We start from the raw sequence: 138,045 nt of genomic DNA, 5'->3' as shown, positions 1-138,045 counted from the left end.
GGTTGCGTCTTTTATTAGAAGTTGTAAACAGATATGAAACTCGACGTAAACGATACGTATCGACGCGACCAGTTTGTCAAGAAGTCCCAAACCGATCGCCATTCCACAGTTACCAGAAAATCAATTTCTGACGTCGGGATATCGATAGTATCTCTAAACACCTCCGAGTGCCATCCTATGGTTACCTTCACCAATATTTATATTTACGAAGATCCTCCTCCTCCTCTTGCCATTTCTGAATCCGTGTACGTGTTTGTAGCTGTGTGACGAGAGAGAGAGAGGGGGGGTGGAGGAGGAGGAGAGGAGAGACCAATAATGTGTGGAGGAGGAGAGGCGAAAAGGACGGTAGAACAAGAGGGGAGGGATCAATGCTGGTTGCCCTGGCAACCACGGGCACCTGATCTTCATCCATCCTGGACCATACTTCTCAGTCCTGCCTCGTGCACTGGAACGAACTGGGACGAAGGGTCCTCCAGGATACCCGCAGCAATTTCTGAAAGAGGCCGCGTATCGGATTGAAATTAACCACCGCAGGACGTAGTCAACCCACAATGGAGTCTTCCACTCTTCCGACTTCTCTGCACTGGCATTTTCTGACTCGAGTTGATATTCGCCAATTGATGTTCGTCATGATAGCGTTTGGACGCTGGGAAAAATTTGTTGGGCTGCGAGGACGCGGTCCGAATCCGTACGTTTGGTATGCCGAAGTATCAAATAACACGTTATAGGTGGCTGGTCCCACGCTGCCCAGAACATGTTTCTTCTAAACTGACGAGGCTTCGTTGCACGACGGTAATCGAATAGTTTGATTTATCGGTACTTGTTAATGTGCGAATGTATTTCTGTATCGATTGTTTCGTTTACTTCGTACAAGCAATTATTGGTTTACTCTATTAACAGCAAACAGTTCTTAACCACCAACATTTAATGCAGGGGCAGCTACCATCTCCATAGAAAAACATCATTGGACGATGGTCATTGAATAGTTTGGCTTATCATTTCTTAATAACGAGTGAATGTATCTCTGTAATGTATGTAATGTATCTCAATTTCATGGATTTCATACAGTTAAATATTTTCTTGCTCTGTTAACAGCTGAACAGTTCCTAACCTCCGATGAAGAACAGGCTACCACCTCGATATAAAGCCTCGATATAAGTTTCTCCCCACGAGCGCATGCTTTTGCGCATCAAGCAAGCAGACTGTTTTCTGTTTTCCAGTCGCTTCCGCGGAGAGCAACGCAACGGATCCACCGCGATCTACATCCTTCGTCGAGAAATCGATCGGTCTGGCATAATAAACGTCGGACGAGGGTTTCAGGAGATTGGTTAAAACGCTCCGCGACCGAGACGAGACACGACGCGCGCGCGTTTCTGCGCATCGGCGCGTGTTTTGGCGGGTCGATGCGCCATTGTTGCCCCGGCGGCTGCGTTCGCTTTGTTTTCGTCTCTCTCCCTCGCCTCTATCCCCCCAACGGCAGCCTATTTCCTCCCTCTCTCGACCGCTCTCTCGTTTTACCATTTTTCACGCGACGCTCTCGCCCGTCCGTCGGTTCTCTGGCTGTTCGTTAATGAAAAATAATAAATTCAAAAGTGCCGAGGGAGAGGGAAAACGGCAGAACGACGTCGCGAAATCGACAAACTCCGGTTTAGCCTGTTTATTCTCTAGCAACGAGCTCCTCTTCTCGAAAGGAACTCCGGGATTTCGTTGTTTTCTACTCGTCCGTTTCGAACTTCTTTCTAAACTTTCGTAATTAGTAACTTTTACTGCAATTTTACAGTAATCTGCAAAGTTGTACCGCATCTTTCAGGTTTAATTGCGATGAAGAGTACTTTCGTTTCAAATAGAATCGATTATAGTCCCTCTATGTTCGATCGAAAAACAAATAATCGCAACTAGATGTTCACCGGTCGAATGCTCGGGGGATGATCGAATTAAAAACATTGGAAACGGTATTAGAAAGTTTTCCAGCGAGCGACCGTATTCGCAGGTGCGCCCGCCAAAGAATGAACACGATATCTCTGTATGATAACAACACATCTGGCTGCCATTACTGCGTATCCTCTTTTTAGCCTCTCCTCGGGTTTCTTATCCGATTTCGTAACGGGATTCACGCGAATTCCGTGCCCACTCTAATCGCGCGTGAAACGTGCATTCCGATATCTGCCTGACGAGGAACTATAGCAAGCAGCATGTGTGCGCTGATCTTTTCGACATTAAAAAGGATAGGTTGTGCGAAACACGAAGTTCGTTTGTTGTCTAGCTCTTGAGAAACAGTTCTTCCACGAGGATGTCTTGAAATTTTCTACTAGGCATAGCGACGCATGAATGTAAAATTAACACTCGAAAGCGTTGCATCGCTTGTTGTATGTGCTTTGAAAAAACTATTAACAGCGCGATTAGTCTCTCTAACGAATCGAAATCAGATTCTTACAACTATCAATTGACGAATACTAAAGTTACTCGAGCACGTGATTTACCCAATGACGAATCACGCCAAGGAGAAACGCAACAAATTTTTTCGAAGAAAATTATCGCTTTTGTAACGTATATATTTTTCGGCGCCATGATATCGATAACGAAGCGTCTCGTCGCCCGAGAGACATTAATTCCGGTTTCTGCGGTTGATAAGACAACAATGTTACGACCCAGAACGCAACCTTTACTCGTCGAGTCGCAATATTTTTTTAAATTCCGTCTTCGAAACTCAGATTCGCGCCTGCACTATCGCCCTTTGCGCGAGAACAAAGGCTCGATAAGGGAATCGAAAGCTGACCTTTGACCTGGCCACGATTTTAGAACAATTTTTCGGTCCGTGCAGTATATCATACATGTTCTGCGACGGAAATTAAAATTAATCTTGCAACCGATACTTGTGGAATTTCTCGAAGCTCGACATTGCGCATTCGTCAAAATTAATGCGCGAGTATGCTCGTCACGTGTTCGCTTAAGGCACGCTGTAATTATTCCGATATACACGTGCGTCTAACCAATTGCACTTAAGGTGTTTTTTATCGTAAATTACACGTGATTCCTAACCGATTGTCCGAAGTACACGTATACCCGAGATAAGCTCGCAACAAACGCGTCATCAGCGATTTCTCTCAAGACTTTGGCGCGTTGTTTTACAAAGTGTCGTAAAATGGAAACTCTAAATTTGTAATTCTTTTCTTGTATGAGATGTATGACGGTCTTACGAAGCACGATACTCTTGTCGATAGTCGAAAGAGGACGAATGGAAGACGAACGATTAATAATTAACAATAAAATAAAATTCTATTTCGAGTTGAACGAGTAAAGGTTGCTACGATAACTGTACAATAGAAGATACATCGAAACTAAATTGCTTCATTCGTTATCTATCGATCCAATAAAGTTCTGTCCACTTCTGTTCACGGTACGAAACGAACGCCTAAAAAGTTTGTTATTTACCTTACCAGACAGCGGTATACCGTTTCCTGTGCAGTTACTACCGAGAACGAGTGTTGTACGATTCACAGTCGATTCACCAGCGAAGATCACGAGATAGTAAATGAAACGTTTCTAAGTATTTCGATCTAAATTGACGTCAAATACAGGCTGGTCAATGGTTTGCTGCACCAGCGACTGCAATATTCGTACTGGTCGCTCGTCGTAACAGATATCTGTCTGTTTTGCTCGAATCGCGAGATTTCGCTCGACTGCTACGGTTACCAACCATACATATTTCGATATGATACAATTTTCATTTGTCGAAGTGTCGTAGCTTTTTTTTTTAAAATAACAAAATAAACAACTACACGATCCGATGTAGCCGATACCGAGATAACTTTATGTTTAGCATTTGTATTATATGTTGGAACTCTAATTAAATAGCTCTCAGCTGAATGTACATTGCAGAAGTGTTAACAATGTGATTCGACATTATATTATGCAAAATTACATCCCCAGCCCCCCTTCTGGTCATTCTACGTCGTCAAGTTGAAAAGAGTGCCTTGTATATTCTTTTCTCGTGATCGAGGGATATAGTAACACCTCAGAGATGAGAATAAATTCTCAATTTAGATAAGATTAGAAAATAAACTCGTGCATCCCTGAAATCAAAATTATGATTCGAATTATACAACGAAATATTTCACAATGGCCAAGTAAATATATTCCTATGTAACGAAGTCAATTTCCGAAGGTCTTATTCGTTATCTTTAGTTCGAATAAAACTTTCCATGATCCCGAATAACGTTTACGTTCATTCGAACGAATCTACCGCGTATCGTCCTTCCGACACGCATTTCCCGCATCGATATTTTTGGCAGTGAGCAAGAGCGGAGCGTCCTTCACGATGGAAAGCTTGAACGGGTAACGCACGTTTCCGTAGAATCCATTGATCGATAAATTAAAAAGCAAGAGGAACGGAACGGCAAAAGTTACAAAGCTCGATATAACCGGGAGTGCAGGTATCTTGCGTGCCAGGTATGTAGAAAGGACTACCAATAGCGAACCGTCCGTGTGTCTTACGGCCAATCGAGAGGTAAGGTTAGTTCTCCCACTCACGACACGGAAAATATTACTCCGATACGTACGGACGTACAACTTCTACTCCAAACTGCAACGAAGAAACGCCAGCCATCGAAGCTGTGCTTAATTTCGACGTTGTTGCAAACCGATTTAATTGTTTCTTTCTCGGTAAGGTTAACCGTCCCGTTTCGTATTATTTTCCTCGCGGACGAACAAACAAGGTTAAACAATGAACGTATTCGAAGATACATGGTCGCGACTGTGCAACGAAGACAAAGAGACTATGCGAGCTGTTGACGACTATGACATCATAACCTATCAACGAGAATCGTCCTAAAACATTCCGTGGCTCGCGGTAGTCGTTTTATCGTCCCGATCGACGGATTCTTACAAGCCGAGGAAAAAGAAAGTTCGTTACGTTCGGAGGTCTACTCGTTTGTCACGGCCTACTCCTTTACTCCGCGTTTTCTCACCTAACCGCAACCGATCTTTCCTTCGCGAACGAACGCGTCAGCAACGAAAATACGATCCGGCGGTCGTCGCAAAGTAGAGTAGAAAATCGTGCAACTTTGCGGACTTACCGGTTTCCAGTCGATCGTCACATCTCCAACTTGCCCCCAGTTACCAGCCGGTCAAGGCACGTCGTCGTCCTGGCACTGACGAACTCTTTCACGAAACGTTTAGCGAGAGGCACACAAGCACCGAGGAATCAAACGATCACACCATGGCGCGCAACAGCAGCAGCCTGCAGGCCATCTTGAAGCCACCGACGAGGCACGCACACAGTAAACCCCGTCGAAGCAGGCACACACGGCGTTGAGGTCCTCCCAGCAGGACGGAAGACGAGCGAGTGAATGCTCCGTCGAGCGGCGGCCATGATGGCGCCACTGGTCGAACCGTTCTTACTCGAACGAAATTCGTTACTTGAAACTCGAGACTGATCGAGTTAACGCGAACCTCGGACTAGCTACAACTCGCACATTCTTCGTTTACATTTCTGCAGATTTGTGCAAATGCTTCCGCATTTCACGACGTTAAAGTAACACGTCTTCTAATGGTGTCTTCGAGTACAATCGAATTGGTACTGCGTCGCGCGGTCGTCGAGATGGCGCCACCAATCGGTCGCGTGGCCTGTAAGTCGGATAACAATTATCTTTTTTTTTTTTCTTTTGTAATATATAATTACACTTGAAAGCTCAGGGACAAACAGTTCCGTCGTTTTACGAATTGAATTATAATACGTTCCCTTTGCACGAAGTATTAATGTCGGCGACGATACCGATCGACCGTTTCTTTTCGCCTGTTCGGCCAATCATGGCGGTAATACGAAATCGAATTTGCTCGACATTTCAAAGCTGGTCGATGAATTCTCGTCAAATAAGTCACGCGCTACCGATATCTTCGCGGCTGATTAAACCCAAAGTCGTCGGTTGAACATCGAGCTTGTGCCTTTCTTCGAACTAGACGATGAGCAAATTCATCGCGTAGATATCGGAATTTTTGCGTGATACGTCTATCGATAAAGGCCGGATGCTTGCAGTCTTCAAAACGTGCATATAATTTATTAGATTAGCTTGTTGGATGGAAAGTTATTATTTATTACTAAATAATAAGCCATCAAGAAGTTAAGATGATTACATTTAATTTCAAACAGTTTTTTTACCAAATATGAATGGTATTATTCTTGAGTAAATTCACGATGAGAAACAGATCAAGTTAATTTAACAATTGAATACTATACTCCTAAAGATTATTATTTCTTCCTATTATGGATTTACGGAGGAATAATACTATTCAAACTCTCCAAATCCAATTGCATTGTTCGCAGATTCTGAGAAAATTGATTGTATACCTGTTTTCAAGCCTACAAGGTTTACTTCCGATACCAAATGCAAGTAATCGTTCTATTCAAAAAGAAAATTCGATCAGCCGACGCGTTTCAATGTGTCATCACGAATTAAAATTGTATAGTACGATTGCCCTGAAAGACTACCGATCGTTGTACAAAGGAAAACTGATAATTCCACGAGTTATAAATAAGTACGATACATTCGTTTTAGATTTTCTCTCAGAGCACCCGTTCGATCCGTAACTTTCTTAAATAGATTTTATTCGAGCACTAAACAGTGATATCTACACTCTACAACAAACATTTTCGTCTGTTCTCGTCGTTAATAGTTATCCGCACGCTTTATTGTTATTTAACGACCGCAGCAATTAGAAATTCCATACAAATATTAATAGTCGTTATTGCTTGCCAACTGAACGGCGCCATTGTATAATTCCTACCACGTTATATCAATACCTGGCGAAAGACGATGACTTCAAGACCAAAGTTCGATAAATTGAATCGATCATTGATACATGAAACCTCTCGTCCTTCCTTAGGCCCTATTCTCACGAAAAAGACGGATAAATCCTCGGCACATCGTAGTAAAACTCTTAATAAACGTGTTATGTATATAAATAAGTTATACAATCGATGGCTCAATTCGAATTATTAAATATATATATATATAATCTATATATATATTATGTATATGAATATTTAAGATCTGTATGACTAGAATATATTATATATAATATCTCGACATGTATCACATGCTATATTGACTATCTCGTTACCGGACGGGATTTGGAAATTGTATTCCTCATCCTTTTACATTATTTCTCTCTCTGGCGGTTAGTGCTTATTTCATCTTTAAACAAAAAAAGAAAGAGATTATTTTAGATTTCTTCACAGCGATTGCTTTTTCTCGTCATTCGGCATCCTTCCACCAGAGACAGAAATATGCTGTCGCTTATTGCTGTGTTAGTAATTGTAGATCTTGAGTTTTTATTACTTCTTTCGTCGTTAATTTCTAATACTTTCATAAAACTTTCATCTTAGGAGCGTCAACCGTAATATTGACTTAATGTTTATCGAACTCGTTAGAGGACGCCCGCCATTGGAATAATACTTCGCTAATACTTTCGTGGTTCGTCAACGAGCAGCATTCGAAACTTACAAGCTAAACATTGTCGCACTAGTCTAGCGATTTACGTTAAGTCGATCGTTAGATCTTGGAAGATTAAACGTGTTACATTATAGCCAAGTACTCTCTGTGAAAAAGAAATCGTCGATGTTCGAAGTAATATTTTCTATCGTTCTCCCTTCACCACGCTGTACAGGATGTTCCATTCGGGACAGGTTGCCTCGATTTGGTCGTCGGTTAAATAAAATACGAGGCGATGCAAAGTTTCTGGAAAATACCTTGTCCATGCTATCGCAAAGAGTTAATCAGTTTGCTCATCCGATCGTAGGTATTCTCTCAATTGGATGCTAAAACGTATCCAAACGGTTAACGCTACTTTGAAAGTTGAATATTTTCGAAACTGGACAGTTCGTTAAAAAGAGCTAGTAGAACCATTTCCATCGTGACCATTTTAAAAATCGTCTACTTTCACAAACAATCCTTCTGACCCCTTAAAATAGCGACGATCCTAGGCTGGCCTGTTCCTAACGAGACACCCTGATCAGTAAAGAATCCTTTGATACTCTCGATGTCTCTACTATACTCCACTCAAGGCCGCCACCCCTGTCATACAAGTTATTCCATACTTCATCCCTTCTCCGTACATTTCAAACAGAAGAAGAAGCCAACAGGGCTAAAATTCAATAAAAACCGTACTCAACGTACAGAGGCAGTGGCTCCGAATCGAACACTTTCGTTCTACTAAAATTCCAACCCTATTCCTCTCAATTGATTGCTCCTTTCGATTCTACATCTTAGCGAAATCTTTAATTCGACTCCCCACTTGTCACAGCGCCGTCAGTCGGGGGTCCTCCAGCGGTGACACCCTGAGGATCGGTGGCAGGAAGCCCAGGCATGTCCTGGACGCCTTGGAACAACTTGCCTGGAAATCCGTGTAGGAGATCGTAGGAAACAGGCGTGGGTGGCAGAGCGGTGGTGTGAGCGTGGGGCGACTGAAGCACCGCTATCACTCGTCTCAGTTCCTCCAGAGCGTTTCCTGCGCGAGGCGTATAATTTGTCAACGTGTAATTGGGTAAGAACGGGTGAAATCTAGCAAGGTCGAAAGGTCTCACGGGAAGCGTGCTTTTCAGCACGTTTTGCGCGTTACCTTGCATGAGAATATAGTTCTTCGCCAGCAGAAGAGTGGCTATCTTGGACAGCTTTCTCACGGACGGACTGTGGGCGTAGGGAATGACAGATCGAAGCTCGTCGAGGGCATCGTTCAGGTCGTGCATCCTTCTGCGCTCTCTCGCGTTTATGTTCAGTCGCATGCTTTTACCTTGGCGCGTGCTCTTCGACTTTGGCGGGCAGTTCAGTCTGGACGCACTAGGTCTGCGATTTAAAACATTTCATTGCGATTTCGCGTGGTTTCGAGGTGTACATCCGATGGAGAACCGGATGATCCGCAATGGGAGCTCGGTTAATTGAGAAAATTTCAACCCTGTAGCTGGGTGCACTTCGAACAGGTGCAGCACGTTCGTCTATGCGACAGTAATGCAAACTAAGAATTGATCGAGTCTTGACAAGGTATACATATATATTGCTTTAGATTGAATTGTCGGATCTTTTCAAGAAATTTTAAACAGTGTTGTTGATGTTTACAATCTTTCAATTGGCAAGTTCTTTGAATTTTTGCAAATAAAATTGTGCCCGACTTCTCATAAAACAAAGAAAAATTCTATACAATGGACACATGTTACTGGCAAAGAGTAGAAAAAAATGTTTGGAAAATTGCTTCCTCGAACATTACACGAAGACGCACATGATATAAAAACATTGTACGAAGCCTGTCAAGGTTATAGTATCAAATATATTTTTACAAACGAGCTACTAATACCAACGGACAAGCGAGGTTTTTCCTCTCAAGACAAGACCAACCTTGATCTACTTGAATTTATTTTTACCTGGAAAAATTCCCCGATTCATTGGCAATATCCTCCTGGAAAAACAATATAGAAATTTGCAACGAGCATTACTATCTGCCACGCCGATGCATTTGCTGCACCGGTTCGAAGTTCGGTGACCGAGCGGAACGTCGCTTCCCGAGGTGAATTCGCGACCAACTTTCGTTTCCTGCGTATCCTTTCTCATTTAATCGAGCATCAGGTTCCGGAGGAGGATTAAAGCGGACTCATTGGGGAGACTTCCTGGTACCTTTCGTGGCCCGGTCTGTTCTCATCGGACAAAGCACTCGAAGAGGCGTGCGGTTGCGGTTGCTGCTGAAAATAGAATCCACCGAGACCGACGGCACCCAGAGGAGTCCTCCTACCAGGTGCACTCTGAGGGAGCTCCGATGAGTAGCCAGCTGGAGGAGCGGAAACGCTAGGGTGAGACGCTCCTGGCACCGAGTACATGGACTCCAACGACGCCGCAGATTGCGGTGGCAGAGGATGCTGTGGACGACAATTACGTTCGTTGCGTATATGAACGGAGCAAAATAATTATAACAATTAGGTAGAGTCGTTTCATTTCTTTGGTACGGTGTTTTATTGGTAGATGTAGAAATCAATTCTGTGCCTTTTTAAGAATGCGTATAGTTGTAAAACCAAATGTCGATGCAATTGGTGTCATAGTTAATTGAATGTGAAAGCAAAGAATGAATTTCTACATCTGACAGTGGTCAAACACACTTGCAGTCTGATAAACGAACAACGATAAGCATTCGTTGGCTACTGAACTTCGAGCATATAGCTAAATTGAAATGGCCACCAGGTCGAGACTTGGGTTTCTACATTCATTATGATCGGGTTAAGCTCGTGGAAGGTTGGTAATTTAATTCTGGTTGACCTATTCCCACGAGTACAAATTAATTTTTCTTCGCGTCTTTTCATTGATCTCGTCAACAAAGTATCAACTTCTCGTCATACAAAAAACAACCATGTACCCTTATGAAAATTCTTCATACTCCCGCTTCATCCCCTCTAAGCCGTTACGTGTCCCGTCATCACGTGGCGTGCGTCACGAAACATTTCAGTTCGAGCAACTAAAGTTCTCGAGGCCGAAACGACCGGTTTACTCGACATACCGATAATAACAATTGGATTCTCTGTTAACGACAAAAATGTAACTTTAATCATGTTAGTGTCTTTAATTACAGATACACACAGTGGCGCGATGCTCCCAGGCCCATGTGGGATGCGATGCCGAGCGCTGCCAGGATCCTTGCTGAAGATGCGCCTCGGGGAGTCCCTCTCTTCTGTCGTCGTCCTCCGTCGAGCTGCTCTCGCCGTCGTAGGATCTCATTTCCTCGAGGATTCCCGTGCGTAGATTTCAAATATATTCCTCCGCGCTCCCGCAGTCACTGCGAATCGGCCCCTTTCGACATAAGCGACCCCGTATGAGCATAGAAGCGTCCCGTGGCCGGTTCGTCATCGTTCACGCGTGACCAACGCCGCGGAAGAGCGAATGGCACCATCGACGACCATAATATAATCAATAGTAACCGCAACACTTACCGACAAATTTCTTTCCGTCGCCGGTCATGCACGGCGCAGGATCCCCCCCCGAGCGCACCGAGGATCAGCAATATTTTTTGCGCACCACCGCGTGACGTGTCATCCCTCCTGATAAGCCAGCTCCACGCAATCGGCACAGTTATCAGTGATTATCCAGCGTGACTCTTTCCCGAATCGATGGGTCTCGCCACCGATTTCGTCCGATGTATAGAAATCACTGTTTACGAGCGTGGACGACGCCGATTACAGCCATGTTACGTTTTCCTCGACCGATACGTCCCCCCGGGGGCTCCCCAGCCGTTCGTCGCGGGTTTCGTCGTTCCAGCGTCAGTTTCCTCGGGTGTTTTTTATTTGAGACTGTTCCATCGGCTCGCGGTCGTTGGTCAACGTTTATTTTTCCTCGTCACTGGAGTCGGTGCATTTGTACTTTAATGAAATTATCGCGCACAGACGGGACACCCTCGCGCGGAGCACGCACGCGTCTATTGTTTGCAGACGCCCTGCGCAGAGGGTGCATCGCCTGCGACCTCGTGCGTAGTTCCGGCGGTCTCCGACAGGACGAGTGAGCGTCGTCGAAGGGATGCTGGGCTGGACCAACGGCTGGCGAACCCTGGCGAACGTCCGGCCAAGTTCCAGGGGATGATGCATCTGCTTCTTACCATCTGGATAGGTCGATGCCCGGACGGAAGGGCTCCATGCGAGACGGGGTGCTTTTGCCCTTTCGACAGTCGGATGCTCCCCCAATTCTTTCTTCTTTTTTTTTTTTTTTTTGTCAGGGGTGGCTTTAATTTCGTGACATTGCGGCTGCACAATATTCCTCGGCTTTTGGTTGATACCGTGCAGCATTGTCTTCGCGAAACTGCGGGCCCAAAGGGACACGGATACGTTTTTTACATCCAGACACTCCGATCGAGGCTTTTATTTTATCCGAATATTTGTTTCAATTTTTCATTCGTCACGACGAACAATGACGCAAGTTCAAGTATGTACGTGTAACCATGACATATATAGTAGGGAGAGCGAGGCGAAAGGGCGAGGTTCGCTGAGTTTCCGTTTTGTAACCTGATGGTAACTACATTTTTACTTTCGCAACATTGCATGTAAAGGGTTGTCCGAAAGGGGTTTTAGTAATTTAATAAAATACTATTGAAATGGAATACGTGACCCGAGTACCTCAAACTTATTTCTAGAGCAACTCAATGATTGACAATTTTACCTCTAATTTTACCTTTAATGTTTAATTAATTTTATTGATAAATCAGTTTCTCTTTATACCTCTTCTTACTCAATCCTTCAGAGTAGACGCATCATCTCGCTGACTGTAAGCAGTTTCATAATGATCGCGAATTATTACAACGTAGTTAGTACGAATAACGCCAAAAAAGTTAATGCTCGACGTAATTAAGGGTTCGTGTTTCCGGGGAATTTGAGATGAAAGACGAGCTTTGCCACTGAATACAGTAACTTTTATCCCAAACATCTAACTTTCACGCCACGTAGGAGTATTCGAAAATTGATTACCTCGCTAAACCATAAAGTTATTGAATAAACGGTCCTCTAATTATTTCGAGCAATTGAATCCATTTAGCGGCTGTCTGACTGAAATAAAGATGCTTCGTGATTTGACACGGAACAATTGTTTAGCTCTAAATGAAAGTACGCACGATTAGAAATTAAACGTAGGACTTCGAGCGTCCACCGCGACCCTTAACACGTTGACTGCCGAACTAATAATCGCGAACATTTCTGCGAGCCTAAAATTTTCTTTCCATACAATCAGAAACGATATAATCGACCAATCGTTGTAGTATTTATTTCTACGACATTTTCGGCAGACAACGTGTTAACAAAGGGGACACAACAAGCGCGTGCGTGAATTCCGGGAAAGCGCGTCTCGAATTCCAGCAGCGAAATTCGGTAACGTCGGTTGGAGTAAGAACGTCGAAAGATGGAAAATAGGCGCGGAGATACGAAAGATTTCATAAATGGTCGAGGGGCGGAAAAGCTGGCCGTGAGAGGGATCGGCGGAGGCCCCCCCTCGCGTTCGCGAGTAATGTTTGCGGATCAATTTTGCGAACGGCGAACGATGCCTCGCGATGGAGAACGAAATAACGACGGATCGACGGCTGACACGTTTCAGGCGTGCGTTATACCTGACCGTGGGCATAATAACGCCGAAATCAAAACCGACTATGCCGCGCGCACGTCGGGGGCCATATTGTTCGCTACATCTGTCGTGTGCACGACGCAGGGGGTTGTCATTCGCAACGAACGCCGTTCGACGAAAACTCAGTATCGCTCGTGCGTTCGAGCCGCCTTTAACGCCGAGGATGGGAAGGGCGGGTGCACCGGGGAAGGGGTTTGGGGAACAATGGGGAATTTTTCGGCACGGCGAAAAAATATTTTTTCGCATTTTCGGTTTTAATTAATGCCCCGGGAAACGAGGTAAGCCCGTAGAATCGGCGCAACATTTTCGTCGTATTTTCGCGTGTTACGCCGGGTTCAACATTCACGTTAGATATAGCATCGGAAATCGATGAATCTTTCGGTCCTTTTTTTTTTTCACGTGTTCGGTCTCCTTGTTCGGGGAAATGTTTGGATAAGTTTTTCCCTTTTGGCTTGAAAAATCGGTTGAAATGAATGTTTGAAAGTAGTAGATGTGTATAGATTTATAATTATTAATGTGTATTTAAAATGCATACATATTTACTAATATATTTAATTTAGAACAGTTTCACAAATGTATCATTTTACGTAGATACGTGTACATACACATGTACGCCCGCATACACGCCCGTGTATTCCTATTTGCGGCTAAATAAATACAGAATCTTTCTAGGTCGAGTACCCTCCGTCGTAAACGATTCGTTCGACGCTGGGAGTCTCTCGAATTTCGGCCAGTCGGCAAGTGGTAGACGTCATTTATCATGCCGTGAGATTTCTAATAAGATTGCACTTTTCTCTGGTGAAACGTTTCTCCTCTTTCCGCTTTTTTTTTTTTTATTATATGTAAGATAAGCGTTACATATAATATCCAATGAAGTACTATGCTTACCACGCGATATTGTATATCATAAACAAATTTTAATGCGTTAAGTTTAGTTAACCGATCGCAAAATCATTCGACAAATTGATTCGAGATTTTAGCCGAGTGGTAATTAAAGTTCGACCCGATTGCCGTGGATTACGTTACGATCGGTGTACTCAGATCTAATAGCCATTGTTCCAGGCTGCAGCTAAAGCGTGATCTACACTTTAAATTAGAATCCTAAATTTACTGCTAACCGTAAGTTCGAACATGTTCTATCGGGGATTTCGATTTTACGTTAGCAATTTAATTGAAACTACCTAGAAAATTACGTTACCTGTACTAATAATATAAACCTACATATCGCGATAACTTCTCTCGATTCATAATCAGATATACTCTCCCCCTTTCTCGTCTTTCATATAATCCGTGTATCTATTCCAAGTATAATAAATGAACAGCGTTACACGAAAGATGCCTGTCTAAACCATCCGAGATAATCCTTCGTACGTTTCGCTGTACGTACAAGGGATTAAATCGCAGACTTTTCCTCGTCGATACGAAACAAATTAAATCGAGTCTGGCTTCCCAAAAAAAAAAAAATAAAAAAAAATAAAAAAAAAGGTACACAAACCCAACGTCCCCGGTCGTCGTCTATTATTCGCAGCACAATTTCGCCGCGTCTCGAGCGATACACGCGCGAGATTATATCCCCTGTTGAGGTGCCAAAGGAAAACCCGTCGCGTCGGGAAGAACCGAGGAAGGATTCCATCCGCCCACCCGGGCTGCGGGGTTGGTAAAACGAGCTTTCGCATCGCGACTTCGCGTAGAAACGTCGGAGGCTGCGAACCTACCAGCGTCCTCGTCGAAATCCAACGTGCAGCGAGAGGACACACCGGGAGAAACCGGGTGGTTCGTTTAACACCTATAGATCGACCTGGTGAGGACAGAGGAGTTGGACGGGGCGAGGAACGCGCGGGTTGCGAGGGAGTCGGCATCGGGGGGTGGTTTTCGGTGCGAGGGGCTGGTCCGACCGATGGAAAGTCCTGAGGGATGAGGGAGGAGGTTGCCAAGGCAACGCTCTGCCAGCCTCGGCTTACTTTAGCTCCGCTCGTGCACTCGGATCAATACAGCATCACCGTGAGTTCCTGGACCAAACACACCCCCTCGACACCCGGCCACCCCCACCAGCCACCCCCTTTACCTCCCTTCGTCCCTGTTTCTGTTCTCGTCCTCCTCTGGCGAACGTTTCTCGCGACCCCTCCGACGGTCCGTCTCCCTTCCTCCTGGCACGTTTCTCGATTACCCTCCGGCTCTTCTCCTCTTTGTTTCGCCGTCTAGCTGGTCCTCGTCCCGCTCGTCTCTGCTCCTTTCACTCTTTCTTTTCTCCTTTATCCCGTGAATATACACGCGCTCTCTCCCTTTCTAGGGCCGAGGGGGTTGCGACTCGTCCCGTCTCGCTCGCACCCTCGTACCACCCCGCGGCTCTGTCCGGCCGTGGGGTGGCTCTCTCGGTACAGCGATCGCAAAAATTATCGCGCCCGTTTTCGCTGGGTCATCCTCGAAAACAATCGTCCACCGCGCCGTTTGGTTAATTTACGGATTTAATGACCGGGAGAAGAAGCTTCCAGTTTTTAATTGGCACCAACGAATCGGACGCTGTTCTTTTTCTGGTGGACGCCGTTTTACCTTTCGAACACTTCGATCTCGACATTTTTGGGGTGTGTCGACGAGGGACCTTTCGCGTAATTTCTGGTTCTATTTCGAATATTACGCGACGCTTGTCTCGATTATATCGAGGAAGAGTTTCAAGCGACAAAGACATGCTCGTTCGGACTACGTGGGATTATCTTTCATACGTCTCCAGGTGTATTTCTATTCTCTTTGTGCAACGGTTAGTAGATGGGGACGTAATCGTCCCTCGCTGTGGTACGAAAATATCGGCGAAGTTAAATATTGATACAGTCAACGTCTATCTATTATAAATGGTATGCGTTGTTACTAATAACCGTGTAATTTTAAGAATGCATGCGATCGAATTAAGTGGCTCGGTAAATGTAAACTGTTCCATCGTCGATTTTACATTTTACCAACAGCAAGGTTATTTTATTCCGAACGTTCTCGAGATGCTCGCAAATTTTGAAATTGTACTCTCGTGTGTAGGGATGCGAAAGGAATTCAGGAATTCTCGAACCCTAAAAATAAAAAAATCCGGGGATAAAACGATCGCTGTTTTAATTGCCTGGTGAACGCGTGCCGAATCCATGTATTAGCAATTCATATTTGATAACGGAGCAAATACAGAATGTTTAATACGGTTTCAGTGCTCGGTACATTTTAATCTAGATTAAAAAATACGTAGCGCAGGGACTTTCCAACGAACGATTAAACACGTAATACTTTCGCTCCAAATTTTAAATGAACATTATAACTTTGTAAGAATACAATCTGTTCATAAATTTACAAAATCTACACATCTAGTACAATTTTCATTGCACATCTGACGTAAAATCGATACAGTTTGTAGGTACGATGTATAAGTGCACAACTTGTGCGATATCGTTGTGTATTATTCATAAGAAATTCACGAGTGCATTCTATATCAATTTCGTGTGCATTCATAAATCACCAATTTTGTCATTCATTCAATCTAACGAGCTTTTAATTTCGTTCAATTCCTTTACGAAATCAGATTACCATTAATAAACTTGCAATTATCGCAGTTATTTTCTCAAATCGGATAAAAGTAAAAACGTTAAACAAAAAGTGCTCTTGGGATTATCTGCAATAAAAGTTGCGAATCTATTATTATTAATTATATTATTATATTATTATCTTTCGATATGTTTATGTTGTATTAGCGAACATATTTTATTAATAGCTTTCTCTAATATAACATTAGTAATGACAAAAACTATAGAAATAACTAGATAATGTTAAAATTTCTTTTACCAAACTTGGATACTATTAATTTCTTCATTCTATCCGAATTAATCATCTCATTTATTTTCTAATATTTCACTATAAATGTGTTTGATATATTGAACATTCTTCTGGATGTCATCTGGAAAACATTTAATATTATTAAATGTTGTTAAATACACATCCAATATAGAATTTAGAAATAAAAGTTGTATAGCGATAATTCACTGTGTACATTAATTGTTCATTGAAAATAGTAAGTGCCCACATATTTATGAGCGACGGTGTATACGGACCAATGAACGCGTTGAAATATCCTTCGTTAATATTAAACGCAAAATTGATTTCCTTTTCCGGATTGAGTCCAGCTACCAGAAATACATTAATCAATCCTCGCAGCATCTCTTTCGACAGTTGTGGAATATTAGCGCAGCTATTCGAACGGTAGGGAGAGTATTCTTTTCGAGCAGCTGGCACGGGGACGGGTCGATGCCGTTTCACGAGGAACTCGAGGCCGAATTTGGGCATATACCATCGACACCCAACGATCATCCATCCCACGGCGGCCGTCGACAGTCTTCCCAATCGTCTCGGGGAATATCTTTCCCCTTAACGTTCCTCGACGCGGTAAACGTCGACGCGCATAAATCGTTGCCATCGCGGTCGCCAGAAACCCGTGGCGATGATTCTCGAATTTTGGAACCGTCTCGCACACCTTCGTTACGAATTAACCTCGTCACCGTGGCGATAAATTGAACATCTCCCTAACCACATTCATCAAACGCAAAGACGTGACCCTGTGCAGTTTCGCACGCCAGTTCCAGCGTTCGCTGATTTTTATTTGATCCCTTCGTTAGATCGTAAAGGGTGTGAATTATTAAAGGGTATCTTTTAATGGTTTTAGTAAGGAGACGCAAAACGAACGTTCTGGTAATTACGATCATCGAACGCAAGACTCGTGTTTCGTACACAATAAAATTCAGAATATATTAACATGTACGTGTAAAATATAAACGTATTTATAAATGTGACGAAATGAGATATTCGCACACAACGAAATATATGTATAAAACATGAATCTTTGCGTTCGATAAACGCGGTGTGCATATAAAATTGTTAAATAAAGAATCAAGCGTTCCGCGTACCAAGTCCACATACTTTCCACGTTAGCATACGTCACGAACGCATAGTGCTTTCATGGTCTAATTATAATAAATTCTTGCGCAGACCGCCAAACACTCAGCAAAGCCTGCCTCGGGTGCGAACTCGGTTTCTCTCGTGATCTAGAGGGTTGCCTCGGATTTAGCCGCCATTTTCCGCACTTAATGTCACGATATAATGTCCACTTTTCATCTCCTACCACGAATCTGGTACAAAGTGGTTCGTGCCTTGGACAGGACAGTAAAGAAGAGCACGTGCTATCTCTTCCGTGGAGATTTCCTCTCTGGAAAATTCATACGCTGCGCGTCCATCCCTATTCGCACACCTTGCCGAATTTTCTTTCCTAACCATGGGAAGGTGGAACGGTTCGATCGAGTTTCCGAGCCAGTATCCGAGAACGTAACGGTTGGAATTTGGCCAATCGCGGCCCTCGCTACGTCTTCATCCAATTTTTTCGTCTGCGCGTCACTTTTAGTACCGACCCGATATAATTGCTGGAAATACTCGACCGACTTTTGCTGGATAATAATTAAACACGATCAAGGAAAAGGAAAGGGAACAACCGGTGTTAACGATCTATTAATGTGTTGCCACATATTGTTTGAAATTTATTTAACGATATCATTGCGTCGTAACGGGGTATATATTATCGATCATTCTACATTTGTATTTTACACTTATTATTTTTTATATGCATACTACATGTCTGCAATTATTAAACGTTCTTCGTACAAGGTCGACCTATGCATAATAGATCTTCTTATACGTAATAGTCTAAAAATCTAAGATTTAGTTACATCTGAATATTCATTAAAAATTCAAAGTAACTCCTGGCGGCTCCCAACACCGGCAAAACTTCTCTTTAAAGACCTTAAAACGTTCCCAAATGAAAACAGCGGCTAGCAAGCAATTTTCCAATTGTACACGGTTGTTCGAAATTCTGTAAATCCCTGTCAGCTACCGTTTCGTCAGTGCGAGGGATCGGGAGAGGCGTTCCATCTTGCTCGCGGACGAATTAAAAGGCGAACAATGGCGAACCGGGAAGGAAAACCGCGGCGATTCGCGAAACTCCCGCCGCAATTTTATTTCTCACTCGAGCCGCGAACGGACAGGCTCCACGGCGGGCGGGGGGGTGGGGGGTGGGGGGTGGTTGAGTTTCGAACTTAATTAAAGTGACGTCACCGGTGAATGGAAACAAGAGGGGCAGGGGTGTGCGGGTGCGGTAACGAGACAGCCGGAAGAGGGTCGATTTTCACTTTCTTCCGTCCGACGATTTCGCGGGCGTTCTTACCTCGTTTCCTGAAATTAATTACGGAAGAATCTCGAGGTATTTCGCGCCGAACACGCGGGAGATCGACGATTTCCACGACGCGACCGCGACAGGCGATGGCGCAAATACGCGAGAGTAATTAAAACGACGATGAATGGGGAAGGAGAGAAGGAAAAAAGAATGAAGAAGAAGAAGTGGAACGATAGGAGACGAGGACGCGGAGAGCTGGCCATCGTGCAGCGAGAAAAGATCATCGCGAACGTGGAGCGGCTTAATTGATGACTCCATGCCGAAGCTGTCCCCTCCAACCCCCACGCTCTTCGTCGCGCAAGCCCCACTTTCCCACGGAAACTTAGACGAGATCATAACTGCGCGAAGTCGGTGTACTAAGCTGCACCCTTAGCAGGAAAACGGAGAATACGCAGGTTTCGATTAAATCGTCTCTTCGACTAAGTTTATTTTTGTTCGGAAAAGTGTATAGATCGATACGTCAATTTCGTTCAACCATGTTACGAATTTTGTTTAATTTGCTTATCTAAAGTACGGCCGTGGGATTGTTTCTAAACACGAATTCATCGTACGAGAGTTAGCAACTTACGAAAACCAGCTCGACTGTACTCGAGTACTAATGAATGCGAGAGGTAATGAGCAGTCGTGTACAAGGTGCCTCGCGAGTCTTCATCTTGAGAAGTAATTGCATTTTTCGAAGCAATAGAAATATTATTCCATCCCTCTACATCTCTTATCAAGAGGATCGTTCCTCGTCTCTAAGCTTCAAAAACCCCTAATATTAATACACTCCAATAATTTCCGATGTATCGTATTTTAACCCAGGCACGAATTTTTTTTCTTTATATTGGTCATTTTTAATAAAAAAAAATCTTGTTCGCTATGGAAATCACCCAATTCGTAAGTGAACTCGCATACATAAGATAACAAAGTTTCTTCATATTTCTTTGATATTTCAGGTATTTTGTTGCCGAAGTATCGCAAATAGACAAATGTTTTTACCCACAGAAAAAAAAATCGAGCGAACGAGCAGACCGTGCAACAAGGACCTGCAGGACCTATCCATCCGTTAGGGAATCCTTCGCTCAACTGTCTGGCTACTCGGCTGAAAGGAAACGGTGCACCGCTAGACATAAATCACATGCGACGTAAAACGTCTAATGGAACTTTTTCCAATAATTCATGCAATTACTCATGGAATCGAAGTAAAACTGTCCAGGGAATTCTGCATCGAGCAAAACAAGAAATTACCGAACAACGTTAACGGTTTACCATCCTGGAGCCCTCTCAGAATTTTCGTCAACCCCAGTTGTAATCTATCAGCGACGTATATAATCGCTTTTTAGTCATTTCGATCAGTTTTTGTTCCCGCAACTTTTCCCGATTAATCTCGTGTCTTTCCTCGAAGCGATCGGATAACACGAACATCAATGGCCGATTAAATCGCATACTCGAGGAGGTGCTTGATCGCGAGCAACGATCACCCCCTCTGCCCCCTGGGTACACAGAACAGATCGTGGAGGGTTGGGAAAAGGATAAACTTCCGCGGTGGTAACCGACAGACCTTCTCCGCGAGTTTGCCATGGAAAACACAAGGAGACACCCTCTCCATCATTTCGCTCGTAAATTCAACGGGATAAGGGGGTGAAAGAGGACTCGCTCGCTCCGGGTGCCAAAAAAGAACTTCTCGCTCGGCTCGAAGATTAACGAAGAGGAGGAAGATTAACTGACGCCCCCACCGCTCCGTCTCTTCGTCCTTTTCTTGCCCGCGTCTCGAGGATCGTGTCATCGGGAGAAATAATGGCGCCGGGCACTAGGGATCAAAGGCTAATCGGAATTCCTTGTATTGTTCCGATTCCGTCCGGGGTGTTTCGGACGAGGAAGAAGAGGAATGGATGGGAAAACTGATGGGAAACAACGGAGGAACGAAAATTGGAAGAATAGGTAACTACAGCTCGTTTCATAATTCCAGCTTCCATTCTATGGTCGAACACAGCGAAGGCTTCAGGTGCTCATGGCCCAGTTAGGCGATTTTGCCCCAAGTTACGTCCTTGTACATGCATTTAACAAGCAACCATAAATCGAGCTAGCTTCTTTTCTTGAATTAATTTTTTGTTAAGGGGTAATTAAGGAGCTGTTTAAATTTAATGTTATATTTTATATACTTTCTGTCCCGACAGAGTTTATTTAATTTGTACTTATAATTGCATGCTTATATGCATGCATTATGTTTTAATTAAAACAATATAGTGCGACAGCCATCTATGCACGCATCTCGGTGCAATTGGGAATTGATACGCCAATGGGTTGATCACGTCGCTAATGATAGGACTAATACGATTAGATATCGATGATACTCGAGCAACTAGATACCGAATTACTCTGCAGGCAGCATCGAAGGATATCGAAATTTCGAGTATTCGAATACCTCCTTGATTAATACCAATGTCGTACAAGACTATATAGTTTTCAAGACTGTTCATAACTGTAACAACGAATGTTGTCCAATGAATGTTGGATACAAATATTTTTGCATAAACGTCAAGCGACGTGCCGTTGTTATCTAGTTCTTGCGGTGTCTAATTTTGCTCGATGCCGCGCAAATAATTTAACGACCGCTATCTATAACACGATTTCGGTACCATTTCTATCGTCGGCTGGAAATTATAAAATCACGCACACGCGACAACAGTCGACAACCGCTGGTATCGATGTCATCGATTCGGTATTATTCTCGTCACAACCTGAAATAGTACAATCACACATTCGTGATAGCGTCCCATAACGGCTGACTGGCGAAATCACATATACGCGACATCAGCCACCAAAGCGTTACTTTCACTGGGTTTGTTCGAATCCTGAAATACGCTTACAGTATAACTATAGCCTTGGAGTTAGGCTATAGTAGGTTGTCGGGGATCGTCCTTTGTGGGACAGAGAAAATTTTATTTTAACGATGAAAGAATTTCGTGATTTTTTGTGTAAATCGCTCGCGAGATGTAAAACAAATCGGAGGGCGATACATTCCTGCTACATAGAATTCCATAACCTCCTCTCATAAGAATAACAGAATCCCACAAAAGATTATTAAATCTTGACCGATACCATCATCATCCCTCCACCCTCGCTTAACGACATCCTAAAAGGTAAAAATTCCCGCCGATCCTCGATGAAACCTCGCCAAACCGCGTTCCCGTTTACCCCCGGCGAAGCCACCCCCTCGCGGAAAAGAGGAACCCCCGGATTCCTTTTCCCCCCGAACCAATTCTTCGTTCCCGTCGATGGCCGGCCGGTGTGTCATTTTTTCTGGCCCTTTTTACAAGGCCCGCGTCGTTTTTCCTTCCGCCGCGTAAAAGCGGCGAGAAGTGTCGAAAATAAAAACGAAAGAAGTCCGAGAGGGGGACAAGGAAGCGAGAGGGGGGGAGGTTGGGCAACACGGTGGCCGTTCGCGGACGGAACGAGGACAAAAGCGACGGACGGAAAGGGACAAGACACGTAGGGTGGGAAACGTGGTGGATGGCGGAGAAGGAGGAGGAACGGGTACAAATGAAATTTAATAAAATTTCAAGCCCGCTGGTCGGACCGTACACAGAGAGTTGCCGGGTCCGTTGGCGGTCACCATGGAGACGCAGCTTCCCGCTCCCAGTGACGTCACTGCTCCATCGATCTGCAACCCCTCTATGGTTATCGCCACCAGTGTAGTCGGCACCCACCACCACCACCACCGCCACCACCGCCAACCATCCCCGATACCATCACCAACACCGAGCAACGCCAATCTCCTCCACGGGCACGTCCCATCCGTGAGCCGGGCTCTTTGCACTCTTCTCCTGCGACGTCCACATTGCCGTGGCTCTCGTGATCGCACGTGGATGAGGGTGTACGCACAGACCCGCGACGTGCACATAGTCGCGAATATCAGTGGCGTAACTCGCCCTTTCTGGGCCCCATTTTAATATAAAACTGCAACCCAGAGTGCTCTTCACTTCGTCATACTTTTACTACCCCCTACAAACATTCTGTGGTAAATATCAAACACAGAGAAGTCCCGCGATGGTTGTACCAAGATTGTTTCGATTTTACCGAATAAGATTTCTAATTAATAAATGAAGTTTCGGACACGAGCTTTCCTCTTGCCCCGAACACCTTGAAACTCGAGTATCTCGAAAAGCGGGCCTCTTACAGGGACCTGCTTCTTACAAATTCTCCTTTGTAATTTGCACGATATCGAACGTAGAGATGATCTACAATGATCCTATCAAAAATATCTCGTCCAAAAACCCTCTTTAACTCAGCGTACGCGTCTTTGCGAGGCCTGTCGCGTTCTCTTCGGAACGGTTTCACAGCATCCGAAATCATGGTCCTGGCGAAAACGAAGCTCTGGGTACGTCACTGGGCGAGAGGGTACACCAGCGCGAGCGTGTACGGGCGATACTCACGCAGCCAGCCGCGATAGTACGCACGGGGAAAGTGAGTAACCTTGCCAGGCTGGCTGGCTGGTACACCTTTCCATCTACTTTCGTTCCCAGCGCGGCCAGGTGAGGGTGGAGCCGCGAAGATGAACGCGCGGCGCAGAGGAAGCGACCGGGGAAGCAGCCCTTATTTCTGCGATTCGTCCGGTGCACCCTTCGCCGGATCGCATTATCGATCGATGGATGGGCGCGAAAGGGGCAAAGGGCTTCGACGCAACCGCCCCCCAACCCTCCACCGGTCGCGGAAACCCCGCGCCATTTCGTCTTCCTCTTTTTCCCGGCTTAATATATCATCGATGACTCCTTTACTTCCGTCGCTTCCTAGACTTCGTTTCTTCCAGGCCCCGTCGGGGTCTTCTCCGCGAAATTGTTCCCTTCGCTTTTTCCTATTACCTGGACAGTTTAATTAAATCCCGCTCCGCAGGAAAGAGGCTGGATCAGCAATGGCGGCGGCGCCACTTACAAAGGGATCACGCGACGTGTAACGCGTCGAGTTTATCGGGACTACGGTGGATGGAGACGACGGGAATGTTTAATCCTTTTTTAGGCAATGAACCGGCGAGGTATCGGAACGGTCTCGTCACTTTGGAGCGAGCTATAAATGTTTCGAAAGACGTCAGACTTCAACGTCGAACGGAAACAGATTTCTCGAACACGAAATCTGTTTCCGTTCGACGTTAAAAATCGTTGGCATGTTCATCCGTCGTTACGCGCCGCATATAGCCCGCTAATCGAATCCTCGGTAAAGAGCGCAATTTATATGGAGCACGGCGCAACTCCTTTTCCTACGTTCCATTTTTTCTCTTCCTCTTATGTCGCGATCCCGAGGGACCTCATGGCGAAACAACCAATAAATATCCCTGCCACCGAACCCCTCCGCGTCCTACAGTTTTTCTACTTTTCGAGCAGATACTATTTACATAGTCCCCCAAACCCCTTCACCTGTGATTATCTTCGCAAAGCCGAAACCAAATGTCAATAAATGTATATTTATTGAATTATATACATATGTACGATTTTGTTCCACCAACCTTTCCACCTGTTAAGGAATGTACACATGTTATTTGTTTTCAGCCATTCCGATATATTCAGACCTGTACCGCCTACTAAAAATCGCCATGGACTTTCCAGACAGCCCAATAGAATATAAAATCGAAGCGGAGGATCAACAATGTATTGAAATTTCGAGCCCGAGTTTTTAAGTAGGATTCGAATAAAGGAATCGTTCCCCCCTCTGTTTGTATTTACGTGGTACAAGCGACCCATCGACTCTAGTGATCGGTGGCCGCAGGCAAGAGCCGTCTTTATTGGTCTCGGCTCGAGATAAAAATCGCTACCTACCCCACGTTCGAGTAAATTGGCGGTCCCGATTCTGTCACTTGACAGAAGCACATGTTAGTTATTGGCGTCACAATTACATCGGATTGACCCGAAATTCATAAGTGACCGATATAGTCTCGATTCTGTTTTAATCTCGTCCGTTCTTCGAATTACATCTCGCTTCTTTCTCGAGCCATGGTTCTGTCCATTAACCCTCCTCTTCTATGGTGGTTTCCGATCACACGTTTACTGCGGTTGGGTCGGATCCGACCTTGTCACATTTTTGGGTTATTTTCCACCTAAAAATGAATTTATCACGTACAAATAGGCATGTTATTCACTAAAAAGAAAACTTCCTTTTTAGAACCAAATTAATGTTTATTTATAACTTTTGGGTGGTTTCGATAGAACCAATATGTCGGTCGTTTTTGACTCGACCGCAGGAGAACAGGGTTACAAAAAATGTGTAGCTTAGAAAATTACAAAATTATACCCTGAAATTTCATTTCCACTAACATGTGGATTTCGATACATTTTTGAAAACTACACAGTAACGTGTATCCTCTTCGTCAACTAACAGAGTGCGCCAGGGTTACAATGTCCCTTAGGAGGGGGCATCCGAGCACAAGGGGTTGAAGTTGTCCTTTCCACAGGACCCACAGAGGCGCACCTGTTCTCGCAAAGGATCGCAACGGAAGGAGTTTACCGACGCCGTGGATAGGGACGTCGGGGACGTTGTCCACGCGACGCTTGCGTTCGTTCAGGCGGAAAAGGAAACACCGCGAAACGTCATTTCCTCGAGTGTTTTTCTTTGCCACACAGGGCCGGGAACGATACGGCAGAGGTCGTTTCTGTCGATCCCGTCGAGGGGCTTGCATGCCTCCGACGGACCTACAGCTGATCCCAAATTTTATCACCCCCCGTGACCAATCAGGAGGTCGGCGTCCCGCACACGATCGAGCTAGACAGTGTGACGCCGGCAGTCTCGACGGATTCTCACCCTCGGAACGAACACGACTCGCGCAACCCCTCTTCCACCACTGCCGGCAGCGTTCTTCTTTCGCGAGCTCTCCTCTTCGTCCCTCCAGCATCGCCACGCTCCTGGGATCACTGGTCGCGGGGCTACGTGACGTGACCGAGAAGCGTCCGCGGCAACGAACGATCCGAAGCTGGAACTTCTAGCCTAGAAGTAGAGGTAAGGACAGGGGAGGTAGAGATAGAGGCGGAGGTAAATGTAGAAATGGAAATAGTGGAGTTAGAGGTACATGGTAGAGGTAGTAACGGAAGAGGTTGCAGAGATAGTAGCACTAGAGATAAAGGTAACGTAGGTAGACTTAATAGAGGTCCAAGTAAAAGTGAATTAAAATTTACATAGTAGGGGTAGTTTACGTAAAGTTAGAGGTCATAGGGGAAGTACAGAGGGAGAGGTAAAATTAAAGATAGAAATAATAAAGTTAGAGGTACATAGTAGAGGTAGTAACGTAAGGGGTTGTAGAGATAGTAGAGGCAGATATAAAGGTAACGAAGGTAAATATAATAGAGACCCAGGTAAAAGTGGAGGAGAATTTACAACAGTGACTCCCGTTTAACCCTTTGGCCTGATCGATATTTTCACCAAAGTGAACAATAACCCTCAACAGTTAAAAATGTTCGAATCGCAATTTCTTGCCCTGAAGAGCAACTGTACAATGAAGCGAATCTCCGAATGTCACGACTCGGTGGAGGTGAAGCCGTCGCGTACGATCACAAAGCACGGTTACCTAGCGACACATGTTTCGGCGGCGTTTATGACATAAATTGTAGACGCGCAGAAGACGGTCCAATTGCGGTGGTAAACCGTATTAGGGGTAGAGACGGAACAAGGTATGGATTGTTGCGGAGGGAAATCATTCCCAGTAATTTCTGTGACGAGCTAAGTACACAGCGACTATGAACGGTTTAAATTCGTTCCCTCTAGATAGCGATCCGAATAGTTTCCCTTGTTTGACAAAGAGACATCACGGCCTCTAGTTTATGCTTCTCTCTTCAGCGTTCGCGATGTTGTCAGATAATACTAATCGTTGCCTGGTTTAAACGTATGAAGTCTCATGGCTTCCTCAACGATACAGAAATAATTTACTACCGTTGGAATATTTACTACAACTCGACCTTTTATTTTACTACCAAAATAAATGTAGCGAGAATACATGTGCAATTATATCTGTCGCTGCAGAATAACGAGAAAGTTTAAAACGTTCCTATAGTTTCCTAGAACCTACACATGTACGTAAAAATTGCAATGTATACAGCTAGAAATTCTCTCTACCTGTGCATTTACGTATAAACGAGGGAACAATCCAGCGGTTACTCGGATCGTCAGGTTCATTACCACGCGAGGTGCCCGGCGTTCCCGCCCGCGGGTCCGAGAATCGCGGATCGAGGACCCCAGATTTTTCACTCCAGAATTTTATCGATTCCCCCAAAACAACGGGCTCCGAATGCAGCCTTGACAGTCGGTATCGGTTGTCCACGCCAACGGGAATAGGCGACGGGGTGGACGGGGGTACAGAGTGGGGAAATAGGTGCATGGGAACCACCAAAATTGGAAAGGCAATAAGGGTGTACCGAGGGTGCACCTCGAGCTGCTCATGGGGGTTGCCTAGCGACCCCAGCATCCCGTTCTCTTTCCTCCGTTCTAGTCAACCCCCTGACTCTCTCTTTCCCTACCAATCCCCCTATTTACTGGGTGGTGCTCCCCTCCCCCTTCGCCGCCACCCACGTTTTCATCCCCCAGTCGTTTGTCCTCGTCGCTCTCGCTGGAAATCCCCAGGCTCGATCCTTTCGTTCGTCTTTCCTCCTCTTTCAGCCCCCTGCACCTTCGCGTTCGCGTGTCCGTCTCTCGAAATACCGATGCCCTCTCTCCCTCCCTCCCGCCCAGCCCCCGCCGTCTTCCGTCCTCCGTTACGCTGTTTTCCACCACCAACACCGCCGTTACCGCGTACACCCCTTTTTTCTCTCTCCCGTTGTTTCTTTTTCTCCCTGATCTCTTTTCCATTCGACGGTAGTACTCTTCCGCGCCCTCCTCCGTCCCCAACCTCCTACCCTTCCTGCCCTCCCCCCCCCTTCCATTTTACGCGGGACGATCGTCCGCTTGCGTTTCTCGCTCTCCGCAACCCCGGAGACCGTTTCCCTTTCTTTTCCTTTTTTCCGCGTCCTCTCTTCCCCGCCGCCCCCTCACCGCCCCTTCCTTCCGACGAACGCCACCTTCCTCGTCGGTTTTTCCGTGTCTTTTCGCTCCGCGGGAAAACCGGGAACGGATAGCTTCCACCTCTCCCGCTCCTCTCGCGTCTCCTCGCGTGTTCCGCTTCCCTCTTTCTACCTTCGCATTACGCGGATGTGTATTTTTTCTATCCATCGGGCGGTCTCGTCTATCCGTCGATTCAACTGTTCGCGTATCCGTTAGATTATGCGCGTGTATCCGTAGCAATATTTGTCGTTGTCCGTTTTCGTGCAGCAAGAAATTGGAGATAGATATTGGAGGAAACGTGGATAGATACAGATAGAGATTGATAGGGGTAGTTAAAGACTGGGACAGAGATCCGTGTTTCTCTATCTTTGTAACTATCTATCTCTTTTTACGTAATAATAAATAAAAATAATACTAAAGCTAGAGATAGTTGAGGATGGATACGGAGATCTATGTTTTTCTATCTTCTATCTACCTCCTCCTACGCGATATCTATCTCGCTCAACGTACCCCCTCTGCCTCTCTCCCTCTCCCTCTCTCTCTCTCTCTCTATCCATCGATCTGTCTCTCTTTCTCCCCATCTGCTTCTATCTCCTTCTCCTCGTCTCGGTTCACCCCCGTTCTTCGTTCCACGAGGGAACCCCTTTGCTCCGTCGCTGGAAACTAGCCCTGGTGCTCTCGCAAAGAGGCCGTGGCCCGAATTCTATCGACCCGGCTGGTGTGTGTATCCACTATCAACAGCCTTCAACTTCATTCACCCGCCGAAAAGATCCGGTTAAGAGATTGCGTACGCACACAGAAGACCGGCACGTGTTTTTGTTTCTCCGTGGCCGCTGGCAGACTTCCGCGACGGAGTCCCGGTTACCCCGTCGATTTTTGCGATCGAAAGCAGCTGTTTCGACGTGGAAATACCGGCACACCACAGTCAGGTGCCTCAGGTGGACGTTAACAAGTTGATATTTACGTGATATCGAGTTTATAGTTGAGATATATTTAATACAGCAATTGATACATGTGTTTAATAGAGCTTGCGTTTGGTTAATAAAGGGTACTCCGAAAGGGGGTTGATGAGTTTATTTTCTAATAACACAAAAATGACGCGGAATAGATTCTATTTGTCTGTTTTAAATAAAAGCACGATCGATTACAACTAATCAAAAACTTTCGAAGAACCCTTTACATCGCAGTAACAGCTCAGAAACTTTTATTTTGCGTAAGACGTAAAGCGTTTCGGTATTTATTTTTGCTTTAGCACGACAACGAGGGACTATTGGAACTGCATACACAATCGGGGAAATCTCTAAAGCAGCAAAAGCAGGCCCGCCGAACGCAACTCGCGTAGCGAGCTTAATATTTTCTAGAAAAATAGAGAAGTCGACAAAAGCCAATCCACAATGCACCCTCTACAAGCACGTTCGCTTTAAACGCGCCCAGTACTTTCCAATTCCGCTAGAATTACGGAAACCGCGGTCCGGTTAAAACAGATTCGATTCATATTTCATCGCTCTGCCGAAATTTTATTCAACCGTGCACGCGTGAAACATCGGGCGGGCCCTTTAAATAATGAATCGCCGCATCGAATATTAGCCCCCCGCGGAATTTCGTCAAACGAGCCAATTTGCGCGTCTCGAGCACTCGCGAAAATATGTTTAACGAAACGGAGGAAACGAAATAATAAAACAAAAAAAAAAGAAGAACACAAAGAAAACGCGGGTGATTACTAAACAAAACACGGGAGCCAACAGGAGCCATCGAAGTTCGAAATTGGCCCGAAACGTCGGCCAATTCCCTTTTAGAATGGCGATCATCACCTCTGCCAACGTCGATAACGCTCGTCGCTTCGGGCAATTTAATTCAAACATAAAAAATAATCCCTTTGATGATAGCCGGAGGTCGGCTGGAACGTAGCCAGCGGTCACGGTGAGCCCAGGTCGGTGACCAATCTCCGTTTTGCGCAAAAATTTGTTTCCCCGATTGCGTTCCGACGTTTCGCGGCGACCACCGTTGGAAAACACGAATTCCAAAGGGAACGAGGCACCGTTTCCTGCTGAAACGCGATACAAAACCGAACCTTACTCGATACTTTCCGATTGAAACGGTACTTCACCTGAACGAACCTCGGGGGTCTTGAAAGCTTGGTACATTCGTAGATTCGCTTATTACGAAAAAGTTTCTTTTATTTTCGATTAAGTGATTTTAGACGAGAAAATTAATCTTTCGACACGAGCATTGCAAATAGACAACTAACATCGCGGTTAATGAATTCCAGAAAGTAAACAGTAGAAATAAATAGCCTTCCGATAGGTAAAGCGTTAAAATCCACGTCCAACGCACAGCAGGAGCGAAGAGGATAACAACTTGCCTCTGTTTCGCAACAGTCGATCGGCTGAGTGTTCCGCCGAAGCCAGGTTGACGTTCGAACGTTTGTTGACACAGCATCAACGCGTAGGTCGTCCTCGATTGTCTACAACACGAAACCCGTTGGCTCTCCACGGGAGTCGCGAGGATCGTAACAGTAGGTGGCCATTAGACGTCCCACCCACGACACTTGTCCACGGTGACCTCCGACTCGCAATTTTATGGTTCCCTAGGTCCCTCTTGCCGCGATTCGATTTTCTCCAATCGACGCCGGCTAGGTCGAGATAATCCCAGTGATCGTGATTCAGTAGCTAGTCCCGGGCAGCTAAGGTCAGTGGTTTATCGCGCCCAGCGAATGCTTGTCGGTTTAAAGGTTTATTCATGCGTGATCGTAAATACACGTTGAAATTTACATGACGCGTAGGTGGCACCTGACGTCACTCCTACGTTCTATCGGACACAATTTGGATCCTGTTAGAAGTCCTCCTGATGTCGTGAAGAATTTATATTTGACCTCAACTTGTAAATGACTCGAGTGGTTGGTGTAAAATTATTAATCAGTAATATAACTTCAAGCACTTTATTCACCTGTATTATAAACGTTTCAATCGTGAGATTACCTGGTCGCTAAGCAACAAGTAAAGTCGGGAGTTATGGTGGGGTTGTGCTACGCAGGGCCACCACTCAATGGATTGGTTACCTTGATTATTGCACGAACCTTGATTGTTGCAGGCATTCACAGCCTCAATTTCCTGTAATAATTGAGGACCTACTATGGAACCTGACATTTTCGTATCAACGAAGAGGACCATAGAACTTTGAAGTTGACACGTCTATATCAATTTTAGATACTTGTTTATCACTCGTCAGCTCATTGATTTTTATCCATCTGGTATTCAAAATTTACACGCTAGATGACAAAAGAGAATTAAATTCCCAGCAAAGTCCCAGTTTCTCCATCTTCGGTTAATCTCTTTTTTCCAGGCACCTCTCCTCCTATCGCCATCAGCTTTCCGTCGATTACCGAGTTTTTCTCGATTCCACAAAGCGAAGCATTTCTCTTAATTTAAATCTGCTCACGCACGAAACGTTCATTTCGCGAGTCAGAGGAATCCACGAGCGACACACGACGCAGGATTAATTTCATTACAGCGTTCAGAGTCGAACGACCGAGTCTCGCGAGCAATCGCCCCGTTCCACTAATTGCCGATCAATATTCCAATTTCCGCGGCGTCGTCGCGCGACCAGAAGATGGAAAAAGAAACGCCCGGTCCAGCCTTCGAGCGGACGTATTACGTCGGAGCAAAAGTTTACGTCGGTTCGCATGCTTACGTTGGAGGAACGATCGAGCTAAAAAAGTAAAAAAAAAAAAAGACGAAGGAACCCCAGGCACCCAGAGGAGGGAAGCCTCCAGAGGCCACTCTTTCCCTCCTCGACAACTTCATCTCCAACAGGAAAAGAACTTTCGAACTCGAAAGATGGCGGAGGCACGGCGAGGGGAGAGTGGCTGGCTGGAGATGATTATTAGAGGAACGGAGGGGTAATCGACGATATGGAGGAAACGAGACGGAGCGACGGATAAAACTTAGATTTTCTCCACGCTCTGCTGATATCCGCGGAACGCGCGGTGCTTGCGAGCGTGTGGCCCCTTAATTGATATTAGCAAGTTGAGGAAAGACGAGGGAAACGGGCGATGGCGTTAAAAATGTAATGAACGTGTAAACTTCGGACGGTTTCTCGTTTGCTCTCGATGAGAATCGCCCTGGGTTATTAATTGCCCCGAGTTTCGTGTAACGACGACCCGGTTAGAAGAAAGGGGGTCGTGTTCGTTCGGTTTCGTGCACCTGAACTCAGAATTCTGCTCTCTTTGGGTAAATGAATTATTCTTATAGTTCCTCGAGCTTTTTGGGATTTGATCGTTGCTCTTACACCATATTAATTTTAATTATACCAGCTACTAAAATTATATCACCTACGCATATGTAATTAAAATTCCAAATTCAAGATGAATCTTCGACAGGTGATATATCAGTCGAGAATATGAATATGAATATTTTAATTCCTATTCTATTGTATCCGTAGATCAAATCGCAATACTGTTGCGTAAATTGCTTACACAGGTTGCATAGTTTTGTTTAATTCTGAAAACGACTAACCTGACGAAACGAAACGTTAAAAACGTTGTGCGCGAGACTATTATTATTCTCACACTTACGTGCATTCGAGACGAGTTTCTCGACTAACGTTCAAATAATTCCTAAAATCAAGTCGACCGAATGGCTCCCACTCGGAGTTTTATTTTCCCGTTCGCAGAACAAATTTCTAACCTATCGCGCGCTAGTTAAGCGTAACAGGTAAAGAAACGGATTTTAATTTTCCCTCGTTTCCGTTTGTTCCCCGCGTTCCCGCGCTCGAGTTTCACCGAGAACAAAAAGAGGCTCGCCGAGGCCGCTAATAATACGCTCGCGCGCGCGGACGCCCGAGAGGAAGAAACGGAAACGGCAACGACGTAAACGAGTCGTTTCGCGTTTCCGCAGGTAAAAGCTGGGACAGCGAGAGGAGGTGGAGGGGTGGAAAGATCAAAGTCAATTTTTTTTTCGCCTCGAGCCCGATGGAGAAATAATCCGGTAAAAGGCCTCCACTACTCCGTTACTTTTGCGAGGAAAACCCCAAGACGCGGAGTCTGGTCGCGTGAACCAAAATCTTGGACAAAGGAACCCGCCTTGCCGAGTGTAAAAGCTATTCTTTGGAATCGTAGCAGAAGGAACATCAATCGATGAACCTCTTTGTCGCCCTAAACACAATACAGCTTAATAACGAGCAGAACGTTTCGATATCGTTAAGGGATGTCTCTCCAAACTAGGCAAATTGCTACAGGACGGGGAATCCTCTTTAAAAATTAATTCCAAGGGAACAAATGCGAGATAACTAAGACAAATTTTATTCGAATATGTTTATAAGGAACCATTTTTTAGAGATTCTTGATATCTTGAAGAGTGAGATAATTTTTTTTTTTTAATTATTCATATATAGGGTGTTAAGAATGGTGATTTATTAAAGGATCGTCTTCAAGAAGAGAGCAACTGTCTTACAAAGTTTCAGAGTATTTTTTTTCTTTTAGAGAGACAGTCTGCTCGAGTTGCACATCGGTGAATGCGTTCGAGCAGGGCGCAAGGGGACGAGATGCACAGCGTAGTTCCATTGACTGTTAGACAATACTATTATTCTTATTGTTGCTCGGTATCTAACTACTATTGTGTACGTTTCTCTATCGTATCCGAGAATGTCACGCAACGTATGCATGGTTAAGACCATATCGAACGATAACGCAAGATTGCGTCTGGCTAAAGATTATTGACATCTGATGTTTCACATCATCGATGTAAATATCTTCTTTTCGTATACCATTTACTCGTTACCCTATTTTCAATTCATTCCAAGCACTCGCTGTTGTCGATTTTCTAAAAAGTTTGTAAATTCTCGTTGCAACCCCTTAGGTAAAGGTTTCGGTTAAGGCTCGAGCCATTCACGGGAGACCACTGGTCCTTCCCCAAGAATCGAGTCCTCCCGAGACGCGCAAAGAGCTCGCTCGTGGGACCTTGCACCCGAAATTCAACCCCCTTACGCGGTCAGAATTCGAAGTCCGCGAGAGGGATCCCCGGTACGAAAACACCGCGGGGGTTGAGAGAGAATCTCGTTTCTGGGTGACTCGTGGCTGGAAGAAGAACGTACGAGGCTGAATTCGCGGGACAAAGGGAGAGAGCGAGGCGCGGAAACGCAGGGTACAGAAACACATTACGGGGGCGGAGGAACGTTGGGCGGAGGGTGGGAGGGGGGCGAGTAGCCAAAGAGAGATAAAGAATTCTAGGAAGGAAGGAAGGCAGGCAGGCAGGAAGGAAGGAACACGCGAACTAACGACGTGCTACCGATGGAGAGAAATAGAGATAAAGAGAAGCGAGACGGAGTCCTCGATCCCCCTGACTCGCCCCTGAAGGTTGCTCTCGTTGGGAAGGAGGTTGCACGCCCTTGAACGAAGACGGGCAACAGGACCCCGCGACGTGCATCCGTTTGAACAGAGACGAACGCAACGGGAAACGAGTAGTGGGTGGCCTGGCGTAGCCTGGCCTAGCAGCGACTGGGCTCGGCGGACCTAGGAGCGAGAGAGACAGAGATCGGGAGCTAGAAGAAACGCGGGTAGGTACGAGGGCTCGATTTTCTGGGTGACGCGTGCGCGACGGGCGCCGCGGCGCGCTCGCGCCATCAGTACCGACCACCACCACCGGCGTCGTCGTCACCACCACCCAACGTCGACGACCACCACCAGCAGAGCAGGCGCGACGGTGCTGGCCAGCGGCAAGCGGGTAACGAGACCGCGCCGGCAGAGAAACGGCACCTACCATCAGTACGATCACGAGCATCGCCAACCCCGTCTCGTCGCGGAAAATGCGCGGCAGGGGTGGAAAAGGGCCGACGTTGAATCGTACCCTGCCTGGTTTTCGGCGGACGACGACACAGCAGCCTGTTCACGGCGAGGGAATGCTCTCCTGGTGGGGGTCCGACTCGCGTGTGGGTGAGAGGGTTAGGGGTGGGTGGTTCGGTGGTGGTGGCTCCGGAGCCGACATCCTCGTTCTAGGGTGGAAACCACCGGCACAACCGAGGGCTAGTGGGGGATCCAGAGACGGCTACAACGAGAGGCGGCTTGGTTGGAGGGCGAACAGTCGATCCCTGGGGCACTTCCAGGGGGATTGGGGGTTGATATCGAGGGGCAGGGCTACGTGGGCGAAGACGGAGAGGGCGCAGTGGTCCCGCGACCATCAAACCAACAACACCGTCCCGACACAAAACGGCGCATTCTGCTGCGCCCCTTTCTTCTTCTTCTCTGCCGCTGCTTTCGTCTTCTTCGTTGACACGTCCTGCCTCCGCCGTAGTCGGCCGCGACGGCATCGGCCTCGTCCACGTCCTTTACTTGTCGGCTCGAAAGGTACCGGCACGCTTCCCGCCTAAGGATTCCCCATGGTTTTTCGGCCTCGCAAGTTCCTAACTACCCCGGATCTGCGACGGATCGGGTCGCGATACGGTTCTCCGCGACCGGTGACCGTGGCTGGAGGATCAAGAGGACCGCAAGATCGACGATCCCGCCGCGAACCGGCCACCCTCCAGGACACGGAGTTCACAGGTAATTCGTTTCAGGATTCTTCCTCGAGGTCAGTCTCTACGAGACGGATTCCAATTTTTGTTTTACGCGCGGCGAGTGACGTAGCTTTGGATGTCAGGGGTCTGGTTGATGCTCCGGTTGTGGAGTGGTCTCTTAGTCGCGATAGGCTGCCGAGGTCCTCCGCGGGACGTAGTTTTCTCGAGTCTGTGTCTGGTAGCTCAAGGTTATGGAGTAGTGACGTTCATGGAGCTTCAGGGTCAGCGACGATAGGTTCTCGCGGCTTTTCGAGACTCTCTAGTGAAAGTTAGTGAACGTTTGTAATCTAGTCGTTCTGTTATCCTTCTCCAAAAATTTCGGTAAAATTTGTTTTATGTTATTTAATGATTACCCTCGACGTTTTAACTGTCATTTAGAATCTTCTTCGTAAAGGATCTCGAAACCCTAGAAGAGTTTCTTTATTTGTAACCATGGTGGTATATTTCAAACCTGTATTTTCAGAGATAAACAAATTCCGACGTGTTCTGACGTTCGATAAAGTTTACTGAATTATGCAAGTCGCGCTTGAACGAATAGGAAATCACTCAAATACCGAATGAATTTTGAAGATATTTTTGTATCGTCGCTAATCCGTCGTAAAAGAATCCTCGTCAAGTATTTGGATTGGTTCTACTAGAAAATTCAGGATCCGGAGTCCCGCCTCCCTCGAAACGATCGTCCCCAGCTCATCTTCGCTTACGCAAAGTTGCACCATCCGAGACGACGAACGCCATAACATATGGCCGACTATAAATTTCGACAAAGAAGTACAGCATCCACATTACGGGGATCGCCATATGTTACCATATGCTTAATGCTTTCTTAACGCGTGTAATTGCTTCCGAAAAAGGCACACCCTGCTAAATAGAAAAATTCACTGTGACACCCTAAGCAATATGCGCGTCGTTGCATGCTCATCGTGTCCTCGACGGTAGTCTGCGATTTTCAACCAGTCTCTAGGATTACCTCCGGAACAAAAATAATTAAAGTATCGTAGATGATCGCTAAAACTAATTAATAATTATTTTCTTTAAAGCGTAGTACTTCATTTTGAGTCCGTTCGATTGTCTTATTTACTTCCTTCTCAATTTTTGCATCGATTATTATTTAAATGGATTTAGCAGAAAAATGCAATACGTATACGCTTTCGCGTATGTTAAAAATCTTCATCTATACCTTGGGAAGTATAATTTTAAACAGAATCGGATGACAGATACTAACGAAGTACTTCCCCGCGGGCCCGATTAACATTCTTCCACCATACGCACGCGAAATGTCCTGATTTCCGTGACACCCGGTAGACAAGGTGTTCCCCTATTCCGCGTAAGTACATTATGGTGTGTACTGTTGTTTTATCAGTAGTGCAGGATCGCCATGGCTACGAAGTATGAATAAGCCGTTGCCGGCACGTCGCCGCTGGCTGCCTAATTACCATTTTCGTAATTTTCTGTCACGAAACTGACTTTCAGCCGCCATCCGAACTGACCGCCACCTTGGACCTAACCATAGACCGCCGCCTCTTCGTACTGTGGTTGCGCGTCCCTCTGTTCGACACTTTGGCTCAAAAAATTCGAAAATCCTAGTGCTATCTATAACATCAAAACCTAATAGAACTAAAACGGGGGAGGATTATACAGAAATTGAAGGAGTCGTCAAAAACTCTTCTCTAAATGTACGCGGAATAGATACTCGTCTGTTGCTGGAAAGGAACAAAATCCTTGTAACCGTAGGAAATTATTAAGTTTATGGTAGGAACGCTCCAGGATTTTTAATCAGTGACAGTTTTAATCTGAAATCGTCATCGATTCTAGGAATAGTCGAAATTGAGAAGAGTACGAAGACGCGATGTTCGAGTCGATAGTCTAATTGCGGTTAGGGCAGTTTCGAGAATTGAACGACGCTGACGAAGCAACTTATCGAACTGTCAATATGTGATCAGCTGACGAACTCGCCGGAGGGTTTCGCAGCGACCTCCTATTTATAACCACGAGCACGACCATGCCCCGGCTCGATTACGCTAGAAAAATTCAATTGTCGAGCGAGGTCTTAAACTCGGCCTTCGTCGCAATAAACTCTGTCAGCGTCTCGAATCAGGAATTCAACCACTCCTTGGAACGCACTATCCGTTATAAGCTGCGCCGCTTTCGAGTCACAATATCGACTCGAGGGACAGGTCCTGAAGGAAAGGAAGGGAATTCATCCTCCCCATTGTTAGGATCTATATAGAGACTATTTAGATATCTATGTATACACAAGCTTTCAAGTTACCACTTTCAAATTACTATCTCGACTCGAAGGACAGGAAAGATCAGTTCTTCCTGTAACATGGTTGAGAAGATGAAGGCAACTGGTCTCCTGTCTCGTCTCTAGAATACTTCCACAGTTACGTTTGGCGATCGCGCATCTATAGATCGCATCGACGCGCAGAAGTGAATATTCGAAAAGACCTAGCTCGAAACACTATGGCCGTCACCCCTTCGACTCCTGAGTTGGTCGACGAGGCGTCAGGGAACGGAGAACTTATAGTAACAATGAAAAGCTGTTGCTGACCTACGACCACATACAGCTGCCTAGGGCCAACGGACGCGTCCCTCCTGTCGCAGGCCTCATCTTTCTCCCTTCTCCTCAAGGTCCTACCTCCGTTTCGCTCACGATAACTGTTAATTTGTTCTAGATACCAGGTACAACTATGCGGTTCGTCGGCTCGGTACCAGGGCTCTCATGAATGAAGAAGGGTTCACCAGGATCGATGAAGAGGGCGTGCCTTCGGGGGAGGATTGGTGATCCGTGACGTTTTCAACCCCACCTGAGAAGGGCGCAAACGGAGTGCACGTGCTCGATTACGTCACGAGGACACACGGACCGGGAGAGCGAAGCCATTCAGTGATCCTGTCCGACGATCCTCGGAGTCTTCCTGTCGCCACGAGGAACAGAGAATGCCCGTGGTAAGGATTTTGGTAGCTCTGTTTTTGTATCTCTTACTATTCTTAGAATGCCTATATGCTTTAAACATGGCAAGCGTTGAAACAGTTTCTGAGAGTCTCTACTGGGTCCATGTTAATCTTTGCTTTGGAATCGTTAGTTTCTTTGAAAACAAAGATCAAAAGTTTACAAGAGTACACGTAGCATTTTTTTTTTTTTTAAACAGAGTTCTTAGTTATTCAACTATCGAACATCTGGATCAGAGATAATAAGTGTCGTAGAATCCAAAGACACAAGAGTATACTTCCAATATCTGTGTACGAATTTCAAGTAACGAGTAAAAATGGACAACTGTTAATTTCCTGTTCGTCAAAAATTACAGTCTAGACTAGAACTATATTCCACAACCAACTAAAATTGAACCATTCAACTCACTATGTGTTGTAAAATGTTATATACGTTGACTTCGTTACGGGAATAAACAGTTTATTTCTGATCTAGATTGATCTCCCACCGCAAGTGCCAAAATGCGATAACTTTCGCCCGCTATAGTATTTTTGCGCTCGACACCGAAACTCTGTAAATGTCATTCGCGTCCTTGAGATTTTATCGGTCGTATAATTAGTCTCGTATCGCCACGCCCGATTACACGCCCTTGTTCTTCGCGCTTCGGTGACCTTCTCCCCGAAACAGCACTTTCGTCCATTCTCAAAGTGCCACCGAAATAACGAAAATCCACCCCTCCCTCCGAAACGTCCACAATCCTTGCTCGAACACGTTACACAATGTCCCCCAGGATCGGATCAATCCGCCCGGCCCCTTTCGTCGCAACGTTTCACGGAATCTCCGAAATAGAAACGATCCGATGCAGATCGGGGGTAGAAACTCGCGTCAACATTTGTTTTTTCTACCTCGAGCAAAACAAAGTTACATAAAGTCTGTACGTAGCGACATCTCAGCTTAAAGTCATTAAACGTGGTCGCCCATATATGGATGACGGTGTTTTTCACTGGAAAAAGTATCGCAGAAAATGAATTTAAACAAGATATTTGAACTTTGACGAAGTTACGAAACTAAATACCGCAATAAACGTTTCATTGCGCGACTTCCAATAATCTGTAAACAAAATTTAATCGAAGTAGAAATTTTCGAGAATATTACCCCGGGAGTGAACGTGTTAATTGTTATCTCGATAGAATCGATGATAACGTACCCTAATTATAATATTCATCTACAAAGGGTGTTTCGTATAATACATATTTAATATTCTCGTGGAATTCTTTCTTTGAAATGCATTTTCCAGCCTGCACTGTAAGGGCTATTTCCACCCCATTCGCCTATCGCCGAAAAAAAAAGAAAATACGAACATTGTTTCGCGATCCTTCGACAACACAAGTTCGATCGAAATCAGCGTTATCTACTTCGATATCCTTTCTAGTCATTTTCCAATTATTACGATACTTGTCCAAGCGTTCCTAAGAAGAATATTAACTTCGACGTTCCATCGCGGACGTCGACGAGGCCAGCATTTAAATAACTCCGTATTAAATTCCTGGTCTCCAAGGGTGTCTCTCGCGAGGGTTAATAGGCTGAGATCGGGCAGAGGAAGCGGAGGAGAAGGGTGTAGCACGAGGAAGGTTTAAATCGATGGATGAGAACCCCCTTTCCTCCCTCCCTCCCTCCCTCCACCCCCTACCCCCGTGGTAACCCTGACCCACAGTTCTGGCAGACGAGGTCCCAGCCCTTCGAGGGAATGCCCCATTGTGTCGCGGGGAACCCTCTCCCCCCCCCGTCACACCCCCTCCTCTATCGGGTTCTTCCTCGCTCGACGGATGTGAATTGGCCTTTAGGGCGATTGTAGCTTTCGAGCACGCGCTGGACCCCCTCGCCGCGTCGAGGCACGCGCCCTTTAAAACGAGCAACACCCTTCCTTTTTTCGCCGAGGTTTTCGGCCGCGTCTCAGTCTACCAGGACCCCTTCGCCCTTTTCTGGGACACTCGGCCAGCGATACGGTCGCCCAGTCACCTTTTGCGACGATGAAAATCGTAGCATCGCTGCCGTTCGTTCCCCAGATGGATGCAACTGCCCTTAATCGTAGAGCGACGAGGAAAATTTGGAATTTAGGATTATATATTTTCATCTCTACTCTCAAAGCATACCGCATTCGGTTGTTAATTATGGAACGAAATATTTCCGAATGTTGACTTCGTATATTCTATGCAATTTTAAAACGTACGAAAAGGTCCCAGTCATAGGGGGTCGATAAAGTTTTATATTTGCTTGCACAGACTAACGTATTAGAAATTTAAGATTCAACTGTTCCATCGCACGAATAGATCGCTATTTGTGTGTTGGGTTTCTCGGGTACCCGTTACTCGAGTCAAATTTAACCCATTTCTGCATCGCGTCTGGCATTTTCATCTGTCGGTGTGTGTAATAGCTCTTTGTGTGTATCACGCATCGCGTGTTATGGGGGCCACGGACGTAACGATTTTTCGTATGGAAGAAACGACGTATCGGACAGAGATGGGGTAAGATTTCGATCGAGTAATAGACACGGAATGAAACCAACGTGTAGCTCGATTTATTTTATCAAACTGTTGAATTTTTATGTACGCGTTGTGAACCATTCTATTCCGTTATTCGAATCCTAAATTTTATTCGACGTGGAACGAACGAAGGATTGCTTACCTTTCGTTTGTTATTGTATCCCGTGACGAAGGTTCCAATAATCTTCTTTATCGTGCTGTAACGGGGATTCACTGAATTCATGTTTTTTTATTACACGAGCAACGTACTTGAACTTCTAATGGGTAAGTGCAAATTATACACTATAATTAAAACAAAAGATGACTTTGATTGATCGATACGCGATCCTCTTCGGGTTAACGATATTTTAAATAAATATTAGGTTGTCCCAAAAGTTTCTTCCATTTCATTAATAAGTAATGCATTCGCAATATTTTATGTCTAATATTACGGCATTGAATTGCTTACGATTCATTTTGTTCCACTGCTGTTACAACATTAACATCTAAGAAATCAGGTTGTCTATTTATGTAAACATTAGCACACGAAATAACCGAGTGCAAGTCACGAAAGAAACTTTTGGGACAACCTACTATAAAATATTTGAAAAATGGTAAATTGTTAAAGACGAATGAGACAAGAGCTTACCTGTCTAAAATACTATTAATCCGAAAAGATCCAAACACCGATCTATCGAAACTTGTCGCTTTTAATAAACGTGTGCAACTTGAACTTGGCCTATTATCACAGCGTCATCGTTGAAAGGGTAAACGGGAAAAATAATGTTTCGAAAACCACCCCCTTACGTTTTCTTCTTTCAAAATTCGCCACGGTCCCAACGAAACGGTTAATTCGGAACCCGAATCAGCCGGCGATCGAATCCCTAATCGATGTCGGTCCATAAACCGTAAAACCTCTGTCGAATCGAACGTCGGTCCGTGTCGAAGCGGAGCTTAACGCGAGCCACGGTCCGTGGCGGCGCTGGCTCGGCATCCATCAAGATCGGCGTCGATATTGGTCGGGGGCATCCCATATGTCCCTTTCCACGCCACGAAAAAGCACGGGAATGGGGTGGCTTTCTTGATTATGCGAATATCTACAGACAATGGAACCCCAGCGTCAGCTGCTCCCCCGGCCCTGGATATCACGGGGTCGTGCACCCCTGCGCGAAATAAACAATAAGTTATGGTGGAACTGACGAAACCCCCCCTTTACGGCTCGGACGCCCCGCGCCACCCAGTTCAGCCACCCCCCTGATCGTGGGTCCATAGGTTCTGGCGGTATCGTTCCATAGTACAGTTTCGACGCTCATCAAGCTCAGTTCGCATTGCGACGTGCATCGCGCCGTGTCCTCGCGCTCTTTTTCACCACGCCTCCAGCCCCGTTCGGTGCTCCAGCGATTATCGAACGTTCAACCGAGCGGGAGAATCGAAAACCCCGGTGTCGAGAGACGGGGACGTGCATCGAATGCAATCGAATCGCGCGACGCGCCGCCGGATACAACGGTGGGGGTCACGCTGGGAAACGTTTTTCGAGACTTTGCCTCGGTTATTGTTTCACTCGTTGCGACGCGCCGGTGATACGAGACGTGCACATCGAAACAGTTCGACTGGGATTGTTTAAACTGAACCCCTTGCGTGGACGTTAATTGGTTTTTTCTTTTCTTTTTTTTTTTTTTTTTTTAACGCTTTGGTTGTCGCGCGAGGTCACGCCTTCTTCGCAACGCTGCACGAATGGTTCCCCGATGGATGGTATTTTAATTCAAGGCCTTTTTTGGATTTTTAACGAAACGATGATACGCGAAGGATCGCGTTCAACCCTCCTCTTTTACGATCGGGTCGAAAGCGACCGACGTATTAGTTCCATCGTTACGCTTTTGTATCGTTCGCGCAACTGTGAAGACTGAATTCGGTAAGACTGACATCACCTGAAGATTATAAGTAAAAATTAATTTGGTGTTAAAAAATGAAGTTTTTTTTTTTTTTTTAGTGAGTAATGCCTCTATTTGTACGCGATAAATGCGTTTTTAGGTGGAATATAACCGCAGTATACGTGTGATCAGAAGCCACCGTAGGAAGGGTTAAGTGTATAATTGGAATTAAATGTGAAAGATAATGTTCCAGTGTCCATCGCTGAGCCGACAAGTGTATTTTGAAACTTACGTCGATATTCCGAGTGCGAGTTATTAAAATAGAGATATGTAATTACGTTCTTCTGAGATTGTAGGAATGTGCATTTCTAATTAATTGATTCACGCACAGTGTATTTGGTACGTTCGGTCGAATCGATGATGGTACGTGTAATGGCGATTCACTGAACTCTCTCCGCAAGGGGTGGTTTACATCAACATCGCTGGTCCAGTTCAATCGATAATTATATCTTCAGTGTCATACGTTCCATGGTACAACGATTACCCTTTACTAAAACACGTGTCCAATGAAAAGTTATATAAACGAAACCGAATACGTTAACACTGCCAGCAGCGTTCGAGTTTACTCTTCATCGAAATGCTCCAGCGTTCGACGCGTTGATCCCCTAGGGCGGACGCGCATCGAGCGTAGGATGACGCGCCATGTCTAACAGCTCTGTTTTCTCGATCTCCGTAATTTTCTTATTTTCCCAATTCCGAACTTCGAGAGACTCTAATCGAAGGAGAGGACTATTCTTACCTGTCGAATTAGTATACATCCCCAAGTGTGTAATGGCATATTGTGAAATTGAAAAATTTTATTGTCCAACGTGCAATTTCTACATCGTGTGTCTATAGCTGAAACTAAAACAATACATTTATCTTTACCAGATTTTCGATGCTTGGGCACACCTGGCTCGTTCGCCACGCCCTTCCACAGAGAATTAAAACAAACTTTTAATCTCTTCACGCCCTTATGTGGACCGTATGACATAATTACTGTCGATAATAAAGAGAACAAAAATTTGATAATAACCTATTCGCTACGGAATCCCTCGACAAGAGGAGCACGAATTTTCTGGTTTGGCTGCGCTGGTAATGTTATTTTCTATGTACAGTTAAATATAACGAAAGCGTGAAGAAAAATCATCCCTAGAGGTTAATCGCTCGACACTTCGTTAAATTGACGATGAACGTTAAAGGAAACTCGTGGAAAATATTTCGACGAGTTTCCGATGCACGGAACGGAGGTATTGAGAACCGCAGTGTGTCTTTCAGGGATGCAAGAGTGGGATTACGGAGACTTCGGAGAAGCGAGAATCGATACGGGTACCACCATCGAAGAAGGAAGATGCGTGAGTCTGTGCTCCTTGCGTTCACTGCGGGCTTCCATGTGCCAACTTTTCAAAATTCATAAGGCACGCGGTGAATGCCAAGAGCGGACCAAATTCAACGTTCCACGTTAAAATCCCAGCTCGAGTCCTGGACGCTTCAGGATAGTTTAACTGCTCGTTATCTTAGACACGACAGGTCAGTAGAAAAAGCAAATCTCATTTCTTACGGAACTCAACGACTCCCTCCCCTCCAACGATCTCCTTCTGTAGATACTCATTTGTGGAAGTACCGCAACAAGTAGTATGAATCGTACCTCGTGAATGGGGCGGCGTAAATCGGTATTTGTAGATCGAAGTATTTATTTAACCCTTTTGCGCGTAGCAGTCTGATCTGTCGCAAATCTAATAAAAGAATGCGTTTGTAAATTTCATTTAAATTGTTTTATTATCGTATGGAATGTGGACATTGTAACAAGTGGTATGCAAAGCTCGAAAAAGAATCTTTGAAAAATGAAACACGTAGCTGATGCTGTATTGCTTTTTTAGTTACTTTTATGTTAAAGATTATTGTCTCTGGATTATTGAAGAAGGCCTTAATCTATATAGTCTTACTACTTTTTTCTTACCGCATTAGAATCTCAATTATCATGTTATGCAGAAAATTATCTAAGAATATTGATGATTTTTACAATTTTGTTGTTGATTCTGGTTCCCATTGATAAGTAGTACGATTTCTATAAAATAGTCTGGAAGAATCCTCTTTTCAACCCACCTCATACCATGCCACCCTAATCGTAGTATTTACTAACAACGTAGATCTATACGCTAACTTCAAACCCTGTACATACATTTTTTGTAATAAAAAAAATCGTCCCCCGTACGATGTGTCTGCATTTCTCAATCATCCCTCCATCGCGATACTCTTCTCTCCTCCAGTCTACCAGTGGCAGGTAAGGAACCTTGAACTATTTTTCTCCGAATACCTAATTTCATTCGTAATCACCCATTGAGCCCCGAGAAGAAAGAAATCGATACGTAAACTCGACGAATCAAAGTTCAACCACCCCGTCGACAAAGGCACGATGTTCAACGTTTCCGAAAACGCATCGTCGCCGTCGTTGCACTCGTTCGTCAATCGTCGCACGAATAAAATTTCATCCCCGAACGCCGGTATCGCGTATTCCCTGGAAGATAACCTCGTAGCTCGAGTCCAAGTGGCGATTCGCAGCGGCATCGGCGAGCAGCGGACGGGGTAGCAGAGGTTGGCAATCGTTTTAAGTGTCCCAGCGTGGCACGAGGTTGGCCGGGGCCGAGGGTGTGGGGAGACAGGTCGAGCTTAAAGTCGGAACCGCCACCCCCGTAATGGAAATTGGAGAATCCACGGGCGTACGACGAAAACGGCTGGTTGTATCGACCGAGTCCTCATCCGCGGAATGGGCAAACACAGGGACGACGAAGGGGCGAGGGCGGCTGCCGCGGGGGAGAGGGATGGACGGAGGTTTAAGGGTGGACGTACGTTGCCTGGCAACCCATCCCTTCTCGCAGCATCCCAACCCCCTCTGGAACCGTCGACTACTCGCATCCACCGACGACGCGAGCTACCAATACCACCGCCACCCCCACACCCCAGATGACGTCGCTTCCGCTTCTACCCAGCAACCACCGGGGCTCTGCTCCCCGTTCTGCCCCCTTCTCGGAAGCGAATCTCTCTCCTGATGTCTCTATCTCTCTCCTCCGACGGTACATACATCCCTCTTCCTCTCTCTCTCTCTCTTCATCCCTATTTCCCCTCTTTCTCTCTCCCTCAGCGGAGCGTCCGACACTCCACGCAGCCTCTCCTCCATTATTCAGTGCCGATGCTCAACCACTGTCCCTTTTCGCCAGCTTCCGTCTCCCAGGCTGCCGGATACGCGTTTTTTCTTCTTCTTCATTCCAGCTTTCACCGCTCGGCTGCGGAGAACTCTCCGGAATAATGGAAGTCTGAGAACGCGAATTAGACGCTCGCCAGCGACCGTGGATTATTGACGATCGGGGGTAGGGAGAATTAGCGACTCGGTGGTAAGGGAAGGTTTGTTTCCTACTTCGTGTTCTCTGAAGGTGGGGGATGTTGATCGTTAACAACAGGGGGATAGTTTTTTTTCTCGAATAGAATTAAACGTATCGTGCTTTCTTTCGGATAGAATTAACCCTCGGGACTCCGGATGTCCAGTATTCGGAGATGTCGCAAGTCTAGCAAACTTTTCGCGTATCTTTTTGCCACGCCTACGAATAAAAATGCTTGCGTAAGTAAGCTGTGTAGAATTTTTCAATCGATCGTGTCCTCGTCTAAACTGTATTGATCAAGGTTTACGTTGAATATCATGGTACCGTGTATTTTCATTGAAGTATGTTAAAATCGGTTATTCCGACTCTGAAATCGATCAAATACGTGACACGGTGACGTAATATTACGTGCATCTTCGCTAACGTGAAGGTATTACGTCAAATTAGAAAATAAAATATAATGCAGACAGGTTTCTCGTTGCAATTAAAAGTAGCGTTTCAACCTTAAATATTGTAGAATAATACGAAGGGGTTATAAAAAAAAATATATGAATTCACTCTATCAGACATTTTATGTTAACCAACTGTCTGTTAACTTGATCGAATAAACAATAGTCCATACCAAAGACCGCAGAGTTGATGTCATAACACCCAAATAATCTAAAACTAGTACCGAAGAAACGCTACACAAAGAACACGAAAAAGTAACAACCAAAATAATGAACCATAAATCAACGGATAATCACTCAGCTGTAACATTCGAAATAAATTCAGTTCGCTAATAAAATACACCCCGGTCGCAGATTCCACGCTAACGAGTGTTCGCGAAAATTCAGCTACCCTACCAGCGTCCCTCGTCGATCGAATCTCTTTCAATCCCCCGGTGCTCGCAGGTCATTATCTCGTGAAATCGTGGTCATTATCTCGTGCGGAGAGCAACGGCATCATCGGCGTGCCTAGTCAAGCGCGAGCACACCCCCATGGTAACGCGTGCAGGACGAGAACAAACGACGCGGCGGCAAAGGCCGCCCCGGAAGGTAAAAGTGGAAGGTATTCCTTTTTGAAACGCCACACCCGTTCGCTCCAACCCCCGAAAATTCTCTCGTTTCGCGACAAAGAGATTCAGATGAAGGTCACTTTACCGGTAGGAACAGCCTAGAGGGAAACCGTGGACGAAAAGAGGTGAAGGGGATCACCCAGCGAAACAAGAGACGCTGCAGGGGGTGAGCGGGTGTGGGTGGTTTGTCAATCCCTCGCAGCGTCCCTAGAATCAAGGAATAAATTTCATTCAGGCGATGCGCGACTCGCGGATGATGCGCTCGGGTACACCTTGATCGTAAATTAGCTGATTTTATGGAACAGTGAGGCGCGATCGGAGGTTGTTTCCTGTTCAAAAAGGAGGGATGAAATATACGCGTTTCGCTGTGCAATTTATTCGCTCAGCGTTTAGCCTCGGTCGTGTTACGTTTTCTGAGCATCGTTTCGCGAGGGAGACAATCTCATAATAATTCTCGTTATTCGGCAAAATTATGTTTCAACCTCTGTTTTGTCGATAAATAAATAATTAAACTGGCTTATTAAGTGACGAAAGTAACGAAACGTAATAAGTAATAAAGTTATTTACTTAGATGAGAAGTATTTGAAGAGTAAGTTAAGAGCTACACTGCATAGTTAAGCAATAAACTGTACCCCAGGTCACCGTACCAATGAATTGTAGTATCAAAACAACGACCCTGGCAACTTGGAAGAGATAACTATCGAACAAAACTTTTTGTTACCCCGCGTGTGTCCCTTGAAACCATCCAACTTTTATTAATTCAGTTTTTCTCCAGTTCACCCCAACGGAAGGTGTCAAGGTGAACCACTCCTGCACGCTTTCTAATCTTTCGATACTCGTTTTTGTTACTTTATTTGCAAAAGAGTTTTCCGAAAGTAGCTTCAGAATTTTATTGTTGATAAAACTCTGCTTCAAGTAAAAGTAGACACTACAATTAAATGTACATTGTTATTGAAACACAAAATCCTAACACCTCTTTCGGAGAATTCTTTGTTTTATTTATATTTTCGAGATAATGTAAAGTGAATGAAAAATTAAAAAAAAAAAAATCTGTAAAGTTACCCTATTCATCGCAAATCACTTCGTACAGTCGAGAGATTTTTTCCCCGTGATGTAGGATGTAAGTTCCGAGATTCAGCTGGAAGCACTAACGCCGTGCAGGGTTGCAGAGTGTAAAGTCGTTCGATCGAAGCAACGTGGCGGAAGAGATACGGATGCAACTATCGCATTTGCTCCTCCTAAGTAACGTTACTCTGGGAACTTCACGGGGAATGAACGATGCATTACGCCGAAGCAAACAGAATCTCTCGAGTTTCTTCTCGGAACTGTGTACACGGGAAGCTTCGCAAAAGAACTGACATTTTAGACTCGTAGAAAAAGACCATTAATGGCCTGGTGTCCGTTAAACACGTTCTAATTAAATAATAATCGGCTATTATTATTACGAATTATTGCATAAGTGGATTCAGTCATTTGATGCAGTAGCTTTTAAATATTTCAGGAGACACTTTGCTAAAAAATAAGAAAACGTTTTCAAGTGAGAAATTTATAGATCAGGAATCTTTTCTGATAAATCCGAACTCTGCCTCTTTTGTACGAGTAGACGTTGGAAATTGTTGCTTAATCCCCCGAATGATAGGATATATTGGTTCCATGACGCCGTGCGTCAATTTCGCGACTATTCTCGTCTTCCCTCGATTAAAAGCGACTAAAATAGTCGACTGTGGAGATGAGACGGGACGGGGAAACGCGGTTACGTTGATAATTTGCGTAATTCGCGGCACCATGGAAGGACGCGATCAAGAAAGTTGAAGGACCCCCGGAAGGAGTTGGTAAACATTGATGGCAGTGCGTCACCGACTAATGGCAGACAGGGAAGAAGGATTAGATTTCGAATGTGTTTAGGGGAAGAGGATGATAAATATTCATTTATCTCGACGGCAGGGCGATGTAACGGCTCGAAAGGATGTAATTAAAGCCTGCACGAGAATCGCGGAGCTCCGACGTTGCCCTTTGGATGTTGGAGCCACAGTAATTGCTCTTCAAAACTTACGTTTCGCATACACCTATGGACTACTTTGACTAAATTCTAGCGGTCCAAAGACTGCTTTCATCACTTTGATCACCTTGATTGTTTTTAAATGGCTAAAGCAACGTTTGGCAAGGGAATTGGTTGGAATCTTAGAAAGAAAAATGTTTGAATGTTTGTCTAAAAGTTGAAGCAACGTTTTGTTTACCAAAACGAAAATAGTAATAGGTATAGCAGTAATGTCAATACCGAACGTAGAGAGGTACGTTTCGAACAGGTTTGCACAATTTCAGGTCAATCCTTCGATTACTCCTCGAGATTGTATCGATGCCAGGTCAACCCTTAACACGTTGATCGCCACGTCACTCATAAATGGGTGACGGTGCTTTTCACTGAAGAACTAAAGAAATTAATTCTGGGAGTTGAATGTCAAAGAAAATGAATTTGAACGAAATACTTGAATGTCGATGAAGATACAAACACAAAGACCATAATAAATGCTTGTTTATATAGTTTCTAATAATCGATAAACAAAAGTTTAATCACGTTAGAAATTTCCAAGAGTATCGGTCAACGCGTTAAAAGTCCTCGATCTCGACAATAAAATTCCACCGTCGTTATCTCGACATCTTAAGCTCTTCCACAAATTCCACGCGATTGCTCGATCCAAGGGAAGCCAGAATATCTAAAATAAAACACGCATTCGTGCCCCGAACGCGAAAGTTTCGCGCATCGAGCGAGCCGCGGGGGCGGTAAACTCCCGAAGACCTCTAACATCGATGCTCAGCCCGGCACGCCGGGATTTCCATCAAGAAATCCTTCGATCCTAATCCCGTCGCCTTACCCCGCCCTCGCGACACCATTTTTCTCTCTCTCTCTCTCTCTGGCACGGGCCGAGGGCACTCGAAACGCGCAAACAGAAGGAAAACCTAATAGAAGAAGCGAAGAAGAAAACCGTGGAACGAGAAGGAGGGATCTCTCTCGCGAGCCAGGCGAGAAGGGAAGAAAGAAAGGGAGAAAGAGCGATAGGAGAGGAGAGAAGTGGAAGAGAGGAAGCGAACGAAGACGGTAACCAGAGATGAAGAGGGATGGGGCTCCTGGATGAGGGAACCCACGGCCGAGGGGGAGTTAGAACGGCGAGGGTGAAAGGGGGTGAATATCACGTGGGAAAGGGGAAAAGCCGAGATACGGGGAGAGATCAATACGAGGTCGCTAGGCAACGAGCCTCCGGCGATCTCGGTCCGGGTAGACAGGGTGCCGCCACCAACCCCTAAAGCCACCCACTAGCCACCCCCGTCACTCTCCACCTCCCAAATCGACCTGCCTCTGAATATACACCGTGGCTCACCTCTCCCACCCGTTCCTCTTGCTCCTCTCTCATCCTACTGTTTTTCATCCCGCTGTTTCATCCTCCCCCTTCCCTCGTCCTCCTCCAACGTTCCACCCCGTCGGCTGGGTCCTAGGCCGACGGAATCGCGCTATCTCCGGCGGACGCACGCCGCCTTCGAAATTTCTCTCGTACACCTGGCTGCGAGGCTCTTGATACCACGAGTTGCAATATTTACGATAACCGTTTGCATAGGAATCTCGATTTCGCGTACGGATACAGCCTCGATCCCGTCTCCTCCCGCCCCCAATCTCCGTGTCGCCGCGGGGACGACGACGTTCGCGTCGAAGGGCGACCAGTGGTTAGCCGCGTACCCGCGGGCCGATTTCCACGTTTTCCTTCGGCTCGTCGGGTCGCGCAAACGTCGACCCATCGTCCACGATCGATGACTTTTACACGGTGCGGTCCCATCGAACAGTTTTCACGGCGAAACGTTCGACGCTCGATTGATTTTGGACACGTGGGGGGGCCAAGCCTCTGACCCGGATGTACCGCCACCTGTTGTGGGGTGGGGGAGGGGGGGGGGGGGCACCGAGTCTACGGGCGGGATTCCATGGCGATTTCAGGCGACGGGGCTTCCCAGGAATATTCCAGGGCAGGGATTTCCACCTCCGGAGTGGCTTTGCGGAAAGTCGACGGCGAAGATGTTTCGAGGGCGGAGTTCTGGGTGATCGTGGATGAGATCTCCTCTTTGCGGCCGCAGGGAATTTTAGCGGGTTTGAGTGCAGTCTGCACAGAGGGGATTCGGGGCGAGGGAGATCGATGGAAAACGAAAGTGATGGAACACATGAAAATGTGGTAACCTTGCGAGCCGGTGTGCATGTGCGGGGGTTGCCGAACCAAGTGGTCACTGATGCTTACCGGGGTGCTCGAATGAACATTATCTTAATTGGTCACCCGTGCCTGGGCTACCGTGTTGCAAAGAGTTAAGGGTGGTTTACGGTTCAACGTGGACGGAAAATCGATTTTTACTTTTCGACCTGCCACGAGGAGGAGCATTCCAAAAATCAGTATGGCAAAACACAGAGAAATTAGTTCGTTCTTCTTGATTGTTCATCGTAGAGTATTTATCAAAATATGTACCCTGTTCTAATTGGTTTTCTATCTTTTGTAGTTGAACTTTGAATAAAAACTCCTGCAGCACGATGGATAAACTGATGGATGAATAAACACTTATTAGTAGTTTTAGAAAGTCAAAATACAAGGATGAACACTTTCGGTGATCATAGATAATATAAATAATATACTTAGATAAAAAGGGCAATAATTTAGAAAACTCACACTGGACTCGGTTTAAACTATATGGATCAGACTGAACTTTCCAAATTTATACGTTTTCACGAGAATACTATTCATTTCACAATGTATTCTCCTTTATCCACTCGATATTTCGATAATACCTAATTCGCGGAAGGTCAAGATTGAGACAGAGGTAGAATGAATCTTTTCGAACTATCCTGACCAGAACGATCCACGTAGAGTAATCGCAGCTCGCGATGTACGTAATAATTGGTTTAATCGGACAATTGACAGAGCATAGCTACGCCTCGCAGAATCCAGTGCTCCGGCGGATGCTCCGTCGGGAGCCATATGGCGATTACGAAGTTCGTCGAGTGGCCAGTCGTCGACAGAACGCCCTTCCTCTCCGCGGTTTTGTACACGGGACAAGTGTACGTGTGCTTCTCCGGTACTTCGTCCCTTTTCGCCGGTATCAGCCAGATCTGAAGAAATAAATTAGAAGCAATTAGAGCAAAAAATTAGAAATATAAGAATGTAAAATTTAGAAACATTGTAGATCCAGATTAATGGTTCGAGAATATTATTATTAGCTATATAACTATGTTAAATCTGACCAACTATGAAAATATAACATCTCGAGCCTCTGAAGTACAAGAACGTATGTGACCACTCGCTTTGAAGATAAAAGGGGTTGAAATTAAAAAATATTATGAATAGATTGATTGTATATCTTCGTGAAAGGAACAGGAAGCTCTGATATCTCTCTTTTTTAACGAATATTTGTAACTGATAACGCAATCCTTCTCTTAGGGGTTGCGCATCTACTATGTACGCCATCTTGGTACTCGTATGCGTTCAGTATCGTTTGGTTTCAGCTACAAATATTAATTATATATCGGCACTTTCCCCGAGCCAACGTCATCGTTTTTGTCAATATTTTGACGCGTAATTCCGTTTATCTCAAACATATGTGGTCATATACGGCTGGAAAGTGGACGCTCCTTAACAAGTTTCGTAACCCATGTCAAGACCTACAATTTGGTACATGTCTCATTAAAAGTGAGCTTTTCCACTTCTGGGTCTCTTCTTGTCAGTGTACATACACGCGAACAAGAAGAAAATGGCTAGCACGCTACATTTTTCGCGAGCTCAAACACCCTTTCGTTGAACCTCGTCATTTAATATAGAGAATAGGAAAATAAATTTTCAACGCGAGTAACTTCGTAAGAGTTGAAACTCGAATAATAATATAAATATCGTTGTATTTACGCGAATCCTCGCGCACTTTTGCGTACTTACGAAGCAGGATGCAAGAAAAAGACTCACGTAAGGAACGTCATCGTACAGAATCTTTGGCAGGGACTCGTCGAGCTTCATCGTTTTCATGTTGAAACGGGCACCGTCTAGGAAGAGACCGTAAATGTAAACACCGTCGGCTGGCGGCTCGGGGAATACAGTTTGTTTCAGAGGCATGAAATCGTAGATGAGGAGATCTATGGGGATCGAGTATTTCCTCGCATAATTCTGACGCGCCCCGGTGAGAAACGCCTGGGTGAAGTAGAAACCAGAGATCCAGAAGGACGTTGGTGGTCCCTCGTCGTACCACAACTGCGAGAAGGTTAAACGAATTCGAACAACAATGAAAATAGGAGGGGTGATAAAAATGAATCTGTTTGATAACATCTGCCCGAGTAAGAAGAAACTTTTCTTTGTTCTGTTTGATATCGTTGACGCAATTATTGGACTTTCTAGCGCGAATAAACGCTATGCGCTGTCGCGAGTACATTCTTATTAGCCCTTTAACCTACCATTTACTGCAGGATCGTGAATGCCATAATCGAGTATAATATTCCATTTTTGTTCGTGTTTGACTCAAATTCTGTGCCGCGAGTCTCGCACGTTGTTACAAGTTAAAGGGTTAAAATTGTACGATTAAATACCGAAGACTCTCCACAAGTCGAGCTATAATTAGCTTCATCGTCGTGTCAATACTAACAAGCAATATTTTTGCCGCGGTACCGACATAGATAGAGCAACTTTCTCGTTAATTGAGGATACCTGAAGGAACGCCAGCCTCTTCAAGAAATCCTGAACGTAGCTACCCAACGGCTTCATGGAGGGATAGGAGTTCCTCATCCACATCTTCGGTATCCTCCCGGTAATTACCGATACGTAGACTTCCTCGAGGTCCGAGTTCATGATCACCAGACCTTAGATCGGCGTTCATCAGCGCGTGAAAAATCGATCGAGCAGCCCGGGTGAGGGTGGTTATCGCTTAGTCGTTTACCTTTGATCGCTCTTTGAACATTTATGAGGCTATTCCTGATCGTTTGCAGAAGCTTGTTGAATCTTCCCATTTCCTGGACCAGCACCGTGTTCATGCTTTGATTATATAACGTCGGATACTTCTCGAGTGCCGCGACGAGATCGAAGTCCTTCGGCAACTTTGACAGAATATCAGACGCCACCCCGTAGACGGTCTCGTCGGGCGATTTCCCTGTGTCTGTTTCCGTTCCACCGGTGTCCTAATTGGAGGACGGAGCAACACGGTGCCTCGTTAGTAATCCGCACAATTCGTCACGCAGAATACATTTAAGGAACGCTATTATATTTGCGAAACACGAAACCGTCCTGTGGGCGGCCCAGAGCGCGCCTTAATTGTCTCGAAATTAATGAACGAAGATAATGATAACGCCCGACATCGTCGATCCCGCTGGGAAATTTTTGTTCGACGGGAATTGATAATATTTTCGTACGCCGGCCGAACGACGTGCACCCCTGGACCGCGATTCCTCCTTGTCGCGTTTTGGAACGCGGCCAGCGAACGGAATTGCCTTTTATCCGCGGAATAATTGTCGCCCCGATGGTTGTGAAAAAGAAATGTACGACGGAAAATACTGTTGAAAAATTAATGGGGCGGGGCGAAGAAGCGTACCTCCGCGGAAAAGAGAGGATAAGATGTACCGGACATGAAAAGTAACTCTTATCAAAAAGTATTCTAATTGGACCGTATCGTCTTACGCATATCCTGTCAATTTATAATAATACGTATTTTAACACTAAACATACCACGATCGGTCGAATGACCGTTTTCAAATATTTGTATACGGTTCTTATATGTTATATGTATGTATATGAATTCACGATAGAAATAGTTACGAATTAACGTCGTGTAGGTTTAGCGTCAATATTATCACTTCCAGGGTGCTCTTTCCTTCTTGAACGTATCACGTCTATTATTTATTCGCAGAATTAACATAGAAAACATTCTCTCACCTTTCTCCTCGACTTCCTCAGCTACGATACGCATAAAATAGTAAAAAGTATCGGAAAATCTCTTACCGTATCTTCGAAATAATTGTTAAAATTACTTACTTTGATACCCTGAACAGACTATTGAATAAAGAAACGTGATTATTCGTGTGAAAGTAAAGTCGAACGTTACTTTCGAGCAATCCTCACCTGGGTGAGCAATATCGACGACAACATCAGCGTGGTCTCCTGCTGATCCTTGATGATGTCAGCGTTCTCGTTCATACCGAAGACACTGGGCGCAGTGGCCATCGGAAAAGACTTAACGTAATCCAGAAACTCGCTGTGATCCTTGACTGGGGGCACATAGTACACGCCGCTCGGATCGAACAAGTATCTCTCCTGCGCGATGAGCTCCGGACAGTAGAATCTCGCCAGGATGGTGATCAAAGTTCTCCTGTCCCATTCGTCTGTCACGCGTCCGCCGTAATTGCATTCGCCTGGGACAAATTAATCACGAATCGAGCCATCGAGTGCCCTAAACTTGTCCCCGAATCATCGGAGACGCCATATCACGTTGACGCGTTACCGTGATTCGAACAGATACCAAGCGACACTGATTCGAATTCGACGCTGTGCTAGAGATTTATAAAAAGGGCTCGAGGCCGAGCAGGTGAAAAGGAAAAGTACGGACGTTGTAATTATAATGCATTCATTTTGGAGGTCGAAGTTATCGAAAGTTCTACGTTTGCTTTACATTATCGAACACTTTATGTTGATAGGAGGTAGATGTAGAACTCGAGGTAAACAAATGAAAAAGAAATGATGAATATGGTATTCACATTCAGTTTGGAAGTAAATTTTAGGAATCTGTTTTTTGAAAATTCTTTGAATAATTGCAGTGATTTTCAGGACCTGTACTCGCGCATTCATACCTGTCAAGTACTTCAAGGCAGTGAACTGCACATCGTCGTACTGATCCAAGAAGATCTTCAGCTGCAACGCACTGATACGCAGATCGGTCTCGTTGAACTCGTACTGATTGTTCCAACCAATCGGACCGAACTGTCTCCGTTCCTGGATGATCGCGTGGAAAAAGCACAGAGCGAAGAGAAGTTTCTTGAAAGTCTCGCTCTGCTTCGACGTTTCGAAGAACTCCTCGTCGCATATCGGGTCCTGACATTTCATTTAAAATTATTTTACGCCTTTGCTCGTTCTTTCTTGGCTGTATCTCTTATTTATTTGCAGGTGTACATATTCGCGTTTAATCGTTACCTGCAAGAAAGACCTGATTATGTTTGCGCGCAACCCTTTCGGTGGCTCGTTGGTCATTTTAACGCCATTCTGTAGAACGCTGACTGGGAAGTGGTCCACGGGGTAACTGGTCAGCCATAATCGAAAATCTGGATGCACCGTCTCTGGAGTGAAAGTCTCGCAAATCTGTAAAAAGGAAATCACAGATTTCACTTCGCAAGAAGAAGGAAGAAAACGATGGATAATCGAGACAGTTGTGGATGCAAGGAAAGCTATTTATATGGAGCACGAAAGTTTAATCCTCGCAGAGACTGGAATTAAAAATTTGCTTTTTCACCTTTTCCAGCTCTGGCATGAAGCTCTTGGCGAGGTGACAATTCTGCAGGACCACCCAGGTGCCGTTCTTCACTCCCTCGTCGATCAGTTGCGTGGCGATAACGCCCTGTCCTTGACCCAAAGACAGGGAGAACAATCTGTTGGTGCCGAAGCCTTGGTCGTCGGCGAATTTCAGTAGAATCGCCATGGGGTCGGCGCCGGGCGTCAGGACGAATATGAGAGGGATGCAGGAGTAAGAGTCCGAGAAGGAAGACAGCAAATCGAAGGGCGGCACCTCGATGTAGCGGCGACCCAATTGTTCTGTCGAAACGGGGAGTGAAAATTGGCGTGCAACGAAGCTTGGGCGCATCTTAATGCTATATACACGGAACCATTCGTTGTTTCGAAAAGCACTGGCATTTCTCTCATTCTCCTAGGTTGAACTAGGGCCTTGAAATTCCCTTTGTTATTCTACGTTACTTTTAATTAATCGCGTATACGTTGATTTAACGAAAGATGGAAAAGGAGAATGGAAATATAAATAATGAATACATAGAAAAGGACTCGGAATACATTGCTTAATATTACAATCTCCTTCAAAGGTAACCAAATGTTGGCGCAAAAGAGATGGTTGAAACGAAAAAAATAAGAAAAGGATCGATTATAAAATTCCCAGTTAAGCTTTGATTTCGGACCAAATAAATTGCAGACACTGAAATGCAACAACTCCGATATTGTACGTCGACTGAGTTTCCGAGGTATTTGTTTGGTATTAACTTGTAAACGCGACGTTCAATTACCACGTCGATCAACAAGAAACGGTCTACCTTTACGGAGGTCTCCTACCTTCCACAAATTGCTGAGCGCCAGGCAAGACTTTGTCAGGGCGGATACAACGCAACACGAGCATTCTCTCAAAAGGGGTAGCTGTGTCGTAAGGCGCTGGGAAATGTAAAGTGTGAGGCTCCATATGATCAAAGACGACCTTCCAAGCGTCTATGTTTCTCGCGAAAGAATCTTTGAAGCCCTAAACACAGAAATCAAAGCCAACGAACTTTGCGCGGGTTGTTCATAAAGTATTCGCAGAGGCTTTCGCGTAAAAATCCACGCGCGTGGATCGGTGAAAATGCACTGGAAAAAAAAACATATGCTGTGAAACGTGACTATGAAATTCGAAGTTTGTTATTTCTGCACGCTCGACGAAATTTTACGAAATTGAGAAATCATGTGTAGAAATCGAAGCATTTTTCATAGGAAACTGTACAAAAAATAGGAGACGAGACTTTCACGTATGAAAATACACAACTGGAAGAATGAAAAGTTGAAAAATCATTTATTATGAAATCAATGCTACGAAGTTTATATACAGTCAGCTCCATAAATATTCGTACCTCCTATGTTTATTAAAGAAATTTGTCTACGTTAGATTTGATCTTTCCAAATAAATGTTGTAAATATGTATACGAATAAAGTTTATTCGGAAACATTGAACCTAAAATTTAATTTGGGCAAATTTCTTCGATAGATATCGAAGGTACGAATACTTACGGCACTGTATATCGTACCTGAAACCCAGGCACGCTGTCCAAGCGACACAGCTCGTCCCAGGATTTCGAGGGTAGCCAATTCGTGGGATTTGCGAAAGGATTCTCGAGGCCTACGCCGCCAGTCAACAGAAACATCCATTGGGGCATCGATATTTCCCCCTTCTTGTTCAGCAGGTTCACCGAAAGCAGCAGCGAGAACAAAAGCTTGTCCTTCTCGAACAGCGAGCGACATATGTTCACGTATAACGAGCGGGTAAATTCTCTCGTGAGATCCTTCAGTCGTTGCTGTATGTCCTCGACGGGATCCGTGTTGTCGATGGTGTTCCTGAAGAGATTCACGAACCAGACCAACGAGTACTGGTACATGGGATCGATGTTCGCCAGAACAGCTGTTGAAAATTGCTACGCTCTATTCGAAAGATACTTTACGAGACCATGTTCAAAATCGACAGAATAGAAAACGTGGTTTATGGATCGTGGAAAATAACGGTCAACGTTGAAATTTTACTACCACGCTTCGTCGCGCTTGTAAACTTACAGGAAGATCGAGGGTGGATCTACGAATGTGCAAAATTGAAAGAGAGTATTTCCTGAATTCTAATCGTGGTCTTTTATCTATAAAATTTGTACCGATCGTGAAGAAGAGGACAGTGCTGTAGACGGCTATGGGAGTGTATTTTAATCTCGCTTCGTCGATGGACATTTCCGTGATCTCAGCAGCGGTTTGCTTCGCGACGATCTCGTCTGAAAGAAGCTTCGACGAGCTCAGAACACTGATCGCGGTCTCGTCTTCGAGGATGTTCTTCTCGGAGGTCGACAGAACCTCCAGGATCCGATCCTCTATCTCCTTCAGCATCCTACGGAGAAACATCGTCGATTCACCCTTTGGAGGTGACTCTAGGTCGCCATTAAGCAAATCAGACAGCAATAATGTTTATTTAGGTTTCATTTCTTTAGGCCTGATTCTCAAATCTCAAACTAGAGATCTCATTTTCGAAGTCGATCTAAGCTTATCATTCGTGGCAATAGAATGCCAAGAAAGCATCTCGAGTAGATAGTCGAAAAAAAAACCTCGAGTGCAAAGGCTCAGATAATTACGAATGCCTCGAATGGAAAATACTGTTATTCTTAGACACTCCAGAAACATCACCCACTTTTTATTAGCAGCCCCCTGAACGATCAGCTGATTCTTCTCAGACTCGAGATCCGGCCTCTCCTTCGCCACAACAATCCCCAGAAGCTGATCCTCGAGGCCGATGGGCGTGATCATGAAATTCAGCAAGGTAACCTTCACCGCGACTTCAGGTAAATAATGAGGATTGCGTAACTTGGTCGTGATATAGAACCTAAAAACAAAAAGGTCGCAACGATCCTTCTCGAAACGGTTAGCACGTACCCCCTAACGCACCGAAAGTTGTCGGAGTACTGAATAATAGAATCCCCGATCTTGATGCACACGGTACCGCCAGACCTGAACGTCTGTTTCATCAAGAGAGGCTCCAGAGCAGCGTCCAGCTCTTCGCCGACATTCTCCAGTAAAACTGGCTGTCCAAACTGGACAGCATTCTCCAGAACCCTCATATAATCGCTCTGGGACAACCTGATCACGTTGATGTTGGCCTCCTTTTCCATGTTTTTCACCCATTTGTTGGCCTGTCCCTGGGGGTCGATCATCAGTGGCCATCGTCGCGAGCTCGTGACGATGATGCCGTTGTCCACGGAGAAGAGGTCGCTGGGTAACCCAAAAATGTTCCAGGACCTGATCAACACAGGATCGCCGAGGACCTGGGTGAGCTGGAAGTCCTGCGTGCAGTACACGTCCAATTCCGAACAGATTTCCACCCAGTTTTCGATCTGCTGCTGCCTGTACTGCGCGGTGAACACTCCTAGGTAGGCCACGACGCCAGACCCGATCAGTATGTCTCCTGTCAGCTTGTAATAACGTTCGCCTAGCATCTTGGCCGTGTCCGACCATCTGGTGTACTCCCCGCCGAGGCCGCCGATCAGCTCTCTAGCCCTTCTCAGCTTCTCCTCGCACTCCGTCACCTCGTCGGTCATCGCTTGGTACTCCGCCCTCCTCTCAGCCAGCAGCTCTTCCAGCTTCGCCAGACGGTCCCGAACCTCCTGCAACTGGAGCCTCTTCAGGTTCAGTTGCTCCATCGCCTGCGAGTAATCGGCCTCGGCCTTAGCTAGGGCCTGCTTCTTAGGCGCCACGATCTTCGCCACGACGTCGTACTCCGACAACGCGAACACCCATCGACAGAGACCCTCGCAGGCCGTGGACACGTGTCGGATCCTCTCTGGATCGAAGTCAGGGTTCGTTAGGATCGTGGTGCGAATCTTCGTCATGATTCGCTCCGGGATGTTGTCCTTGTCGAACGTCAATAGAGATTCCAGGAACCTCATGTCGCTTAATACGCGGAGCGAAGCCTTCCAGTAGTCGTCCACGGCTCCTGTCGGGGTTTGGACCTTCTCTGGTTTCACGTCCTGGTAGGATCGTGTCTCGGTTATGGTTTGTATTCGTATTTGAGGAGTAATTCGATCAGAAATCGTGAAATTTCAGGTACTGGACGTTGATGTCGCTTAACTTTTGAATAATTTCTATATGTTTGAATGAGTGTGTTTCAGTATGTTGACCTCTGTGGATTACTAGAAAACCATGAGTCTTGACATGGTAAGTTCCATGTACAAAACATCGACGCCATCAAATCGTCGAAAAAAAAACTGAACGAGGTTCTATATTTCAGTGTTTGAAACTCGATGCTAGGGGTTCAATTAGAGTACCTTAAGGATGCAAACAGCTTCCATGACTAGTCGAACACCAGCCGGTGGTCTCTTCATGGACCTCACTATCTGGATGTCTTGAGGCGTTAAAGTGTTTAATGCTGCGTTGGCTGCATTCAGTATCGGCATCACTTCTTGCAAGTCGGCGTCGCATTCCGCGCGAATGGCATCGGCTTCTCCTGCAACGACCTGAGGACACGAGGGCAATGTCGAGTAGTCTTTGGACATCGCCTAACAGTGTGAATTTACAGGGGTTGAAGTTTAATATATCAAAGACCAAAAATCAATGCCGAGTATGAAGCTCTTTCGTTCTGAAAAAATTAAAAGAAAATTGATTTATGAATAAGGATGCCCCCTGAGTACTTAGACCTCTACGGTGGCATCTCGGTGATTGGTACCTCTTCTGTAGGTACCCCGTTACTTTTATGCTACTCAGTACACTTCCATTCATGGCAAGTTTGTCTCTCTCAAAAGCATCGTTTCACTTTGTTCCCTTTTTCGGGATTTGAATGCCAGCTCCTTGGGGCAAACACGCCCAAGCAAACGCATAACGTCCGAATCTCATTAACGTCAACGCAACTCGGCGCGAGGCCAGCCAACTATACCCGGAAAAGAAACTAGAAAACGCAATAAAAGACAGCGACGAGTGGCATTTACGAAGCGGGGACTGCCCCGAATAAGATCGACTTTGATCACGAAACCGGCAACACCTTACCAAGGCGGCCTCCTCGTCGCTCTTGACGACTTGCTCGATAGCGACGGCCTCGTCGTTCTGTCTTTGAACGTCGAGGAACATTGCCTCGACGTCTTTGGCGGCGACGAGGAGCTTCGGTTGCAAGGCGACTAAAATCTCTTGCATCTTCTCCACTTGCTTGTGAGTACTGTCCAACCTTTCCAGGCCCGCCTCGTACCGTCCCTTCCCGTCGAGCGCCTCCTTCCTCTTCTTCTCGAGGAGATCCTTGAACGTGTTGATGAGCTCGAGGTACGACGTGGGAGTGACGTAGCTGTGTCTCTTCGCTCGTCTGAAAAACTCCTGCGACAGGTCCTGGGTGGACGTGTGGAAATACTGGCACATCTCGATGCAGGCGTCGCGTTCCTTCTTCGTCAGGTCGATCTCGCCTAGGAATTTGGTCGCCACGGCCAGTAGAGCGTCCTCCGGCCAGGACTGAAGCCAGTCGATCGTGCAACAGTTCACCAGAGCGGGAAACTTTCGAATTCTGACGCGAAAATTGTCACCGATCGGCGACATCGTCACGACTACGTGCAGGTGCTCGCGAACCGTCTGCACGAAGAAATTGAACAGAGCCACCGGACTGCCATCCGTCTGCACGGATCTGTCTCTTTGACGATCGATCACTCTCATCTTTTCGCAGATGTCGGAAAGCTCGTCGGCGGCGAATATGTTTGGGACCTCGCCCGAGTTCAGCAGGTTACTGATGTCCTCTAGGAACGTCTCCTCCTTGATCTGTGTGTCCATGAACAAGAACACGGTGTGCAGGTCGCTGGCGGCGCTCTTCCTCAGGATACTCTTCACGTCCTCGTGCCACTCGTACGCGCCGTACTGCTGGGACATCTCCACCTGGAAGAGCTCGTAATCCGCGATGTGGGCTGCCAGTTTCGTTAAAGATTGACGTCCCGAACCACCCACGCCTATCAGCAGCACGTGACTGCGCGGCTGCATCATCACCCGACAGATCCGCGAGAGGTGCTCTATGGCGAATCTGGTGAAAGTAAAGTTGTCTAATGAAATTACGGTCTGGTTTTTATTTTAAAAAACGTATTAGGTCATTCGTTTCATTCCTTGTCTTCGTAGTATTCATGCAGAAGATTGTATAACCTGAAGAGAACCAGGTGATGACGTTTTGTTAAATAATAAAGCTACATGAATGGAACGAGGAGTAGTAATCGATATTATTTCTCTCGTTTGTTTACTATTGACGAAACCAAGTAATGAATTGCTACAGAGAATTCCAAGAGGTGAGACCTGAAGAGAACAAGGTTCATGGGCGTCCTTGAAATAGAGTTGTACTCCGCGAGATATTCTTCTACCGTGGCGGTAAGGTCATCCAAATTCTCCACCTCTGTGTACAGTTTCCTGTCTGCCAGAGGGTCCTGGAAGTCGCAGTAGATCAGATTTCGTAGCTCCATGTACGTCACCTAATGACAATCGAAACTCTTTGATGGAAATCTGAAGAACATTGAAGACATTGTTAACTTGGACGGATCTAAATCGAGGAGAACGCGTACCGAACCCTCCGGCTCTGTGATCAAATCTTCAAACATCCGATCCAAGTCGTCGTCCATGGACGAGGACACGGTCGATCGTATCTGTTCAACGAGCCATTTTATGTCCATATCGTCCACCAGGCGATCCCCATACACGCGGAGGACCTCGTGCACCCATAAACGCGACATGCCCACCTTGACATAGAAGCTTAATATTTTCGTTTATTTCATTTAAAGTCAGAGGAAATAGACACATAAATGTGCCGTTCGTTGGATAAATCGATTAACTTCAATGAAACAAAGAGTTAAGAAATGCGATGAGATGGCCTCTGAAATAAATTATTTATTATTGAATGGTCAAAAATATTTTGTCGTTTAATGGTGCTAATCTTCGAACAATCTCTTGGTAAAAAGATCGAACAAACCCGAAGTAAACTAATGCGATGATACAGAAGCATCCAATGATAAGGATGCTATCAACGCGTATATATTGTAATTTAAAAAAAAAAAAACAATAAACCGAATAAAATAAAAAGAAGATTTCACGCTTACGGTGTCGCTGACAGTTTCAGGCGTGGACAGCAGCACGCCCTGGATCACCCTCGAGAAATCCCTCAAGTTGAATAAGTAATGACACTTGGCTGGAGTGGGCAAAAGATGCTTCCTGGTTTTCTTGTATACGTCCAGTGTGCCCGAGACGATGTACTCGATGCAAGGCAAGAAATAGTCTGGGAACTCTCTCCTGTTGAGATGCCAGGACACTATGGTGCTGAATATAACGGTCAGAACTTCGTCGGAAAATTCTGAGATGCCCAGAGTGAAGAAGTGCCTCTTGAACCTCGGTGTAACATCGAGGCCACCGGACGGTGGATTCATCGCGCATACCAACTGAACGTCCACCAGCTCTATCGGCGCCATTTCCTTTAAGTCGTACCACGTCCAGTGGTCCAACCACTGCCTCAGCAACTCTATAGGGGGCTGTGCCCCGAATTCCTCTTTCTGTGGCATGGAAAGGTCGTCCACGAACACCACCCAATGTTTCCCTGGCGGAGCTCCGTACAGTCCCTTCTTCCTCCTGTCCAGTTTGCTCATGATGATCTCCTGGGTCTGATTGGCCGAGGTCTGCGCCGAAAATATCACGAACATCGGCTTGAACGTCTCCGGATCGTTCTTCAGCAGAAACTCCATGATGTACACGGACTTCCCGGTCCCCGTTGGACCAACCACCAGCACTGGTTTGCGATGGCAAATGAGAAGCTTGAACAGGTGAAAGTAACGAGCGGTCTCGATCGTTGGGACGATGATCTGATTCACGGGCATGTCGCTAGGGATCGACGGAACGTCTGCCAGATCCTCTGTCCACGGCCTCCATCTGCCTCTGCCCTCTTTGATGTACTTGTAATCGAATACGCTCCCTGTTAACGGCAAGTTCACCACGTACGGTTTCGGCGGGTCTGCGGTGTCCTCGGAAATGTCGAAACGTTCCCTGACGTCCTCGGGGAACTCCCTCTGCGTCAGGGCTCTGAAGAGCTCGCTGAAAGAGTCGCGAGAGTCCACCATCAAGGTACCGCCCATCGCCCAAATGCAGGAGAAGAAGAAGCAACCCTGAAATACGAGACGAGATAAACTTCTATGGTCCAATATCTCGGAAACTATAAGCACACGAAGCTACTCTAAAGAAACGTAATTAGTTGCCGATTGAAATCACAAACTAGTTACTTATCGGTTAGTAATGATGTTGATTCTGAACTACCTCCACTTGCGCTCTCATGTCCAAATCGGATAACGTTTGGAGATACTTCTCGTCGTGGAAGTCGTCGAGGAAACAGTCGAACAGATACATCACGGATCTTACTAGGTTGGCGTCGGGCATTGTTATCAAGTCCTAAAGAGATAGATATATATTTCAACGCTAAATCCTAGATTGGTCTACGAAAGCTAGAATCTTTCGAACCTTAATTCCCGCTCTCCGAACTAGATGCAGCAAAGGTGGGCAGAATCTCGCGTACATGCTGTCCAAGTGCTGTTTGATGTGGTCCGTAAAAGTGTCTGGCAACGTGTTCAACCAGGAGGTCAACAGAGGTGTCCAGCCCAAGCTGACTGGTTCCATATAAATCATGCCACATCTCGAGACCGTGGCCGGCGATGCAACCTGTTATTACGTCAGATATCGGTCACCTCGCAATTAAAGCAACCCAAGCGATCGTAACGTTGCTTAAAACGAGAATTCGCTTAAGGTAAAATTCGTTTAACGACAATGGAACATGTAACGGCGAGCTTGCTCGTTAGTTGAAGTGGTAAAAAATGTCAAGGTCGCATCGTTTTTAACAAAACGTTATATTTTTACGTTCACTTTGTGCGATAGGCTTCTTTTCATCTTTAACGATATGAGAGTTACTCGGGTGGCCCATTTTTTTTTGTACAAAAGAAAATCGATAGTTCCCAAAGTCGACACGTAAAGGGTGAGTCACTGTGGCCTTATCGCCTTAAATAACTCCTTCTGGTATTACTCGAATATACGAGAATAATGTTGATAAGTTTCGTTCAATTTTTTCTGGAGATCCTGAGCGTTTAGAATAAAAGGAGTTCGTGCTAAACTTCACTGGAAGTAAACAAACTAAATATCGTTATCTTCATTGCGGTTCGACATCTCAACTAACTAACATTCATAAAATAAAGAAGATATATCGATAACTACGCGATATGAACGCTCGATGATTAGTTTATATAATAAGTAGATCGAGGCTATCTCAAAATCCTAGTATTCAAGGTCGTTGTTCTCTTCGAATCAGTTATTCCTCGAATACAAAAAGAAAAGTAAGAAAAGCCCACGAGATTAACTTTAACATGAGAGCGACTTTAAAGTCTTGTAAAGGAACCATAGATCTTCCCAATAGTATAGATCGACACGTCCACTTCCTGATAAACTCTATACCGATCCAAGTACCCAAAGAATCTACATTCTCTTTCCTCAAGAAAATAAACAATGTCCAGAAAATATTTCCGAAATCTGGATTCTTTACTTCCAGATCCATGGGCTCGTAGATCAGATTGGTCGCGAAGAAAATAAACAATATTCAGAAAATATTTCCGAAATCTGGATTCTTTACTTCGAGATCCATGGGCTCGTAGATCAGATTGGTCGTGGGCGCCAGCTGGATGATCTCGCCCGAGGTCAGGCAGAGCTTTTTGTTGTCGTCCAGCACGGTGTTCATGTTCTCGATCCACAGGGCGTCGACCGGCCCGTCGAAGACCAGCCACTTCCTGTTCGGATTGGTGGAGGTCGCGAACGCTCTGTAGCTGACAGCTAGTATACCGTCGCTCCATTCGTGCGAGGCCGGATCGAATTGCCCGTATAATTGGCCCATGGTGATCGCCTTAGGATTAATAACCGTTATCTCCACCCGGTGTTCGTCCATCAATTTGCGGTCCTCCAGGAGGCCGAGGCAATCGGCCAGCATCCTGTACGCGGAGGTCTTGCCACTGAACGGGAGCCCGACGATCATGAATCCGTGCCTCACGATCATCATTTCGTATATCTGCTGTATCTTCTCCAGAAAGAAGTCCGTGCATTGAATGTTCGCCTCGGCGCATGCATCGAACGTGCAGGCGTTCAGGTGGGTGTAATCGGGAGCAGGAAGAACAACCCCGGGGAAGAGATCCGAGGCGATGCCCTCGAACAAGGGTAGATCGTGGACGAGAAATTTGGGCAGGTTTACGTCCAGGATACTCCTCAGCATCAGAATGTCCTCCGACTCGTCCGGATACCTGAGTTTCAGGTTGCCAGCGGCTACCAGGACCGATTTGACGGCCCTCATGCCGTAGTCGTAATGGGGCTGGCTGCTCAGCTGCTCCGAGCAGAGCTTGTAAGCTGTGACGATCTTCACGGCGAGGGGTCTGCCGTTATAGAAGCCGTACGAGTAGAGGGTGTTCTCGGCGATCAGCGCGTAATCGGGCACCATCATGGCGACGGGACGGAACAACGCTTTCAGATTGTCAGGTAGCTCGGACCTGCCAGCGTAGCCAGGGTTCATCGTGATGAAGATGGCGCAGGTTGGGTCCAAGAAGATCTCCGTTCCCTCGAAGATCATTTTTTCCGCGCCACTGTTGATCGCCCGTTGGATAGTCAGGATCTGCTGCGCGACTACAGACAGGACCTCCAGGTCTATTCGGTTGAACTCGTCGAAGCAGGACCAGGCACCGCAGGATGCCAGACCTTTGAAGAACTTCCCTAGAGCCATGTAGTCCAGTCCCTCGGAGCAGTTGAACACGACGCATTGCTTGGCTACCGCCTTCGCCAAGTCCTTGGTCGTTTCCGTCTTTCCGGTGCCGGCTGGACCCTCCGGAGCACCGCCCAGGTGGAGACTGAGGGCGCCGAAGAGGGTTCGGTAGCAACGGTCCGTCAGTGGAGTGATCACCAGTCTCGAGGAATTGCCGAGGTACTCGTAGCCGTACCGCTGGTAGGAGTTGATCATGTAGGCCCACATGTTCTCTTCCTAGAAAAAAAAAACACTCGTAAACGTCTGGCTGCAGGAAAAGCCTCGATTGCCGCAGGCATAGTCTAGTGTCCAAGGTTATCGAGAGTCAGAAGGGCTCGCCCCATGGTGCCAGGCGTTAGCCTATTATCAACGTTTGTAAAACGACAAGAGGACGCCTGACGACTGATTCTTAATACCAGCAGGAGGGTTCTTATTCTAACGAACCCACCATAAGCCGACCAAGAGAGAGAATAGAAAGATAAGCCCTCTCCATTTTTACGTTTCATCGAGGCAAGTACTTGGAGTCCCCGTAAAACTCTAGTTTCAAGCAATTGCAAGGAAGGTTGCTATTGGGTTCAACGACACCAGGGAACGAACTCTCTATCGCAGGCATAGATAGGAAGCATAGACTTATGGAACGACCAAACGTTGATAGAAAATTGTTCTACTCGAAGGATGATTCTAACCAGCCAGTAGTATCGCAAGTGACAAAGCCATCTGAAGTCGGTGTTCTTAATGACCTTCTCCTCGCAGAGGTCTGCGAGCACATCCTTGCCGTGCACGTCCAGCGTGACGAGAGCCTCTGAAATATGTAATACGTGTATGTAACGATCCTCGACGAGAGTAAGTTCAATAGTTACCTAGGGTGATGCGATTCTGCTTAGACAGTTTCCCCCTGATGATCAATATAATCTCGTTCAGCTCCGTCTGACACTGGTCCAAGTACTTGTTCATGCCCTGAACACCGTGCAACATCGCCTCCTCTATGCCCAGAGTCCAATACGTCTTGCCAACGCAAAGGATCGTTTGTCCAGGCCACTCCAGCACCCAGACTTTCCTCGGTTTGGTAGGATACGCCCGTATCGCCTGGTCCACCACATGCCGCACACTCCGCCGCATAATTGCTTCCAGTTCGATGAGCCACTTCTCCACTTGTCCTCTGGCGGCTGAAGTGGATATTATGTCCACCAGGTCCACCTCTTCGTCCTCTGTGGACGTCATCGCGAGCACTTCGAGATCCTCGTTGAACTTCAGCCTGTGTATACCCTCGAAACACTTCTTCAGATGCGGTTGAACTCTGTAACGCAGCGTTGCGATCCCGGTAAATTGCGATCTCGCGATCGTACGAACTCTCGAATCATGGATCGGGCGACGGTCGCGAGGGTAGCGGACTCTGGGATCGATTCTGACCCGTAGAAAAAATAATATTTGTATAATCGTAACGTTTCATGGTTCTCGATATATCGTGACTCGAGGGAATTATTAAAAATAATGATTGTAATAAGGAGTCCAACAAGAACACGAGTCGTTATTTTATGAAACATTTCCAATAGCCGAGTCATTAATGACCCAGAGTCGTCGAAGCGATCGAGTGAAACGATTCGAGTTTAAATCACCGAGTGGGATCCTTGGTCTCCGACAGAATTTCCAGCAGCTCGTCGTTGGAGAGGAAGAAGAACCTGGGGAAAAATAGCCGTTTCTTTTCCAGGTAGTCGTTCAGGCCCTTCTGAATGTCCTCTAGCAGACCGAAACTCTTCTTCAGCCTCTCCAGCATTTTATCGATCTCGATGACCGAGAGAACTCGAGGATCCGAGTGAACGATCTTCATGATGTCGCGCCAAGCTTTGTCCACCGCGGAGAACTTCCTCCCCTCGTCTGGCATTTGCTGCTGGATATCCGGAGACGTGAATATCGGCTCCAGGTACATCCAGATCGCCTGCACCCGCAACCACTGATCCAGAATGTCTTGCAGCAAGTGCAGCTTGAACTCCCATACCCTATTCGTTCGGTGAAAGTACGCGTTACAATTAAATGTGAAAGATGACCTAATTAAAAAACAAAATCCTAAAAACCCCTTATAGAGAATCCATTGCATCTTTGCACCCTTAAAAATGAAACTGAACGTAAAAATGAACGGAACAAAGCTCGTAAGTCACCATTCCCCGAAGTGGTTTCATTTCTGCTTACAGTATTCTATTTTCAAACGGCTTTATGTTGGGCGAGTTCTTTATAGTGACCGTCTTGATGATGTGGTCGTCCAAAAGCAGCTGTATGTCGTCAACCCCCGCAATGACGTGGGTGCCAGTGTCCTTGAAAGGGTTCACCGTGAAGCATAAATTGGCCCAGTCTTCTTGCATCTTATCGATAGCCTTCTCCAAAGTGTTTTCCTTCGACGCGTTATCCGAAATGCCCACGAACTTCTCGACGAGCGCGCCCAGACCCATATCCAGGACCTTGGCCAGCGTTAAATCGGCGTCCACTTTCATGGGAATGCCAATGATCTCCGAAATTTGCTCCCAATGGCGAGCCTTTAACCCTGGATTGCCCAACGTGCTCACGATCGGCATGTGATCACGGAACTCCTCGATCTTCTCGCGCACGCTGATCGCCAGGTTCTTCAGGTCTGGCTCTTGGAAGGTCTTCTCCAGTTTGTAGATCGTTCTGATCGGATCAAGGTGTCTTATTAATCATTGAACCCATTTATACTTTAACTGAGAATTCTGACCTCTTACGATAGAGCTAGGATAACTATATTATAGTTATTATGTATTAATACATAATTCTGAATTAATTATCGCAGTCGGTTCTTGGTCAGTTTCGTATTCTTAATTTATGAAATGTCTTTGAGAAGTACTCCTTGGAATAAGACAAGAATATTTTGAAATTTCTCTGATGAAAGCTTGCGTTTAATATTCAATGTTTATATCGTATTTCTTCGAACCCACTTGAGCCCATTTTACCAAACATCGAAGATGGTACGTGTATTACTCGTTCAAAGATCAGCCTCCCAAAAATATAATAATATGTATCGAAAGGATTCGAACTAATTGGTTTAAGTTCTTAGAGAAGGTCAAGTCGCGTATAAAAATCCTGCGTCGAAAGGAGAAAAAGAGTCCACCTGTACGCGAGTCCCACGTCGTTATCGATATCCTCGGGATCGTAGGTGCCGACCATCGAGTTCATCCACTTGTCGTATTTGGTCAAGAAGTCGCAGATCGCGTCGAAAAGCTGCTTGAAAGGTTTCAGCTGATCTGCGATCTGCTTGCGCCGCGGATATTGCGTGATCTCCCAGTCGAACGCTGCCTCCTCTTCGTTGAACTTGTCGATCTTCTCCATGGCTGCGATCAATCTGCTCTCCAGATTCTGGGCCCTCTTCTGGTACTTGAACACCTCCGCGATATCGCCCCAGTACTGGATTTCGTCGACTTGCTTCGCGTAGGAGTCCAGCTCGTCCTCGAACCTACGGTACCTGACTGTTGACGAGAGAACATTGAAGTTTACGTTATTATTAATGTTATAGGGTGGATTCGTAAGGAAGAAATTTAAACCGAACATTTTTCTGTCGATGTTCAACGGTACTCCAAAAGAAATTCTTTCTTTCTCGGCGGAGAGCACTTTTGAATAGTTTGGAAACCGGTGGCCTGGATTACAAAAAAATTCTAAACTGGGCGTAAATTTTCATGGAACAAAAAAGTGACGGATGTACCTGAAGGCTATTTCGCGGATCTCGACGAATGGGATTATAAAGGGAGCAAAACGACGCTGGGGCATTGTTGAGCGAAAGGCATTAATTTTTTGGTCTGGTAAGTCGACTCGTTACGAGTAAACGAATGGATTCGAGTTGCCAGTTCGATGTGACCAAAAACTGTACAATATCTTTCACGGACCACAGAAACGACAAAAAGAGCATAAATCACAAATGTATATTCTACCGTTGCTTACTAATGTATTAATCTTAAAAGAAATTATCCTGAAACTTAAGCAGACATTTCTCAATCTCAGCTACTACCAAGTGACCAACCCTTACTTTTCTGAATACCTCGACAACCATGACTATGTTTTCTACAGCTACTTTTCTTACATTTGTATCCTTTAACACATTTATACGAAAACTATCTACAACCCATTTCGATTCAAATATGAACGTCTCCCTTTCTCCCAATATTTAACAATTTTTAACAATATTTTTCTTTAGTTATAACGGCACCTCTAAGTGCCTCCTGGAACTCTATGGTCTTGTTGGCGACGATGACTTCGTTCTCGTCCAGGACTTGAGGTATCCTGTGGTACCACTGGAACGCTGTGTTGGTGACGTTTATCTCGCTTTCGGCAAGAACGCGATAGTCGGATAAGAGGAGGATGTGCTCGATTATTTCGTAAAGCCGTTGCTCCAGGTCCTTCAGAGAGCCGTCTATGGCTCTTTTAACGAAACTTATCAGATCCATCAGGGCGGCTGTGTCGGCAGGCGTGCCCAAAGCACGATCAGTTATAGCCTGGTATTCCTCCGCGACTCTGAAACAACCTTTCTGCTACCTGATCAATTTTCCCTTGGATAACTTTATCGATACCCGTTTAAGGTAACAAGAGACTCACTTTCTCGCTGCGTGCTGATACCTATTCACGAGGGTGTCGGTGAGAAGACACTTTACAGCAGCGACATTGTCGACGATCGTCTCCAGAAAGATCTTTCTAGACACTTTGAAGAGGCCAGCGAACTCCGTCTTTTCAATGTCCACCGGAATATTCGTCATGAGATCGTGATAATGCTTTATCGTTTCGTCGTATTCTTTGAGAGTTTTGCTCTCGTCCTTTACAAACCGTTCCACCGTTCGGTACTCTTCGTTGTTGTACAAACGCTCGTGTCTGTAACGAAGAGACCCGTGATCGAGGGAAAATTGTAATCAGGCTGACGATTGATGGTTACATTTGCAACGCGACCAACAGCTTCTCGGGAATCTGCTTTTCTCGATCGATCAGATCGACGATTTCCTGTTTGTAGGCGTTCACCACGGACTCGTCTATTTTAGGCTGTAGGCGAGAAATTTGTGAGCCAATTAATCATTAATCCTCTGTTCGTAAATCTCGAGAAGAAAAGTCAACTGTAAAAAGAGAAAAGAATTTTCCACGATACTTTCAGAGTGTCCAACGGCCCAGACCAATCCAGGTACAGCTGCGTCTCCAATTTATTGAAATTTTTAACAGCCGCGCATATGCGGTCCAAGATGCCGCAAAGTACGTCCTTGAATTGGTCAAAGGACGGATCGAAGATGAGCTGCTCGCCGCTGACGATTATGCTCACGTTGAACTCGCATTTGACAGGCTGAAATTGACGAATAATTACCGAATGGATTCGCTCTTATGCGACAGCTCGAAATAGTTCACCTGGCCGCGAATGATAAAATCCATCAAATCTTTCAAGCTATCTTCACACGCAGACAGAAGCTGCGCCTCCATTATCTTGGCGATGCACTCGAAGAATCTTTTGAACCGGCCACGTTCCAACGGGCTAGGAACCAAATTTTTCCTGTTGTTCTGTAAAAGAATAAGTTCTCGTGCTTGAAACAGGATAACGAGTTTTCAATGGTTCGTCGTAAGAATCGTACAAATACTTATTGCTCCTATAACACTTTTACCCACTTTTCACATTTTTTTGTTAATTTTACAAATTATATTAACTGGTAAATGTTGTTTGGACTGTATCTATTTTAGAGACTTCTGAGAATATGTAAAATATCATTGATTATAAAAAAAGAAATTAAGAAACTACGAATACATTCTACACCCACTGTAATTGTACTGTTATCTTAAGAAAAGTTTAAGAAGAAAAAAGTAGAAGCGAAAGATTAAATAAAGAAAAATACATAACAAAAGTCACGTTGCGTAAAATAAATTGTCACAGCGAACGGAAACGTGGAAATTGAACGTGAATCTTTTACCACGAGAAATACATCCTGTATTCCACTGTACCAAGACTTCCTTAGCGTGTTCCTCTCCCTGTCAATTTGACGACGGAGAGTGCTTTCGAACAGAGCCAGATCCCAACTATCGGCGTACTCCACGATATGCTCCAGGTCGATAAGCCGGAAATTTCTGAAAGAAAGCCCGTCGATCGATCGAGATGAGACCATCGCGCTGCGAACGACCGATTTCGTACCGGAATTTGCAAAACCATTGTTCCAACGTCATCTTCATGCATGGGTTTATCAGGTGCAAATTGTTCCGCAAAGTTTCACGGTGCTCCCGGACCTGACCCACTAAAGCAGGCAGCAGTTTAATTTCTTGCTCCTGGAGGAATTGAAAACGCTTGGGATAAAAATTCCGATACTGGCGCAAACCATACAAGAAACCACCAACGATCGATTTCATATTGAATGTACACGGTGTTTCGTTTATTTTTATCGACAGGAACTACAAATCTATGAAATCGTTTGCTTCGAAGGTACAGATATTATAATTAACCACCATTTTTTACACAGTCATATTTGGATAGTCGTGTGTTGATCTTCAAATAACATCGAATATAAAAATATCCGTGATTGAAAAAGGGTACAAAGATAAACGAAACACTCGGTATTGGAAATTATTTTGTATCCGACCTCGACCGAACGCTCCTGCAAACGATCTTGCAACGCGAATTCCAATATTGCTTTTTTAATATTCTTCTTGAACGTGTCTTTGATCTCCATCAGCAAATCCTCCGTGCAGTAATTGAATCGATCTCTTAAATTGTACGGGACTAAATTTAATATCTTCTGTACAACGTCGTCCTGAATCTGAACCGTGTGAAAAGTGTCGGCCCCGTTGGTAATGTAATTGTAATAACGATTCACGTCTTGGTCTTTGTTCAAATCTATATCTGCCTGTGACAACTCCGGTTTGATGACTAAACTAGCTAAAAATCTTTAAATAATGTCGTCGATCATTACCTTCTAGCAATTATACTTCAGTTACATTCTTATAACGTCGAATTTAATTCAAACTTAAGCGAAACAAGGTAGAAAAAAATGGCGCGATTTGCTAACCTGCGAAAGTATTCAGTTTTTAATCGTTTTCCAGTATATGTCTCCTCGCGTTTTCGTTGCTTTCGTTTCTCCTGCTTCCTTTTAGTCCTAGAATATTCCATTAATTCCGGTGGCAAGCTAAATAACGGTTCGATCTTCGTTTCTATCACTTTAGATATTTGTGGAACATCCTTGGCTGCCTCGTTTTGAAATTTCGAACGAGGGATGCCCTCGCATGACGTCACTTCCTCGCAGTCGCATTTCATGTTGAATCTACGTATCTTGACGAGATCTCGAAGAAGCTATCATACACTTGATAAAATAAGGTTTACGTGTCGCATAAATATACAGTTTAGGTATCAACAGGAAATTCAAAGGATCATGTATCAAAAATCGTTTACAAGTCAAGGTTTTTATGAAATACAATGTGTGAATATATGGTTGAAAAGTATCGGTGTTTCGACTACCTTGCGAATTTTTGTATCGTCACAGACGGCGCCACTTTCGGAGTTGGTCCATGGGTCTGGTTCACCAATTGTTACGAGTCTCCGTTTTTTGAACTCTGTACAAGGTGAGTGAAACACGCGAGGTACCTTTTTTTACTGCACTGCAAGTATTGCCTAAAATATTGTTGTACAGTATATTTGAAAGACGATGTCTAAGGTATGTCATTTCTACGCGGTTACCACTATCGAGTCGCGAGTAGAATGACACTAGCAACTGCAATTGACTGTAGTTTCTAGGCAACGAAATTGATCAATTTCCATAAGATTCGTGGGATTTTTGAATGAAAACATTCTTATAAAATAATGTCGTGCTAATCTAATTACGTCGAAATGCCATACGAGTCGAGATGATGTTTGGATATTTTGAGGTTAAGTCTCTTTAGTATTATAAAGCAACTCTTTCAAGTTGTTTTCACACAAAGTGACACAACCAGTGACATATTTCAGATGATTCCACGCCAGCTATTTCGTTCCCTACACGCAAATTACTCACTTTGTTATTCTTCAAAGAAGACGTTATTAGGCAAGTTGCGCAAGAAGACTGGATACACATTTGTAAACTGTAAAAAGGCATTGGAGATGCATGACAACGATATCGAGAAAGTAAGGAACTCGTGGGCTTATAGTCTCTATAAAAGTATTATTAATGTTTATATATTTTAGGCAGAGCTATGGCTGACAGAACAAGCTCAAGCCCAAGGTTGGACACAAGCAACAAAATTACAATCCAGGGTGACTACTCAGGGATTAATAGCGATGATCACAAATGAAAATCATGGAGCTCTTGTGGAAGTTAATTGTGAAACAGACTTTGTTGCTAGAAACAAAAAATTTCATGACCTAACAGAAACTATAGTCTCCAGCGTGTTGAAGCATGGAATGACAATGGAATCGAAAGCACTGGTTGCTAAAAACATGCTTTATACGGAATTTTTAAATTCCTTGCCTGCAGGCGATGGTAAAACTTTAGCTGATCACTCTGCTTTAACCATTGGAAGTATTGGAGAAAACATTAATATAAAACGTGCTCTGTGTATGAGTGTGCAACCTGGTGTGCAATTGTATGGTTGTACCCACCCCAATCCTGTAAATCCAGTCCCATCATCTTTTGGACGATACGGAGCATTGGTGGCTATAAGATCTAAAGTAAAAAATCCCATGATAGGACTGCAACTATGTCAACATGTTATTGGTAAATTATATTCATTTATTCCACATATTACGATAGTTTAAAAAAAAAATGTTTAATAATGTGTATTTCAATATTAGGTATGAATCCAATCAAAATTGGTGATCCAAAAGTTGATGAACCTCACGATGATATCGAAGATGAACAGGTTATGCTGTATCAAGAATTTTTGCTCGATCATACTATATCTATACAACAACTATTAGAAAGTGAACAAATTGAAATTGTCGATTTTGCGCGCTTTGAAATAGGTGAACCTATTGAAAGAGATGAAACATTGGATGCCATTGAAACTTGTGGTTAGGATAACTAATCATTTTCGATTTAGGATAATGTTGTATATACAATTTATTATGTATCACCTTTGTTCGTATTCTGAACAATTATTGTCACTTTGGCACGATAAAAGAATATATAATCATTTTATTTTGTTTACTACCTACTTTGCTGCAGGTCAAATACTGAGAATGCTGCCTTCGTTATTAGACGCGTTAAAGTATATTACAATCGAGAAATACTATGAAATACAGAATATCTTGTTGATTGATTTTACTTATTATCTAATACAGTGTACATATATCGAAAAATAGAATCTATTTAAAGTAGCGCTACGAACAATAAATACAACAATCTAAACGTTAAAAAAAATTTACGCCCGAAATTTTTGTTGACATTCAGATTAATCTTTTTCTTCATTTTCATTATCTGTCGCGCACGCGTTACTCGAAGATTTACATTCGTTTTGTCTGCGCATCAGTCTAACAGATTTCCAAAGCCACATTCGCGAGTCTTTCTTCCAATAACGAGCTATATCTTCGGACGGATATCTAACGCCCTGAAATATTTAAATTTATTAGTGATTTTTTAAGTGATTTGAAATCATGCAAATCGTACTTGGAAATTCAAAATATCCGAATGTTGAAGAGCTTGTCGACAAGGTAAAATATCTCTAGCATCAAAATCATATAATTCTTGTTTGATATCATCAAGTGGTTCAGTCTGAGCGTCGCTCGTTCGTCGAAGCGGTATCGTCTCGTTTCTACATTCAATTTCCGCCTCCAGTTCCAAGCGTTCGAAGGCCGACGTAAAGCTTCTTGATTCTTTACAAATACCGAAGTTCGCCTGTTTTTTATATTTTTACTAAGAAGTTACGATTTATATGTTCTTGACAATAAAAAAATGTTTATTAGAAGATATTTTTAACCTGTACTCCTTGACAACAGACGTTACATCCAACCGCACCAGTTACACTTACATCGCTTTTGGTCTTCGTCAAGAGGTTTTTCTCATCCCATGTAAAATTTTCCACTGTCATAAAAATAGATATAAATTGATATTAATGAAATGAAAGGGTATAAAATGCATGGGGAACAAACCACTTGAATGGTCGGACTCGTCATTTCTCCAGTCCATCGGCTTCCCTCTATGCCATATAAAAGTTACATAAAAAATTTCCCGTATCCGTCAGAGTTGATTGACAGATACTAATTTGTTCGACGTATACGAAGAAACAACATCCTCGAGTAATATCGTAATAAATGAATAACTTTCATTTTTCTGTTCACACGTCTACATTGATACATCCAGCGTTGAATGTAGTCTATTGTATGTAGCTAACAAAAAATTTTATTTTTCAATTTGTATCCTCAATTAATACTGTATTGGTTGAAATAATACCGAGTAAAATAAAATGAAAATACTTCTACATATATCTTGGATTATAATCTACAATATGTTCACTAGAGGAATTCAACAGCTTATATTTAAGATAAAAAAAAAATGCAAGGTATCTTAATTAATCATTTAATACATTATATACTCTAATAAACTTTAATTAAATAAAAAGAAATTCAAATTTCCCGCGTGAAATTAGTGTCGCCGTCTAGCGGTGAACAACTGAACTAACTTCGGAGTATGGTCAACGCCTCTATCGGGAAAACGCTCAAGTTTCTCCTCGAATAGTTTCCCTGGCAATGGTAGATGGAGCCATTTGTTTTTTTAAAATAAAAAATTAAGAATTCAAGGCTCAAAAATGATTCTCATTCATATTTTAATATTACAATAGTTGTTCACCTATTTGTTTTTGAATATATAAAAAAAAAAACTTGAGAATACCTGTATCGCCATCCAGCAGTGAACAAACCAAACTAATCGGCAACAAACTTGGGCATTCGAGGTATTTGTATTTTTTTTTATATATTTAAAAACTAATACGTGGACAATCATTGCAATATTAAAATATGAATGAGAATCATTTTTCAGCCATGTACTCTTAATTTTTTATTTTAAAAAAACAAATGGCTCCATCTACCATTGCCAGGGAAACTATTCGAGGAGAAACTTGAGCGTTTTCCCGATAGAGGCGTTGACCATACTCCGAAGTTAGTTCGGCCTGTTCACCGCTAGATGGCTATCGATTTGAGCGAAATTAGCGGGAACTCGCAAGAGAAATTGCGATAGTTTAAAAGTTTTATAAAAGGAGGCCAGTCGACTAATAAAAAAACATATAAATCCAAGAAATAATTGATCGTGTTCTTCTCGAGAGGCGTAAGCATACTAGCGTAATAATAAATCCATTATATTACATTAGAGTTAGTTAAGCATCTATGTACCTACATTTCTACCATTATCTCCGTAATAAATAAATGATCTGACGCGTAAAAAAAAAAAAAGAAGCGTGACGAACACGTTCCCGAGTCGATGCTCCTAATCTTTCACGGTACGGTAGAAAGGCCGTAATCGCGATCATTAGATCGGCATCCGTTATTCGAACGAAGACAACCGACGGAGCCGGGAATAAAAAAGAGTAAAATTGAACAGCGAGCCTTCGTGACGCAGGATAACGTTAGAAAGGTGCAGAACAGGTGCGTTCGAGCGAGATGCTCTCGCAACCATGGAACCGATGCCCGCATGGCTCGACGTTTTATTCACCGGGTACCCGTCGGTCACGGGTGGCCGCACGGGGTTCCGGGGCCCACTTCCGGACGAGTCCCGCACCGGTACGGTTTCTTTTTAGTCAGGAACGCATGGTACCAGTTGTGTTCGCGTACAGTTAGACGGTGTTACTTCGTGGCAAACGCCTTCTCCTGCTCCTTCGCGCATATCGCCACGGAACCGTTCGTACTTTTCTTTTAAATGACTTAAAGCAACGAGGAACGATACAGACCATGGATTTCTCGAGACGGGTAAGTCAGCACAACGCGCGTGATGACTACGTGAAACCAGTGGATGATATACGGATAAAGAACCGAGGGAGGATGATGTATGTAACTCATAAAAGTGATTAACGCTTTATTGTTCTTTATCGGAATTTATTCCAAGAAAGGACATCTTTATCTGAGAGCTAAATCTCGTTCTGGATAGAGCTTTTAAAGAGCTTCGATGACACGATACCGTCCCGCTTTTGGGAATATCGTTTGGATTTCTTTTTTTATTAATTTTTGTGCGAAACCGATCGTTCCTGGTCGGTTTCGAGTGTCGAAGGGGCTTATGGTATGTTCTCTTTGAGATTCATGTAACGAGAATGGCGATCGCGTAGGAGATGTTGAGCGTCGAGGGGTGTCAATCATTTTTATTGGTGACGATTCGTCTACTAACTTTTGCGGAAAGGAAAGAATGAAAAAGAAAATGTAACCGTGGTCAATTTAGATCGGTGTCAAAATTTCATTTTCTGTGAGTCAACTTTCAGGTAAGGAGGAATGCAAAATAATAATACATCACGATTGAAAATAATGTCTGATTCATTTAACACATGTCACACATAACACAAAAAAAAGTATGAATTTATTCACGTTACACAAGTAAGCACATGCGTTGTTCAAAATCAATGTACCATTCGAAAAAAAGAAATGTTTAAATGCTCATCCTATAGAATTTAAAGTTACGTTAGCTTCTTGAGTTACATTAACGCCCGATTAAGGGCACGAAATGCATTTGAATAATTCTCAATCGTAAACTAAGCTACCATATTCCATTAAACTACTATTCATGTTCAGCGATGTTAATGTTCAACGATTCCATATATATATACACGGATAAAAGTTTAATTTCCTAAATGGAGGATTAACAAGTTAATGTAATATCAATGTCTCGAGTAACGAACAGCATCAATTCTTGAAAGAATCCCCATTAAGATGTTTTACGTGGCGTGTGATTTATGCATGACGGTGCATCGTTCTATTTCAGACGAGTAGCCACGCGGATTCTTAAACGAACGATTTTCTAACAGATGGATAGGTCCTGCAGGCCTATTGTCTGACGTACTCGTTCCACGGACTTAGGCTCGCTGGATTTTCACTTTTGACGACACTCGATGGCGTCGGAGGGGCTTTAAGATCTTCTCTTAATAACAAAATCCGCCTGTCATCTTTCATTAATTGTAATTTGTATTTTATTAAATGATACTAACAGACTACATATTCGATGCAAAATTCTACTTTTCCATCTAATTCGGCCAATATATTTATATTATTAGACATTAAATTTCATATAAAATTAGGAGGTTTATTAAATTACAAAACAGGCCCTTTTTCGGAGATGAGTTCTCTTATCCTTTTGAATAGTAAATATATTAAGAGAAGCACTTGAGTGTCCCTTCTACGCGAAGCCTCGTGGTATATCCGCTCTTTTCCCACGTATGAGTAGAACATACACCCTGTATATTCAAAGCCCTGCTTTCTACTGGCTTCTCGAGGTTGAAAAAATGTACAAGACTGACAGCGATTCGATCTCAGGCACAAGGTGTTCTACCTTCTTACAAATCGCACGACAGTCTTTCGATCGATTCCTAGCTTCATTTTTATTCATACTCACAATTGAAATTCGTATAATACTCGAGAATCATACCTTTATACGCATAGTTACTATATTTATTAAGCCTTGTATTTTCACAATTACCGTATTAAAGAGACGTACTAACCCTTTGCACTCGAGAGGTGACTCTCAGTCACCATTAGGTTTCACGCAGCAAAATCTACAATACCTAGCATTTCTTTAGGTTTCATTTCTTTGAAGCTCGAAGTGTTAATAAAATGATTGCCGGCGAGGTAAGGGTGACCTTATTCTCGAATCTAGATAGCTCAGAATTCATAGCAATAGAATGCTAAGAAGCATCTCGAGTTGCTGGTAGATACTTAAAAAAAAGACCTCGAGTGCAAAGGGCTAAACCTAGCATCGATAAATAAAAATTTCGCTCGTCTCTCAATAATATCCTAACTCGCAATAATATTCTGCGGCTCTGGCACTTAAAGATAGCAAGTCGCTGCACACCGAGTGCCCCATAGCGTATTCCAAGGGAAGAAACGTTTCGTTTCCACCTCTTTGCAAAACTCTCGGCGCGAGATCGTCCGATGCAAGTGGGCGTGCAGCAAGTGCAGTCACCGCTTCCTGCCGCAAATGATCGACGGGAACGACGCTTGAACGGCACGTGTGTGGCTGTATAAGCTCGCATGTGTCCGAGCACCGGGGCGTGGGCATGAATGAACAACCCATGCGAGATGCATAAGACAATAGCGAAATTCGCGAGTACGTGTGCGCGTGCGATCGCTGCACTTTGCATCTCGCATACACGCGACGCGGTGCACGTTCACGGTGTAACGGTGCACCGCCGCGAGCAAGAGGTAATACGTGCACCGCGTTACGTCACCGGTGCTGAAATGGTTTATCGTGTCTTAACATGAGATCGGACAACCAAGTCGACATCTGGGAAAGCGTGAAGCAATTAGGGAATCGTTCGCCGTGTGGAAACTCCGGATCGGACACGCGAGGAAACGGGCAGCGTTCAGGAACGAATTCAAATTATTCGCGAGTAATGCTAAAGCAACGGTTTCGTGGGCTAATTTAAATTTAACGACAGACTCGCGTGGTAATTGGAAGGCTTTGTCGTTGAATAACGAAGGATTACAAAAATCCTACTCTATAATAATTATTACACTTTCGCGACACTTTGCAATTTTCAAGCAGAGGATCTACAATCAGATCATCATACTACTAATCATCGTACTAATTCGAAGCATAAATTTTACGGACTGAAAATTGTTGTGTAACTTCTTTCACGCGTTATCTCGCTGCAGCGGAGCTCTAAAAAATTTCTATTCGTCGCCTATTCAATCCGCAAATAGTTCCAAAGCCACCCATTTCCTCGGAATGTACGTCCCGGTATATCCCCCGTTAATCAAATAAACAGCTACCCGGAATTTTGATTCGTCATCTTTCGCGCTAAAACCGTGGAATCGCGGCAACAGCCGATCACATTTAGGGGATACGCAGAACAATACACGCCTAGGTTTCTCTGTAACACTTAATCCGGACATCCTGCTACGCGGAGAACATCTTCAGCCGTGAAAATAACACGGCAATTAATTTCTGATAAGTCCGACGATTATTTCCCGCCGGTTGTGTTCTCACACGTTCGGTCTGCGAATAAGTAAACACCGGGAATCGGTGTAGGTGCGTGAACGTGCACGCGTATCGCGCGATCGCGGATCACCTGCGATTAAATCCTCCCGAGGACCTCGCTCTCGCGAGTTCCCATACCCTAGTTTTCTGCCAGTAGCCGTGGTGTGCGAGCACCGATCGCGTTTCTCCGTTGCGAAATTCATGCGCCGCGAGGCTGGGATCAGAAAGGATCGGAACGACCGGCGTTCGTTCGATTTCAAACGGAAAACCGATCGACCAGCCGGCCAGGATCGGTGCACGCCACGCGAACAGTGAATATACGTGATCGTGGACCGAGGAATCGATAGCCTACGAGGTGGCAAATGTCGGAACTGTGGGGAAGGATCGAGGAGCCGGTGTGTGTACTGAAAATTGCAATAGAAATTGCCATCTCGCGCGAGAGGACACGAGAAGGACGCGGTGCCCCGTGAATCGTCGTAACGGCACACTGGTTTTCGACCGGAGATGGGCAAAATTCTTATCTAATTATAAATCTTCAATAAACGCTCGCAAAGATTGTATCATTTATAAACGGACTTGTGGAATATACGCGTTCGTGGCGAAACGGATGCAGAATTTATTTCGCGGAGCGATACATTCATTCTTATCCCGGTTACAAATTTCGAATAACGAACAAAAGATCGCGAGTTGTAACATTAAGGATCAGACTGAATTTTGTGAATTTATGAGGTAACGAAACGTACACCGAATACATTTCACGAAGTGATGCATATGATATTAATATTAATATTTTGTTTCGCCGTAAATATATCTACACGCTTTATCCATCGTTCGAACAAAATAAGGCTTATGTTTGAATCACGGAATGAAATGTTTCACGGTGGTGAAATAAAAATGTAACTGTAAAATTTATGTATGTTTAGCTGGTAATCGGAGCGTGTACACCGTGAACAGTATCCAATTAATGCGGCGTGTACATTAGAATTCTCATTAACGAAAACGTAACTGTCGAATCGAATAAAAGTGACGAAGAAATCTCTACGTCTGCTGTCCGAGTAAAATTCTGCCCATCTCTGTCGTTCGTTGCGCTTCGACGCGCGAAACGAGAAGTATAAATTTAATTGCAAGAGTTATCTTGATTGTCGTAATTTTGTTAATCGATTGTTTCGCATTCTTTTTACTCGATATCGTGGGTCTTAATAGGAGTCTTACGCCTGGAACGACCAAATTACTCTCGGTATAAAAGCCCGGAAATTAAAGTCTGTGATAATAACGATACGGTCTAAATTTTATAGCAGCATAAAAAGATAGAATGGCGTATAAAAGAACGGAAAAGCGTACGGTGGCTTACTCGAAATAAAAGAGTATTTATCGCAGCATCGTTCGCGTTCAAAAGTTATTAACGTAAGCGCCTCGACTGCTATGATAATTTTCATAGATAATTTCGCTGATCTGCCGCAGGACGACAGGAGCTCCCGTTCCGACGACTCCAACGGCGAAATCTTCAAAAATGTCCCGAAGAACAGCAGCACGTTTCGCATTTGGAAAATCGAGGTACTGTTTTTGCTTTTAAACAACGATACACTTTTTAAGAATATTTATGAACCAAATATTAGGTAGACTGGAAAGTAATATCGTTTCTTTTATATCAAGTTCAAACAAGTTTTTAATATATTTCTATTTTTAATTAATCGCCCTCGTTATCGACACTCTTTTGCTATGTTGTGCGCAAATGTTGAATGCCAGATCGGTAAAAATCAATGAGCTGATGAGTGATAAACAAGTATTTAAAATTGCAAAAACGACATTACTTTCCGGTCCACCTAATAGATACTAATTTTTTAGTCTTTTTTCATATTAAAAACACTCACTCAGTTTTAAAACGTGTCGCATGCCACTTTTCTACAGATTGAGAAACACAAAGAGTGAAAGTACGAAATACGAAATTACCTTTCAATGTATGTGCAACAGGGTTTACGAGTTGCAGCCGTCACCGGAAGTAATATGGGATATTTCCTCTCGGAATTGGCATACATTATCTACGCAGTGTCACCGAAAGACGGTCCACTCCCTTATCCTGGGATGCCGGTAATTTTCTTCTATTATCTATTTCGCAACGTTCGGCATTTCCTTCGTCATAAAACGTTACAAAATACGCGTTGCGACCGAAGAATAAATTCCTTCCTAGTAAAAAAATGAATTGAAAATATAGAATATACAAATATTTAGACGAACTTCCGTTTCCAACAAAATTAAAAATTAATTCAACATTAATCTTCCTTATCGTTTCTGACATTCTTACAGCAAATATATTATATTTATCAGATTTTATCCTCGCCGATACTATTCGTACAATTTCCTTGAACTAAAACTCAGAAACGGAAATTTCTCGAATAAGGTAAGTGGTACATACCACTTCTAGAGAAAAAAATGTCAATTTTACTTTTATTGTACGTATATAGCTCTTTCATCATGCTAAACGACGTACTTCTACCTCTATTAGTCTCACGCGAGAAAGCAGATATGTCGTTCGCAAACAGAGTACCGTTCCTTTAAAATAGTAAAATGCTTCTCCCGTAAAATTTTCATTTTAACTCGCAATGTGGCAATTTCAATCGCTCAACATCCATTATCCACTTTGACGTATCTACGTAATAATTTGGTCATATCTTTGATATATTCGAAGTCAAAGCGTTAAGTGGTTAATTTCGTTGAAATGATCGTTGCAGGTTAAAGACCTGAAATCGGCACCGGTGGTCCGCGTCATACATTTTTGGATCGGTTCCGCTTGCGACTCCGCGATTTCCGGCGCAGCTGCTCTTCGCGCGGCCGAACTGGATTCTCTGGTGACCGCGACGATCCTCTTGAGAGAAGCGCAAGGTCGAGAAAGTCCGAGATTCCTGGCGTATTTTCGGCAGCGTCTCGTTATCGAGAACTTTCATTTCGAAGCACCGACTTGCTCGTTGCACCGAGTCACCGGAGTCGGGGTACCCGTGCTAACGGAACTTGAAAAAGTTCACTGGGATCATTTCAGTTCCCGGGACGTTATCCTCGTGGACGTTATATCCAAGTACGTATCGTGCCGCCAACTGGGATCGGTGCGGTTACTTTTTATTACAGATTTTTCATTTAGATATTTCTTAAAAATTAACTATACTATAATAATTGTGTGATCCTATTAAAACAGGGGCATCGTTTTCCTCTGGCTCGGATCAACAGCGGACCCGTTACACAAGCGACACGCGATAAACATACTAGAAGCTAGAAAAGAAAATAACAATGGTCACATCGTCATCGTCGAGGACGGTTACGAGCAGACTCTACCGAACGGAGACCGGCAACTCTTTGCCAGCATTTTGGATCCGTCTACGAGAGTCGTGCAACCCGATCGTCCCCACAGAGTCAACACGCCAAGCCCTGTCAAGCTATACAGGTGTAGCGAACAGTCCGGTAAATACAAGGTGGCGGAATTGAAATCTGGACCGATTCTCCGGTCGGATCTCACATCCGAATCTGTTTATCTGATCGATCGCGGCGAGGCGGGTGTTTGGGCATGGGTTGGACACAACGTGAATGCCCGAGAGAAGCTGGAAGCAGTTCGCAACGCGCGTGGATTCGTGAAGAAGAAGAACTACAGCAGCGGCGTGTCCGTTGGTAGAGCTCTCGAGGCCTGCGAACCTACCGAAATGAAGGCTCTCGTCAGAGGCTGGGAACCATCGAAGATGAGGCCGCTCACGTTACCACCGAATTTTGAACCCGATTACATGAACGAGAGACCCAGAATGGCTGCCGAGTGTCAACTGGTGGACGACGGAACCGGCGAAAGAACTCTTTGGAGGGTAACTCGCAAGGAGGGAATGGTCCAAGTCGAAGACAAAGGGATATACTATGCGGAGGCCTGCTACGTGATGTGTTACAAGTATGGCCAGGGTCGCAGGAGCAGAACCATCGTACGTCTACGTAGGAAAATACAGCTTTCGATATTAAATCATGAATTTGTTTGTGTGTTTAGTCTGTGCCATTTCGCAAAGTAGCATTACCTTTCAACAATAAAGATTTAATAGATGGATACGTTACAGGTGTACTGTTGGGAAGGAGTTCATTCCATAAAGGTGGACAGAGAGGCTGCGTTGGAAACAGCTTGTCGTTTATCGGAAGATGCCGGCGCTCAATTAGTGAAAGCATGCCAGGGTAGAGAACCGCCTCATTTGCTGCAAATTTATGATGGAAAATTAAAAATACTAGCTGGAAAGCATCGTGATTCTCGTGAGTAACGTAAACTTTTTATCGGTATACTGTGTATTCTTAAGTTGAATTTTATTATTGAACAATTCACTCCACAGCGCCGGAAAAATATTTCGTCAGAGTTTTTGGATCTACACCTTACACGTCGAAAGCGGTGGAACGTCCTTTGAGAGCTAGCAGTCTTGATTCCAGCGGAGTGTTTATTCTCTTCTCTGATATGCCTGTAGTATGGTGCGGAGGTAGAAGTACCGGAGACGCTAGGCAAGCGTCTCGACGTCTTGCACCTAGAAACGCGCCTCTGATGATAGAAAATAAAGAAGACAGCGATTTCTGGGCAGAACTCGGAGGTAAGAAGTTTACACGAGTGCAGTATCGAATTATAAACTTCTACATAGAAAATTTCATGTACTTAAATTCGCTATTGTGTTTTAAAACATTTAACCATAAGGTAAAGGCACTTATGGTACGGAAACCGTCGACATCGGCGAAGAGCTTGAAAAACATTTGTACCAATGTCAAACGGAATGTGAAACGTTCGTTGGAGAAGAAGTACTTGGATTTGGACAGAATAGCCTTCTCCCAGAGGCAATTTGGTTGTTAGATGCTGGAAATATAATATGGATCTGGATTGGAAAGTCTTCAAATCCTAAATCATTGAGAGAATGCGTACACAACGCTATGATATTTCTTTACACTCATCCAGCTAGTAGAGATCGAAATACAATCATTTCTGTTATTAAACAAGGTATTTCGAATTGCCCACTTGTAAGAAATTCAATGTCCGAACTTACACTGTAAGAAAATTAACTAACTTCTTTTCCAGGAATGGAACCTTCAACATTTATAGGACTCTTTGACAATTGGAATTACAATTTCCTAAGAGACTATAAATCATTTGAAACGTTTTATACGCTTCTGCAAGATAAAGAATCTATAACCAAGATACAACCGTCCTCAAAGTCATCGAGTGATTTCGATAATTATGTGAAATATCCTCTTTCCGTGTTGAAAAACGAACCAGAAAATTTACCGTCTGGCGTTGACGTTGCTCGCAAAGAGATGCATCTCACTTTTGATAATTTTATTACGATTTTTAAAATGGAACCTGATGAATTTGTCAAACTTCCTGCTTGGAAACGACAAAGGTTGAAGCAATCCGCGGGTCTCTTCTAACTTATGAATCCTCCTCTTTTTATAATAAAATTTGTATGATAGTCGTTTTAATATTATCAAACCATATTTCTTGTATTTTATTGTTTGAAATTAAATTCATTAAGCGAGAAAACATAAAGAATAAATACCTGTAACTTCAAATATCATAGTTAAGACTTTATTTATTAAAACTTCACATATCATTTGAACTTAAATTTAGAACGAATTTATGCGCATTTCAAGATGAAGTATCCATTGGTTCTTCTGCAATTCTACGAATACTTTCCTCCTCTACGATTACAGGACGAACTGTTTTGTTAAGTATAGCTGTAGTGCCACGCTTGTATCGATAAGATATTTGACGCTGTCCTTTTACATTAGCAACGTCGTAAGGTCGTAAATAATCTACGGAACCCTTACGTATGACGCATAGATCTACATTAGAACCGGAACACAAATCATTAAACACACCCCCACGAATAGCATCTGCTACGAGTTCTTTAGCTTCCTCCTCCTAAACATATTTTAACATGAAATGTAACTGTTGTCTATAAATGACACGTATATGTCAAAATTGTATGCATTCTTACCGTCATATCAGGTTTCCATCTACTTTCAAATACAGCCATGGCAGCTAATGATCCTGATCCCATAGTAGTATACATATGCTTGTCTGTCGATCCATGAGGATAAATACAATATAAATGTGGACCATCTAAATCACAACCTCCCAATATCAAAGCAGCTCCAATGTGGCCTTGATAACGGAACAATAACTGTTTGATCATTGCATTAGCAGTGCAAACAGGTACTGTACGACCAGTATTTAAACGATGCAACTCTAATTGGCTGGATATTGTCTGAGTTGTCATTTCAGTATCAGCAGCAGTTCCTGCACCACAGCAACTTCAAAATGATAGTCTATTAATTGTCTGTTATCTAATAGTATGAAAAAAGTTATGGCAATTGCTTACAATAGCACCAACCTTACTAATTTCAAAAGCTTCTAAAACAAAAAGTAATAGTCTACCCTTGTCTGATTTTATTTTCAGCATAGTACTGTTACTGTTACAAATATTTGTATGCTTTAGGGCACACAATGACATATTCTTTCCAACATACAATATTATTGAAATTGGTGAGGTCAATGTTATTGTAAACAGTTATTATATATACGATTAATGTCAATTTCATTATACTCACTATATATTTTTTGCAAGAAAATGAATTTTGCTGCAGTTTTTATCAGCAACTATGGTATCTTCTGTTGATCTTGTGTCACCCCCAAGAACCACTCCATCCTTGAAAATAACTCCAGCAATAGTTGTTCCTGTTTTAACAGCTTTAGGTGGTTGGAACCCTTTCTTTACCATAAAGTTATTTCTAGAAAAAACATACAAAGTAATGTTTGATAATTCTTGCCATTCTTTCCAATTTTATGACTCTATCAAGAAAAATAGATATTAGTAAAAAATGACACAGCAGTATTAACCCGCAATAGGTTATGTACGGTGAAGTATTATTTTTCAGCGTCACCGCTATGTATGCCATTGGTACGAGTTTTCTTAAATAATACAATTATTTTAACAATAAGTTACCTTTGACAAAGGTCAAAAGAAAATCCAGGTGCAGGAATTTCAGGCACAAGTACCGAAGACATAATTTCAAGTCTTTTCACTACTACCCTTTCGAAAAGAACACACCAGAATACTCAAGCACTCAAGGATTCAGGGAATGAAGAGCGCTTTCACAAACGTGACGCTTGCCAGAAGATGGCAGTTCTACGCGCAACCATTTATATTTGAATTTTTGCGCATGTCTGTATGAGATAAAATTTAATTAAAGTAACAATTAAGCATTATGATGGAACTCATCATAAATCATTCACAATTCTGCATATAAGTGACAGACAAACGTTACGTCTATCTTTCCTACGCGTCAATGGGTTGAAATAACAAGAACTAAAATTAAAAGTATGATGCATTTATTTAAAAATATAAATAACAAAGTACTCGTCAAAATAAAATACTAAACGAAAACGCATTTTGCTTCAATACAAATAATATTTTGAAAAAATTTACGGAAGTTTAACACTTTATAATGATTAAACTTTGGATAATGCTTTCATGCTAAATAAATTACTGTGTAAACAGCATCCGTCGCAAACAATAAACGAGATTAAACAATCAATAAATTGTAGAAAAAAAAAATAAACACGCTCATGCGTAATTTACATATTATGAAATTTTTGTCACGTATTGTTATAAAAATATACTACTCCTTCTGACACTAAACACTGCTTGATAACGTAACGTAAATTTGTATAAACATGTTTATAAACAAGTTACATCGTTCATAATTTCTGCCATCATATTTTTGTCTTGTAAAGCAGCATCCAATTCTTCTTGATCCCATTCCAAACTAACTTTCGATAAACGAGGCTCCTTTTTAATTGTCAGTTTTAAAATACCTCTAGTTTCTATCAGTGAGCATAAACTTACAAATTCCGAACTATCGACAGCATGGATATTTCGCTTCTTGCAGACCTTCCTGTATACTTCGTGCAGCTAAAATATGTTTCTGATGATACAAACTGTAATTAAATTTTCACTTGCAAATATATTTGTGTTTTTGTAAACTTACTCTTCCCACAGTTACATCCCTGTTTCGTCCTTTATTTAAAATAAGTAAGAAAGAACATAATAACAATTTTTGTTGCAAAGGGAACGTACTTTCATCTTTTTCAATATTCTGAGATCCTCCATAAACACCATTTAAAACTTTAATGACATCCATTAAATCTGCTGGCTTCTCTGGTGAAGGTTGTTGTTTTTTAGGACTACCAGTATTTGACTCTGTAATAAAAATTAGTTTTTATAGAAAACAACAATTTTTCCTATTGAATTATACAGTATACTCCTATTTTATTCATACAGTAAGTAATAAAATATACCATTGTTGTTTGTAGGTTGTAAAACTTGAGCTAACTTATGTGATTCTGCAAGCTCTATTACTCTTCTACTGATATCCAGTGCTCTTCTAATATCACCAGAAACAGCAGCAACTTTTCCAGCTAACAGCTGTATTGCAGTTCCAGTAAACAAATCAGGTACTTTTGCTTCGTTTAATCGTTTAGATATTATATCACATATTTGTTGTTTCGAATATGGTGGAAAATGCATCAACTTTGGTTTCATTTCACATCTAGCCTGTAATCTAGGCAATATCCTATCTGTTAAATCTAAGGCATTAGCAATGCCAACCAAAAGTAGTTTTGAATTACGCATTGATGGCCACTCAAAAATAGAATATAAAACAGACTGTTTCTTGCTTTCTAGTTGATCTAATTCATCTAAAATCAAGAGTAACATTTTATGTTTGGAGATCAAATATTTTTCGATGATAGTTTTGGGATATTTTCCACTAGGCAGTCCCAACTCCTGAATGATCTTTGTATAAATAGCAACAGCAGATTTCATGGTTGTACAATTAATGTAAACCACTTTAAACTGTGATTTAAATTTAGGTTGCATAGTAAGCTTTGAAAGACACGCTGTTTTACCAGTCCCTGGAGGTCCCGAGACATATAAAGAACCTGAACTTTCAGTTTTTAAATGCTCGTCTAGAAATTCTTGTAATTTAGCTAATTCTGCTTCTCTACCAGGTAAAGTTTCAGGTACTGAACTATGTAAAGCCTTCCGTGCACTACGGTATTTTTCAGAACCAAACAATCTTTTAGGAATTAATTTATCCTCATTGTCAGGGGATATTAAATTTAACTTGTCTAAAAGTGAAGATGGCGTAGAGGGTGATGTTGTTGGTTTTTCTACCCTCTTTTGTTTCGGAGGTGTGGAGCCATTTTTTACTGAAATAAATATAAGTAAATTTTCTTGCATAATAGGTATACATTTTAAAAATTGAACAGTAATAAGTTTCAAATACATACCATCGGATTCGCCAGATTTTCGAATACAACGTGGAGTTCGAACAACAGTACCTTTACCGCATATTTCCACATTATTTTCTATCGACGCATTTTCCACATCTGAATCCGAATCCGATTCGCTACTACTCAAGGTAATGATCTTTTTAACTCTAGGAGTATACGTATACGAAGATTGTCTAGCAGTTGCGTCAGTAAAATCTTCCTTCGTAACGTTATTTTTGATTCCATAAAACGAACTTTTTTTACGTATATTAAATGGTATTTTCGTTTGAATACTCGTCATTTTTATATAATTTTGTTAAGCCACTCGATTTATCGTCAAGTAAAAAATAGATTCTTTACACAAAAAACTTTTTCTTCACTTAATAAACGAAGTTTTTAATATAAACTTTTTGACATCTCCCGTATTATTCTTTAACCTACAACACGTTCATCTATCGCGATATAATCGTTTCAAAATTCTTCTGACGTATTGTAATTGAACGCTTATTAACGTTAGCTCGTTAATGTCAAATCGTTAAATAAATTTCCCGATTTATTTATTACAGACTGACCCAAGAACTATCTCTCAATGTCGCGCAACAAGTGTAGTCTGTCGCGACTTTTCGCGGGAAGTTGCTTTAAACGCGGGAAACCGAGGGAATTGGAGGGAATCTTAACCATAAGGAATGCATGAAATAGGAACGAAACAACGAACGTGGATTTTGCGCGGGAATAATCGTATTTATAAAATGTAACACATTCGTTCAAGTTAATGCATAAAAAAAATATTACACAAGCATTACTTAATATTCTAGACGATGTGTGTTAATAAAATTTGTGTATTTCGTTACGTATGCTTTATATTAATTAGGTTAATGCATATACGTGTTTTGAAATGCGCGCATATAAAATTTGTCAGCCCTCTAGACGTACATTCATGCACTTCAAAAAACAACGTTTCCGGGTTTCGACTGGAACGAGCGCTTCTCTTCCATATTGGTTTTGGAAGTCACAGAAGACAGCGGCATCGAGGACATTGAGGTCCGCAGTAATCGAGATATTCTAGAGTGATCTAGAAATCTCATTAATCCAAAATGAGAGCGAAGGTAGAGTTTTATTAACATTTCTTATTAATCACAATATTTCTTGCCACAAATGTACTATTATATGTGTTTTAAGTATCTAACTTACGGTTTGAAAAGGCTACTACATATGTGCGTGGTTGCTTGACACAGCGTTGTTAATGCAATATTTTGTTCGCAAGAATGTTTCCTTTCAATACATTTAAGACTTCTTCGAAACGCTTAACACTTATCGATTATCAAGAAATCTGGTTGTATGTATTTCATACGTTTTACAGAAAGTGATGATTAAGATTATGCAAAGAGAGGTTAACCGAAGTTTACTTTAAATTTTCAGTGGCGAAAGAAGAGGATGCGCAGGCTAAAGCGTAAAAGGAGGAAGATGCGTGCGAGGTCTAAATAATTTTTTTATCCATGATCTCTGTAAGTGTATTTTACCATTCATTTCACTTTAATTATATAGTGTGTCAGTAACAGTAGAATATAGTAATTAATCTTTATAGTACAGATAAACTCTCTTCATTTTTAATATTAAAATTTAGTACATGTTGAAAAGAAAAAAAAAATCAGTCCTAAGTTAGAAATGATGTATCATCATTAAATAGAATATATCAGTATTGGATAATTTATACAAATGCAGGACTGATATTTCTCTCTAGAATACATTTGAAGTATATTTACCTTGATAACTCATTATATTTGTGCAGAATATAAAACTTTGAAACAGAATTCATGTATTAACCTTATAAAATATTTATTTCAGCTGTAGGAATAACACCAGTTCCGACACAAGAATATCCTGCCGATCTGATTGTCATCACATCAACAATTTAACACTTCTGTACATTGTTTCTACATAGAGAGTCACATTTTATTAATGTACGTGTCTTGCACGATTAAATAAAGTGATTATTCAAAATATATACAGTACTCTTGTTTCCCTACCATACTTATATGAAATTAAAATTATATTTACATTTAATGTTTCGACAAGGAAGCAATAATTTTACAAATATATATAACTTAGCTTTTGTGTGTTATGTTTACTTAATTTATCAATAATAATACACATGCACGTGAAGGTATAAAGAAACTGGCTGTGAAATTTTGAATGACTTAATATAAACATAACCTTGTTTGTTACGTTCGTTCAAGATGCGTTTGTTATCAAGTCTATTCCGAACAAGAAGATTGTTATATGAATATTCCATACCTCGCATTAATAATGTAGTAACGTATCCTTGGATAAACCAAGTTAAACAATTTTCAACTAATAATGTAAAGAATTCCAAAGAAAACATACAAAATGATTCACATAACCTATTTGGTTCGGTAAAGCCTAATTATAAGATCTTTGATGACAAAGATGCAGAAGTTATTCTCGATACCAGTGAAAAGCAAGAAACAATTAATTTAGAAGATTTAATTAATGATGTAGAAGAACGTGATCCTTATATGGGATTAAATTTAGAACGTAAGTTTAAATGAAACAATTCTATACTGTCATTTATTATATTTGTTACAATTATATATTTAATATTAAAGTCCCCGTGATATTTGAAACCAATGAAAAATTAGATATCTTTAATAAATTGTAATAATGAAATTACTTATCAGGTGGCGTGAAAGGCGTATATGATATTGAAGACCTTGTATCGCTATTGAAAAGGGATAATGCTCAAGACATCTTTGTAGTTTCTGTTGATCCTAAATTGTCCTATATTGATTACATGGTTGTAGTAACAGGCAAATCAAACAAACATATGAGTGCCCTTGCTGCTTTTGTTCGTAAAGTATATAAATTGAAAAAACACAAAACAGACGTAATACCAAAGATTGAAGGGTCAAATTGTAAAGATTGGATAGCTTTAGATTTAGGTACATATACTTTGTGTTTAAGTTTCATGATATGTTAATATATAAAGTAATTGGATATTAATATCCATTCTCTTTATTTTTTAGGGAACATTGCATTACATATTTTTTCAAAGTCAACCAGAGAATTGTATGATCTAGAAACATTATGGTCAGTTGGTCCTGATTATGATGATAAGAATAATGAAACAGGCACAGTAGACCTTATGGAACAATACAATATAATTTTGAATACCTTGAACCCTGTTGAGAAAAACAATGAAATTGAAAATGAGGCTAAGGAGTGATGACAAATATAATTATCAACATAATGTAAATTGTATTTTCATTTTAAATAAATTAACATAACAACAAGTTAGTACCATCGTTTAATTTATAGTTCCATTTTGTAATAAATTATATTTATACAAAAATTGGAAGTTATTTGAAATTTGTACCCTTTTATTTGATCGAAAACAAAAATTTTAGTGAACGAACCGCATCATCGAATAATTATTATGCAACTGTATGCAACTATACCGTAGTATTTACAGTACGCATGTGTAATCGTCGTTTCTCCCAACATAAAGAAAGGATTTCCTTCCCCCCTCCCCACCATCCACGTTTAATGATTGTCCTTTCTGAAGCAATTCGCTCAGACAGCGTCCATATCTGAAGACGCTTTATCACGTTTTAGTAAAATGGAATCTTATCGAATTATCTACTCCATTTCACACGCTGACTAATCATTTCAATCTATACGCACTTGCTACATCTGATCTTGGTATTTAGTTTCAAATTCCGCGTGTCATCCGAACGTGATTACAGTAATTTTTATTCTGTACCATTTTTTTTCAAGAATAGTATTGGCATACCTGAATTTTATTTATTGTTCGTAAGATAATAAATTTTCGTATGACTTTGAAAAGTAACATCTTCAACTAGTAATATATCTATGCAATGGAATTCATGGCCAAAGCATCTTTTTTTTGTGATTAAGAGGGCAATTAATTTTCAACGATATTTGGGTAATGTATATAAACTTTTAAAAGAGCATTTAGTTGTTTTTTTTTTTCGTTACATAAAAAATCATTTTATGACCATATCTCTTACTCGACATGTTGTAGCATTTTACGATTTTGATTTCAGCCAAATATATGACTATTTCAAGAAACTTAAATAAACATCTGTATTGGAAAAATACATGTAAACTAACAAGATATAAAATGGTGTAGAAAATTCATGTGATCTCAAAACATGGCAGGCAAATCAGACTCAATCTGTCAAAAAAAGTCCACTCGTTTTCTACAAGTTCCTTTAAAATCAACTGAACAAATTTATTTGGTCTTCTTAATCCCAACATTGATTGCTTGTGTTACATACATAGTTCATTTCTCCGCTGACCTAGTAGTTGCTGTACAACATTTCAAAGAAAATAATCCTTTATGGGGATGTTGTACTATTAGTTTTATGTATGCACCGGCAATTACATACTTTATGCTAACTGTTTCGAGGCCAGATTGGTGGATGACAGATGATGATAAACTGACCAAGGGTGTACTTGTTTGGTTTTGCCTTCAATTTTGTCAATTGGTTGGCTTTGTTTTTTTTTCTCTCTATAGGTATTACCATTTTATTTTCAATATCAATAAAAATATTAATAGTTTTCGCTTCTTTAATTAACAATGCTTTTCTAGGTATGCAGGTCTCATAGTGCTATCTGTGGATGCTATTATTTTATCTGGGAATGAGAGAACAAAGACTTTAAACATAGCAGCTGCTCCTGCAGCTATAGAACTGTACTTTTTCTTACAAGCTTGGTTTCAAGCAGCTCCTCAAGCAATTTTCCAAACGCACTTACTCTTTCGTGAATCATCACTTCATCAAAGTCATCAATCTGGTACTTTGGTTACATTATCCACAGTGTAATTGAAATTACTTTATAAATATGCCAATTTTAATGATTGACCTTATCTTGTTATAGTGGTTATAAAAGTGCTTTCTATTGTTATGTCCATTGTGATACTGGCTATTCAAACTACTTCTTTTCAAAGATTTGAAAGCCAACGTATTAATGGTAGAAAATTACCATGGGCAATGTGGTTAAAAAAATATTGTGCTCAGGTATTTTATTATGAAACATTCTATGCTTGTCATGTCAAAATATTCTACTCGTATAAAATACATATTTAACTTTTATAATCAGGAACTTTGTGATCTTGAAGAAAGAGCTCCATTAAAGTTATCAGATATAAAGGAGGAAGATACTGTGCAAACAATAGATGCTGTAGAAGAACCTGAAGAGCACAAAGAATCTATGAAAATAGAAAATGAGAATAAGGAACAATTTGATAAGCATATCTCTTTAGATCGTCAAGTGTCTGTAACACCTCCATTACCACCAAAAAATGTGCACATTGTACCACCTCCAACTCCTTTACGTGGAATAACCATAGTTGCACCATTACTTGTCCCAGACGTGCCAGCTCCACCAAGACCAGATTCTATTTGCACAAATCCTGAATCTGAGAAAGTACTTACCAGACCAGTGTCTATTGCAGAATCAAATAAAAACCTAGACAATGCGCAAACTTTAAAAGTTCCACAACGCCGATATACAAAGAAAGGTTTAGAAGAAGATGATCCTGTTGGCAAATTTCTATGCTTTCTGTGGTGGTTCTTTTTCATTTTAGCACGTATACTTGCTATTGCTGTATTCTATGAATTTTATCCACTTTATTTATGTATTGTGCTTGGCATACATTATGGTATCATGTTGACATACCTTTTTTACTATGCAAAATATTATGATATCATTACTTTTTTTGTTAATTTATGGTTGGGATTAGTCTATATAGTTAGTTTGATCGAGTATAGAATCAAATTTAAGTATGCAGACAAGTGGATGTTACCATACTATCTTTTTGTAATACTACAAAATACATTTCTAACATTAGCATGGTATATGTATGCAGATTGGGATGGATTTTGGTATAGTTATGTATTTTATGTAATTTTTGGAAGTATGACACTTTGTATTCTATCAACTACAATTTATTGTGCTTTACTTAAGCCAAAGAAGCGTAGGGTATATACCAGTTGACAAACAATTAAGACTATTTCATGGTAAACGATTCATTGAAATGTGATTTTATAAATGCTTTAATCTATTTCCAAATATTGCATTAACATTATCTTTTTTCGTATTTATGCGAACTTTGTTCATCTACAAAGTAGACATATTAGAAAATTGTTACTTAGTAACAAGGCAATAGAGTAGTTGATACAATTACAATTTACAATAGAATGTTTTTACGTAATGTTAGATACAATGAGGACTGATTATTCATTGTTAGGTAATATGTTAAAAATGTATTTATCATACATTACTATAAATTACAGGTAGCTATATTTATGTAATATTTATAGAAAAATGATCCGTCTAAAAAACTTTTACAAATAGTTACTATATTCGGCAGCATTTTTTCTTATCTGCGAATTTTATACTTGTACAGTAATATTTACAGTACTATGCATTTATATACAGAAATACATCTAGATTCCTATATGAATACTTATAAGTATTAAAATATATATATGTATATATATATCTCAATCTGTGTTTTCATTGCTGAAGACTGTATACATTGAATTCAAATACTTATTTCATAGTAATATTTGAATAATGATTCATTAGAAATCATTTACTATCACGGCATTAGTGAAATTAACTAGAAAATATATCCACAATTACATCACATTATTATATCTGGCTGTTTATCTTAGCAGAAAAAAACCACTTTGAAATTACTGTTATTACAGTGGTGTAATAAGATAACATTCATAAAGAAATGTAAATAAATCTGACTTGATAAAAAATATATGCTTTCTTATACACCCATTCAATTATATTCACATCGTTCATTTACACACGCGTGCTTTTTGGACAGGAAAATTCATTTCTCATACATGTATATTAGAATCTCTATGAAGGTTTCCCAATTGCGCTTCAAACAGAATGTCATTTAATAATTTTTCAGCTATAATCCTTTGGTCTAGTCTCATATTTCTAAGTTTTGCTGCTACATTTCGTCCAATCGCATCAAATTCATCTTCCATTACAAATGAATTGTTATGTGATATTTTTAAAAGATCAGTAGATTCAGTTTCCTCTGATTTGCGTCTACGAATTAACGGAGGTTCCGTCCATTCATTAGGCTGATCATATGTTTCTTCGTTTCCTGCTTGACATTCCTCCTAGATAAATAAACCCTTGTACTTTAACAAAACTTCAATTCATATTTTATGAAAATAAATTTACAAATAATTTACTTACCGTTTTATAACATTTTCTATATCCTCGTTTTGTTCTGACTAGTTCTGGACATTTGTCAGCTGATAAGTCAATATATACCATTGCAGGTTTCCTTTGATTAGATTTACATTTAATTTTATCAACCATGAAAGGATGTACCCTCTATAGAACACTTAAATTAATAAACATGAAATAATCAAATTAAAATTTAAAGAGCCTAAAGCTATGATATCTTACTTTAATGTGACTTAAAAAGTTTCCTGTTGATTTCAAATTTCCATTTAAGTGCTTTTGACACTGTAAACATCGAACTGTAACATTAGTATCTTCCACTCTAATTACTGTAAAAAACTCTCCATCGAGAATGGCTGGTAATCGAATTGGAGTAAGAGTCATGCTTTGCTGAGTATTGGATTGAATCTGAGTCATTTGATTAGGTTGTTCTTGTTGATGTTGCTGCGACTCTTGTTGTTGATGTAAAGTAGGTGTTTCATGATTTTCTTGATTCTCTATTTCGACAGTCTGAGGAGGAACCTGTCCACTCACTGTTTGAGGTATTTCTCTCTGTTGGTTCGTAGCATCGATCATGCATGTGTCAAAGGATTCGATCTTTGTTTCATACCTTTGCGTAGGAAATGTATCCATGGTCTTGCGATACATGCAAAGTTCACTCTATGAATAAATAATTTTGTTTAAATGTTTAATAGTTTAAATAAATTTTATAAAAATGATGTTTTAAATACCTGGAAAAAAATGAGAAACCATAATTTTTACTGACAGCAAAGTAAAATACTATTGTTTATCTTGGTTTCTTATTGAATTTTAGATAAGCTGTTAGATAAGGATGCCGTTAATACATACACATAACAAATCTAGATCAGATAATAGATGAGACCGCGTCGTGTGCGTTAAAGAAATTCAATGTCCACTTACCAACTTCACAGATTAAAGCTATATTAATATAACATGTAAATTCTTTGTCAAACAATGCAAAATATTCTCGCAACGATGAAATACTCGATTCATTTCTTTAAGTGTTACAGGTACAGGTTCGGATAAAGTTGCTGCCGACTTTAAAGCTATCGCAAGATATTCTTAAACTCAAATACTTGGCAGCACTGTTGTAAATAAACATAATGAACTTTCATTCCAATTTGAATCAATCTTTTATAAGCAGTTAATAAATTTTATTATTGACGCCTCCAATGCTTTTCATAAAAACCTAACGGACTACATACGCGCAGAATATATTCCATTATGTAGATACATTTATTTTTACGTCAGATAATTTGTATCGAACGTGTTCCTTTATTTCTTAATTCAAAATTACAATAGCTCTTATGGAAAAAAAAAATGAAATCGTTCATATTGTTTACATAATTGTCATTAGTAAATTTCACATGTAAATTTCACGAATTAATTTATGTTAGCGAAGAAAGTATTTAGCTTACTTTTATAAATTGTAGGGTATTTTCGTGAAATATAAATCACGTTGTCAGCATTGGTAATACCGGTTCGTTACATTGGAAATAAAGCAATGTCGAAGAACTGTAAGCACCACCGACTCTATAGTATAGCGTGCGTGATTTCTTGCAAGAGGTTTGTTTTTATTTGAACTTGGATTATTGTGATGATTTGTATAAGTGTGTTTATAGTGCAACATCCGCTAGCGTACGCAAGCATTCATTAAGATAATACGCAAAGTTGATTTCATATTATCATAAAATTGTCTCCTACATCGAAATGTCTGCACCTTGTCTTGATGCAACAAAGGAGGCCAAAGAAAAACAAGACGCATCATCATCAGAGCAAAGTAGTATTGTAAAGAAATCACCTGAGACAAGTTCACAAACGTCCAGCTTAAAGAAGGAACGTGAACCTGATACAAATGACAACAGCTGTATACAACCTGAAAAAAGAAGAATAGCTGGGTCTCCAGACCCAGAATCATCTAAGGTAGCAAAACATAATATTCTTTGAGTATATATTTCGTCTATCAAATAATCTTTTTTTAATTGAATATATAATTTATAAATTGCAGCTTAACAATACTCCTTCAGATCTATCTTCTGGCAGCAGTAGAGAAAAGGAAGAACCATGTAAATCGGAAGCAAATACTGACAATACACAATTAATTGCAGAACATTATAACATGATAGAAGACAAGGGACTATCGTGCAGAAATCAAAGTCGCATCTTATATATGAGAAATTTTAATAATTGGATTAAGAGCATGCTTATATGTAAGATTTTTATTCATATACAATGAACTACAGAAGTATTTATATCCCCTTAATTGTGGATTTCAGACAGCTCATTTGATTTTAAAATTAAGTCTAAAGTCTATTGAATTGAAGTTTCAATGTGAATGATATCATTGAAAATCAGTAATTAAGAAAGTATGAATAGTTTTGTGACTCATTGTGTATACGTATGTATAAAAAATGATTTATTCTCTGCAACTTATAACAATAGAAACTTAATTTACAGCTGAATATATTGATAAGATTAAACAGGATAAAGTGCATGGATCTTCTTTAAAGGTATTAGATATGTGTTGTGGGAAGGGAGGAGATCTACTTAAATGGAAGAAAGGAAATGTAACGCACGTTATTTGCACTGATTTGGCTAAAATATCTGTTGATCAATGCCAAAATCGATATAATGAATTAGTGAATAAAAGTTCCAATGACTGTGGATTTGATCCTATTTTCACTGCTGAATTTATAGTAGCAGATTGTACCAAGGTATTTGTTCCCGATATCTTATACATCTTTAAGAAATTTGACTTTTCAGTGCATTGCATGAATTAATTAGCAAGTGTTTTTTTTTAAAAGAAAGCGCTCAAGATAAGTTTGTTTGACTGAGCCCATGACTACTAATATATATTTAATGTATTTAAATATAAAGTCAAATTAATAATTTGTTAATATTGAGAATGATTGTATATACTTTTATTATACACTTTGTAAATGGAAGTTGATTATAAAGAAGAGTTTCAGGGCCAATTAAGAGAAAAATATAAGGATGCCAGTGTGCAACTCGATTTGGTCAGCTGCCAATTTGCATTCCATTATAGCTTTGAAACATTACCACAAGCAGAATGTATGATAAAAAATGCTAGCGAATGTCTTAGAACAGGAGGTTACTTTATTGGGACTATTCCAGATGCATATGATCTAGTGTATGTTTATTTTTTAATATCTCACGAACGATATCTTCACTTTATAGCCTTCATCTTAAATTTGACTAAAATCGGTTTAAATATTGTTTCTCCTAATCAGTTCTAGGTGGCAAAAATGCAATAGTAACAAGATTGGAAATGATATTTATAGCATAGAATTTCTATGCGACAAAGTGAAACCACCTCTTTTTGGAGCTAAATACAGTTTTCACCTAGAAGGTGTCGTGAATTGCCCAGAATTTCTTGTTCATTTACCTACGTTTTGTAAATTAGCTTCAAAATATGGTTTAGAATTAGTGACATTCGAAAGGTAAAGAAAGTTTTAATTAAATAATATATTTAGAGATGTGCACAATAAAGATTTATATCCTTTAATTATAGATTTGAGAACTATTATGAACGTATGAAAGACGAAGGCAAATTATTACTTAGTAAAATGCAAGCTTTAGAAACTTATCCACCATATCATGGGGTACCGCTTCTTGGCCAACCTGGGCAAGATTATCAGCATGTTATACAGTATATGCAAAATATACCAAATCATCGTAAAGTCGGTACTCTGTCTGGAGCGGAATGGGAAGTTACTTGTTAGTATAAAGAATAATTCTTCTTGATTTATGTGAAAACTTTAACAACTATTATCGTGATGTTAATTATTTTGTTCCTTTGTAGCATTGTATGCTGTATTCGTCTTTCAAAAGCTTAAAATGGTGAGGAATAGCGAAGGAAAGCCAGAATATGTAAAATTATAAGAATTAGGAGCTCGTTAGGAATTAAAAATTAGGAATAGTTTAGAAATTACGAGTTTAAAAAAAAATTATGATCAATGACTTTATATTGTACAAACTAGTCTGTTACTATAGAATTACACATATGTAAAACTATAGTATACAGTCGGTGATATTTTATATAATCTTTTTTTAATGAGTTTCAATAATACATCACGCATAATAATCGAATCTATTATAAATTTTCATCTGTATAACTGTCTGTATAAAATATGACTTATATAAATTGTTTATAGAGTCTGATCGCTGTTTACATAAAGTTGAAATTTGACAATTCAGTACTGTCGCTTGTATAATAACATAAGATGATTGTATAAAGTATTTAACACACATTTTTATTTGTTTAATAATTTTAAGTGTATTTATCTAAGACAAGAAATGTATCTACCTAAAACTTGTGTTAGGTACATCTATGAATTAAGAAAAGAAAAAGAAAACATGAAATTTTGACATGTATTAGAAAGTCAAGATGTATTGTTTATTTTAGTTTTTATAAGAAAAAAAAAGTAAATAAAAACCGCTATTAATGTACACCGCCGTTGTACTAATGTATTACTTCACTCTTTTTTCATAGAATAAAAAAATGATACCAAGAACTTCATGGCAATAACCACCGAGAGACTTTATTGCGCCATCGCGAAGTTAATATTTAATTCGTGAAACTTGTGCGAAATGATTTGTCCTTGCCCATGCACACGCGATGAGCTTCGATTCCTCTCGATTCTCTTCGATTTTATGTTACGAGCGTACGATGCCCTAAGTCGAAGCTTCTGACGCATGAATAAAGCCTGGAAGTCCTTCAAAATTAATGTGACTTTTTATCAATGGAGAAACCACTCTGAATCTCTATTTTAGTAAAATATTTGTTCTTATGCGTTATTCGGAAATCGTATCAGTTACGTTTATAACCAACATTGTTGAAACGGAACATGACCGAATAAACTGGAATAAACAGTTACGGATTGCGGGGCAAAGAGTTTTACCGGGGATCGAAGAGGCGGAGCAAAGAAACGCATGCGCAGTTAGATATTTTCGATACTTAGACTGGGAGCTTCCTATACAGTCTAAGCGTAGGCTCGGCCTGCAGTCTCGCGCGGAGTGTATAGTCGAGTAGCGAGCAACTCTGGTGTGCGTGTCCCCAGTCCTTCTTTACTTCCCTCGCTTCTGTTAGACCTCGCGTTGCCAGAGTCTATCAGTCGCGTTCGTACCGAGAAATGGAGCTCGAGCAGCAAACAACGCAGTCGAATTCCGACTTAGTAAGTGACTATTTCTTATTTATTCGTTACGTTGCGTTTTCCCACGTGCATAGTTTTTCGATATTTCGCCCCGTATTATCGCTTTCCTCTTGGACGCACGGCATAGCCACGGACGCGAAATTTTCTAAGTCCCAAAATGGCGTCTGGCGACTAAGTCCTACCTGGCTCGCTTCAATCGGCCAGACGTTAAGTCCGATAGAAGAGTGAACGCTTAGATATGATGCGTCGCTCTTATTATGATAGGATTTTTATGGAAATTTGATTGTTTTTAGGAAAGAAAGGCGAAGGAGAACAGCAATACGACTGGGAATCACAACGGTAAGCGGTTTTATTCGTGGAGTTAAACATACGTACTCTGACATAGATGAGATTGGAACTTTGCTACAGCAAATGTTAAGTTCGACGCGACGAGCCAGAGTTGGGGCTGCCAACGACCCGACCGGTCTGACACGTGTTTCGACTCTGGCCAAGCGTTCGAACTACTTACTACTTTCTGCAATTCAAATTTTATTATCGTTTCTTTTTTTGAATCGCCACTTTTTTCCGCTCTATACATCGAGATTTTTCAATTTTTAAATCGTTCGCTTCTTTCTCTTTTTTTCTGCAATTCTACGAGAATTTTGTTATCAACTAATGTTTATCAGAAATAGTATGTTCCAGAAAAATCGTAAAAAACAGAAATAGATAATAGTATTTAAAAATTAATCCACATTGAACATTTGAACAAATATTTTCAGTTTTAATAACATAAAAAATAAATAAAACAATGCAAATATCATTTGTTTCAGATTTTAAGAAACATGTTATAAGCAAATATTTTGTTTTAATAATATGCAGAATAGCGTATTTTTCAAATGGATATTTTTAAATGCAAATGAAACAATTATATGTATGTTGTAATATTTTCAGATGCTCACACAAATGGTATGTCTAATGGATTCGATAAGAAAAGAGAACATAAATCTGAGCATAAGGACAAAGATAAAGAGCGATCTCATAAATCCGAACATAAGGATAAGGAAAGGAGCAAGGAGAAAGATAGAAATCATAAAAGTGAACACCGAGATAAGGACAGAGACAAACACAAACATAGTTCCAATTCTTTTAAAGAAAAGGATAAACATGACAGCAGTAACAAAGACAAAGACAAGGATAAAGATAAAAAGAGTAGCTCATCCTCGAGTAAGGATAAGGAACATAAAAGTAGTAGTTCCTCAAGCAAAGAGAAAGAGAAAGACAAGAGCAAGGACAGGGAACACCATCACAAATCTAGTTCCAGTTCCAAGGATAAGGACAGGTACAAAAAATAATTTTGTATTATAGTTCAAGATGTTACTTTTTGTTGTTTCATTTATACAAACAAAACAATATATTATCGCAGGCATCATAGTAGTTCCAAGGATAAAGAGAATTCTAATAAAGAAAAAGACAAAGACAAGAACAAAGATAGGGATAAGGATAAACATAAACACAGCTTGAGTTCAAGTTCTCGGGATAAGGATAAAGACAAAAGTATATCCAAAGATAAGGAAAAAGACAAGGAAAAGGAAAAAAAACATTCGTCAGAAAGGCATTCTACGTCTCATACAAATGACAAAGAAAAGCAGCGCTCTTCTGAAAAAGACAAGGATAAGCATAATGCATCGAACAAAGAAAAACATCGTCATGACAAAGATAAGGATCGCCATCGTCATGACAAAGAGAAATGTAAGTTAAATAGTGACATCACCTGTTAACGAAATTGTAATCGTAACTTAGTTTAAAATCTTTCATTTTATTTGACTTTTAAGCAAAACATAAGGAAGAAAAGGATAAGAAGCCTAAAGAAAAGGATGAAATTAAAGTAAAAGAGGAGCAAGTAGATGAAAAACCTAATCACCTACAAAATACAGAATTTCATTACAATGAACTTTATTTCAAGACTGAAGCGAAAGAGGTACACACTTTTATTTTATATTCTCAAGTAACCTGTTACGACTACATTCAATATCACTAAAATCATGTATAACTTCCAGGAACCTATTTCACAAATTGAACCAGAAGATGATGATGACAGCGGTGGAGAACAACCATTGTATATTAAAGAAGACGAGAACGAAGAAGAACCTGCTAACGAAGAGGACGCTAGTATGGATTCAACTGATGGAAATGACACAAGACTTTCAGATCTTCATAATACAACTATTAAAACCGAAGACGATTCAGAAGAAGATACACCCTTGGTAAATAAAATTTATGTTTAAGTTTCGATATTATTATATTGCAGAATATCTACTTAATATAAAATAAAAATTGTTCAGAGCGCAAGGTCGACGGCTCCCAATAGACGAACTAAAAGATTACTGGATTCAGAGGAAGAAGAAGATGATAATGTTCCACTTTCAGCGCGCAAAAAATCGAAGAAAACTGATACAAAAACAAAGAAAAAGAAACGGAAATTTGATGATGATGGAGATGAAGAAATTGAACAAGTAACGCATTTATCTATGTATTGATGATAAAATAATTTTTTAATAATTTTCGATTCTAAAAAATTCGTTTAATTAACGTTTTTGTAGAAACCAAAGAAAAAAGCTGGTGCTAGAGCATCAAAAGGAGAAAACCCAAGTCCAAGAAAGAAAAAGCAGGAAGAAGAACAAGAAGTTTGGAAATGGTAAAATTTCCTCGTCATTTAAAAATCCCGCGTAAAATGGGCTTTCGCGTTGTTAAGGTTATATCGTTTAACCTGATCTAACCTTCAGAACACGAGGATACCAGATTTTGATGTCCAGTGCAATAAAAAATGAAGTATTTAAATACTAGTTGATCTTCGATATGATTAAAATTATTATAAAATTTCAATTAATTTTATCTAGACGCGTAATTATCAATCTTAGTCACAAATTTAGTTCTAAATCTAAGGTGCTTAAAACTTTATGTCATTTGAGGTTAGAATTTATATAATATTTTAAGCTAAAATTTTTATTAGCTTAACATTTAGGTGATAAACAATAAATGAAGTGAACTAATGTGAAAATAACTACGAAATTATTTTAGGTGGGAGGAGGAGAAAAAGAATGATGGAACAAAATGGACATTTCTGGAACATAAGGGACCGGTATTTGCACCTGCATATGAACCACTACCTCCTGATGTAAAGTTTTATTATAATGGAAAAGAGATGAAATTAAGCGAGGATGCAGAGGAAGTTGCAACATTCTATGCACGCATGTTGGATCATGATTATACTACAAAGCCTGCATTCAACACTAACTTTTTCCATGATTGGCGAGAAGTGATGACAGAATCGGAAAGATCTAAAATAGTTGACTTAAGTAAGTGCAATTTTAAAGAAATGCATGCATATTTTCTTCAAAAGTCTGAAGAAAGAAAGGCAATGACAAAAGAAGAAAAACAAAAAGTAAAAGAAATGAACGAAGAGATTCAAAAAGAGTATGGTTTTTGTACTATCGATGGACATAAAGAAAAAATAGGAAATTTCAAAATTGAACCTCCCGGTTTATTCAGAGGTCGCGGTGAACATCCTAAAATGGGTAAACTGAAAAGAAGAGTTGTGCCTGAAGATATTCTGATAAATTGCTCCAAAGACTCAAACATACCAAAACCACCAGTTGGTCACAAATGGAAAGAAATTCGACACGATCCTAATGTTACATGGCTTGCTTCTTGGACAGAAAATATTCAAGGACAAGTGAAATATGTTATGCTCAATCCATCAAGTAAGCTTAAGGGAGAAAAAGATTGGCAGAAATATGAGACTGCTAGGAAATTAGCACAATCGATAGATAAAATTCGTGCTGAATATAGGGAAGACTGGAAAAGTAAAGAAATGCGTATTAGACAAAGAGCTGTTGCATTGTACTTCATAGATAAATTAGCGCTCAGAGCTGGTAATGAAAAGGATGAGGACCAGGCAGATACTGTGGGCTGTTGTTCTTTACGAGTAGAACATATTTCTTTACACGAACAAAAAGATGGGAAAGAATATGTAGTTGTATTTGATTTCCTAGGTATATTAATTGTTTTATTAAATTAAATAGAAGTATATATTTATGCACATGTTTTTCATGTCAATATATTTGTAGGTAAGGATTCCATAAGGTATTACAATGAAGTGCCAGTAGAGAAACGAGTATTTAAAAATTTACAACTTTTTATGGAGAATAAGTCTCCTAGCGATGATCTGTTCGATCGTCTTAATACAACTGTTATGAATAAACATTTAAACGAATTGATGGAAGGTCTTACTGCTAAAGTATTCAGAACATACAACGCGTCTTGGACGCTACAACAACAATTAGATAAATTAACAAATCCAGATGATACAGAAGCAGAAAAGATTTTGTCGTATAATAGGGCAAATCGAGCAGTTGCAATACTATGTAACCATCAACGTTCAGTGCCTAAAACTCACGCAAAGTCTATGGAAAATCTTAAAGCAAAAATAGAAGCTAAAAAAGAAGCTATAGCTGATGCAGAACTAGCCGTAAAGGATGCTAAACGTGATGCGAAGAATGGATCTGTTAAAGAAAAAGTGTATGTTAATTAAAATTGATAGTAATTTAGGGTTTAAGGATAATAAATATTCTATTGTGTACCTCCAATTGCAGTGTGTATGAGAAGAAGAAGAAAACGCTTGATAGACTAAAGGATCAATTAACCAAGTTGGAAGTTCAAGCAACAGATAAAGAAGAAAATAAAGAAATTGCATTAGGCACTTCCAAGCTGAATTATCTTGATCCTAGGATTAGCGTTGCATGGTAATTATGTATTCTATTTTGTTTTACATATCGTATACTTTTTACAGATAAACAATATTGAATTTCTGTTCTTTTAGGTGCAAGAAGAATAACGTCCCTATTGAAAAAATTTACAACAAAACTCAAAGGGATAAATTTAGATGGGCAATAGACATGGCAGGACCAGACTATGTCTTTTAACCCTATGGCAAATTGATTATTTTACAAAAAGATAATTCCCACTGATTGTATTTAGTGAATTTTTCGTTTTAATAATTGGGAGAAAAATAATGGTATAATTTTCTATATTTACAAAAGATAAATGCGAGAGTACGGGGACATATTTTATATAGAACACTGCGTTAAAATTTCGGTGAAGACATTATACTCAGTGTTTAATCGACACATATTTGTAGTCTCGAGCTGATCGCTTAACAATCATGGCGCAGTTTTAACGGTCGCATTTGCATATAGGCGATTAACAGATCTTATAAATAATGAAAATTAAAATTGAATAGTTCGATGCAAATTTAAATCCTTTAGGTAGAAATTTCTAATGTGTGTGAATTACAAAAGTGAATTAAGAATTGTGTAAACAATCTAAATTTAGAGGTTGTGTCTCCGTTACTGTCACAGTACGAGAATTTTGTGACCTCTAAATTTAGAAATAAAATACACAAGTATGGGCTGTTGCATTGTAAATAGCATTCTTTACGAGACATTGCCAGCCGTTTGAGGAAAAAAGGTACACGTGTATTGGATCGATAAAACACACGTTTGCCAAACGAATAGGTAATTTTGTATTCATTTAATTTGACTTTTCTTATAAATGTATAATATTATCACTGGAAAGTCATTTATATCATCGTTCATTATAACATTCTTAGGATGTAGAGTTATTATGAGCTCTATGTGAATTTTTTAGTACCAGATTTATTAAAACGAAATTGTGGTTAGCAAACTTGATTGGAATATACCTGCTATCCCAAAACAAAGTAATTATGATATAGTACTGTATTTAAAAAGTAGATTATCGCTTTTAGCGATTTATGTTTTATAAAAACAATGTTTAGACTATAATAAATGTGAACACAGTGTATCCTTAACATTTTTTTAATATTTGTACACATGCAAACCTTGTGATCGCCGTGGTATTAAGCTTCACGAAAGAAAGCTACCGATTTCATTACGCTAAATCCTCACTTATTACGTTTACGTAGCAATAACAAATATTAAAGTGTAATTAGTTCCAATCTTAAATATTTGTTGTAACTAATGAATGCGTTGACTAGATTTTGTCACATATTTAGTAGCAAGATGTGCGATTTTGTTGCAATATTTTTCAAATTTCTTAATTCTATACAAGCTACATTTGTCTGTTTTTTTTTTTTTTTTTATATATATATATATTATATATATATAAAAGATATTCTGTAATAAAGAATGTCTTTCGTCTATGCGAGTAGTGGGACTCAAGTTACATATTAATTTTTTGAGAGTATGGTACATTTTATTTTAATTCCTTACGAGCATAAGTAAATCATATGTAGAATAAATTGTGCTACTGTCTATTTATCTCGGAATATGAGACAGGGACGAGGAATTTTTTCGTGAGAGTAGTTTAGATAGCTGCCAATTCTGGATAAAACGCCGACATCGGAATAAAAATACTTACATTTCTAATAATTATTATATATTCGTTCGTGTTAATAAATTTGATGTCGTTGATTACTCGTCACTGACAAAATATTCCTACGACTCTATGTTGTATGCATATATACATATACATGATCATTTACATCCGTAACTATATATAGATATGCAATTATATATATTTAAGAAAATTGCAATGATAAAATTATACAATTGTATAATTGGAATGGTGGTACTTTATAATTTTTGTTTTACCGGATTAATCGCATGTTAGTCCATTTTATTTAAAAGTATATGGCACGTGTTGATGCATTTTGAGAAATGGACAAATATTATCGAAGACCACTATTCTCTCGAAACTGCCAATCATTGTACGATTGATCGTATAATTTAATAGTCCGATATGCTACAGAACCAGTTTCTCAATTAGATGATAAGTTTCGTAACCGCCTTAAAAGTTCCATCGATAATTCATAGTGGATGAAGTGTTTTATTTATATCAAACTATGCCTTACTATTTACTACTATAGGTAATATTGAACTCTTATTAACGTACTAACGATATACTTTTAATTGTACTTTTATTTTACGATTATTGACGATAACAAACATTTTTACAGACGAAACTGGTACTGTACTTTAGACTGAATTAATTTATATGATGATAAAAAGTAGACTGAATTTATGGTACATATATGGAATGTATGTATATCGTATTATTCTTAACTTACGTATTGAGATCATTTGCAATATAGCGATTAACGATTAATTAATATGACAGATTATAACAAAATGCAATCAATGAGTAGACCTTTGATATCAAATGTTTTATGCACATAATATCAGAGGATATAACATTTTTAACTTTTACAAAAAGTGAAAAAGCAAAAAGGCATAATCGATATCTAGTACAATGGAGTCTGCACAAATTGAATGTGAATGTATATTTCGGTCATTACCATTTCTATACGATACTGGAATAATAAAACTTGTAGCGCCGAAAGATCAGTTCATTCATTTACATATCCATGTTAAACGTTTACTTATTAGCGATAAGGCAAATTTAGACTATACATATTTTTCATATATCGTATATATGGAATTCATAATAAACTTGAAGTCGTTGTACTTTAAGGTAAAAAAATCATAATCGAACGACGTTCTTATTTTTATTGATTTATTACTAAAGAGCAAAGTACAATAATATAATATATTACTGCAGTTAGTGATAATAGAAATAAATTACTAATAATTTAATTCAAATAATCGTGTAAATTTTGTAATAAATATTAAACGATGTAAAAACTTACAAACATAACGTCCCATATGCGTGCAGTTTTTGCGATTTAGTCCCAAATTAAATAAACAAAACATTTTTTCTTTCGACAAAAAGTTTCAAGCCAGAAAACAATGAAAAACATGCAAACACAACCTTGTAAAGTTCAAACAATAAATAAAAATAAAAAATTTAAATAACATGACAAAAATAATTATAGTAGAACATACTTACAAAAATGTAAAACTACATGTGCAAGTTATTATGTTCTGGCTAGCGAAACGTTTTCAATAAATATCGTAAGCTTATTTAAAAACAAAGAAATAGTAGTAGAATAGAAAAATACTTTCTTTAAATAAAATTTTTGTCTCTAATAGAAAACTGACAACAATACAACCATGAATCAATCATATTACTAAAACAAGTTTTTTTTTTTAAATATATGTGCAACATTAAAAATTAATGCTCCACATCAATTGTATAAAAAAAAGCAACTAAAAGTAAGAGACATTTCTGTTTTCATTTTTTCATACAATTAATATTGCATACTGCACATAACACCTCCGTTTAAGTGTATAAAATATAAAACCTCGAGATTAAATGAAACCTTTTTTTTTTGGTTATTATTTCACAGCAGAGAAATTACCAAAATGGTAGTGCCTACTTTAAATAGGTAGACTAGACTATGCTAAATCACTGTTCGTTCCATTACTTTGTTACGTCTATTACGCACGTAAAGATGCATTTCTCCAATACTTATCCAAATTAGATTCTAAAACGATCAGTTTTACTTTTACTGTAGAACCAATGCCATTAATTTGTTTATTTAGTTATTTTCTTACTCATTCAAATTCTATACCTAAGCCATTTAGTTTACATTGAAAATTATCGATAAAAATGCTGAACATACTTTATACATAATTTTCACAAATTGAACTTCATCGTATACCGTGATTTAATCTATCATGATAACATCGTAAAAACTGTTTACTGTCTTTCACAAGTGTTTAAATGAACTGTCGAATATTCTCGATAATAATAAAAGTCAATAATTAATTTGCTATGATACGTAAAATGGTACGTACATTTGGTATGCCGGATACCGTGTATACGGTAAAAAATATTCGCCGTAGCTCACGCATTCAATTAAATAAAAATTAGGTAGCAGCGTACAACGAAACCTCTTCAATAGCTGCGTAGAAGTGCGATAGAAAAGCATAAATGCTTCAAAAAATATTACAATTATTCAAAGAAGATTTCGATTTGAACACGCACAAATTTATAAATATTATCGCTTATCTCGATATTTATATTAGAGACTTCGTATTGCTATAATTGAATTGAGCAATACATATTGCTAGACTCATGAAATATTGTGTATATATGTATCGATGCGTGTGTATACTTGTCCATTTAAGAACAAATCTTATACTGAGGTTTTTTGGAAAATGTATCACAATACATCGAGATAAAAGATCGATGTAAAGATTACTACTAATACATACGATTTCACGACGTTTGAAAAGAATAATTTCTCGATTTCATTCCGGATCAGTTTCCCCTTCTCCGACAGGCAATACTGTAATAAGACCAGCAGCTGCTACCTTAGCTTTATATGCCTCCGGTTCGAACCAGCGAATCGGTGCCTGTGAAAAAAAATATCTTTATTAATGTATATTATCAACGATAATGTAATAATAAACAGTAAGGAATATTTTATTTTCTACTTTACCTCGGTATGTTGTTACAAGCAGCATGCTTTAAATTTGTAAAGCAAGTGTTAAGTAGTTTATATACGTGCATGCCATCTTATCGTACTGACACCAAACGTTCTTAATTTAATTTTTAGACAAAGAAACGGAAGAATTTGTCACAGTTTTTTTTTTGTATAACATTTATACTATACGATCTTTAAAAATACAAAAAGTAAAAACGCTTGATTATCTTTGAAATCTCATAAAATTGTACAGTGATATCAATACTATAATTTTTAATTTCTCGCATAATGTATAAAATTTAGTACTTTTCTTTATATGATGCGTACTAATAATAGTAATAATAATAATAATAATAATAATAATAGTTATAGTAGTAGTAATAGTAGTAATAACGAAATAGAAATTGAGATAATTTGCTTTTCAAATTTGCTTAATAATAAACTATGTGTATTTAATATAAAAACAAGAAATATCTATAAGAACATAAAAATCAAAATCATATTTTTTTAAACAAACGTCATACATTTCCACTCTACATTTGTAGTCATGTTGTTAAGCACAACTTTACTTTTTAACAACATAAAACAAAACTTTATATCCTATTAAGTAATACTGTGTAATGCGAAGCATCTACATCGCAACTAGAATGAAATAGACGTATTGTACTAATACAATAAACACATTGCTACTATATATTAATATAATGTACAACTTATACATATATTAATATAAGCAATTAATTAATATTGTGTATTAGTCCAATCTTGAGGCAAGTTATGTTACAATAAATATAAAATTATTAAATAACACATGAAATAAATCTTATATATAATATCTCTATGTAATACAGATAACGTAAAAGCTTTCTTTGTAAGTATCAAATATCGCGTACTTCACGATAGTAACATAAAATCTTTGGTTTAAGTACATTCTATTCAAATGGTACTGAACATACTATCACAAACAGCGTGAAGAGCACTAGGAACGCCAGAATCATTTGAACCGATCTATATATATATATATATATATATGAATCTTTTAGTGTTTACTTTGTAGATATATCACTTGGATTTGCCGATTTTGTACTTACATAGAAATGAGAATAGTTCTGAAATAGAATTTGATCTTTTTGATAACAGTTAAGAATTCTCAAATAATTATACCTTAATCACAATCGTTCTTCATCAATAAAGAATTTGTTCGATAATATTCTACTATAAAGGTAACAAATAAAAATGTAACTAATAATAGCGTTAACACATTTAAACATAAAAAAAAAACATAACTTCAAAATATAGGTAACGTCAATGCGAGTATTGTTAATTTTGAGATATTAAACGTGAGTCATCAAACGTAAGGAAAATTAGTAATACTGTTGGACATCAGGTGATTAGCATTGGTATCACATTGATGTACCTTGCGAATAATGTTGGGACACTCCTTTTGAATTCGAGCCCAATCCGCAGGCGGCCGCTTGGCATAAGGGCCTGTTGAACACAACAACAAAAACTCGTACGTGAGTTCTCTGACTTCTGGAACTAGATAGACGTATAATTAAATGTTATATACATGGCATTTATATCACTCTATCGACGGTAATCATTTGAAGTAATTACCTTCCTGAGTTGAAGGATTTACTTCAGAAATTATACGGGGTTTGTAAGTCTCTTCACTTTCTGAAGTTGCAGTGCTATCCATACTTAGTTCTCGGCCTATTTCATTGGTACTACTTGGAGTTAACGGTGTTTTTGGTATGTTGGAAGACGAGACCGAATAAGGAGATTCTTCTTCAAAATTGAAGTATTCTATACCACTTGTGAAATTCTCAGAATCTCCCACGAAGTATTCATCTAGGACTAACTTGGCAGTCTAAGATACATAGCATTTAACATATGTTAAAATGTATTATACGATAATGTACAATTTAAACAATTTAGAATACAAGAATTGTTACCCTGACAAGATCCAGATTGCATCCTGTGATCTTCAGAGATTGATTACCAACTGTAACCGTATATTTATATTCGCCTATACTGGCGTCGTTGGTGGAGAAGCTGTGGAGGAGCGAACGTAGACGAGAATTTTGTTGCTGATGTTGCAACCGATTACTTTCATCCGACGCACTGCTATTTAACGAGGAACTAGAACCACCCATAGCTCCTTTTTCTCCTCCACCTTGCTCCAATCTCACCGGCGATGCATTTCGTTGAATCGTATCTTTTATCAAGTCCTTCGCATAACTATTGTCATAATATTCCAGAAATAAATGATACATTCACAGCTTAATAAACTGAAATAAAGATGAAATCGCACTTACTGTATCTTGTCCTCGGAAGTACCCGTGATCTGGACAAGTCGTTCTTTGGCTCCAGGGTTTACTGTGAAAGAAAGATTATATTAAACTAATACATTTTTTTATATTAATACGGTACCAAACATTTGTTATGATCAATATGTGTTTCAGATATAATCATCTGCATTATGGTTAATGTGATGCATCTGTGTAGAATTACATCTAAAAAAAAAATGTATTAAATACAGGCATTTTCCAAACACTCTTAGACAAATTATTTGTGGATTAAAACATTAATAAGAAGATCGGTATTAATTGTATACGAGTCTTTCCTGTGAAAGGAAGGTAGTATAGTTTTTAAGTGCATTTGAAATTATAAGCAATTATAAGCGGTAAAATCAATTGTATTAAGTTCGTCAAATGCTGCTCATAACACTTTATACTTACGTAAATGTGATTTATTAAATTGCAAACACAATGCATGTCATACCGTTAATAATCACGCGACAATAATAAAAACAATTGCATAATAAAATATGAATAATCAAATTTCAAAAGCTCTTGCAGAACACGTTCAATGATTTGTATATTACAATTATTTCACCAATTAATAGCAACGCAAAAAAAATCAAGATATTTCATGCAAATAAACATAAGCACAGGTTAAAACATAAGTTATAATTGTAAAATCAAATAAATACTATATTCACAAAGGTTTTATAAATTGCTATTAGAATATAAATCTTTGGTATCTTGTAGTGCATCATTATAAAAAAGAACTGGGAACATTTGATTTTGTCCAATAAAATACCTAGACTCATATCTTCAACTATGATATTGTAATGAATTTGAATTACCCCGTAAATCTAATTATCGTTGTAACGAGAACTTTAATATATATAATAGACGTTAAAAAAAATATACAATTAATTATTTTTGTAGTGCATGAGTATGATGCTATCAAGCCATCTGCAAATTATTTGTTTACCTCGCTGGAAGGAGATGATTGTCTGGCTGAGCTCTTCGATCATGTGAACCCGCCGCCCTTTTATTCCCATCACTGTATTTTTGTGCAAATAATTTAGAAGTGGAAACACAATACTACTTACAATACGCGTGAAAAACGAGATCAAAATTAACATGATACAAAACATATTGAAAAACAGAACCAAAATTATAGTGCACGATGACTTAAAATTAAATTAAATAATTAAAATGCTGAAAAATGCTCAAATTCTACATTTGACAAAGCTTTACAGATATTTTTCTGCTATAATATATAAGTATCATTAATCAAATATTTAAATTCTCTTTACCTTTGCCAGAATCACTGTTACGTATAACAACTTCATCTTTGCAGTAGTTTTTTCCAGGAATACGTGTGGGCTTAACAAATTTGCCGCTGTTTTTTATCACTTCACCTGGTCCCAAAATTGATGGCACAGTGGGTGAAGTCATTGCTGCCAAAGGAGATGACAATGCATTCGTGGGTGTATCGGGAATCACTTCTGCCTGTTAACGTCATTTGGACTTCTTCATGAAATGTTTGACATACATCACAGAAAAAATTAATTCGACATACATTATCCAAATGTGATAATTTCTGTGTGTAATACACATCCATAGAATCATTGTGACGCCATTGCTTAGCTCTCAACTCTATAAGCTCCAGCAGGTGAACCCTAGTCGTCAGATCTAATTTTTCGTCCTGACTTCCATTTCTGATTGCCACAAAAGCTCTGTCCAGCTGATCTGTGTATGAAATCAATGTTATTCAGAATAGAAACTATGTTAAAATGTGTAGAAGAATATAAGCATGTATTATTTAAGTTCATACCTTTATAAATAGCTTCTAATTGATGGGCATAAAGTTTTAGATGATTATACATTGTAACCACATTCATTTGCAGCGTTCGCTCATGGAAGCCATTGGTTAGTTGCATTGCAACGTTGTCGATTAAGGATACTATGTCCTCCACTGCCAAAGTTAATTGTCAAATGTTTACTCTGAGTCAAACTAAATATTTGTATTCTATGTTTGAAATATATCAATTGAAAATTACCAGTCGTAATCCGCCCATCGACGGTCGAGTGGCGTTGATTGAGTTTAAGTGGTCGAGGTTTTTCGACTTTCTTGATGGTTCGAGCCCTGCTTAGTTGCGTTGCAGCCATTGTTTACAATCTTAAAGAAACAAAAAAGAATTATTGGTAATTGATAACATGTGTGTATGTGACACTCTTTGAACTAATTAATGAAATATGTCCATTAACATCATAAATGTCACACAATTTTAATCATGTTTGAAATTTGAGTAATAATAATTTATATAATATTATAATAGTTTGTACAATGTTCATATCGATATATTAACTAAAGAAACTTGTATGAATTTTATGATCTCTACAAAAATGCAGAAGTCCTGCATATTTCATGCATATACTTCACATGTATTTTGCATATACTTTGCATATTTGCAGCATACCATACTTGCATAAAGTTTCGCAGTCTGGTTATAAGGTTCTTCAATCACTTTGAAGAGAGCATTCTCCTAGTTCTGCGCCGCGGGTGATTTAAAAATAACCACGGAAAAGAGGGTGGTTGTGAAGAAAATAATGACCGATGGCAAATGGAGGGAAAAAATACTGAAAATTTAATGTATCAACAATAAATGTCAACAATGCTCGTTACACTCTACGAAAATTGTGTGAAATGATGGTGTCTACCCATAGCAGGCTATTCTACTGTAGACTACGTAACGATAAAAATAATTTATATGATACCCATGTGAGCGCCTCTGGCACTCTCGACATTTTGCGAAGAACGTTAGAAGAAGACGGAAGATGTGCGACAAACAAAGAGAAATAGTAAGCGAAAGAAAGGAGAAAACAAGAGTGGGGGAGAGGAAGGGCGGAAGAAGAAGACCGAAAGATATGAAGAACGAGCAGAGAAATATTATAACGGAGAATAAGATGTAAATATTGTACAGACAGCGATGGGAGAAATAAATTGTCTTACGTGGAAATCACGCAACACTTAATAACTGACACGTCTCTAGCACTGACACGAAACCCAAAGTTATGAGAAGTAAAAGATATATGTCATGTCGAAGAAACACTTCGATGCCTAGTTTTAAATGTGTTGTTATACTCGACAAATATTATTTCTACACTTGAAATTTAATCATTGTAAAATGACTTACCAACCACGTCGACCGTGCCACAGATCAACGACAGGCAGACCGTCCGAAAGATATCGGTGAGATGTGTCGTTGACATACGTTGCGAAGGTATACTCGAGTATCTTAAATTTAATACAATACCAACGTAACGCTTAAAAATCACTAGAAAATGAATCTAGGCAGGTATCTACCGTTCTGGAATTTGAATTATTATTTCGAAAGTTGTAAGGGTAAATTATTTACGTGAATCAATTATTGACATTGAAAACATTTTATTCAGTCAGTAAGAAGCATTCTACATGATGATGATGATAATGATGATGATGATGATGGATGATGATGATGATGATGATAATGTAATAATAATGATAATAATAATAGTAATTCATAATAATAATTCATAATAATAATTCGCCCATAATAACCATTTGTAATATACAGGTAAACTCTCTCTCCTTATCTCATTTTCCCAGTTTTCTCTATCGCTCGTTCACACACATTGAATTGTCATTGTACATAAATTATAGAAATTTCACCAATAAATAAAACATTACATTCTTCAGACTATGAATGTAGTCAATAAATCATCCTTATCTCGTTTTTTTTTTGCTGCAAATGTATCTTGTTACTTCTTTTTAGTTCTGTTTATTCGGCAGCGTTGTTGGATTTGAAGGACTACTTTAAACTCACTGCTCACAGTGACGTTTACATACTTTGTGCTTTCTTTGTACATTGTTAAAAGATTCGTACCTGCCAAGCAGGTTCAAAGATAACAAATCCTAGACGCTTCTCTCCATAAGGCATAATATATTCCATTATATCTCGCAACAGAATGATGGTGTCAGTAAATATATAAATAAATGATGACACAACAATGTAAACGTAACTGATGCAGTTCTATTACTGTAAATCCATATTTCTATTGATTTGAGGTAGTGTATTCAATGTAATCCTATTACTTTGCTGCTATATGTTGTGTGCGGATATGTGTATCATATGAATATTTTTCACACCCATACACTTTTTTTACTATAAGTCCAAAATATGCAAAGTATGTTAGGAAACTTTGTACTCAATAAACAGATGCGATCGTAAGTATGTGTATATATGATCTTTCAAGACCATATTCTCAGTAATAATCTTATTTGTTGTAAACAACATGATATTCTTTTATCGATATTTATAAACAGTTCAGAATGTATAAACGAAGGAATATGTTCTATGTATATATGTATATATAAATATATACACACACGCACTCACACAAATCAGTATTTTGGACTTACAGTTATCTCAGTTGTAAGTGTGTTTCAAAAATTATCATCTATGTATAAAGTATGAGAAAACTAAATGTCGGGCAAATTTTGAAACCTGCTGTAACTTTGCATTGATTATTTTGTACATGCCATATGTAAAACAAGCATGAGACTTTGTAAGAACGTCTTGACATTATTTTGTGACAAAATCTTCCCGCTATTCAGTATTCCAACTTCATTACCAAATACGACAAGGCTGCTGACATTAGGCTTGCTAGCACTTGTAAATAATGCCCAGCAATTGTGCTATTTTGTTAGTTTCTTTAACTATTATTTCATGTTTAATTTATCACATTTTAATCGTCTTCACAGATTGAAAAAGAGAGGGCACATGTAACATCATGCATTACCAAGTTGGCTCAATCTATGAACACTTTTGTAAAAAATATAACATCTATGGATGGTTGAGCCCTCGGTTAGCATATAGCGAATTAGTACTTTTGAAGGTAATGCGGATCACTTCTGCAGGAACAAGCAATGGATATAGATATCCATATACGATCTGTATTAAGGGCATATAACATTACCCTTCCCTTTACTTTAAAAGGAAACATTGCCTTTGGGTTTAAAAAGATACCCAATAGTTTATATCTAATATTTAAAAAATGGAACCTATTTAAGCGCAAGAGACGGATACTTCCTGCAATTTGATTGTACAACCACTTTATTCTATTGCAGAAGTGATTTTCGCTCTAGTCTTCGTATATTAGTTTTTATTCCAATATCACACATACCCCCTCCCTAAGAAACTAAACACAGTAAACTTAATGAGTACTCGAGAAATTGACGACATCAATTTTGAATTTTGACACATTCGTGTTATCCTTATATTACCTTCAATATAAGTTTAACGACTTAACCAAATGAATTTTTCAAGTTAAAACAACAAGTACAATGCACAGATACATTGTAAAAAAAGAAACTTAACATAAAATATGACTCACATCGAGATATAATAGCCTCAACAGTTCACCAGGGGAAAAACACAAACAAAATTTACATATAATAGTAAAACTATTAACTACTTCACTACTCTAAAATAGCGAGAAAATCCTAAGACATGCGATATCGCACGATGAACATTATTCTTAGAAGTTGCACAATGTTTGCAATTTCTAGTCATTTTCCCTTATTAAAGTTGAATTTTCTAATGCTTGCACTGAATGTCTTGTGATTTTTACGCTTCTGTAACAATTAATTCAATATCATCCCTCCTGCTATGTTACCGGTTTTTTTTCTTCTATAGCTGGAGAATATCTCAAAATAAAGCAGAAAAATCTGCTTTCAACTTTTACGTTTAACTTACAATTTTAGATCTTGGAGCCGAAATCCATTATTTGATTAATTGTGTCACGGTTACACGTAATTTTTTTTAATTATAAGTTAAGCTCGTATGTACCTTGACATTATTTTTCGCATCTCGGAATATTATTTCTTGCGTTTTATGGAATATTTCAACTCCATAGATAAAAATTGATTTCAGACAACAATTAAAGATTAAAATCATTATTAACTATAATTATCAATTACACGACCATTAGTATGTCTTATGCAGTAATAAATTACCATCGTGCTATTTTACTTCACCGTCGACGGTTGTTTTTTTTTTATTACTAGATGTTATGAGTTATTTAGCTTAACTTATTAACGAGTATTAATGGCATCTGCTTTTTTTCAAGAAGAATTGAAGTAAATTTTTTGCGTTTTACCTTAATTATTAACGCTGTACGAAATTCAGCTTTTTAAATTATTGTGAAGTTGATTTAGTGATGCCGTTTTTTCTTGAAACCTAGGAAAACAGTTAAATCTATATTATTAATATTAATTGTTAATCGAAAATAAGAGGATTTGATGGTATCTATGAACTCACTCTTTTTAGCTTTTCCTTTTTTCTGAGTTTTCCTCTTTTTAGCAGACACAGCAGATGATTCTCCGAAAGATGTGATTTCATCTCCAAGTGTGCCAATTGTTGTCATTTGACGACGTCTGTGTTTTTCTTGTTTAGTAACTGGCAAACGCGTCATGTAAGTTTCCTCGTACTCTATCTTCCGTTTATTCTCACGACCCAGGCTGACTTGTTTCTCGCTCAGACCATGCGTGTCTTCGATAGGTGCGTCTAAATATTCTTCTTTTAATTCCCTTAAAACAGTACCTGACACTGCACGTCTACGAGCTCTTTCCCCTGCTTTACGAATTTTGTCTGCAACTGTCTCATCTCCATCTGCGATAGTAATACACGTTAAGCATTACATTTTGTTATACCACGAAATTCGTTACTATATTTGAATGTTATATACTAACCATAGTGTACTGCAGCAAGTTTCGGTGGTACGTAAATATTAGACTTCCTTGATTGCATCGATTTAAAACCATCTACTTCAGCCTCCTGATCGCTATCAGATTCATCGTCGATACCATCAACCTTGGCAATTAGTGCATCAGGGTTTGCTTTAAAATTACTTGGGTCATCACTATTAGTAGTACCGGTTACTGCAGTCTTAACAAGCTTATCTATTTGATATTTAAGTTTGTGATCTATTGGTCGGATTTTCTCTAGGACAGTCCTGATTTCAATTAAACGATCGATCGATGGATCTCCTTCTATACGTTCTCCTGAACATTTTCTTAAAACTACGTAAGTCAAATTAATCAGATAAGAAATTAACATATGATATTTCATTTCTAGGAAACTAAGACCCTTGTCTGTAGAAAGCTCCCCATTTTTTACACGAATCAACATATTATCTACAAGTTGATTAACTTGCAAAACATTGGCATTCATCTCCCCGAGCAAGCGAAATGCTTGCGGGAGATCCCTTTGCTCCATCTCGTCGATTGCCTGTAAATAGAATTTTTCATGTTTAAAAACCAAAGGTGACACTTAACATAATAGTTATAACATACGTATTTATAGCAACAAAGAAAACTTTATACCCTCATTTTCGTCATATTTCAAATGAAAACGACAGAATATTTATAAATAAGCAATTCGCGATACATTTTCCATTCATAAAACATTAAAACTTTTACTTCACATTGACAGGAGTAACGTTTAATAGAATCCCTTAATATTTCTATCCAGTCGTACACCGTATTTGACACAAGTCCGGCACATAAAAACTATTATATATTCTGTTTTGCTCGACGTTAATCGCGTTTCATTTAAAAAAATGATGCACGCGATAAATTCTGTACGTAAAACTGAACCGTAACCAATGTTTTTGTACAACTTTTAAGTGAAAATTTACGGAAAGGCTTAATTTTAAGAAAAATGTCGGATCCGCGAATGTACGGGAAAAAAGCGCAATAATCTGCTGCCATCTTTCCTATTTACTAATGGATGACAGCAGAAAAAAAAACAATCAAAAATTCCCAATAGACCCGATAGAAAAATGCACTGGTTTAAACGATCTCCACGGAAATTTATCGATATAATATGCTTAAAAGTTTCCACTTACCTGAACCATTGTTCTGAAATAAAAATTAACCGAACAGATGCATATCTAAATAACGTAACTTGTAATTAAACGAGTCCCCACGTGGGACGATATTTTCCTTTTCGGGGGTATATTTTTTCGCTCGGAAAAGCCTGATCAAAACACTGACTATTATGTAGCTAAATTGGTACTATTATTGAACATAAATAGATCTCTAAACCGCTAGAGACGATGATTTTAATGAGCTACGAATTTATAATATGCTAGTTAAATTGATAAATCAACAATTAAATAATATTCTACATTTATAAAAGATTCACTTCCTTTTCGTTTACCGTGATAAAAAATTGCGGGAATTTCAAGAATAAATATAATAACAAATGATTCTCATATGGTGCATTAATGGTTCGTGTAGCATTTTAATTGTTTGACATATCACTTTCTATAATTAAGTCAACCATAAGGTGCGATCAGGGTACGAATTATCCTTCGAATATTAGAGAATACGATACCATATTAATGAAATGCGGGTAGATGAAACTAATAGCCCGCGGAAAAGATATTTTATTCTTTAGAATTTCTTTTGCATTTATCATAATTTAAAAACATGTGAATATGCGTGAGAATTTATTATCCTATTCAACAAAACCGAATGAACAGATTGCATGCAGTTAGATATCGCGCTTACAAAGAACAATGCGCGGTTATATATATATATATATACTGGGTGAACAGTATTACTTAATCAATTTACTTATGTTCAGTATCATTGAACTAATATTCAATGACTTCCAAGAATAAAAATATTAAGGTTTAACTAAGTCAAGTCTACTATCTTTCGAGATATTCAACCATTACGATGAATAAAGCGATCAAATTTTATGTCTTCATCCCAGTATATATAACTAAAAAGTATATATTTTCTAGGGAATTTCATAAAGAATTATTCTCGGTGTTGCTTTCCTGATAAGTGTTTCGATACAAACTTCATGTTGAAGTAAATTTCATTTTTGACGTGAAGAGAGTGGGAACTTTGCGAGTAGTACAGGAATAAAATAAAAGGCACGGCGTGACGCGCCTTTGACGAATACAATATTATAGAATGGTGAGTGTTATGGCATTCAATTCGTTTTTGAAGAGTATTAAGATCGATTTTACGACACTAATATTTTTGGCGAACTGACGTGGCATTTCGTATTCATTGTAATATTTTTCATATCCACAACGAATGTATGTATCCTTAAAGTAGAAATGTATTCATTTTTTGACAGATCGTTTAAACAGTCTATCACGGTTACGATAATAAGATTTCGAATATTGATGTTACTAGCTGTAATGGTCGGTTCGAATTGATAGAATACGTTTCTATTTTATATAATCGCGTATATTTCGTGTCTGTATTATGTTGCTTATGAATTTTCGTGAAGTAAATCATTTTTTCAATCGTTATATTACTTTTTATTAACAGGGAAGATTAAGGAATAGCGCTGTGCTTGTAATAATATCTTTATTAATTGAAACGAATGGCTTCTATGTGCCTGGTGTTGCTCCCGTGGAGTTTAAAAAGGGGCAAAAAATTGATGTCAAGGCAGTTAAAATGACCAGTACTCATACACAACTACCTTATGAATATTATTCTGTTCCTTTCTGCAGACCGAAGAATGGTACTCTCATTTATAAATCTGAAAATTTAGGAGAAGTATTACGTGGTGATAGGTAAGATGTAATAAATTTCTTATTTATATTAACAAAAACTAATTTGGTAATATTATGTTTATACAGAATTGTAAATACACCATATGAGGTACTAATGGCAGAGAATGTAACCTGCAGACTCTTATGTCATGAATCATCCACTAGTATGACATGGAATGAAGAAGAATCACAACGTGTTATAGAGCGCATTCAACACGATTATACTGTACACTTGTAAGGAAATTTAAGATTTGTATATATATGTTAAAGGGTTATATTGCTTTAAGGATTAAAAATACCATTTTATTGAAAAAATTCCTGTTTTTTTATAGGTTAATCGACAATTTACCAGCAGCAACAAAGAAAATACATAAAGATACACAGAATGTAATTGTATATCATGGATATCGTCTGGGTGGTATCATAAACGATCAGTTTTACATCAATAACTACCTTAAACTAAAATTAAGCTACCACAAATATGGAGAGTTAGTATCAATTGCATCAATGTACATATATACATGATATTATCAGATTAATAATTTTCCCTATTTTTTAGAAATGAATTTAGAGTAGTTGGTTTTGAAGTAGAAGCTAGATCGGTTGATATAAGTCAACTGAAGTTTGAAGGAAATGTGTGTACATTACCTACGCACGCAAATCCGCAATTTGTCAATCCTAAGGGAACTAAACTGTTGTTCCTATATTCTGTGGAATGGAAACTATCTGATGTAAGTTGGGCAAGCAGATGGGACATATATTTAGGAATGAGCGACGTTGAAATTCATTGGTTTTCAATCATCAATTCTCTTATTGTAGTCCTTTTCCTTTCTGGTAAATATACTCTATGTCTTGTATTTGATTCGTTTTATTATTCCATACTCTATGGTCAAAATTTTTTAATGAAATCATACAGGAATTCTAACAATGATCATGGTTCGAACTCTTAGAAGGGATATTGCGCGTTACAATGCTGGTGAAAGTGACAGTCTAGCAGGTTTGGACGAGACGATCGAAGAGACTGGTTGGAAACTAGTCCATGGAGATGTATTTCGACCTCCACCGAATCCTCGATTATTTGCTGCTGTAATAGGCAGTGGAATTCAGATATTTTTCATGACTTTAATAACGATATGTAAGTTCATGTTTTCTGATGTGAAGAACCTACAATTATTGATATGTTTACATTACTTTTTCGTAAATGTTTCAGTCTTTGCGATGTTGGGCATGCTGTCCCCTGCTAGCAGAGGTGCGCTTGGAACCTGCGCAATATTTCTATATGTATTTTCTGGGTTAATTGCCGGATATTTCTCTGCGCGTCTTTATAAAACAATGCGAGGTCGAAAATGGAGAAGGACAGCAATATTAGTATGAACAAAAATAGTTGATATATTGTTGAAGAATGAAATGAAATAGTACTAAATTATTATATTTATTACAGACGGCAACACTCTATCCTGGAATAGTGTTTACTACTTGTTTCTTTTTAAATTTCTTTATATGGGGAAAGCATAGTTCTGGAGCGGTACCATTTACAACAATGTTAGCGTTGTTATGTTTGTGGTTTGGAATATCACTTCCTCTCGTATATTTAGGATATTTCTTTGGATATCGTAAACAGCCATTTACGCATCCTGTTAGAACGAATCAAATTCCGAGACAAGTTCCTGATCAATTATGGTATATGAATCCGGTATTATGGTAAGTTTATAAAATCTGTGTTAGTTTTTTTTTTAAGTTTATGAAGTAAGTTTATGATGTTTCTTGGATCAAAATAAAACTGTGTCATAATTTTTACAGTACACTAATGGCTGGAATTCTTCCTTTTGGAGCTGTATTCATAGAATTGTTTTTCATTTTAACCGCGTTATGGGAAAACCAATTCTACTACCTTTTTGGATTTTTATTCCTCGTTTTTTGTATTCTCGTCATTTCTTGCTCTCAGATATCTATAGTTATGGTCTATTTTCAATTATGTGGAGAAGTGAGTATTATAACATTTTAAATACTTTTTATGCACTATGTATATTGATGGTGTTTATGCATTCCTAGGATTACAGATGGTGGTGGAGAAGCTTCATCGTTAGTGGAGGGTCAGCTGTATATGTCTTAGCCTACTCCGTATTCTATTTCATGACTAAATTGGAAATATCAGAACTTGTTCCGACACTTCTGTATTTCGGGTATACAGCGTTAATGGTGCTAACCTTTTGGTTATTAACAGGTACAATAGGTTTCTTTGCAGCATATGCATTTATTCGAAAAATATATGCAGCTGTAAAAATAGATTAGTCAAAATTAGCATTAAAAATAACAATACTGAGAGGACAAGTTTCTAAATTTGTAATGAATATTTAATTATTCTTAAATTAAATGTATAAAACCAAAACAGTACAATAGTTTGCTTTCAGTTTCCATAAGTTAATCTAATTTTGGTTATAATCGAGTAATACATCTGACAAATATTATTCTAAAATACTGTAAATTTGTTTCGACTGTACCAAAGTATATAAAACCCTACATTAAGGAATGAATGGAGATAAATTATAATAGTACACTATTGTTTAATAGTAACTATTTCCAATTGTTTATTAGATTTTTTTTTAATACTTCGTTATTATCAAAGTACTTATAAATTCATAGAACAGAATGTTACTCACATGATTCAGTGAAGAATACACCTATATATGTTAAGAATGTATATATACACACACAACACACATATACATATATACAAATTATGCGAGTTCCATTGACTAGATTAATATTACTGTTTGAAACAGTATCAAAAAATATGTAAAAATATTCATAAATGTGATATTAATCATAGTCAATGTCAGTATTATAAATAACAACATTAGTTCACATTATCTTTCGTTTTATCACAATAACATAACAATGCTTTGCAGATTATGTTTGTAAAAGATTGTTATTACACACACACGCACGCACGCGCGCGCACACACACACACACACAATGCATTGAACGCATTATACTGTAAGATTAATAATATAAAATTCGTGTATTTACTTATATTTGTATGAGTCTGAATGTAAACTTCATTCCTTAACATTCTGTCACATAAAATATGTAGTAATTATATATAAATTATTTTTGGCTTGTTTATAAATATCTGCACAGTCAAAGGCAGAGATATTATGTTTAGTACATATGTATGTAGAAATATTTTGTTGGACTTCCAATATACTACTAGGTAAAATGTATAATATGTAAGCAAGTTTTATACATGTTACAATGAAAATTTCTGTCACTGTATTTACGATTTCAATGACCTTGTAGTTTTTTATGTATGTACTATTTTTTAGTATAGAGAAAATTGAAATGTGCGAGAACAGTAAAAGTGATTTTCCAAATTTGGGAGTATCAAAGGATTACATTAATCTATGCTGAGTAACATAAATATTTTGTACTACGAATTGTGTAAATAATATGTAATTTATACCCTTAGAGATATATACAAACCTTTCAACAAGTTGAATCTCGCATTTCCATATGTTGAATTATTTTCGTAATTACTTATTGCAATCTACAGAACGATTTTTGTCTCTATACTAATGACTCGAAGTGCGCAAAAATAAACTTCAATGAAATTTTAAAAGGTTATATCGATTTTTCTGTAGTCTACATTTTACGATGAAATATAGAATAATGAACATGGTACTGACAATGTAAATTTTGATTTCTGTAGATTCCACAGGCATATAACATTTCGATACAGAAAAATTATTAGGAGTAAATACACCCTGCAATACCAATATTATTTCAAGTACATGTTTGATAATAATAATAATATTATAAAACAGAATTAGATAACAATATTTCAAGTTCTCAACTTACGAGTAAGAGTGAAGGATTATTTTTATTGCGCCAACTAAACGATGGTATAGTAAATTCAAGTATATTTTCTCTGTGTATTCTTCTACACCCATGATGTGTATGGCCGTTGATAATCAATCTTGGATTCAATATATCTAAAAGCTATAAATTACTTATTTTATAAAATTCAGAATTTCAAGTACAATTTTTTAAAATTCATTTATATACTTGTTCAGATGCTTCCTTTGACAAACATTCCCATCTTTCTCTAAATTTTATATTTTTTATATCATCCGGTGCTTGATCAAATTCATTGCAGATTTCATCTGATTCACGATACATTGGATAATGCTATAATCATAATCAGAGTACATAGTACAACAACTTCTACCTTATCAAACAAAATTATTTACTGACCTGCAAAATTATTGGTCGACTATACCTGGAAATCGTATTATTTTTGCCACAATGATTTTCTTTATATTGCGCGCATTTCAAATGTGCTGAAATAAATGGAATTTTCTGTTTGCCAATTTGAATTTTACAAAATATGTATTGTTTGGACAAATATTGGGTATACCTGCTATTCTATTTAATGCAATTTCTGTAGGACGACACAAGAAACATCCATCTCCTTCTAGGGCCATACTATTGATTAAAACAAAGTGATTTCCCCTTACACTAACTCTTTTCACACTTGGTGATTTTAAACCATTTATAAATCTTTGATTCAAATATGGTGTAATTGCTAAATAAATATTTCTATTTTTATTAGGAATATTAACTAGTTAAGAGAATGTATAACATTATATAATACCATAGTGAAATCCAATGTCATGATTTCCAGCAACAACATAAAGATGCATGTTTTCAGGTACCGAAAACAATGAATAAAGTCTTTCAATGTATTGATTGAACTCTGTGGAACTGCTCCATTGTCCTTCATCAAATAAATCACCTATTGCAACAATCATAATATTTTGCCATTACCAATTATTTTCTGATAGTTGAAATGCATATTATGACATACCTAATATAAAAATTATATCTGGTTTATAAAGAGTAACCATGGTTTGGAATGCCATATACATTTGCCATTCTCTAAATAAAAGAAAATTGATGTTAATAAAAAGAATTTAATACTATCTATATCTAAAGTAGTTAGGTTACAAAATACACAAATACAGAACCATTAATAAATAATGTAAATCTTTATAAATGACATAATATATATATAATGTAAACCTTTTTAATTTATCAAACCAATGCCCACGTTTAGGACCTAACAAATGAGTGTCTGCTATAAACATTGCGTTCACAGGAGTTTCTTCTTCCTTTGGTTGTGGAATTGTTGTATCAATTCTGCGAGAGTCCAAAGTAGGCCATGAACACTAATGTATTAAAAAAAGAAATTTCAAATGTTTCTCAAAATACATTCTCCACATTTAGTATTGATGCAACTTACCTGAATAAGCACAAGATAATATATCAAGTATTCGCAGAAGATAAATACACATAATAAAGCTATAGCAGCTTCGGCTAAACATTTCTTGTATGAAATCGTTCTAGTACTTAACATTTCGTACAAATGTAAATGATTTAAGAGATTAAATGTAATATACGGATAATATTCGGTTTACGAATTGTCGTTTCACAAATTCCTGGCTTTGCGAATTTAATACGCCGACTTCGAAAATATTGTCCTATAAAGCTATGCAACCGATCGCATGCATTTATGAAAATTCCAATTTACATAACAATTAATTACCATTCTCAAACATTTCAAACACAGATATTTCCCGCTTTAAGCAAGAAATCCATGTAAAATAACTCTGTTTAGCGAGAAATAAGAACGAGGTAAACAGAACCACGTGACTGGCCAAAGCTAAAATGCCTGAAACAGATAAGGGAATAAGCACCGAATAGATGCAAATTGGATGGAAATCAAATAAAATTTATATGAACAAGTTTAGACAGTACGATGTGTGTCATCGCTCCCTAAAGGCGTTCTGTGAGCGAGTTTGTAGGAATTAATTTAACATCCACTTAACTTATTTACAATTTATTTATATATTTGTATACGTGAGAATATAATTTAAATTTTCAATTTTAATAATAAAATGTCATTTGAATTTGAAATTTTTGTTTTAAACAACAACGCATCTAACACGAATATAGTGACATACGCGTTTTAAATTTATGAGAAAAAAACGCGCCGTTTAGCACAAGCTATAGAAACTATAGTTCCTACAAATTTAGTATAGTGGCGCCACCGGTGGAAAAACTCCTAAGTTTGTAGTGAAAATAGTTCTTACTGTTGGTACTAAAATCAAAGGTCGATAATTATTTGCATTAGTAACATAAATGTTTAAATAATGTATTAAAATAATATATTATAGTGTTATTAAGCAAATAATCGTATTAATTGTGCATTTATACAAAATAATGAATAATTGATTAAAATCTATCAGTGGCGCCATCTTACAAAAAGCGGTGGAAACTATGTTCACTACAAACTTGTAGCGACAGTGAGAACTATGTTCACTACAAACTTGTAGCGACAGTGAGAACTATGTTCACTACAAACTTGTAGCGACAGTGAGAACTATGTTCACTACAAACTTGAGCGTTTTCCCGCCGATGACGCCACTGAATAAAAAATTTGTGAGCTCTCCCGCTCACGGAGCGGCTTAGTGAGCAGTGGCCTTTCTGGACCCATCGACGGATCCCTAATCTGTGAAACAATTCCCACAATATGACATAACAGGTTTATTATATATATTTCATCTGTGCCTGTATCTCATGTGTGGTCATTTTATGTCCTCTCTCCAGTAAAAAAAAAACGATTGAAAATTGTTATGAAATCTATACTTTGCTGTTAGATAGTAACCAAGTACGAACGTACAAAAATGATGTTACATAGATCAAAGAGTAGTATGAATAAAATCTGTACAAAAATAATATACACGCATGGATTTATTCTTAACCCTTTATTAATATTATAAATCTGTTAATCACAAACTTTACACAAGCAAAATATTGTATACATTTTCGTGTACACACATATAATACTGTATTCCGAAAAAAACACATAGTATGCACCCAATGATCTCGCAAACTGTTATCACTTATCATATATTCTGATATGCAAAATACCCAAATTATCTGTTAATCATGTTCCAAATGCATCAACTTGAGGTCAAAGTCTTTGAAAAGTATGGCAAATTGTATAAGACGAACAGTATCCACGTACTGCACGCATGCGTGTCAGTGCGTCAGTGGTGCTTCCAGTTACGTACAGTAATTCCATGTGAACATCAGTGAACTGTTTCATAGTATCATAGTCACTGTATATTTGGAATTTGTGCAGGTAATGCTTTGAAACATGTCTCAATACAGATTATTGAGTGCAATTGCACGCTCTTCGTGCATAAATAAACATTTCATGACGCGAACAGGTAATTATGAACAAAGATAACAGTTATACGTTTATAAGTTCGTATCTGGAAGTTCTGTTTTAAAGTTATTAACTGTCGAACTTGTGATTTGTATGTGTAACAGCGAAAGTATACACTTTGCAAGCATAATATCAACATAACATGTCAAAAATATTAATAAATCGTAAGATTTTAAAGGAATATTTCCAATGTATCTATCTTTATTTCAGAATTAAGAAACTACTGTAAAATCGATCTAGATCTTGAATGTTATATTTTAATATGTCATGAACATTGATCCTTATTTATGTTATTTAATGTTTAATATATTTTTATATTATGATAATATGTAATATACGTTAATGAAGCTGGTTTTTATTTTTTCCTTTCACCTTGACTTTTTATACTTCATTACATTGTAAGTTTTGCTTCCAGTAATGCATCAAACAATAAGAAATCTTGCTAGCACAGCAAGTACAAAACATTTGAAATATAAAGTTGTGGACAATGTAGCTGTGATTACTATAAACTCTCCAGGAGTCAAGGTATATTATTACATCACATTCGGTAACACAATGATATTATTGTTTATAATTATAAACAAAACACAAAAATTGTGCGAAACAAAGAATATATATTTCAAGCAAATACATGAATAAATTTTAATGCAGGTAAATTCATTGAACCGTGAAATAATGGATGAAGTTTCAAATACTTTAGACGATATAGAAAGAGATCCAGCAGTACATTCTGTAGTTCTTATAAGTGGAAAACCAGATTGTTTTATTGCTGGTGCAGATATTAGTATGATACAAAGTTTTAAAACTGCAGAAGACGGTTGTAAAGTATCTAAAGACGGTGCCAAAGTTTTGGACAGAATAGAAAAAAGTAATAAACCAGTTGTAGCTGCAATTCAGGGTAGTTGTCTAGGAGGTGGTTTAGAGGTATAGAAATTAAAGAACTATTACATGTGTATTGTTTTTAATAACTTATGCTTATTCAAAGATTTATTTAAACAATTTAGGTTGCATTGGCTTGCCACTATCGTCTAGCTGTCAATGATTCAAAAACTAATTTAGGTTTACCAGAGGTAATGTTAGGTTTGTTACCTGGATGTGGAGGCACCCAAAGATTACCCAAATTAACAGCATATACTAATGCATTAGATATGATTCTTACTGGTAGAAATCTTAAGGCACAAAAAGCTAAACAATTGGGCATTGTGGATATTTTAGTAAATCGCCTTGGTCCAGGAGTAGGAACACCAGAAGAGAAGTGAGAAATATTTAAATTACTTTAATATGTACTTTTATAAAATGTAAACCATAAATATATATATATATATATATTTGTAATGTTTATAGCACTATGAGATATTTAGAAGAGACAGCAATTAATGCTGCTAAAGATATTGCACGCAAGACTTTGAAAATTGATCGCAGTCCTAAAACTTTAACCGACAAAATCATGAATTATGTCCTTTCATACAACTTTGTTAAGGACCAAATATTTAAGAGAGCAAAAGACCAAATAATGAAAAAGACTGGCGGCTTGTATCCTGCTCCTCTTAGGATCTTAGATGTAGTACGCACTGGTTTAGATAAAGGTCCACAGGCTGGTTATGAAGCAGAGGCTATGGCTTTTGGTGAACTGGCAGTAACACCAGAAGCTAGAGGTCTCATTAGTTTATTTTTCGGACAAACAGCATGTAAAAAGAATCGCTTTGGTGCACCTAAAAATGCTGCAAAGTGAGTAGGTTTCTTTGCATATTGCAATAAAAATAATTCGTTTTTATTGGATAATAATTCTTTTTATATATTTTAGGAAACTTGCGGTTGTTGGTGCTGGCTTAATGGGAGCTGGCATTGTTCAAGTTAGCATAGATAAAGGCTTTGCAGTAGTTATGAAAGATACAAACTCAGCAGGTTTATATCGCGGTATCAATCAAATACAAAAAGGATTGGATAATGCTGTAAAGAGGAAAAAGTATTCCCTGTAAGTTATGTTAAAAGAAACACATGCTGTACATAATTTTCTATATTGTGTGTGCAAATAATTTTTCACGATTATTCCTAGTGTTCAAAAAGATAAATACTATGCCCAGCTTGATGCTACCTTAGACTATAGTTCCTTTAAAAATGCGGATGTAGTAATTGAAGCTGTATTTGAGGATATCGCAATTAAACACAAAGTCATAAAGGAAATCGAAGCCAATACACCGGAGTATTGTGTGATAGCATCGAATACGTCGGCAATTCCTATTACAAAAATAGCTGCTGGAAGTAGTCGTCCAGATAAGGTAAATATGAAAAGTTTATGCTTGCAAGTTTAGTGTAATAAAATCTTGATTTATAGGTGATTGGAATGCATTATTTCTCTCCAGTAGATAAAATGCAACTATTGGAAATAATAACGCACAAAGGAACATCGCCTGAAACTATTAAGACTGCCGTTGATGTTGGTTTAAAACAGGGTAAGACAGTTATTACCGTTGGAGACGGTCCTGGATTTTATACCACACGGATCTTGTCCGCTATGTTGTCGGAAGCCATTAGGTTGATGCAGGTTTAACACTTTTATTCCCCTTCGTGTTGAATTAATGTCAGGATACAGCATAATGTTACATATGGTAATAGGAAGGCGTGGATCCAGTGGATCTTGACAACATGGTCAAGAAATTCGGATTTCCTGTCGGAGCAGCAACTTTATCCGATGAAGTTGGCATTGACGTTGGTGCTCATATAAGTGCTCATCTTTTACAAGTTTTAGGTGAACGTTTTAGAGGTGGAGATGTAAATATACTCAGTGATATGGTCAGAGCTGGTTTCCTTGGTACTTTTTTTTTATTGATTCTGTCAAAATTTAATTCATGTAGCGTACATATATTTAACGATGTACATACGATTTCTAGGCCGAAAATCTGGGAAAGGTATATTTGTATACGAAGCTGATACCAAGAACAGAGATATTAATCTTGGAGCATTAGATATTTTAAAGAAATACAAACTCGAGCCGAAAGGAAGTACATCAGATCAAGATCGCCAGTTAAGAATGGTATCTCGATTCGTTAACGAGGCGGTGCTTTGTTTAGAAGAAAATATATTGGCAAATCCCGTAAGTAAAATCAATTTATTAGTATGCATGTTATATTTCTCTTTAGGTATCAAATTAAATGACAATGAATATGTTTGCAGTTGGAGGGTGATGTAGGAGCCGTTTTTGGATTAGGTTTCCCTCCATTTACTGGTGGGCCTTTCCGTTGGGTAGATTATTACGGAGCTGGTAAATTAGTGAATAAAATGGAAGAATTCCGAAGTCATTACGGCGATGCTTTTAAACCATGTCAAATGCTAGCCGATATGGCGTCTGATCCAAACAAAAAGTTCCATAAGCAATAGAGAAAATATAAAACTAAACAATCGAAGGTCATACAGCAGTAAAAAACTTAAAAGTAGATGATTAAAATTTTTATACATTTATTTTACAGCGTGAGTGGCGATTGTAATGTTTAAAAGTACTATATTTTTCTATATACTTATATGTATTGCGGTTGTTCCAACGACTATTCGGACTTCCTGCAACGAATTTCAATGCAAGAAAGTTATATATATACATGTGTATTTATTAAAGCATTTTTATACAGTTTATACATCAAGACAACTTTAATATTTTCATAGTATACATGGAGTATTAAAATTTATTTTTACAGAACAACGTAGATATACAAAAACAATGTAATCGTGTATATTGTTTCGAAACATGATATTCTATTGTTAACGAAAGAATAAAATAAATTTTTTTAGCAGAGCTGTTAATCCCTGTGTTCTATAAGCAATATGTTCTAAACGTTTTACTTTACAGAAGAAACGACAATACAGATGCGTGAGCGTACATCTATTATCCTCTATCAAGGTATCCAGTAATGAATGACTGATACAGGTATACGAATAAATTTATCGGCAATTAAAATTTTTTATTCACTTTGAATTATGAAAGACAGAAGTGGAATTCTCGTACTTGATGCAATGCCTAGAAGCTATTGCACTTTCAGGTACATGCTTATTTATAAGGAAAAAAAAATTGATACAATTAACGGGTATGATAAGCGTAACTTCCGTGAAGTTCGAAACAGATGTCAATTCAAAGAAATTCAACAGAAAAGTTGACTATGATACTATTAATAAAATATTATTTATAAACGAATTTGAAAGGAACGTCGCGAAACGTCAATTTTGATGAAATTTTAAACAATTGTTCACTGGTCTTTTCAAAACAGAAATTTACAGATAGAAGGTGTAGTATACATATACTGGGTGGTTATTTTCACTATCGTTGGTACAATCAAATATCAACAAACTTTGAAATAACAAGTTAAGTATGCTAATATAAAGATCATTATAAACAGAATATTTGCAAATTTAAACAGTTATTATCGTGCATACCAAACATTTCTGTGATTGGGGATATATGTATTTATGTAAAGAAAGATTCTAACACGTACTATATTTTCAATGGCAGACACAAATTTTAATAAAAACAAATGAGGGTAATCAAGAGGATAT

General features: G+C 39.9%; 17 protein-coding genes and 1 long non-coding RNA gene across 30 annotated transcripts; 9 read left to right on the top strand and 9 right to left on the bottom strand.

Moving 5' to 3' along the window:
- Positions 1-3,894: 3,894 nt before the first annotated feature.
- Positions 3,895-12,143, bottom strand: LOC128878349 (class E basic helix-loop-helix protein 23). The gene is made up of 6 exons (XM_054126482.1): positions 10,964-12,143; positions 10,614-10,823; positions 9,663-9,901; positions 8,617-8,840; positions 5,076-8,505; positions 3,895-4,073 (listed from the first exon to the last, which is right to left on the bottom strand). The coding sequence occupies exons 2-5, from the start codon at positions 10,749-10,751 to the stop codon at positions 8,276-8,278; spliced, it is 831 nt and encodes a 276-aa protein (XP_053982457.1). The 5' UTR covers positions 10,752-10,823; positions 10,964-12,143; the 3' UTR covers positions 3,895-4,073; positions 5,076-8,275.
- A 21,142-nt stretch (positions 12,144-33,285) lies between these two features.
- Positions 33,286-46,604, top strand: LOC128878321 (uncharacterized). The gene is made up of 3 exons (XR_008457389.1): positions 33,286-35,905; positions 38,595-38,865; positions 44,559-46,604. It is a non-coding gene; the product is annotated as an uncharacterized LOC128878321 (long non-coding RNA).
- A 5,736-nt stretch (positions 46,605-52,340) lies between these two features.
- LOC128878319 (dynein axonemal heavy chain 7) lies at positions 52,341-72,672 on the bottom strand. The gene is made up of 27 exons (XM_054126434.1): positions 72,214-72,672; positions 71,125-71,479; positions 70,194-70,667; positions 69,623-70,003; positions 68,867-69,303; positions 68,693-68,808; positions 66,858-68,243; positions 65,702-65,899; positions 65,501-65,632; positions 64,300-65,352; positions 63,769-63,942; positions 63,506-63,678; positions 62,237-63,242; positions 61,522-61,710; positions 60,146-61,224; positions 59,892-60,083; positions 59,368-59,594; positions 58,756-59,126; positions 58,037-58,217; positions 57,213-57,511; positions 56,897-57,061; positions 56,557-56,797; positions 55,832-56,121; positions 54,657-54,894; positions 54,428-54,579; positions 53,696-53,977; positions 52,341-52,851 (listed from the first exon to the last, which is right to left on the bottom strand). The coding sequence occupies exons 1-27, from the start codon at positions 72,449-72,451 to the stop codon at positions 52,645-52,647; spliced, it is 10,236 nt and encodes a 3,411-aa protein (XP_053982409.1). The 5' UTR covers positions 72,452-72,672; the 3' UTR covers positions 52,341-52,644.
- Positions 72,673-75,480: 2,808 nt separating this feature from the next.
- LOC128877870 (elongation factor Ts, mitochondrial) lies at positions 75,481-77,144 on the top strand. Of its 2 annotated transcripts, none has more exons than XM_054125487.1 (4): positions 75,481-75,578; positions 75,961-76,116; positions 76,177-76,705; positions 76,783-77,144. In XM_054125487.1, exons 2-4 carry the CDS (start codon positions 75,961-75,963, stop codon positions 77,004-77,006), a joined length of 909 nt encoding a protein of 302 aa, XP_053981462.1. In that variant the 5' UTR covers positions 75,481-75,578; the 3' UTR covers positions 77,007-77,144. The 2 variants fall into 2 exon arrangements, with proteins under 2 accessions (XP_053981462.1, XP_053981461.1); XM_054125486.1 differs by lacking the exon at positions 75,481-75,578 and adding an exon at positions 75,612-75,881.
- A 233-nt stretch (positions 77,145-77,377) lies between these two features.
- On the bottom strand, positions 77,378-78,575 carry LOC128877871 (uncharacterized). The gene is made up of 4 exons (XM_054125488.1): positions 78,079-78,575; positions 77,907-78,010; positions 77,597-77,824; positions 77,378-77,537 (listed from the first exon to the last, which is right to left on the bottom strand). The coding sequence occupies exons 1-4, from the start codon at positions 78,113-78,115 to the stop codon at positions 77,382-77,384; spliced, it is 525 nt and encodes a 174-aa protein (XP_053981463.1). The 5' UTR covers positions 78,116-78,575; the 3' UTR covers positions 77,378-77,381.
- Positions 78,576-82,662: 4,087 nt separating this feature from the next.
- Positions 82,663-88,664, top strand: LOC128878686 (villin-1). The gene is made up of 9 exons (XM_054127096.1): positions 82,663-83,493; positions 84,560-84,652; positions 85,070-85,186; positions 85,828-86,168; positions 86,286-87,048; positions 87,178-87,364; positions 87,442-87,690; positions 87,792-88,088; positions 88,167-88,664. The coding sequence occupies exons 1-9, from the start codon at positions 83,461-83,463 to the stop codon at positions 88,514-88,516; spliced, it is 2,430 nt and encodes an 809-aa protein (XP_053983071.1). The 5' UTR covers positions 82,663-83,460; the 3' UTR covers positions 88,517-88,664.
- LOC128878696 (proteasome subunit beta type-7) lies at positions 88,652-90,254 on the bottom strand. The gene is made up of 4 exons (XM_054127117.1): positions 90,094-90,254; positions 89,699-89,878; positions 89,086-89,401; positions 88,652-89,009 (listed from the first exon to the last, which is right to left on the bottom strand). Exons 1-4 carry the CDS (start codon positions 90,153-90,155, stop codon positions 88,734-88,736), a joined length of 834 nt encoding a protein of 277 aa, XP_053983092.1. The 5' UTR covers positions 90,156-90,254; the 3' UTR covers positions 88,652-88,733.
- LOC128878688 (cell division control protein 6 homolog) lies at positions 90,094-93,305 on the bottom strand. The gene is made up of 4 exons (XM_054127099.1): positions 92,442-93,305; positions 91,449-92,360; positions 91,139-91,350; positions 90,094-91,062 (listed from the first exon to the last, which is right to left on the bottom strand). The coding sequence occupies exons 1-4, from the start codon at positions 92,722-92,724 to the stop codon at positions 90,829-90,831; spliced, it is 1,641 nt and encodes a 546-aa protein (XP_053983074.1). The 5' UTR covers positions 92,725-93,305; the 3' UTR covers positions 90,094-90,828.
- A 1,292-nt stretch (positions 93,306-94,597) lies between these two features.
- LOC128878697 (mitochondrial assembly of ribosomal large subunit protein 1) lies at positions 94,598-95,738 on the top strand. Its single transcript, XM_054127118.1, has 3 exons — positions 94,598-94,979; positions 95,123-95,383; positions 95,468-95,738. The coding sequence occupies exons 1-3, from the start codon at positions 94,661-94,663 to the stop codon at positions 95,665-95,667; spliced, it is 780 nt and encodes a 259-aa protein (XP_053983093.1). The 5' UTR covers positions 94,598-94,660; the 3' UTR covers positions 95,668-95,738.
- A 149-nt stretch (positions 95,739-95,887) lies between these two features.
- LOC128878689 (uncharacterized) lies at positions 95,888-98,579 on the top strand. The gene is made up of 6 exons (XM_054127100.1): positions 95,888-96,143; positions 96,219-96,387; positions 96,509-96,981; positions 97,057-97,259; positions 97,344-97,483; positions 97,566-98,579. Exons 3-6 carry the CDS (start codon positions 96,617-96,619, stop codon positions 98,460-98,462), a joined length of 1,605 nt encoding a protein of 534 aa, XP_053983075.1. The 5' UTR covers positions 95,888-96,143; positions 96,219-96,387; positions 96,509-96,616; the 3' UTR covers positions 98,463-98,579.
- Positions 98,580-98,716: 137 nt separating this feature from the next.
- On the bottom strand, positions 98,717-101,084 carry LOC128878694 (uncharacterized). 5 transcript variants are annotated; one of them, XM_054127113.1, is made up of 5 exons: positions 100,608-101,083; positions 100,418-100,505; positions 99,912-100,346; positions 99,696-99,836; positions 98,717-99,616 (listed from the first exon to the last, which is right to left on the bottom strand). In XM_054127113.1, the coding sequence occupies exons 3-5, from the start codon at positions 100,332-100,334 to the stop codon at positions 99,323-99,325; spliced, it is 858 nt and encodes a 285-aa protein (XP_053983088.1). In that variant the 5' UTR covers positions 100,335-100,346; positions 100,418-100,505; positions 100,608-101,083; the 3' UTR covers positions 98,717-99,322. The 5 variants fall into 5 exon arrangements, with proteins under 5 accessions (XP_053983088.1, XP_053983091.1, XP_053983090.1 ...); XM_054127116.1 differs by lacking the exon at positions 100,418-100,505 and having other exon boundaries at positions 100,608-101,084; XM_054127115.1 differs by lacking the exon at positions 100,418-100,505 and having other exon boundaries at positions 100,612-101,084.
- Positions 101,085-101,190: 106 nt separating this feature from the next.
- LOC128878691 (mRNA cap guanine-N7 methyltransferase) lies at positions 101,191-104,907 on the top strand. The gene is made up of 7 exons (XM_054127108.1): positions 101,191-101,630; positions 101,716-101,917; positions 102,165-102,421; positions 102,677-102,858; positions 102,959-103,168; positions 103,240-103,445; positions 103,531-104,907. The coding sequence occupies exons 1-7, from the start codon at positions 101,418-101,420 to the stop codon at positions 103,608-103,610; spliced, it is 1,350 nt and encodes a 449-aa protein (XP_053983083.1). The 5' UTR covers positions 101,191-101,417; the 3' UTR covers positions 103,611-104,907.
- On the top strand, positions 104,728-110,740 carry LOC128878685 (DNA topoisomerase 1). Of its 2 annotated transcripts, XM_054127094.1 has the most exons (12): positions 104,728-104,902; positions 105,175-105,220; positions 105,812-106,199; positions 106,284-106,609; positions 106,693-106,838; positions 106,918-107,124; positions 107,203-107,373; positions 107,461-107,555; positions 107,939-108,912; positions 108,988-109,438; positions 109,513-109,662; positions 109,740-110,740. In XM_054127094.1, the coding sequence occupies exons 1-12, from the start codon at positions 104,861-104,863 to the stop codon at positions 109,840-109,842; spliced, it is 3,099 nt and encodes a 1,032-aa protein (XP_053983069.1). In that variant the 5' UTR covers positions 104,728-104,860; the 3' UTR covers positions 109,843-110,740. The 2 variants fall into 2 exon arrangements, with proteins under 2 accessions (XP_053983069.1, XP_053983070.1); XM_054127095.1 differs by lacking the exons at positions 104,728-104,902; positions 105,175-105,220; positions 105,812-106,199; ... (3 more) ...; positions 107,203-107,373; positions 107,461-107,555 and adding an exon at positions 107,604-107,829.
- A 1,710-nt stretch (positions 110,741-112,450) lies between these two features.
- Positions 112,451-119,890, bottom strand: LOC128878690 (eukaryotic translation initiation factor 4E-binding protein Mextli). 6 transcript variants are annotated; one of them, XM_054127106.1, is made up of 12 exons: positions 119,782-119,890; positions 118,645-118,763; positions 118,419-118,559; positions 118,164-118,333; positions 117,898-118,093; positions 117,570-117,641; positions 116,606-116,666; positions 116,243-116,528; positions 115,905-116,157; positions 115,705-115,775; positions 114,303-114,328; positions 112,451-114,216 (listed from the first exon to the last, which is right to left on the bottom strand). In XM_054127106.1, exons 2-12 carry the CDS (start codon positions 118,751-118,753, stop codon positions 114,171-114,173), a joined length of 1,431 nt encoding a protein of 476 aa, XP_053983081.1. In that variant the 5' UTR covers positions 118,754-118,763; positions 119,782-119,890; the 3' UTR covers positions 112,451-114,170. The 6 variants fall into 6 exon arrangements, with proteins under 6 accessions (XP_053983081.1, XP_053983078.1, XP_053983079.1 ...); XM_054127103.1 differs by having other exon boundaries at positions 115,705-115,826; positions 119,782-119,888; XM_054127104.1 differs by lacking the exon at positions 114,303-114,328 and having other exon boundaries at positions 119,782-119,888.
- Positions 119,891-122,582: 2,692 nt separating this feature from the next.
- LOC128878693 (neuroguidin) lies at positions 122,583-124,657 on the bottom strand. Of its 2 annotated transcripts, none has more exons than XM_054127111.1 (4): positions 124,535-124,657; positions 123,378-123,915; positions 122,947-123,297; positions 122,583-122,865 (listed from the first exon to the last, which is right to left on the bottom strand). In XM_054127111.1, exons 1-4 carry the CDS (start codon positions 124,541-124,543, stop codon positions 122,840-122,842), a joined length of 924 nt encoding a protein of 307 aa, XP_053983086.1. In that variant the 5' UTR covers positions 124,544-124,657; the 3' UTR covers positions 122,583-122,839. The 2 variants fall into 2 exon arrangements, with proteins under 2 accessions (XP_053983086.1, XP_053983085.1); XM_054127110.1 differs by lacking the exon at positions 124,535-124,657 and adding an exon at positions 124,011-124,486.
- Positions 124,658-125,494: 837 nt separating this feature from the next.
- Positions 125,495-129,475, top strand: LOC128878687 (transmembrane 9 superfamily member 4). Its single transcript, XM_054127098.1, has 10 exons — positions 125,495-125,618; positions 125,982-126,229; positions 126,296-126,442; positions 126,541-126,696; positions 126,768-127,042; positions 127,125-127,343; positions 127,419-127,576; positions 127,650-127,909; positions 128,009-128,192; positions 128,261-129,475. Exons 1-10 carry the CDS (start codon positions 125,616-125,618, stop codon positions 128,498-128,500), a joined length of 1,890 nt encoding a protein of 629 aa, XP_053983073.1. The 5' UTR covers positions 125,495-125,615; the 3' UTR covers positions 128,501-129,475.
- A 21-nt stretch (positions 129,476-129,496) lies between these two features.
- Positions 129,497-132,148, bottom strand: LOC128878692 (metallophosphoesterase 1). Its single transcript, XM_054127109.1, has 9 exons — positions 131,512-132,148; positions 131,292-131,437; positions 131,077-131,147; positions 130,864-131,004; positions 130,627-130,794; positions 130,464-130,549; positions 130,275-130,397; positions 130,068-130,208; positions 129,497-129,973 (listed from the first exon to the last, which is right to left on the bottom strand). The coding sequence occupies exons 1-9, from the start codon at positions 131,623-131,625 to the stop codon at positions 129,812-129,814; spliced, it is 1,152 nt and encodes a 383-aa protein (XP_053983084.1). The 5' UTR covers positions 131,626-132,148; the 3' UTR covers positions 129,497-129,811.
- A 1,187-nt stretch (positions 132,149-133,335) lies between these two features.
- On the top strand, positions 133,336-137,290 carry LOC128878243 (trifunctional enzyme subunit alpha, mitochondrial). Its single transcript, XM_054126289.1, has 11 exons — positions 133,336-133,504; positions 133,919-134,028; positions 134,155-134,427; positions 134,508-134,758; positions 134,848-135,231; positions 135,308-135,478; positions 135,560-135,782; positions 135,839-136,048; positions 136,120-136,315; positions 136,395-136,597; positions 136,678-137,290. The coding sequence occupies exons 1-11, from the start codon at positions 133,432-133,434 to the stop codon at positions 136,879-136,881; spliced, it is 2,298 nt and encodes a 765-aa protein (XP_053982264.1). The 5' UTR covers positions 133,336-133,431; the 3' UTR covers positions 136,882-137,290.
- The last annotated feature ends 755 nt before the right edge of the window (positions 137,291-138,045 follow it).

Source organism: Hylaeus volcanicus, chromosome 6, assembly GCF_026283585.1.
Source record: "Hylaeus volcanicus isolate JK05 chromosome 6, UHH_iyHylVolc1.0_haploid, whole genome shotgun sequence".
NCBI lineage: Eukaryota > Metazoa > Arthropoda > Insecta > Hymenoptera > Colletidae > Hylaeus > Hylaeus volcanicus.
Note: the sequence above shows the minus strand (reverse complement) of the source record. Positions and strands in the feature narration are given on the sequence as shown.

Bases quoted from the DNA above. Each gene is read 5' to 3' on its own strand.
- LOC128878696 (XM_054127117.1), bottom strand. From the start codon at position 90,155: ATGTCTTCGGTACTTGTGCCTGAAATTCCTGCACCTGGATTTTCTTTT. The intron at 89,879-90,093 runs GTAACTTATTGT...TGTTTTTTCTAG, and splicing joins TCTTTTGACCTTTGTCAAAG to AAATAACTTTATGGTAAAGA. The intron at 89,402-89,698 runs GTGAGTATAATG...ATCATTTTGAAG, and splicing joins TTTCTTGCAAAAAATATATA to TTGCTGTGGTGCAGGAACTG.
- LOC128877871 (XM_054125488.1), bottom strand. From the start codon at position 78,115: ATGGACTGGAGAAATGACGAGTCCGACCATTCAAGTG. The intron at 78,011-78,078 runs GTTTGTTCCCCA...TTTTTATGACAG, and splicing joins CGAGTCCGACCATTCAAGTG to TGGAAAATTTTACATGGGAT. The intron at 77,538-77,596 runs GTACGATTTGCA...TAAATATTTCAG, and splicing joins CGGATATTTTGAATTTCCAA to GGCGTTAGATATCCGTCCGA.
- LOC128878689 (XM_054127100.1), top strand. From the start codon at position 96,617: ATGGCAGGCAAATCAGACTCAATCTGTCAAAAAAAGTCCACTCGTTTT. The intron at 96,982-97,056 runs GTATTACCATTT...ATGCTTTTCTAG, and splicing joins GTTTTTTTTTCTCTCTATAG to GTATGCAGGTCTCATAGTGC. The intron at 97,484-97,565 runs GTATTTTATTAT...TTTTATAATCAG, and splicing joins TAAAAAAATATTGTGCTCAG to GAACTTTGTGATCTTGAAGA.
- LOC128878691 (XM_054127108.1), top strand. From the start codon at position 101,418: ATGTCTGCACCTTGTCTTGATGCAACAAAGGAGGCCAAAGAAAAACAA. The intron at 101,631-101,715 runs GTAGCAAAACAT...TATAAATTGCAG, and splicing joins CAGACCCAGAATCATCTAAG to CTTAACAATACTCCTTCAGA. The intron at 102,422-102,676 runs GTATTTGTTCCC...GAAGAGTTTCAG, and splicing joins TAGTAGCAGATTGTACCAAG to GGCCAATTAAGAGAAAAATA.
- LOC128878685 (XM_054127094.1), top strand. From the start codon at position 104,861: ATGGAGCTCGAGCAGCAAACAACGCAGTCGAATTCCGACTTA. The intron at 104,903-105,174 runs GTAAGTGACTAT...GATTGTTTTTAG, and splicing joins CGCAGTCGAATTCCGACTTA to GAAAGAAAGGCGAAGGAGAA. The intron at 107,125-107,202 runs GTAAATAAAATT...AAAATTGTTCAG, and splicing joins CAGAAGAAGATACACCCTTG to AGCGCAAGGTCGACGGCTCC.
- LOC128878243 (XM_054126289.1), top strand. From the start codon at position 133,432: ATGTCTCAATACAGATTATTGAGTGCAATTGCACGCTCTTCGTGCATA. The intron at 133,505-133,918 runs GTAATTATGAAC...TTTTGCTTCCAG, and splicing joins ACATTTCATGACGCGAACAG to TAATGCATCAAACAATAAGA. The intron at 134,029-134,154 runs GTATATTATTAC...ATTTTAATGCAG, and splicing joins TAAACTCTCCAGGAGTCAAG to GTAAATTCATTGAACCGTGA.
- LOC128878693 (XM_054127110.1), bottom strand. The intron at 123,298-123,377 runs GTTAGTATATAA...TTACTATCGCAG, and splicing joins ACTTGCTGCAGTACACTATG to ATGGAGATGAGACAGTTGCA. The intron at 122,866-122,946 runs GTGAGTTCATAG...CTGTTTTCCTAG, and splicing joins AAAAGGAAAAGCTAAAAAGA to GTTTCAAGAAAAAACGGCAT.
- LOC128878690 (XM_054127101.1), bottom strand. From the start codon at position 118,753: ATGGCTGCAACGCAACTAAGCAGGGCTCGAACCATCAAGAAAGTCGAA. The intron at 116,667-117,569 runs GTAAACAAATAA...TTTCTTTCACAG, and splicing joins AATCATCTCCTTCCAGCGAG to TAAACCCTGGAGCCAAAGAA. The intron at 116,158-116,242 runs GTAACAATTCTT...TATGTATCTTAG, and splicing joins GCAATCTGGATCTTGTCAGG to ACTGCCAAGTTAGTCCTAGA.
- LOC128878349 (XM_054126482.1), bottom strand. From the start codon at position 10,751: ATGAGATCCTACGACGGCGAGAGCAGCTCGACGGAGGACGACGACAGA. The intron at 9,902-10,613 runs GTGTGTATCTGT...TGTCGTCCACAG, and splicing joins CCTGGGAGCATCGCGCCACT to CATCCTCTGCCACCGCAATC. The intron at 8,841-9,662 runs GTACCAGGAAGT...TTTAAATCGCAG, and splicing joins AACAGACCGGGCCACGAAAG to ACCTAGTGCGTCCAGACTGA.
- LOC128878697 (XM_054127118.1), top strand. From the start codon at position 94,661: ATGCGTTTGTTATCAAGTCTATTCCGAACAAGAAGATTGTTATATGAA. The intron at 94,980-95,122 runs GTAAGTTTAAAT...ATTACTTATCAG, and splicing joins TATGGGATTAAATTTAGAAC to GTGGCGTGAAAGGCGTATAT. The intron at 95,384-95,467 runs GTACATATACTT...TTTATTTTTTAG, and splicing joins TTGGATAGCTTTAGATTTAG to GGAACATTGCATTACATATT.
- LOC128878319 (XM_054126434.1), bottom strand. From the start codon at position 72,451: ATGGATCTGATAAGTTTCGTTAAAAGAGCCATAGACGGCTCTCTGAAG. The intron at 70,004-70,193 runs GTAAGCAGAAAT...CCGAACGAATAG, and splicing joins CCGTTTGAAAATAGAATACT to GGTATGGGAGTTCAAGCTGC. The intron at 52,852-53,695 runs GTGAGTCTTTTT...TTATTTCTTCAG, and splicing joins TGTACGATGACGTTCCTTAC to ATCTGGCTGATACCGGCGAA.
- LOC128878686 (XM_054127096.1), top strand. From the start codon at position 83,461: ATGTCGGAACTGTGGGGAAGGATCGAGGAGCCG. The intron at 87,049-87,177 runs GTACGTCTACGT...GATACGTTACAG, and splicing joins GTCGCAGGAGCAGAACCATC to GTGTACTGTTGGGAAGGAGT. The intron at 88,089-88,166 runs GTATTTCGAATT...CTTCTTTTCCAG, and splicing joins CATTTCTGTTATTAAACAAG to GAATGGAACCTTCAACATTT.
- LOC128878694 (XM_054127116.1), bottom strand. From the start codon at position 100,334: ATGTATCGCAAGACCATGGATACATTTCCTACGCAAAGGTATGAAACA. The intron at 99,837-99,911 runs GTAAGATATCAT...AGTGTTCTATAG, and splicing joins ACTTTTTAAGTCACATTAAA to AGGGTACATCCTTTCATGGT. The intron at 99,617-99,695 runs GTAAGTAAATTA...TTATTTATCTAG, and splicing joins ATAGAAAATGTTATAAAACG to GAGGAATGTCAAGCAGGAAA.
- LOC128878692 (XM_054127109.1), bottom strand. From the start codon at position 131,625: ATGTTAAGTACTAGAACGATTTCATACAAGAAATGTTTAGCCGAAGCT. The intron at 131,438-131,511 runs GTAAGTTGCATC...TTAATACATTAG, and splicing joins ATTATCTTGTGCTTATTCAG to TGTTCATGGCCTACTTTGGA. The intron at 131,148-131,291 runs GTTTACATTATA...TCTTTTATTTAG, and splicing joins TGGTTTGATAAATTAAAAAG to AGAATGGCAAATGTATATGG.
- LOC128878687 (XM_054127098.1), top strand. The intron at 126,443-126,540 runs GTAAGGAAATTT...GTTTTTTTATAG, and splicing joins CACGATTATACTGTACACTT to GTTAATCGACAATTTACCAG. The intron at 127,043-127,124 runs GTAAATATACTC...GAAATCATACAG, and splicing joins TGTAGTCCTTTTCCTTTCTG to GAATTCTAACAATGATCATG.
- LOC128877870 (XM_054125486.1), top strand. From the start codon at position 75,861: ATGATGTTTGGATATTTTGAG. The intron at 75,882-75,960 runs GTTAAGTCTCTT...GACATATTTCAG, and splicing joins TGATGTTTGGATATTTTGAG to ATGATTCCACGCCAGCTATT. The intron at 76,117-76,176 runs GTAAGGAACTCG...TATATATTTTAG, and splicing joins ATGACAACGATATCGAGAAA to GCAGAGCTATGGCTGACAGA.
- LOC128878688 (XM_054127099.1), bottom strand. From the start codon at position 92,724: ATGACGAGTATTCAAACGAAAATACCATTTAATATACGTAAAAAAAGT. The intron at 91,351-91,448 runs GTATATTTTATT...TTTTTATTACAG, and splicing joins ACAACCTACAAACAACAATG to AGTCAAATACTGGTAGTCCT. The intron at 91,063-91,138 runs GTAAGTTTACAA...AACATATTTTAG, and splicing joins GGGATGTAACTGTGGGAAGA to CTGCACGAAGTATACAGGAA.